General features: G+C 42.5%; 2 protein-coding genes and 1 long non-coding RNA gene across 4 annotated transcripts; 1 reads left to right on the top strand and 2 right to left on the bottom strand.

Annotated features, from left to right (window-relative positions):
- The first annotated feature begins 51,205 nt into the window (after positions 1-51,205).
- SERPINE2 (serpin family E member 2) lies at positions 51,206-115,246 on the top strand. Its single transcript, XM_003309479.6, has 9 exons — positions 51,206-51,319; positions 88,465-88,745; positions 92,039-92,266; positions 98,375-98,572; positions 105,429-105,627; positions 107,612-107,712; positions 109,995-110,081; positions 112,769-112,852; positions 114,496-115,246. Exons 2-9 carry the CDS (start codon positions 88,487-88,489, stop codon positions 114,531-114,533), a joined length of 1,194 nt encoding a protein of 397 aa, XP_003309527.1. The 5' UTR covers positions 51,206-51,319; positions 88,465-88,486; the 3' UTR covers positions 114,534-115,246.
- Positions 115,247-118,452: 3,206 nt separating this feature from the next.
- Positions 118,453-121,133, bottom strand: LOC134808016 (uncharacterized). Its single transcript, XR_010149903.1, has 3 exons — positions 121,080-121,133; positions 119,648-119,727; positions 118,453-118,902 (listed from the first exon to the last, which is right to left on the bottom strand). It is a non-coding gene; the product is annotated as an uncharacterized LOC134808016 (long non-coding RNA).
- Positions 121,134-122,668: 1,535 nt separating this feature from the next.
- On the bottom strand, positions 122,669-140,091 carry MRPL44 (mitochondrial ribosomal protein L44). Of its 2 annotated transcripts, XM_063790271.1 has the most exons (7): positions 139,666-140,091; positions 138,101-138,155; positions 136,207-136,325; positions 132,678-133,156; positions 130,327-130,795; positions 126,369-126,547; positions 122,669-123,527 (listed from the first exon to the last, which is right to left on the bottom strand). In XM_063790271.1, the coding sequence occupies exons 4-7, from the start codon at positions 132,854-132,856 to the stop codon at positions 123,356-123,358; spliced, it is 999 nt and encodes a 332-aa protein (XP_063646341.1). In that variant the 5' UTR covers positions 132,857-133,156; positions 136,207-136,325; positions 138,101-138,155; positions 139,666-140,091; the 3' UTR covers positions 122,669-123,355.
- Positions 140,092-144,179: the final 4,088 nt, after the last annotated feature.

The following is a 144,179-nucleotide window of genomic DNA, read 5'->3' as shown; positions in this document are numbered from 1 at the left end:
CATACACTTATTTGTTATTTGTGCATTGTTAGTCTCTCCACCATCCCCCAGACTACATGCTCCATGAGGAGAGACACTGTCTGTTATAATCACCACCATCTCGTTAATACCTAAAAGAGGCTGCTCAAAGAGGCTGTTCATAAATATTTGGTGAAAGATTTGAATGAATGAGAAAATAGGGATTTTTTTAGCATGAATAAACGGAGGAGGAGCATTGTTTCTTTACCAGCTGAAAGCAGAATATTTCTCCTCTTTCCTAGCAAAGACAGCAGGTGTTTTCAAAAGGTAGCACAGATGAAATGCTGCAGAGATAACCCCTATTTAAACCCTACAAGAACACAGTGGAATAGGAAACAAAAGGGTGTCAGGATGGTAGATGATTCTGGACAGTATACAGCCCAGAATCTCTAATACAGTGAGATTGCTTGATTTTCATACCTGTTTTCTCACCCTCAGGAACCTGTTAGTGCAGCATAGGCTAGATAGACCTATCCACTGGGAAAAGGGGCTTCAATTCTCATTATAGCTCCATGATGTGTATTTTGAATCTGTGGCAACATTAAAGGTATATCTCAGAGCATCTTTTAAGAGCTCTGAGAGTTTGTTTCCATAGCAGGCTTGCTGATGGTGCCCACTGAGACATTGCATCATAAGTCTGTGCCAGAATATTTTGATGCCAGAGCATTAACCCTTTATGGGGACTATCACTAACTCTTTAACACCAAAGGATAAGTCTGCAACAACCTTTGAGAGAGGTGAATTGGGAAGCAGCTGTCATGTGTTCCTTAGGCTGATCATATCTCACTTTTTTTTTTTTTTAATGAAGATGATTCTTTCTATCTGGCCAATGGCTGAATAAAGAAGCTGATGTTGCAGTCCTGGTTTGCCAACCAGGAAACTGATGTTGAATAAATTCTTTAAAGTCAGGTCACAAAGGAACTAAAAGAAGAATCAAGATGAAGAGTTGAGAAATGCAAGCTAATGGTCTGACTTTTAGTGTCATTTTCAACAATACCATAGCAAGAACATAAAAACTACGAACTAAGAGCCCACATTAAGGGGCCATTTCTAGTTTCCAAACCAGAATGTCCAGCTCAGTTTCCTCTTATCAAACCATTTATCTGCAAATGCACCATGAACCCCTAGAAGAAACCAGAGAGCTACAGAAAGTGGATCCACAGAAACAAACCTGACAGACACTCTGCATTAGTTGCTTCGGGTTGCCATAACAAATTGCTATGACTTGGTGGCTTAAAACAACAGAAATGTATTCTTTCACAGTTCTGGAGGCCAGAAGTCCAAAATCAAGGCATCAACAAGGTTGGTTTCTCCTGGAACCTCTGAGGGATAATTCGTTCTATATTTTTCTCCCAGCTCCTAGTGGCTCTGGCAATCCTTGGTGTTCCTTGTCTTATGGATACATCACTCCAATATCTGCCTCTGTCTTCACGTGGCTTTCCTCTCTGTATCTGTTTGTCTTCTCCTTTTCTATCTCTTACAAGGACATTCATCATTTGGATTTAAGTGCCCATCCAAATCCAGGATGATCTCATCTAAGCCCCATACCTTCATTACATCTGCAAAGACCCTAATTCCAAATAAGGTTACATCTTGAGGTTCTAGGGGTTAGGACTTGGGCATATCTTTTTGGGGGACATACTTCAGCCCACTATACATTCTTAACTCAAACTGTCAACAGGCTCCCAGTCTCACAGCCACAAATATTAGTCATTACTTGATCTAAAGCACAGATAGAATGGATAGCATTGAGCCCTCTCTAATCTGTAACACTCCGACCCCTCTCTAAAGTCCTATTTCATTTTTCTTCAAAGCTCTTCTTGACTTATATCTTCCCAAACACAATCCAGTAATTCCTATAAATATCAGTCATCCCCTCCTAAAAACCCACTTATTCTTCAGATATCTCCATTTCCATACATCTGTATGTAGTTACAGAGTATGTTGAAAAGCATACGGGCTTTAGATCCTGGCTCTATCACTTGCAGCACTGTCCCCATCACCATGGGAATGGGGTACCCACCCTCTCTCAGGCTCGGTCTCCTTATCTATGAAATGGGAGTTGCCACAAGAAGTAATGGAATTGCATGTAAAGCACTCAGCTCTGTGCCTTGCTCATAGATAGTAAGGGCTCAATCAATGCTGGCTAGTATTTTGTTCTTCCAGGGAAAACACATTTCATCTGTGTGTTATTGAGTGCTTACTCTAGGTATGGCACAGTAACAAGCATTATGGGAGTTTTTCTGAGGCCAAAAAAGAAACATAATTGCTCTTAGAGAACTCACAAATGGATTTTTTCCATTTTCTGAAATTCTTAGAGGAAGGTTTAGTAATGTCCTCAAATCAGAATGCATGCACCGTGATTCTTTCTGCCTCTACAAAGGCCTTAATGTTTTACCATTACCAATAATGGGCATTTATCCTAATTTAACATCTCTAAGAAACAAATTACCTTTCAAAAACAACCATTTCTCTCCTTAAAATCTGTTTTCTGTCACAGCTTCCTGGCTACTCTTGTGAACTAAATAAGCTCATCTCCTAGTTTTCTTTGTGATTACAGATTTTCAACCATTCAGTACTTTTTAGCAATCTTCTGTTGTTTTAAGTTGTGGCAATTTGATTTGGCCAGCAAATTCCACGGGTCTAACCTGACCATGGCAAACTCATTATTAGCACTTGTACTGTTCAACAAGAAATGTCCCACTTTGAGTCTCTCTGGTACAATGTGACTGTTGGTCAAAATAATGTCAGGCCTCTGAGCCCAAGCTAAGCCATCGTATCCCCTGTGACCTGCACGTATACATCCAGATGACCTGAAGTAACTGAAGAATCACAAAAGAAGTGAAAATGGCTGGTCCCTGCCTTAACTGATGACATTACCTTGTGAAATTCCTTCTCCTGGCTCATCCTGGCTCATCCTGGCTCAAAAGCTCCCCCACTGAGCACCTTGTGACCCCCACCGCTGCCTGCCAGAGAACAACCCCCTTTGACTATAATTTTCCACTGCCCACCCAAATCTTATAAAATGGCCCCACCCCTATCTCCCTTCACTGACTCTCTTTTTGGACTCAGCCCACCTGCACCCAGGTGATTAAAAAGCTTTATTGCTCACACAAATCCTGTTTGGTGGTCTCTTCACATGGACGCGAGTGAAAAATAATGCCCCAGAAGTAGGGCTCCTCTAGATTTCTCTGAACTAACAAACAAATCAATAATGATCAGGCTGGTTTGGATGATAAATATATTTCCTTCTCTGCTAATTTCATAGAAATGGCAAATCCACATATTGTTTGTAAGATAAAGCTCATGGATTATAATCTTGAATCCTAAATCCTGACGCTGATATGCTGTTTCCTCTGTTCCCTGATCCTATGAGGTAGCAGAATGGCACAATTTCCTAGGATCACTCTAGCTGCTATTGCTGAAATCATGCCTACACTTTTAAGGCTAACACAGAGCACATAGTCAGCCCATGTAATAATTCAGCCCACAAATGAATCTTACTTGGATGATATAGTGTAATTTCTTTCTTTTGTTTTTAGGGGGCAGGTGGTCCCCAAATCGAAATGGTCCTTTCTACTCCTTATTGTGTTTTTCTCAATGGAGGCAATTGCCTGGTCCCTGAAGCCACATGAATTGCACATCTCCTAGTGAAATATAGCAATTTCACTAGAAGACGTGTGATAGTATTGGCTAATAGGCCCACTTAGTGTTACTAATAATTCTTTGTCTACTAGGCACACCCATGTAGAGCTGGCTTGGTCATCCTGACTCATGGGCTCATATTTCAAGCTTACTCAGACAGTTAATTGTCAGAGTGTTTGATTCCAAAAACCACATGCTAAATTTCACTGAGTTATGGCACTTTGGTATTTCCTAAGTTATGGCATTTTGGTATTTTGCTGTTAAAATGCTAGAAACAATATGCCTGAAATTTTCCCCTAGTAGAATATTTAATTTTTTAATTTAGCATTTTTATATTTTAAGCTGGCCCAATAAACCCCAGAACAGAGTTTAAAATGTACCCAGAAGCTTGAGTTTACGAGGCAGAACAAATACCAATCAGACTTACAAGTCTTTCTCGCATGGAAAACTTGACCTACTCATGTTGAGTGAGTGTTCCACAGAAGAAGCTTTCCTTAGCCAAACATTCTGGGAAAACTCTCTGATAAGTATAGGTAAATAACCTTTTTTGTTGGTCTTTAGTATGCTCCAAGAAGAGCTACAGTACATGCTACTTCCCAAATACATTTGTCTAGTAAAGTCTTTTTGTACAAAATATAGTCTTGTACAAAATATAAAGTCTTTTGTACAAAATATCTGCTCACTAGTATTCGAAGGCACGTGCTTTGAGAAAGGCTGATGGAAGCTGGTGAGCAGAATGTGTGACAAACACTTAATAAACACTTAATCCTGGTGCCTGAGCTACCCCTAAACAACAATCAGACCTTTTGAGCAAATCTCACAACTGCTATGAGTTACTCTTCATTCATTTAGAAAGTTAACAGGTTATATTCTCTTCCAGCTCAAATAGTTTCTGACTTGCCTCAGAGCTTCATAATATTATATTTGGTCACTTTCACTAAATGATTAATGGAGACAAAGAAAAAGAATACTACCGTATTAAACAGAATTCTAGGACTTTCCAGGGCAACCTGACTTTGCAGAACTACAGTTAGTATTCCAAGGCAACATGGTAATAATTTCCCGAGACTCGTGGCATTTTCTCTAAGTGGTGTTTCAAGTCGTGAAGTGTTAAGATCACTAAAAAAGTCTGCTGTTGGCTGCTTTATTAATCCAAGATTTTTCAATGGAATCATCACCAGAACCCTTAGACAATCCCACTTGTAGTACAGAAACTGAGAGGGGCTAAAGAATTTCCTTATTCAGTTTCTTAACCTTGGTAGAAGTAGGTCTAAAATTAGGACTCCCAGGGCTTCCAATTTATCCATATGGTTGGGTTTTCCTTCTTTACTGCAGTGAATGAGGATGGAAAAGGAGGTCACAGGTCCATCTCCTCTCCTTCTGAGTCTTCACTTCCTAGGGTTTATATCTAATGACTCATCTTCAGTATTAGCTTAAGTGGCCTGGCAACAACCAGAACACTGTTTTCAACAGCAATTTGTCTTTCAATGGCTCAGGAAGTGGGATCATTTTGTACAAGTCACAAATACAGCCCACCGAGCTCCCCAGTTTATGACTTTTCTTTTTAAACTTAAGATATAGGAAAAAAAAATTCACTTGTTTATCAACCTAAGGAAAAATAGGTTTTCTTGTTATGAATAAGAACAAAGAGTTGGCTGAAAATACCACTTCTAATTAGGTAATGAAGTTGTAATAAAGTACATTCAAAATGAAAATTAATTTCCATTAAGCAACTCACTCTCGGCACTGTTTGTTCTTATCACAGATACAAACATATGCTTTGACTTTTCTTCTGGATAATAATCTGTACTTGAAGAATGGAAAGTTTTCTGTTATATATTTGAGTCCAGAAAAGCTACCTAACTGTCCTACATGAGAAATGGCCAATGTTTGGTGGTGGATGGAAAGTATACATGAATTTATATCTAATTTTTCCAACAAGGTTTGGTGGAAATGAATATGTGAGTGTGTGTATGTGTGTGTGTGTGTGTGTGTGTGTCTACACAAAAGATGGAAACAACTCAAACTAGCACTTAAGCAAAAAAAAAAAAAGTAATGTATTGGCTGGGAAATCTGAAATGTGTATCCGGTTTCAGTATGATAAGATCTGGGCCCCAGTTTGTGATTCCTGTACTCTCTTCTCCCTCTCTCTCCATATACCTCTGCTGGGTTTCAATCTTAGGCTCTCTCTCCGTCTATCACCAGCAAGATGTCTGCTCATAACCCCAAGACCACCTTGCCCTTATAACTCCTGGCCCTCAAAGAAGAGAGAGACTCTTTTTCTGCTTTCACAGATTGCATCGCAAGGCAGGGTTTTGGTGGGCCTGTTTGAGTCATGTGCTCATGGCTGAGCCAATTACCACAGTCAGAGTAATGGGCTACTCTGATTGGCCAGTCTTGGGTCATGTGTCCACCCTAGTGTCAGGGGAAAACAGGGCTCTTATCCTACCAACATGGAGGGAAGGACAGCTTTCCAAAGGAAGATAGGCTGGTAGCCACACACAAGAGACAGCTAGTCCAAAATACACAAACTTCCTGGCAATCACAGCACCAGAATGCTGAATATAACCTCCAAGTTCAGTTATTCTTCTCTTTCCTACACAAGGTCCTACTGAGGCACACAGCACATTTACAAACCTCTTCCCCCAACCGACTATTCCCCTTCTCTGAGGTATTTGCTAATTGGAGATGGAAACCCAGACACTCACAAATGTAATAGAAACAGAAAGAGTAGTGAGACAAAGTTTCTAGAATTCAAAGAAAAGCAAAAAGCTTCTTTCTTTATTGGGAAATTGTGTTTTGCTTAGATTTCAGGAATTTTCTTTCTTTTTTTTTTTCTTTTTTCTTTTCTTGGCCTCTGGTTTGCAATAGTACAAAATAAGGATAAAGAAGAAAAATTAAACATAGCATTCTACTATCCTACTCAAATGTTCCCCAGCCTACTAGTCAACTGGTTGGAGAACTATAAAACATAGTTTATAGTCCATAGTTCATAGGTGGAGAACTATAAAACAAAGAGAAGAATAACTGAGCTTGGAGGTTACATGTTTGTTTATTTGCTACACACACACACACACACACACACACACACCCTCACACATTCATTTCCACCAAACCTTGCTGGAAAACTTAGATGAGTGAGCACTGACTTCTGGAAAACATTTGCTGAAGACTCAGGTAGAATCTACGATTCACGATTTTTTTCTTTTTCTTTTTTTCCTTTCTTTTTTTTTTTTTTTTTTTTGAGACAGAGTGTTGCTCTGTTGCCCAGGCTGGAGTGCAGTGGCACTGATCTCAGCTCACTGCAACCTCTGCCTCCTGGATTCAAGCAGTTCTGTCACCTCCGCCCCCGAGTAGCTGGGATTACAGGCACTGGCCACCACGCTCAGTTAATTTTTGTATTTTTAGTAAAGACAGGGTTTTGCCATGTTGGCCAGGCTGGTCTCAAACTCCTGACCTCAAGTGATCCACCCGCCTCGGCCTCCCAAGGTAGTGGGATTGCAAATGTGAGCCACTGCACCCGGACTTTTTATTCATTTTTCTTTAAATACTGGCTTGCCCTCTGAGTCATGGTTTTCGACACTAGCTGGTGCCCCTGTCTGGAACACCTGTCTTCCTGCCCACTTGTGGCCTCTTCAGTCCTCCATCTTCATCTCCACAGAGAAGCTCTTCTCCCCGGTCTGTAATAATGACTCACTCATCAGTTTTACCAATCACAGAACCCCATTTGTTTCCCTCATGGAGAGAATCACAGTTGATTACATGTTTGTTTATTGCCTATTTATTATTAGTCCTAGATTATAAGCCCCATGAAGGCAGAGTTCTGCTTAATTTGCCAATGTCCACCAGCAACTAGCATAATGCCTGGCACTCTATAGAGGGCAAAAGCTGAAAATAAAGTATACCAGAAGAAAGAGGTAACTTAGGACTTCTTGGTCCTTGGGCAGGCTGAAAAAAAAAAGCAAGGGGAGGCTTAAACTACTAGGCACAGATAGTTTCTTTCTGGCAGAAATTGGGAATGTAATGAGACAGAGTCGGTGTTGGGGGGACCAGAGCCTCTGCTTCAGGCACCATCTGTGATTCTTCCCATCTTCTGTACCCATTTCAGTGTATGCTCCCCATTCTCTGTCCTGGCAAAACTTGCTCTCAGGAAAGAGCAGATAAAACTCCTTCACTGTGTCGTATGTGACTAAAAACAGCTTAATATGATAACCTGTGCCAGGGCTTTTTGAATTTTAATACAGACCAAAGCCTCAAAATCTTACCAATTTCTGCCATGGGGCTGGGGAGGATAGGAGATATACAGGGTGTCCTCAGAGTCTGGGAAAGAAGGCAAATATGTATAAGGTGGTCTATGATATCCTCAGTGTGTAAAGTAATAAAGTATTATCTATGTTTCTATACTTGATGGACTTAATCCTGTATTTCCCATTATATACATATTTTCTAACATATATACAATATATAATGCATGTAAGAGGAGAGAATGTTTAAAACTCACACATTTAGAAGGTTCTAGGGCTAAAATGAGAGAAAATGGATTATTCTTGACCAGACATAAAGAAGGGGCAAGACAAATAGCCTAGCACTCTGGAAAAATTGTCATAAAATGCTGTGGGGTAAGACACCAGCAGAGAAATGGGAAGACACAAGGGGAGAAGGAGAAGGACAAAAGCTCTCTTAATCTCAGACTTCTAAGAGTGAGGTTGGAAATAAACATGTTTGCCTGGGGTAGATGGACTGGGATCTAGAGTGTGTTTACTTACATGTAGAAACATATTTTGTTGTTGTTTTTATCAGGGATTGAAGCTGAAGTCTGAATAAATCCATCCTTAACCACTGTACTTTGGCTAAAAGAACTGTCTAACCAACATTCATGGAATTCAGGTTTCTAAAGAAAGATGCTTCTTCTGGGACACACCCTGTTGGATTACAGGTTTCTAATCTCTCTTGAAACAAAGAAGTGCATTTAATCTCTCTCTAGATGTGGAGCCAAACTGGTGGTGAAGGCCCCATCATAGTGTCCTGTTAATAAAGGCACTAGGTCACCATGGTCATGTAGACAAAGTCTTTGCATAGTGGCCTGACCATTTTGTGTAACAATTCATACTTCCAGACTGGCCATTCTCAGCTAACCAGGTTTTTTGAGTCCTTGCAGATGAGCTCACTTCCAACCTGTTACCTATCCCTGCACCTCAGCTGTTCAGTACTATGAGTAGTATTTACACTAATATGTCAACAAACTACTTGATTCCAACTTAGGAAAGTATAAATAATGCTACTAACAATTATAGGTGGTGGGCTTTAAATAATGTAACTTGCTTTTGATTTTTTCTTTCTGGAAGTCACCACTAGAGACTTAAGGAGGATGAAATGAATAGTTGGGTACCAGCAAACATCTTAATGCCAGAAAAAACTTGTTGACATCACAGACACTCAGAAAATCAGACCAGACATGACATGTAGTACATACGAAAATGGCACCGACCTGTACAAAGGGACGGAGCCCAGTGTTCAACTGGTATTTCATGCCTGGGTCATAAGTTTCCTTGAGCCATGATGACCATTTTTTCTGTGGTTTTCTGCTAGGCCTTGGATTAAAGAACAAATATAATGGTAATTTTATGCCCTTGTCCCTGCCAGTGAGCCTGTCAAGAGGATTTCTCAACTTTCAATACTTCTTTTCTTAGCATGAAAGAACAAGTTGATACCTCAGTCAATACTGTCATTTCTTCAAGCATTTGAAATATTTTGAATGGACCACAAAAGCTTTGGATTTCTTGTATCGCTTGTAACCATTTCAAATGGACCCTAATGCTTAATTTAATTTGTATTGGAGATTGCTACACTGACTGATCATATTCTCTCTGTAAAGTGGTTTTGGAAATTGTGAATACTGGAATTTAATTATACAGACATATTTTTCCAATAAGGGCTTGTTCCGTTTTGGCCATAGATGTGCCTCGGGTCAAAACAAGCTGCTCTGTGAAAAATGAGGTACATAAACCAGTTAGAAAGAGAAACTCCTGGTGTGAGGCTACAACATAGACTAATGCATTCACACAACTCCAGAATGTACACAGACAGTTCCAGCTGCATAACCGTGGAATTAGAATGAACTCTTCTCAATTCCCATTTTACAGGCAAGACTGAGAGAGATTGAAAATCTTGTCCCATCACAGGGCTGGTTAATGGCAGAGTAAGACTGAGCTCTGCACCATGACTTTAAAATGAAGCATTGCCTTCACCTGATGATCCTTTTTAAGTAAAATCTGTTAATTTTCTCAATCAACAGAAACATAATGACTGACTGATTACTAGGTTCCAGGCACTAGGATTTGATTGTGAAATAGTGTAGACCCTGTCCCTGCCCTCCCGGAGCTCACATCCACACGGGTGAGACAGACAAATACATAAAGTAATAACACACTGGGATATGTACCATAAAGGAAACACTCAGGGGGCTGAGAGAGAATAATAGTGAGTATCCACTTTACGTACCTAACGGTAGCTCCCCACTTTCGACAGAAGGGGCATTTAAGCTCAGAGATCTGAAGGATGAAAAAGAGATAGCCATGGGAAAAGTTTGGATGGCACGAGAAGAAGATTCCAGGCATTCAGAGGTGCCTTCAATGATGTTGAACATGAGGCCAGTCTAAACTGTCTTCTGTAAAGGGCATGCCTATTGTGTCCAAGGATGGACCAACTGCCCGATCTCCAGATATATTTAATACCTGGCCAATTCCTCCTTCAGTCCAAGACAATGCTTCTTATATCCATAAGAAGGGAGCTCCTCTTGTTATTTAGAAGGAGATGCACATACTGTTCCATCTTCTCCCCACCTCTGCCATCTATCTGTAAAGTAAATGCACCTGACACTGGTAACTTAAGCATAGCCTTTGAATGACACCGTATGGCTGATGCACCTTGTATTAGTCTGTTCTCACACTGCTATAAAGAAATACCTGAAACTGGGTGATTTATAAAGGAAAGAGGTTTAATTGGTTCATGGTTCTGCAGGCTGTACAGGAAGCATGACTGAGGAGGCCTCAGGAAGCTTACAGTCATGGCGGAAGGTGAAGAGGAAGGAGTCACATCTTACATGGTCAGAGTAGGCGGAAGTCAGTGAAGGTGGAGGTGCTACACACTTTTAAACAACCAGATCTTGTGAGAGCTCACTCACTATCATGAGAAAAGCAAGGGGGGAAATCCATCCTCATGATCTGATCACCTCAAACATTGGGGATTACAATTCAACATGAGATTTGGGCAGGAACGCAAACCCAAACCATATCACACCTGAATGTATGTTTTGAGTTAGGGAATTGGATGTTGGCAATCCAGAGATTTCTTCCTTGTCTGTGAAGAATATCTGAGCCCTGGGCCCATCCCATGGAACACGGGCCATCCAGGGGATTGAGGCCCTGAGTTTGGGTTGGATGGAGGTTGCCAGGTGGAGGTGGTAAGGGGAGGGTGTTAAGTGAACTGCGACATAAACTGCATGCTGTTTGCAAGTGGTTGCAGTTCTACTGCCCAGCCCATTATCACACCACTGGGCTATGCAGTAATCTGGTTCAGCCCGCTGCCATTGAACTGTAGGTAATGTGGATACCTTGTTCAGCTTTCTGCTACTGGATTATCTTGCCTGTATGTAAGCCTCTAATAAAACCTCTTGTTTGCTGGCTCTGGGTCTCCTCTTCTGCCTCTTGAAACTGGGGCCTTCCCTATTGAGGTTAACAGGGGTTTGGCACAACAAGTAATTGACAAGGCAGGCAGGAGTTTGGAGAAAATCCTGTGAGCACCAAGACAGTGGGATCGGGGAAGGGGAAATCAGTGGGGGAAATCCCAGGTTGGCCATCCACATCAATGTGGGGCCCAATAGCTGCTATCTTTGATGGATGGGGCCTACCACATGAGTACAGGATGCCCTGAAAATGCCGAAGGATCTGGAAGAATTTTTGCAGGGGGTGGATCTGACTGAGCATGGGTCAGATGCCTGAGCAGTGGCAGCCACAGTTGGCTGGCCACTTCTGACCACTCAGAGGCTGAGCTCCTGGCACAGGCAAGGAAGGGTTCATCTATTACAGAGTGAACTGTGATTACCACAAAGTGCCAGATACCGCCGAGACCTTGGCTTGTTGGTTGGCCCGTTTGAAGGGCCACCACCTTCCCCACACCCCCAGGGAGCAGACCCGCAAGATTTGTCCCTATCTGGAAGACAACAGCACAGTGCAGGACTGCACCACTGTGGAACTGGTGGAGCTGAGGTTCCACAGAGGGGAGAGTCAGTCATGGGGTGGCTTCTCCATCTATGTGACATGGGGCGGAGGGTTTTATACTCTCTGAACTAGAGATGAATAAAATGGCACAGTCCACTCCGCCCTCAGGCAGTGCTGCTGTGGCACTGATAATGGGAATCAAGCCATCCCCCTCAGCTGGGGGATGCTGACGGCAAAGCAGCCTGGATAAATAAGGGAGATGCCCCCACCTCCTTCACAAAAGCAGACTATGCAGGAATGGTGGGAAATCCTCCAGGAATAAAGGATGAAGTATGCTCTCTATGCTGAGCATTTCCCAGGTCGTCATGATGAATGTCTCCCTGCTGGCATGAAAGATGCTATCTTGCAGTCTGTACTTGGATAGAGCACCCTTGACATAACTAACTGTATTTTAGAAAAAGGCTTCATTTTATATTTCAGAGAGTACTTTGCCAATAAGCATAAGACATTTTACTTAATAAACAAATAAAAACATAAAGACTGCATCCAACCAATAAGAACACAAACAAGCACACTCTTCCACCAGTTCTCACCAGAGGACTCCATGACTGTAAGAGAGCAGGCCTTCAGCTCAAAACTGCCATCTTAATTGACATCATCTTGCAGCCACTCATAAGAATTAAGCATCTGCTGCCTAGGGCTCTGCCACATCAAAGACTCTTCTTTGCGAAACAGCCTAGACCAGAACTCTTTTTGTCTTCTTTGCTCCCCTGGACTGGTTAATTAACTCTTTCTCCTTTATCTTTTTCCTCTTGATGTTAAAAGTTACTTTGTTATGGAATACTTAATCTATAACATTTATATTTTACACATACTATTATGTATGGTTTGCAATATTGACTGACTGGTGAAGTGCCCATGGCTCTGACCACTGAGTGAATGGGAAGTACTAAGAATTGCCTCCTTTGAAACTCCATGCAGCTCGTGACTTTTGTGATTGAAATAGCATCAATAAAGCCTGACATTGTGGAAAGACACAAATATGCACAGACCTGGTTATCTCTAACCTTGCAACACTCATGTCAGTACTCAACCGATGGTTTGGTGCACTAGTGTCTATCCTGAGCCTCCTGGTAGGAAAAACATGGTCTCAGGTGGCCTTGGTGGCCACCAAATTAGGAAAAATGAAGAAACTTGTGTGGACAAGGGATGCGTGCTGGGATGAAAGACAAGGGATCCAAAGGGAAGGAGACAGCCAAGGGGCCTGTCAGGGTGACCCACAGACAAATGTGATGTAACCTGGTAGTAGCAGGGACACCTTTTCATTAAACGGCTTAAACAGCCTAATGCTGTTCTGGTGGGATGATGGCCAAAGCGCAAGCCAGAAAACAGTGCTTCACTAAGGAGCTTCAGGTTCAGCCAGCTGCCCCCTATGCAGAGGGAATGGCAGGTGCCAACCCCTTTAGACTAGGACGAAGGCCAAGGCTCCAGAATTCTGATAAGAGAAATGGTGTCCAGGTGTCTGGGGACCAGAGGCCACAGGTAGAACTAACTACATATTGGTCCCCTAAGAATAAATAGACTGTGCTTGTCCTGGTGGATACTGGAACCGAATGTACTCTCACATATGTTAACGTTTATCAGTTCCAAGGGTCTATAACAGCAATAGATTGGTGGGGGCCATGAAAGTCAGACAAGTTGACTAGTGTGACAAGTTGAGAGACTGTCACCAAAACTGTATTTAGTATACACAGCTCCCATCCCAGAATACCTTTTGGGAATGGCTATATTATCATGCCTGACCCTCCAAACAACTGCTGGGGGATTCCGACTGAGAATTGGGTGTGAAGCATGTGATTGGGAGAATGAGAAATGGGCACCAGGACAGTTGCCAGTCCCAGGGTGAGTAGTAGCTCTGAAGCAGTACCGTCTGCCGCAGGGCATGATGAGATCACAGGGCTGTTAAGGAGCTAGCCTGGGTAGGCATTAGAAGGCCAGCACTCAGCCCATACGGCAGCCCTATGTGGCCTGTGTAGAAGCGTGATGGGACGTGGAGAATGAAAGTAGATGACCAGGAATTAAATAAGATGGTCCCCTCAATGTATGCAGCTGTTCCCAATATCACCTCCTGTATTAGGCCATTCTTGCATTGCCATAAAGAAATACCTGAAAAGGGGTAATTTATAAAGAAAAGAGGTTTAATGGACTCATAGTTCTACAGGCTTTGCAGGAAATGTGCTGGCATCTGCTCAGCTTCTGGGGAGGACTGAGGAAGCTTACAATATGGTGGAAGGTGAAGCGGGAGGCACATCACATGGCCAGAGCAGGAGCAAGAGGAGTAGGAAGGGAAGTGCCACACACTTTTAAACAATCAGATCTCATGAGAACTCACTGTCAGAGGACAGTTTCAAGGGGATGGTACTAAACCCTTCATGAGAAATCCACCCCCATAATCCAATCACCTCCCACCAGGCCCCACCTCCAACAATGGGGATTACATTTCAACATGAATTCTGATGTGAACACAGATCCAAACCATATCACCTCCCTCCTGATGAGGACAGGAGAGGCCCTGGGCACATACCATTTTGTTATCGATTTAGCCAATGCCTTCTTCAGCATCCCCATTTCCGCAGAGAGTCAAGGCCAACGTGCATTCACCTGGGAAGGAGAATAGACCTTTACCCTCTTATCCTAGGAAACTGTCCCAGAGGGGGTATGTGGTTTCCATTACGTTGATGATACCATGCTAACTTCAGAGTCTTTTCCAGTTTACAAACTATGCCCCAACCCTGCTGCCTCAATCGGCCAACAGAGGGTGAGCAATTGGCACAAAGTCCAGGGTCCACGCTTGTCAGTGAAATACTTGGATGTCATCTGGTCAGGTGAGACTAAAGTCATTCTGTGTGTGGTTATGGATATGGTGCAGGCTTATCCACATCCCACTGCACCAAAGCAGAGTAAATCTTCCTAGGCCTTCTAGGGTAAGGGCTTCCTTCTATTCCTCATCTGGCCCAATTCCTTAGGCCCCCATACCACTTAGTCAAGAAAGGCGCCTGCTAGGAGGGGCCCACGAGAGAGGATGCAGCTTTTGAATGAGCTAAAGCTGCAGTGAAACAAACACAAGCCTTGTGGGTTCTAGTGCAGGGACAATCCCTGAATTAGATGTGGCCGGTTATCCTGAGGGGTCTGAGTGGGGCATGTGGCAAAGGCAAGGATGTAAAACTTGTGCCTTTAGGATTCTGGTCCCGGGGGCTGAGGGTGGATTACAATGTCATGGGGCAACAACTCTGCTGCATGTCATGTCTTGCAACTAGTGGAGGATGGTGTGGAGGGTGTCCTCGTGCTGATGCACACTCAGAACCCCATGGCAGGTTGGCTGGAGGATGCTTTTCAGAGACTGAGGTCTGGGAATACCCAGACACAGACTGTGGCCAGATGCCACACATGCCTGCAACAGAGGAGCACATTGACTGGTAGCCCCTTGAGCACCAAGTTCCATTTGGTGCTTGGCCCTGTCACTTTATGTCACAACTGAAGGACAGTCTTTGACAGAGACCACTGGACTCTACAGGTTCCCCCCTTCATACAGGAGGACAGGGCCCAATTCCTGACACACCTTTGCCCCAGCCTGGGGCTCAAGGCAACCTGCTGTTGCCCTTACCACATGACCTGCCCACCAGGGACCACATCATTAAGTAGCCCCAGAAATAGCAAACCAGCCCCTACCAGTTCAGTTTTCTCACCCCATGGGGGAAGGGCCTAAAACAGGTGATATAGGTCACACGTATTTTGTACCCTACTTGCACCCTGGGATGGTGAGTCCCCTTGTGCAGGGGGCCGATCATCCTCTCATTGTGGAACATTGCAGTGTCCTGGTATCTTGCTCTGGCCTTCTGCCATGTGTCACAGAAGGGGAAAAATCCATTTGGACAATAAACCAGGCATCAGACCAGGGGTGATGTTCTCTCAGAAAGACATAATGATATGGTTTGGCTGTGTCCCCACCCAAATCTCACCTTAAATTGTAATAATCCTCACACATCAAGGGTGGGGCCAGTTGGAGATAATTGAATCATGGGGGTTGTTTTCCTGATACTGTTCTCATGGTAGTAAGTCTCACAAGACCTGATGGTTTTATAAATGGGAGTTCCCGTGCACAAGCTCACTCTTGTCTGCTGCCATGTAAGACGTGCCTTTACTCCTCCTTGCCTTCTGCCATAATTGTGAGGCCTCCCCAGCCATGTGGAACTGTGAGTCAGTTAAACCTTTTTTCTTTATAAATTACCCAGTCTTGGGTATGTCTTTATTATCAGCATGAGAACAAACTAATACATAAACTTCCTGTGTCTTGCTAAATGGCCATGTTTCTTGCACCCACTAAACATCTCACCTTCCACCCATTGATGGTGTGCAGGAAACTTCTTTGCCAACTGGCCACAGAAGATGGCCTTTCTTGAGAACAGAACAGAATTTCGGGCCTGCAGAGAGCTGCCCCCTCCTCCTCCACAGGCCTGCCATGGCGCATCCAAGATCGACTCCCTAGTGCTTGGAGGAGCTTCGTCATTATTGTGTTTGTTGTTCTTTTTGTAGTTGTAGATTGTATTGCTGCTGCTGGCACCTGGCTGCAATGCTCCTCAGCATACCTGGCCCAAGGAAAATTGCAGAAAAATGGCATGATAAGAATGTGAGAGCCATGCAAAGTTATGCTGGGTTGGAATGTATGGTAAACTCACCTGATGGCAATGACTTGAGCATGGCCTTAGAATGATGCTGTATGGCTGATTCACCTGAATGTGTGTTCCGAGCCAGGGAATCCAGGAGTGGCCAATCCAAAGATTCCTTCCTTGTCTATGAGAAACATCTGAGCCCCCGGTCTGTCCTGAGGGACATGGGCTGTCCAGGGGATGGAGGCCCTGAGTTTTGGGTTGGATGAAGCTTGCTTAGGTTTTCACTACTTGCCCTGCTCAAGGAGTCTTGACTCCTTCCTGATTTGAGGACCCATCTTCCTGGAAGAAAAAAAATATATATGCAACAAAACATAGGATTTGGGAAATTATTCAAATAGTTTCTGAGTTGAAGAGAATTCCACTTGCCCTCATCAGTTATATTTACAGCAAAATGAGCTCAGTTCTCCTTATTTTACAGACAAACTGACGTGTAACTGAAAAATGATGTTCAGAAAGTACTGTTGCATTGGGCCTGCTGATTTGATGACATGGAAAGTCCTGATCACATCCAAATCCATTGCCCTTCTTCAGATCTGTCCCATTAAAATGTCCCAGGGCCCACGATGCTCATCTCTATTTAAATATTTTGTTGTTCCTTTGGGACATAAATAGGAAAGGTTTCTCAAAGTTTCAGCTGACTACACTCAGATCCCCTCATGCCAGACCTCACGTACTATGATGTAGCATTTTGTAGATAACATGGACAGACACCCGCCCTGTCTGCCTGATGTAGTAAATAACTTTACCCGTCCGCTGATCTTGGATTTGACTGCTGATGCTTGCCTGAAGCCTGGGTACTCTCCAGCCTGTCAGTTCAGCTGGGATGATACTAATGAAGCTGTAGCTACAAACTCAGTTCCCCTGGGGACTCATTAGCTTCAGCAGAAAAAAAAAATGTTCTAAATTTTCCTCATAGCCCCAGCCATCTATTTTGGAAGCACACCCACTGGGGAACAAGGGGCATTCTACATCATTCTCCCTGTATGTAATCCCTCTTCTTCCCAACAAAGCTTCTTGCATGAGAGGTTTAGACTCGCCAAGCCACCTTATCTCTCAGTTATTTCTTAACTGTCTGGATTTCTTCCTCTTTCCAACATCACTGAAACAATTCCTGCTAAAACCATCAGCAATCGGCTAACTGCCCTGAAATAAGGACTTTTCAGGGCCAATCCATTTCTCCAGAGAGGAAAGAAGAAAAGACAAACATAGTTCCTTCAAAGAAGATAAATGAGCCCTAGTGGATGCTATGCAGCCAGAGTCCTCCCAGCTGCTGGGACATCTGGGGGCTGAAAGCTATCAGCTGAGTTGCTCTTTGGCATCTGTGTGTCAGCTAAGGAACTTGTTGCTGTCTTGCCCAGTTTTTTGCCTTTCTTGGGACAGCCAGCATCCAATAACTGGTTGTTGGGACATGGGTATAATAGTCCAGCCCTCTTGCCTTAAATCATGACAACTCTGAAGGGCCATTCTTGTTCCCAAGCTCCTTGTAGGATCAACTGAAAACTTTGTTGTTACTGCCCTGATATGACATCATCCCTTGAGGAGACTGGTCATATAGTGACAATGTGAGTATATTGGTCGCTATAGGACATGAGTCCTATGTAACATCACATTGGACCAAAGAACATTATTACGGTATCTCTGGGTCCCATTACTTACCACACTTTTCAGAAGCTAGAGGCCTGATAGAGCAATAGCATGGACTTTTGAAGGTGCAATTAAGGTGCTGACTTGGAGATTATACCTTGCAAAGGTGCCCCCTCCCCCAAGATTCAACATATATTCTAAATCAGTTACGATTCTACAATGTTGGGTCTCCAGTATGCAGAATACACATATCCAGAACCAAGGGGTGGAAGGAGAAGTGGCTCTGGCCACCCTCGTGCCCAGCTATGTACATAAGTCTAGTTTCTGTGGATTAAAAGGTCCTAGTTCCCACGGTGGAAATACCTGCACCAAAAGGCAAAGCAAGAGTCCCATTAAACTTTAAGCTACTAGGCTGTACCAAGGCACTTCAGGTTTCTCATGACAAGAGACAAGAAGGCAAAGCAGGTTTTCCCCATCTTGGGAGGAGTGCTTGATTCTTGATCCTCAAGAGGCAGTAAGGCTGCACAGTGGGAAGAAGGAAGAATATGTTGGGCACCCAGGTGACCCACTAGCGTGTCTCTTCACGCTTCCTTGCTCGATTTTGACAGTGAACGGATACATGCAGCAGCCACAGCCTGAGAAGGGCATATTGAGCAGTGTTCAGACCCCTCAGGGTTGAGAGTCTGGGTCATTTACTGAGTGAACCACCTAAACCAGCAGAAGAGACAGCTGAGGGTGAGATACACCTAGCATGGCAGATCAAGTGTGACTTCAAGACCACCTATAGTGATGAAGCCTGTCACTCATCCCATTCACCTTTTTCTTGTAGGTTTTCTCAGGGAAAGAGATCAACCAGAATTCTGAGGGAGTTGTTTCCATGACTTGTTATATGAAAAAAATCGGATCCCAGCAGCTCAGGGGGTGGACTGGAAAGCATGTTTTAATGCAGCACCCAGATCCTCCCTCTCAGGGTGGTCACCCATTCACCTAATTGCTTGGAGTGGTGGTAGCTGAAGACTTTCAGTTCGGTTGCCCTCCAGAAATTGTCCTATGTTAAGTAGAGCAACCCCACACCAGAGAATGCTGTCTTTTCACTTGCAGTGCATGTCCAGTGACTGCTTCATCCTAGGAAGGTATAAAGAACCAGCTCCTCTCAGCTGGGCGAGGTGGCTCATGCCTGTAATCCCAGCACTTTAGGAGGCCAAGGCAGGCAGATCACTAAGGCCAGGAGTTTGAGACCAGTCTGGCCAACATGGTGAAACCCCGTATCTACTAAAAATGTAAAAATTAGCATGATGGCGCATGCCTGTAATCCCAGCCACTCTGGAGGCTGAGGCATGAGAATCACTTGAACCCAGGAGGTGGAGGTTGCAGTAACCCAAGATTGCCCCACTGCACTCCAGCCTGGGCAGTATCAAAAACAAAAAAACAAAACAAAACAAACAGCCCCTTTGCCTCAAGACATGACAACTCTGAAAGGCCATCCCAGTTTCTGAGCTCCCCATGGAATGGGACAAAGTCTTTGTGACTGTATCACAGTCCAACTCCTCCCTCTGATCAACCCTGCTTTTGCCACTCCCCTGTGGGTACTGATATTGGCCACACTCCCCAAAGAACTTTCTACATACCAGTCTCTTAGAGTCTGTTTCCTAGGGAACCTAAGACTGGAGTTTTAATATTGGAAGATGCTATAATATAGTGTTCAGGGGCATGGATTTTGAAGTCTCATAGAGCTAGTTCACATCCCAGCTTTCTGTTGTTTTAAGCTACCAAGTTTGTGGTAGTTTTTATGACACTGTTCCATAAACTACGAATCTGTGAACGCTTAAGCAAGATGCTTCTATTTTCTAAGCTTCTGTTTCTGCATCTATAAAATGACAATAATGTGGGACTCAAAGGGCTATTGTTAATGAGGAAATTAGATACCATGAATTTCTTAGCACAATGCTTGGCCATAATACTCCAGAAATGGAAGCATATATATTTAAGTGCATCTCGTGTTGCGTTCCCTCTGGAGCAGACCCTGTGCCAAATATTTGAGTGCTGGTAGTTTATTGAAGAGGTGATCTCAGGAAGCATCCATAGTGGAGAAGGGAAGTGAGATGCAGAAAGGAAGGAAGCCAATAACTGAGTACATTAACGTGAAAGTTACTGCTGTGGGCAATTAAAGCTTGGTCCCACTAGGGACCTCTGAAAGACTGAATAGAACTTGCTTTTCTCAAGTGGAACCACCAGAGTAAGAATCTAAGGTATTGGCCCCCAACTTCTATTCAACATCTTCTCCCCAGGGCATTAACGCTTTGATATTTTTAGTTGGCCTCATCTGCCCCTGGGCCAAACACAATGCAGCAAGCAGAGAAAGCCCTTAGGCAGAGAGTGAGAGGTACATACAGGTAGAAGCCATTGGTGTGTATGAGAGTGGTGAGTGCTGAGGGAATGTGGATAGGGTGATGACAGCATTTGCTGTGACATGTGTCTGCACATATTATACAGTACCAGCAACCTCGTAGCTTTCACCGTATTTATTAACTTTCCTCTTCTCTTGGTTCCTTCACTGTCTTATATTTTGGGGGTGTAGTGAGTTGGATGATGTCTCTCCCAAAAGATATGTTCATGTCCTAACCCCTGGAACCTGTGAATGTGAACTTATTTGGAGAAAGGGCCTTTGCAGATGTCATTAACTTAAGGATCTTGAGATAAAATCATCCAGGTGGACCCTAAATCCAATGACAAATGTCCTTATTACAAGAGAGAGGCAGTGGGAGTTTTGAGACAGAAGAGGAGACGCAATGTGACCACAGAGGCAGAGTTTGGAGTGATGTGGCCGAAAGCCAAGGAACTCTTGGAGCCACCGGAAGCTGCAGGGAGGAATATTCTGCTGGAGCCTTCAGAGAGGACCTGCCAAGTCAGACGTCTCACTTCCAGAACTGGGAGAGAATGGATTTCTGTTGTTTTAAGCTACCCAATTTGTGGTAATTTTTATGACAGCCCTGGAAAACTAATACAGGGAGTTTCCGGGAACTTGTTTCTGACCCGTCTTCAGAGAGTGCCAGCAGCCTTTGTAGCAATTGAGTTTTCAGGGAGTGGCTTGCACACAGACTGTCTCTCCAGTCATAACCAGGTTTTTCGCTTGGGGGACCTGCACCAACTGTATTTCCCAGAAGTGCTTTAGGAATTGAGATCCAGGAGATTCTAGACCCTGGGCCCCTGGCTCCAGACTATAGGTGTAGCCCTTCTGTAAAGTTCACTGGACATTTCAGAAAAGCCAGAGGACACAAGATCTCTTCTATACTGAGAAAGCTTGAAAAAAAAAATGAGTTAAATTAAAGCTAATCAATGAAGCTGATTATTCAAAAACACTTCAAAATTTTTCTGTAAAATGTTGCACAAATTAGATACTTATTCCACAAACACTTATCAGCTTCTGCAGTATGCCAAGAATTTTGCTGGGTGCTAATATCTCACAGGCAGGAATCCTCAAGGAAAAGTAATGGTGAATTTATTAAATACACAGGTACTGAGGCTCATATTTCTACTCCTGGAAAAGGCTGTGCCTGTGGTATGTCAGGGTGGAGAAGATCTACTTTGGCTCTCTTCAGAGAGTTCTGGCTATCCGGCCCTTTACTTGGAATTCCTGCTGTTCCTGAAACCCATTTGGTTCTGGATGGGCCATCTGAGATGTACTGGGAAAGCACTGTCCCCAGGTGACATTGGATGCAGAGGCTACAATGCCCGCGGAGCCCCACTCACATTTTAGAGGATGGCATCTCCATACTTGAAATAGGAGAAAAATATGACCCTTCTCACCTGTCCTTCCTGGACCAGCTAGTACAACCTCTTCCAAAATGCTTCCCAGACTTTTCTGACCCAGTTAATCCATCCACCTATGGTACTCTGAGCTGAACTACCAATGCTGAACATTTAGATTGTTGCTTAACTGCTTTGTTAACTGTTATCCCCCCAAGACAGTTGATGAGCACCTGGAAAGCAAGAACATTGTCCTAGCTCACTTGAATACTAATAGGTATCCAATAATTTGTTTGAATGAATATTGAATGAAATTCATTCAACAGTTGAAAAAAAATGAATGAATCTTGACACTTCTCTGCTCTAAGCCTCCCACTGTTTCCCTTCACACCCACAAGAGAAGCCAAGGTCAAGGTCATTACAGCTGTCCACAGGGCCTGCTGTGACCCAGCCACCTGCTCCCGTCAGGACCTCACCTCCTATCAGTCTTCCCCTTGCTCACTCTGTGGCCTTCTTGCTGTTCCTTGAACACACCAAGCACACCCTTTCCTCAAGACCTGGTGAGGGTTGCTAGATTCAGCAAACCAAAATACAGCACTCCTGGTTCAAGTAGAATTTTAGATAAACTGACTTAATATATCTTATGCAATATTTAGGATATACTTACACTAAAAAAAACTTGCTTTTTATTTGATTTCAACTCAAACCAGCATCTTGCATTTTATCTGGCAGCCCTACGTTCTGGTTCCTCTGCAGGGAACAGTCTTTTGCTAGATGACCATGTGGCTCAGTCCCTAACTTCCTTCTGATACCACCTTAGTGCAGAGGCCCACCCTTTGCAGCATGTCTAAAAGAGCACACCACCATCACCAGCTCTATCCCTCTTCATCCCTGTTTCCAGACTTAGTCTTCTTAGCACTATGAAAACTGGACAGTATATTTCTACAGGCTCTTTTCTGTTTTACTTCACTCTCATCTCAACCCCACATGAGCAGGGACTTGTGTCATTTACTGATGTATTCAGTAAACACCTGGGACAGTCTGGCACAGCGAGCCCTTAGTGACTACCTATTGAATGGCTTTAAATTTGAATGGCTTTTAATTTTCTTTAAAAGGTTAATTCCTTGGTTATTAAAAAGTCAGATGGTGGCGAGGTTGCAGAGAAAAGAAAACTTATTTTATTTTACTTTAAGTTCCAAGATACATGTGCAGAATGTGCAGGTTTGTTACATAGGTAAACATGTGCCATGGTGGTTTGCTGCACCTATCAACCCATCACCTAGGTATTAAGCCCTGCATGCATTAGCTATTTGTCCTGATGCTCTCCCTCCCCGCGCCCAACAGGCCCCAGTGTGTGTCATTCCCCTCCCTGTGTCCATGTGTTCTCATTGTTTAGCTCCCACTTATGAGTGAGAACATGTGGTGTTTGGTTTTCTGTTCCTGCATTAGTTTGGTGAGGATGATGGCTTCCAGCTTCATCCATGTTCCTGCAAAGGACATGATCTCATTTTTTGAGAAAAGGAAATATTTATGCACTGCCGGTGGGAGTGTATATTATTTTAGTCATTGTGGAAAACAGTGTGGTGATTCTTCAAAGAACTTAAAACAGAATTACCATTCAACCCAGTAATCCTATTGTTGGGTATACAACCAAAGGAATAGAAATCATTCTACCACAAGGACACATGCATGCGATTGTTCATTGAAGCACTGCTCACAATAGCAAAGACATGGAATCAACCTAAATGTCCATCGACAGTTGACTGGATAAAGAAAATGTGGCACATTTACACCATGGAATTCTATGCAGCCATAAAAATGAATGAGATCAGGTCCTTTGAAGCAACATGGATGGAGCTGGAGGCCATTATCCTTAGCAAACTAACACAGGAACTGAAAACCAAATACTGCATGTTCTCATTTATAAGTGGGAGCTAAAAAACAAGAACACATAGACATTAAGAGGGGAACAACACACATGGGGTCCTACTTGAGGGTGGAGCAGGGAGGAGAGAGAGGATCAGAGAAAATACCTATTGGATACTATGCTTATTACCTGAATCATGAAATAACCTGTACAAGAAACCCCTGCGACACGCAATTTACCTATATAACAAACCTACACTTGTACCCCCAAACCTAAAATAAAAGTTAAAAACTAAAAAATAAACCAAAAACATGTTAATTCTTATAGAGACTTTTGGGAGGTAAATTTCCAAGTTTAAAATGTTAGTATGATTCCCCCTTTAAGAGAATGACTCCCTCTCACTCTCCCCTCATCCATCCTGACAGACCTTCTCAATAAGAAAACATCTCAAGTGAAAATGGAATTGGCCTTGACTCTTGGGCTTCTTCAGTGCAGTCTTTTCCCTCCTTTGTTCTATGCTGAATGCCAGCTTGGAAACATAGATATTACTTATTTAGAAGTCACAGGAAAACATTTAAGTTCTCATCCTTTGGTTGGCAGAAAAGTCCACTGATACTTGAATCAGAAGACATGTTTGACCTTGAGTTTTCCCTGCAATGTTGTGTGAGCCGATTTATCTGTAACTGACAATCTGAAGAAGGCAACAATGAACATTAGTGATTGAGGGGATGACCCATGCTATTCCATCCCATGTTCCACTTTTCTACTTGGTCCTTGCCCAGAGATATGAAGAGAAACTGTTCTCTGTTTTATTGTAGAATTCAGCTATAAAGGAAATTTTAGCTGTTATAACAAGCTGCCAGATGAGGCACACTATTCTCGTTTCTGTTTCTTAAACATTTGAAGGATGAGGCATTGCTTGTAAGCATCTAATAGGCAATACTCTGGCTTCAGAGAAGTTGACAATAAGGAGAGGCAATCTCAGCTCACCCAGCCAGTATCCAACAGAGCACCTTTTGCCTTCTGAATCTTTGCCCAGAGCAGATGCATGGGCCAGAATTGTGTTGGGTCAATCTGGACAAAATGGGCTTAGAACCTACAGCTCTCTGATACTCTAATAGTAGAGTCTTTGAGATTTTCTTCTGCCACCACCACCACCCAACCACCACCACCACCACCATATTAGGCCAGGTTTCATCACCATATGCTTGACATCCTGCCAATCAACACATGATTCCAGGCTCTGAAACTAATCATGATTTCTCTCACTTGTTCAGCAATTGTTAGTTTGTGGTACTCTAGGTTTCTGCCACATCAGGAGTCTTCTGCCTGGCTTTCAAACCCTCCATCATCTACCTTCTACTTACCTGATCAGCCCCTGCCCCCATCTCCCTAATTTTTAGCTTCTTTTCTAGTCTATATCCACCTCCAGGTAACTTTCAGAGTGTTTCTTTTGCCACCTTTATACGCTGAAAACCTGTCCAGCCTTCAGGATATACTTCAGCCTTTACTTATCTCTCCTTGCCCTAAAACTCCACATTTATCATTTGAGTAGATACTTGCTGCATTTTAATGTTTTCTGTTCCTTTTCTCTGCAACTAAATTGTAAGTGTCTTAAGATCTGGAATAAAGATATGAAAAATGAAAACTATATCTGATTATTGATTAATTTCCAAATGGCCTCAATGGCAAAGTTAGCACCACACCTAAGTTGATAGCTAGGCATTTGGTTCTCTCCTACAAACAATAAGTAAAGGAAACGTCATTGTGGGTTCAATGGCTTCCTGACACGGGACTTTAAACAAGCTTATGTGACCATTTGGAGAATCTGAAGCAACTTGACCCCAGCACAATAAAAGCTGGTCTATAGCCTCTTTTGAGGAATCTAAATATTTATGTGGTAGACACTGATGATATGTTATCCTAAATTCTTGTAATAATCTCGAATTGTTAACAAAAGGATTGTTATCTCACTCTAAGGTTAAAAACAAGCTTAGACAGGTCAGAAAGTGTGTCCAAGTTCACATAGTTGGTCAACGGTGAAGTCAGGATGAAGACACGGTGGGTTAACTTTCAGACCCTTAAGCTGTGGCTTCCAAGGCACCTTCCATTCATACCACAGGTATTCTAGATTTCAAGCACTGACACCATCAGGGTAGAAATGGATGAACAAAAGTGTGGACTCAGAGGAGCTATCTGCCAAATGCTGAAATACACTGGCAGCATTGTACACCTAAGAGCTAGTCAATAACATTATTTCTTTACATTTCTATGGATGTTTGAAAAAACTAAATTCACAAAGCCTTCAGAGAACCCTGGATTCGCTCAAAATTTTGACATGCTGAACTTGATAGTGCTCAGGAAATATTAAACATCTAAATATGACTGATTATTCTCCTGAGGAAGGAAAAAAATCAATGATTTACTTTTCCTCCAGTTTGCTAGAGTTTTCTTTTTTCAAGGCCTTCCTTTGAATGTCTAAATGCTTAATACAAATAAGTCCTAGAAACCTACATAACTGTCTTACAGTTGTGTTAAAAAAAATACGTGGTTCAGGCCGGGCGTGGTGGCTCATGCCTGTAATCCTAGCACTTTGGGAGGCCAAGACAGGCGGATCACTTGAGGTCAGGAGTTTGAAACCAGCCTGGCCAATGGGGTGAAACCCCATCTCTACTAAAAATACAAAAAAGTTAGCTGGGTGAGGTGGTGTGTGCCTGTAGTCCCAGCTACTCGGGAGGCTGAGGCAGGAGAACCTGTAGGCAGAGGTTGCAGTGAGCCGAGATCGCACCACTGCACTCTAGCCTGGGCAACAGAGGGAGAATCTGTCTGAAATATACGTATATATGTGATTCAGTAGCCAAAAAGTAGCTTAATGGAAATTCTACTCTTTGCTTGCATGTCTCAGGGAATATCAGAAGGGATCAGATTGCTAAACCATGGCCTCTCATCCTCATTTCTTTTCTATACAGAAGTTACACCAAAGCCTCTCATTTGTCACATCCCCAAAATTCTTTCTGACATTCAACCCACAGCAATTCTCTGTGTTCCAGTTCTCTCCTCTCTAGTTCAGTATTCCTCTCCACCCATTCTAGTTTGGTATCACAAAACAGCAACAACCAAAACCAGACTAGCAGAGGTGTGATATTCCCACCTATGGGAAATTAATAATGGCATCGATTTTGCATGTGTCTCTCTATCCACACCGTTTGCAATGTGACTTTGTAGCGCCTCCTGACAAGGGGTGGAAATGACTACGTGCTTGCTCTGAGCTCAGACCTCAAGAGGCCTTGCATACTCTTCCTTTCTCTCTCTCTCTTCTGCTCTTCCTCTTTCTCTCCCCTTCTCTTTCTCCGTCTCCCTAATAACCCTGACGTAGTTATTGAAGATGAGTAGAGGACAGCCTACTTGTCCCAGCTGAAAACATCCCAGACCAACATACAACCAACCAACCCAAACACATGAGAGTACGCCAGCTGTCAGCTGGTCCACCAACTCATCACAGATGTATGAGCAGGTCCAGCCAAGAGCAGAAGCAGCACCAGGCCAAACCACAGTTTCGTGAGCTAATTAATGTTTAAGCTAATTAATGTTTAAGCTGGTTTAAGCCATTCCTTTATGGAGTGGTTTGTTACACCACACTAGATAACTGATATATTTGTAAAAGAGGAGACAAATCAGAGCTAGGAGCAGAGGGGAAACAGGGAATACTTGCCTGTGAATAAACTGTGTTTGCGTTGAGTGGAAGCTGATATTCATCTGTGAGAGTTCCTAACAGCAACACTAGGGTTCAGTGTTACGTTTTCTTCTTTTAGTCTCACCTACCAAACTAACTCGGGTAGAACTATTGTAAATGTAAAAACTATCCATAGATTTCCTATTGCAAATGTGGACATTTTTCTAGCCCTTACTTGACCATAATAATTTAATCTGCAATCTTCTCTACAATCCAAAGCAAAGGTCTTTTTCCACCATTCATGTGGCTTCTGGTCAGAGTCCATTGCTTAGGGATTTTGCTGAAAGCAGTGCCTACTGTGTCAAAGAAGCATTTATCACAATCTGTGAAAGGTTTATGTGTAAGCAAAAGCAATGTGTATGTCACTGGGTCCGACAGAGCTGTAATAAAATCTACATATTGGCTGTATCCACTTAGGATGTATTTCCCTTCTGAGAATATTTGTTTGCTTTCAGATATTTTGGACATAAATTGTTTTGAAGTTAGGGTATACACTTCTGAGGCATTGCCAAACAAGCTGCTTTCATTACATCCAAATTCTACCCCCATAAGACAGTCTATAGCTAAGTTTTTAAAAAGTAGAGCTACAACATAATGATGATGATAAAACATTTTCTCAAGATTTAACAAACACACAAACTTCAAGATAAATTGGATTAGGAAATTCTGTGTAATGTCACCATCTGGTTGCTCCTGCAAAATGTTACAACTGTCTCGATGCCAATAATCAACATTTTATTAATGCCTTAAAGCAAGAAAAGATCATTTTTTAAAGGACCTAAGAGAATTGTTTTGCAGTCTTTAATAGTCTCATGAAGGACAGCATATCAAAGTATCTTTGGGGATGCTTTGCTTCCAACACAGAAATCAACTGTAACTAAATTAAGAAAAAGAAAAACTTATTGAAAGGATACAGGCTCTCATAATCATAAAAGGAAAAGCTTGAAACACACACACACACACACACACACACACACACGCAGATTTCGGAAAGGGCTAAGAACAGAGTAGCTTCAGGTACAAAGGTGTCAGAAACTATTTAATGAGTCACCTCAAATTGCCATTGTCATGAAGAACAATCTCCAGCTGTTTTCCGTCTTTTTGTGCCATATTGCTTAAGATTCCAATTGCAGGAGGAGAGTATCTACTTGGCCTAACTTGCGTCAGCTACTCAATCTTGCCCAAGGGAGGGCTGGGCCACCTTGATTGGCAGTCCCCCCAGGACTGCTTCTAATGGAATCAAGTGTGTGGGAGAGAAGGAGGTAATTCCCAAAGCAACATCAAGGTTCTGTAACTTGAAGAATGAAAAATGAGCACAGGAAAATGAAGCAATAGAAACCTCCCACAGAAGCCCATGCTCAAAAGACTGGCAAACCAAATAAAACCTGAAGTCAAGACCCCATCTCCCATTCCTCTACCATCTTCCACTCTATGTGGAGACTTGTAAATAGCCTTAAAAAACACTCCATGGACAGTGCCTGGGGTGGAGGTGGTGGATAAAATATTTTAATGACAATTTAAAAGGAGAGAGCGTATTAATTTTCAACTTAATTGGACACTAACTCTCATCATCCAGAAGCAGGGTGAAAAAGAGAATAGAGGTTATGGTGAAGTGAAAGTGAACACAATGCAAGGCAAAGAAGAAAGAAATAAAGTCATTGTCAGAAAAAAAACCATGATAATTATTACTTCCCTATGAAACTACACAGACTAGATGGACTCAGAATGGGTGTTTGCCTGTGTTAATGTCACTGCATTCTATGCCTTAAATGTACCTTCAAGGATCCCTAGGACAATCCCAATTTTTGTACCTTCTGGGCTGGGTCTATTTGGCCTATTTCTGTACTCTCTTCTTTGTATCTAACCTGGCTCTTTCCTCTTATAACTTATTTAATTTATTCTTGTGCTATTATTGGCAATGGTGGAGAATAACATGTCACAACCCTTCCTATAAATATCTTCTCATATGCTTGCAGTTCGTAAACCTATTCTCAATCCTGCTATGAACCAAGCAGCATGATTCAACAACCTTCTCCCACCAGTCCTATGTACTGAGCCTTTAACAAGGTTTTCTGAAAAGAGAGGTGTCAATTTCACTGTGTTCCCAGAAGTGACAGGGGTCTATTTTTTCTCCATTCAGAGTGGAAATAATAAAAAGAGGAAGAATCACAGTGAATTGATTTGGGGGTTGATCACCAACCCTTCCTTAAAAATGTGTACATGTGAATGTCCTTTCACACAAATGCAATCACAGAATTTCCCTGGAGCACATTAGACCTGGTGATATGTTAGACTCTCAGCATACCAGATTGGTGGGGAAAAGGCTAAAGTCATAACAAAAAGGAACCAGGGCAAGGCCAGGGACAGCTCCTACCCCAGTTAACCAGTTATGAAGCATAACAATATCCGGAAATAGTTATATGTGCTGGACCTTATGCCAAGTGTTATATATGAATGATCTCATCTAATTCTCTTACCCACTTTTGCTTTAGAGTTATTTTTCTTACCTACAGATGAAGAAACTAGGGCTCATAAGGTGAAGAAATGCATTCAGGATTACACTTGTAGGAAGTATCAGAGCCAGAATTGACACCAGGTCATCTGGTTCCAAGGCTTAGGCTGGAAAGCACCATATTCTCAAGGGCCATGATACCCGATGCTGGAGCTGGAGAGGGAGTGCCCAGTCTGGTAGGCAGCTGCCTAGGGGATCTGGAGGAAGGTGGAAGGCCAGGATCCCAGGAGGGTATGGGGGGTTCCAGTTAAGCCTGCCAGGGCTTGGGCCGGCCTCACATCTCAGCAGGAAACTATATGCCAAGCAGTGTCAGAGCCTGACTGCCTTAGGCATGCCCATTGTTAAAGACTGGAGACCTGTTACCTGCTGGGCCAATTTTGTCAGCCAATAAGAGGCAAGCCTGGCAACACATCCACAGCTCCCAAACCCTAGGGCCCTGCTCAGTAACTGGCCCAGAGCCTAGATTAAAAAAAAAAAAAATTACCAAAGAGTTCCTGAGCCTGCTGTGTACTTCCTACATGAGCTACAGCACCACTCACAACCAACACTACGTCCCAGTCACTATGTCTAGCCAGGTTCCTGATGGGTCCTCCATTTCCTGCTGGACCAAAACCCTAAAAATATCCCCAGTGTCTTCCTACCCCTTTCTCTCTCCAGTGAGCTGAATCCTGGCCCTCAACCCGCAGTCATTTGTCAGTAATACTGGTTCATTCCAAATGCACCTTCCCTGGATTCAAAATAGTACTTTCCATTGATGCTGGCTGCCATGACCACTCAGAGATCTTACCACCCTTAGCCATCAAACTGGACCACTTGGCTACTGTTACCAGCCCAGATTAAACCCCATCTCACTCGGTGATTAAGGTGGCTGGCTACCTCCCCTGGGCAGGCCCTGAAAAGGTCACTCCCAATTCTATCAGTCCCAGTGACCCAGTCCAATATGACTCAGTTTACTCCCCCTCTCTACCAGTCTGTGGGTTTGGGAGTTTCCAAATGCCTGAAGGCCAAGCTCGAACATGTCATCATAACACAGGAAACAAAGCAGTGTGCAGTTTTATTGGCTGGCTCTACATAGTATGGGGCAGCCTATCATGAGCAGCCACACAGGTTCACAGTAGTCACCTGCATGACTGGTCATCAGCAGACAGGCTAGCATGAGCTGCAGCAGAAGCCCATCTGACTCACACTATCAGAGCTAAGGATCACAGGAACTAATATGCCTCACTCCCTGTTGCATACCCTCCCACTTCTCAGCATCTATACTGGATGTTTGCTTATTGAGGACCTGCCTCCCCTCGCCTCTGCCCCAGGTGATATGGTTTGGCTGTGTCCCCACCCAAATCTCACCTTGAATTGTAGCTCCCACTATTCCCATGTGTTGTGGGAGGGACCCAGTGGGAGGTAATTAAATCATGGGGACGGGTCTTTCCCATGCAATTCTTGTGATAGTGAGTAAGTTTCACGAGATCTGATGGTTTTATAAAGGGGAGTTTCCCTGCACAAGTTCTCTTCTCTTGCGTGCCGGCATGTGAGACTTGCCTTTCACCTTCCACCATGATTGTGAGACCTCCCCAGCCACGTGGAACTGTGAGTTCATTAAACCTCTTTCTTTTGTAAATTGTCCAGTCTCAGATGTGTCTTTTTCAGCAGCATGAAAATATACCAGGTTTCCCCTGAATATCCACTAGCTTTTCCCACTTTGAAGCTGCGTCTCTTCTCTGCTCTTGTTTTTGGAAAATACAGTTATAAAAGCCTTTTTTGTGGCTGTCCCCATGGACCATCTCTGTGTGGGTGGCACTGCTCCATTCAGGCACCAGGCTGTTAAAGCTGATGGCTTCACTCATTCTGGGCAACACTGGACCACTCCAGGCAACCCTCACAATCTCAACCTGGCTGCTGCCCAGTAGCTCTCAGAAACTTGAATGAGAGAAACTGTTATTCCAGAGGTCTATGATGATTTCTCTGGAGCCAGGGCTATCAATGGGCTGAAAATGGGCTTCAGGAGTCTATAAACAAGAGTCGCCTGTACTAGTAAAATAATTTTTAGATGTGCATTTTTCTGAAAAGAGACTGCATAGCTGTCAGGATATTCTCTCTCTCACCTGCTCTTCCTAAGTCCTAGCAGTATTGTCCCCTGGGATATTTTGCCGCTGGCATTCCTCCACCATCATTCTGATCCAAATTCTGAGAACTGCTACCACAGCTTCCCAGTGGCCTTCTGGCCTATGTTCTTGCCTGCCCCCTACAATCAGACTCAGACACTACAGGAAGCAGGCAAATTAAAACGCAAATTTGATTGGGAAGGTCTATTAACTTGAGTGTGTTCTTGTCTTCCACATCCATCCATCCACTAAAATATTTTGCTTTTGCTGCCTAATTTCCTCCCTTTTGCTCTGCCCTCTAATGCAGTTCTGCTTTTCCGGCCCAGTTCCCATGATTGTTGTGATACTGAATCAAGATGAATGTACGGAGAGGTGGTACAAAGAGATGTGAGGAAAAGGGGAGGCAATGGTAGAACCGTGGCCATTCAGCCTGAAAGCTGGGGAGATACTAAAGGTAAAAGAGCGACAGGGGAATGAAGTGAGAGTTGTACAGCTGCCATGGGATTTGAGAGGAGAAAAATGGTGTTTTTAAAGAAGCACTGCTAAGTGTTATAAATCTGGGGTACCCAACCCTTGGGCTTCAGGCTGGTACTGGTCTGTGGCCTGTTAGGAACCGAGATGCACAGCAGGAAGTGAGTGGTGAGTGAACCAGCATGACCACCTGAGCTCTGCCTCCTGTTAGATCAGCAGCGGCATTCAATTCTCACAGAAGCAAGAACACGATTGTGAAATGCGCATGCAAGGGATCTAGGCTGTGAGCTCTTTATGAGAATCTAAGCTCTAAGATCATCATGCCTGATGACCTGAGGTGGAAGTTTCATCCCAAGACCATTCCCCTCCTCTCCACTCCTTGGAAAAATTTATTCCACAAAACAGGTCCCTGATGCCAAAAAGGTTGGGGACTGCTGTTATATCTTGTATTCATCATTGTAGCAGGTAGAATAGTGCCCCCTCTGGAATGCATGTCCACCTAGAACTTCAGAATGTGGTCTTATTTGGAAATAGAGTCTTTGCAGATGTAATCACTTAAGTGAAGATAAAGTCATACTGGATTAGGGTGGGCCCTTAATCCAATTGCTATGGTTTGGATATTTGTCCCCTCCAAATCTCATGTTGAAATTTGATCCCCAGTGTTGGAGATGGGGCCTAATGGGAGGTGTTTGGGTCATGGGGGTGGATTCCTCATGAATAGATTAGTGTCCTCCCTAGGGGATGAATGAGTTCTCACTCTACAAGTTCCTGAGAGGACTGGTTATTAACAAAGAACTTGGCACCTCACTCCTCTCTCTTGCTTCCTCTTTCACCAGATGATCTCTGCACATGTTGGGTTCCTTTCTGCCTTTGGCCACGAATGGAAGCAGCCTGAGGCCCTCACCAGATGTAGATGCCCAATCTTGAACTTTCGGGCCATCAGAATCATGAACCAAATAAACCTTTTTTCTTTATAAAGTACCCAGCCTCAGGTATTCCTTTATAGCAACACAAAGTGGACTAAGACACCAATACTAGTGTCCTTATAAGGCCATCTGAGCACAAAGACATACACAGAGAAAGCCTTGTAAAGATGGAGGCAAAGATTGAAGTAAAGAAGCTACAAGTTAAGGAATATCAAGGATTGCCAATAACTGCTAGAAGCTTGGAAGAAGGAGGGAAGGATTCTTCCTTCCACCCTTCAGAGGGATCATGGCCCCAGTGATGCCTTGATTTCAGACTCCTAGCCTCCAGAACTGTGAGAGAACATAGTCATGGACTGTATAATGACTTTTAGGTCAACAACAGACCACATATATGACAGAAATCCTATAAGATTAAAATGGAACTGAAAAACTCCTATCACCTAGTGATGTCATAGCCATCATACATCATAGCCCAATCATTTTATTTTAAAATAAATTTTGTGTAGCCTAAGTGTATAGCACGTCCTCAAATAACATCGTTTTGTTCAAAGTCATTTTGTTATAACATTGATGAGAAAAAAATAAAATCTATTCCCAGCTCAGGCCACTGTCTGTGAGGAGTTCTCACATTCGCCCCAGGTCTGCATGGGTTTTCTCTGGGTACCCCAGTTTCTTCTCACATCCCAAAGATGTGAATGTTAGGTGAAGTGGTGTGTCTAAATGGTACCAATAAAATCTACAGTCGTGTACAGTTGTGTCCTAAAGGCCATCATATTCATTTGCCACTTAGTGACTCACCCAGAGCAACTTCCAGTCCTGCAAGCTCCATTTGTGGTAAGTGCCCCATACAGGTGTGTCGTTTTTAAATCTTTTATACCATATGTTAGTGTACTTTTTCTGTGTTTAGATATAGTTAGATACACAAATACTTACCATTGTGTTACAATTGTCTATAGTATTCAGTGTAGTGATATGCTGTACAGGTTCATATCCTAGGAGTAACAGGCTATGCCACATAGCCTAGGTGCCTAATAAGCTATACCATCCAAGTTTGTGTAAGCACACTCTGTGATGTCTGCACAATGAAATCACCTAATAATGCATTTTTCAGAATGTATTCTCATTGTTAAGTGATACATGACTGTAAATTTCTGTGGCCACCCAGTTTGTGGTAATTTGTTACAGCAGCCTTGGGAAGCTAGTATAGTCATGTTATGCTGCAGTGACAAACACAGTGAAAACTCGGGGCCTTAAAAGGGGGGTTTTATTTCTGATTCATTGAAGTCTGTTGCAGATGAGCAGCCATCTTACACCTTGAAGCTATGCCACTTGGAAAGGTGGCCTCCAACATCACTGTGGCTGATGAAGCAAGGGCCACAGCGTTATACAGAATGTTTTTAAGAAAGAGACCTGGAAATAGCTTACATCATTGCCATCAGAACCCAGTCCCATGATCTCAACCAAACTGCAAGGAAAGCTGGACAATGTAGAGGAACACATAGATATTGGGTGAGCTTTGATATGGTTTGGCTGTGTCCCTACCCAAATCTCATCTTGAATTGTAGCTCCCATAATTCCCAAGTGTTGTGGGAGGGACTAGGTGGAACATAATTGAATCATGGGGATGGCTTCCCCCATACTGTTCTCATGGTAGTGAATAAGCCTCAGAAAATCTGATGATTTCGTAAGGGGTTTCCCCTTTCACTTGGCTCTCATTCTCTCATCTGCCACCATGATTGTGAGGCCTCTTCAGCCACATGGAATTGTGTGTCCATTAAATCTCTTTTTCTGTATAAATTACCCAGTCTCGTGTATGTCTTTATCAGCAGTGTGAAAACGGACTAATGCAAGTTCTAATACTCTCTGCCTACAATACCCTTTAAAAGGCACAAATAATAAGAACTATCTTTGATTGCATTTCTCAATCAAATGATAGTGTTTTGCATTTGAATGCAATATTATGGCAAGACTGAGTCTTAAGGTACCCAGAGGGAACTGATTAGATCCTATAATCCTATCTTTCCCAGATTAGAGCACTTCACTGTATTTCTTTTTTCTTCTAGGACAGAGAGAAGAATCCTTACTATGGTCTCCAGGGTCTATCCTAGGTCATCTGAACCTCTTCAGTGTTAGATGTGCTACTCCTCTCTCTGTCTTTCTCCTCCTGTCCCATAGATCTTCTTCAGGTTCCTCCAGGGCACCACGCTGCTTCCCACATGGAAGCTTTGCACATGCTGCTGCCCCACACTATTGCAAGGACACTTTCCTCCTCCGCCCTTCACTTTCTGATGTCAGTTCATTCATTGCTTATGAAGTGAAGTCTTACCTTAACAGGGCCTCTTCTCAAGCTAAATTCTATCCTTCAGTTGTTCTCATAAAGTTTCTTATATTTTTTGTTCTTCTTACTGATCATACTTTGTCATTATATGTACGTGTGATTATTTGATCAATGTCTCTGTCTTACTCCCATATTTGAGTAAATATTTGTTAAAAATCAATGAATGAATGAATCCTGGAAAGAGCCTAGGATCTAAAAATATTTAATGACTGCCTTAAAATAGTTTAAAGTAGTATGTGTTCATTAAGATGCTTTTGGCTGCAAGTAAAGGAAATAATAACTCAAAATTTCCAAGACAAAAAGGAATATTTATCTTATCCGACAAGGGGGACTGGGGTAGGAGGCCTCCTGGGTTGGTGAATTCAGCAGCTCAGTGACATCATCAAAGATGCAGAATCTTTCTATCTTTTGTCTCTTCCACCCTTAGTATGTTGCCTGAGTTCCTCTCATGGTCACAAGTTGGCTGTTGTGGTCCTGGGCATCAGATTGAAGTATGGATCTCCTTTTTGCCTGAATTTTTTTTTAATACTCAACACAACCTTTCTCAGAAGCTCTCCCATCAATTAACCATCGTATACATAATTGGCTAAAATTAGGTCACATTTCCACCCCTAAGCCAAACATTTGGCAAAGAGAATGAAATTATCATGATTGGTCAAGATTAACCAGGATTTTCTTTTAAGGCAATTAGCAGAAGGATAGATGGATAAATGCCTTAACAAAATCCAGATTCTGCAAGCAGAAAATGTGATGGTATTTACAGATTAACAACCCTATCTCCTATACACTGCTATAATCAGTATTATAGAATAAAATAAGCCTTCCATGATTGTATTGCCAGATTTTTATCTGAGTATATAATTTATTATGTGGATACCCATCTTGATGTGTTAAAAGGTATCAGCTAGAATGCTATATTGAGCTAATTGTCTTGATGTGGTCTGGCACTTTTTCATGACTAAGAGGCAGGAAGCATAAAATATTACCAAGCTATATGTACTGACACACATAAAAACCTTTTTGCATGAGTAAATCAGAGTAAGCATTCAGAACTATGGAGACATAGGGATAAAGAGGGACCAAGTGGATTATTTCATACCTATGCTCATGACGTGTGCACCAAAACTTTAACATTCAAAAGTGTGCCATGCCTCAGTGGCAGCAAACACACATAGGACCCAGATCTTGGTTTCTTTTTTTTCTTTTTTCTTTTTTTTTTTTGAGACAGAGTCTCGCTCTTTTGCCCAGGCTGGAGTACAGTGGCGTGATCACAGCTCACTGCAAGCTCCGCCTCCTGGGTTCACACCATTCTCCTGCCTCAGCCTCCCAAGTAGCTGGGACTACAGCCACCCCCAACCATGCCCGGCTAATTTTTTGTATTTTTAATAGAGACGGGGTTTCACCGTGTTAGCCAGGATGGTCTCGATCTCCTGACCTGGTGATCCGCCCGCCTCGGCCTCCCAAAGTGCTGGGATTACAGGCTTGAGCCACCGCACCTGGCCGATCTTGGTTTCTAAATTATTTTTCTTCAATAAAAGTAGCCCGGGCTCCTTGGAGAAATGTCTAATTCTAGGGCTAAAGTGGAGAAAATACAAGCTAAGCCTGGAACATCTTGTAGTTCCAGAAAGCAAAAAGTGGTCAAAACACAAAAGAATATTCTGTAAAAGTTAATGGATTCACAACATTTAACTTAAAAAAAAAAAGACAAAGAATGAGGGCATATCAAAGGGACAGAAGAAGAGCTCCCAGTGGCCAATGCTGGAAAAATTTGAGCAACAAAATGAATAGTGTGGTATTCTATTATAACCCATAATATAAAATAAACATAAATGAGCCCACATTTATATAAATATATAATTGAATTAAATAAATGAATAGGGGAGAGGATACAAATCTTTCCTACAGAAGAATTCCATTTAATATAAGTAGACAGTAGATATTCCCACCTCCAGAAGGCAGAACTAAACTTCCCTGTGTGTGAGCTGGACTTAGTGACGTGCAACCAAAGAATAGAATATGGAAAAGGGCAAAACAGTAACTTTACAGTAGAGAAACATGGCAAACACTACCTCAACCAAATTGATCAAGGTTAACTCCACCGCTGATGAGTCGTATTGATATCATGTGCCCTTGATATGACGTGATGAGGACACTTCACCTGTCTGGTAGCCTTCCCCAGGATCCATAACCCCAATCGAATCATGAGAAAACATCAAACAAACATACATTAAGGGATATTATGCAAAACACTTGACCAGTACACCTCAGAACTGTCAAGGTCATGAAAAACTAGAATGAGAAACTGTCACAGACCAGAGGAGACTAAGGAGACATAACGACTAAATGGGTATTCTTCATGGAACTCTGGAACAGAAGAGGACATTAGAGGGAAAAAACTGTTGAAATCCAAATAAAAGCTGGAGTTTAGCTAGTGATAAGGTGCCAGTGTTAATTTCCAAGCTGTGACAAGTATAAGAGAGATTCCCCATATTATCTTTACAACATTTCTGTTCATGTAAAATTACCTCAAAGTAAAAAGGTTTATTTTCTCAAAAGTTTAGTTAAAAAAAAAAAAATAGGTTCAGAACCACTACTCTAAAAAATCTATTCTTGGATTAGGCAACCATATCAGTGGGGTTGGTTGCCTAGGTGTGTGAAATAAATAATACTGCTACTCTGCCTCCACTCTCTCCATTACAGCATTTTCTGATTGTGCTTTAGTATAACGCCATCATTAGAGACAAATCTGCAACCCACCTCCAGGAGTTTTAGGACTTCAGACACATACCTGTGTACCATCCTCATTCCTAGCTTCATGTCACTATCTTCCCTTTATTTTCCCTTTGCTCAGATTTCCATATGTATCCCTGTAGTCAAAGGAGGAATAAAAGATAAATCCATATATAGGAATTGGGTCATTCATCTCTGGGCCCTAAGCTCACAGTAGCAACCACTCACACATCACTTATTCTGCACCAGGCACTCTTCAAACACTTAGCAAATATGCATGCCTTTCCACTTCACAACAACCCGATAAAGTAGCTACTGTTCTTGACCCCATTTTACAGTTAAGGAAACTAAGGCCCAGGGAGGTTAAGCAACTTATCTACATTACAGAGAGAGTCAATGACAGAGTGTGGATTTGAACCCAGAAAGTCTGACTCCAAAGTCTGTGTTCTTAAGCTTATAATGTCAAATGGTTTGCAAAATGAGAGAGAGGGAGAGAAAAAGGAAAAGAAGGTAGGGAGAGGAATAGATAGAGTGTGGGTCTCTAAAAACCATTTTGATGGAAGACGGTGCTGGCTGCTGCTCACAGTCACAGGATTTGAGGAGTGCTAAAAGATTCCCATTGTCATTCCACTCAAACACATCTGTACCACTGAATGATACATTACTCACTCTTTGGGGGTCTGAGATAAGAAAAGCTGTCATTGAAACGTACATATTTTAACCAAGGAGGTGAAAGATCTCTACAATGAAAACAAACAAATGAAAAAACACTGATGAAGGAAATTGAATAAAGCAGAAAAAAAATGGAAAGACATCGCATGATCATGGATTAGAAGAATTAATATTTTGAAATGACCATACTGCCCACAGCGATCTACAGATTCAATGCAATTCCTTTCTTAATACTAATGACATTCTTTACAGAGATAGAGAAAACAATCCTAAAACTTGCATGGAACCACAAAAAAACTCAAATAGTCAAAGCAATCCTGAGCAAAAAGAACAAAACTGAAGACATCGCACTACCCGACTTCAAATTACACTAGAAAGTTTGTTATACTATTAACCAAAACAGCATCGTATTGGTATTAAAAACAGACACATAGACCAATAGAACAGAATAGAGAACCCAGAAATAAATCCGTGTATTTACAACTAACTGATTTTTTTACAAAGTCTCCAAGAGCATACATTGGGGAAGGATAGTCTCTTCAATAAATGATGCTGGGAAAACTGGATATCCATATGCAGAAGAATGAAATTAGTCCCCTATCACTCACCATATATGTATAAAGATCAACTCAAAATGGATTAAGGACTGAAATGTAAGACCCAAAACTTTTAAGCTACTAAAAGAAAATATAGAGAAAATGCTTCAGGGCATTGGTCTAGACAAAGATTTTATGGCTAAGACTTCAAAGCCACAGGCAACAAAAATAAAAATAGACAAATAGGACTAAATCAAACTAAAAAGGTTCCACATAGCAAAGGAAACAATCAACAAAGTGAAGAGACAACTTGTAGAATGGTAGAAAACATTTGCAAACTATACATCTGACAAGGAACTAATATCCAGAATAGACAAAGAACTCAAATAACTCAACAGCAAAATACCTAATCCAATTAGAAAATGGGCAAAGGATCTGATGGATATTTCTAAAAAAAAAAAAACAAATGGCCAACAAATGTATTAAAAATGCTCAACATCACTAACCATCGGGGAAATGTGAATCAAGATCACAGTGAGATATCTTCTCACCCTAGTTAGAATGGCTATGGTCAAAATGACACAAAAAATAAACGCTGGTGACAAGGTGCAGAAAAGAGAACCCTTATACACTGTTGGTGGCAATGCAAATTAATACAACCATTATGGAAAATAGTATGGAGATTTCTCAAAAAACTAAAAATAGAACTACCATATAATCCAGCAATCCCACTACTGGGTATTTATTTAAAGAGAAGAAAATCAGTATATGGAAGAGATATCTGGATGTTTAAATTTATTGCGGTACTATTCACAATAGCTGAGATAGACTCATCCTAAATGTCCATTAACAGATGAATGGATAAAGAAAATGTGGTACATATACACAATGGAATACAACTCAGCCATAAAAAAGAATGAAAGCCTGTCATTAGTGGCAACAAGGATGAGACTGGAGGAAAATTATGTTATGTGAAATATGTTAGGCACAGAAAGATGTATACACGCATGTTCTCATTTGTATATGGGAGCTGAAACATGCTGAGCTCACAGAAGGAGAGAGTAGAATAGTGGTTACTAGAGGCAGGGAGGGGAAGGAGAGGGTGACTAGGGAGAGGTTGGTTAATGAATACAAAATTACAGCCAGACAGGAGAAATGAGTTCTGGTTCTCTATAGTGCTGGAGGATGAACACAGTTAATGGTAATTTATCGCATATTTTCAGTAAGCTGCAAGAGAGGATTCTGAATGTTCCAAACACAAAGAAATAATCAAGAAATAATCAATCTTTGAGATGATGGATGTGCTAATTACCCTGATTTGATTATTACACATTAATACATGTATCAAAATATCACACTGCACCCCATAAATAAATACAATTATTATGAGTCACCTAAGAATAAAAGGAAAAAAATACTCCATCACAGAAAAATGCAAATATTATTCGAAAGGAAGTAAAGCCAGTGTTAAAATTGATTAGCTGGCCAGTCCTGTAAAATGAGGCAAGGGGCAGGTGACTTTTTTTTTTTTTTTTGAGACAGGGTCTCACTCTGTTGCACGGGCTCCATGGCACAAACACAGCTCACTGTAGCCTTCACCTCCTCGGTGCAAGTGATCCTCCTGCTTCAGCCTCCACCTGTGTTGCTGGGACCACAGGCTCGTGCCAGCACAACCGACTAATTTTTTTGATTTTTTGAAAAGATAGGAGTCTCACTATATTGCCAAGGCTGGTCTCAAACTCCTGGGCTCAAACTATCCTCCTGTCTTGGCCTCCCAAAGTGCTGAGATTACGAGTGTGAGGCACCATGCCTGGCACAGGTGACTCTTATATGTGGAAGAAAGGTCCAGAATTTGCGGGGTTTCCCAGGAGACAGGAAGAGGTAGAGCCCCACTTTGGGAGGCTGTGAGAAGCCTGCATGAGAACACTGCAGGGGGTAAAGGAAGGGAAGCACTCAGAGGTGAGAGGAAAGAAGGTGGGGAGAAGCCCCAGAAAGCTGTGGGGCGAAGTGTGGGCAAAAGCCTCACCCACCTGGACATTCCTCCAGTGGTTGGTTGGTTCTGCAGGTCATCATGGACAAGCCAAGCCAGAAAGAGTCAGGCAAGCAAATATCTGCAATCTCACAGCTGCACAGCTTTCTGTTCACTTTCCTCTGGAAGCCCTCTTCCTTTTCCTCATTCTTACAAACCATAAAATCTAAATTAGATATAATATTAGTCTCAGAAAGACCAAATGTATCTAAACGCACTATTCCCATTTCTTCTATGCAACATGGGATGCTTATGAGGCAGCACAGAATGTGGACATCTAAGTTAGAATAATGATTCTAACGACTGATTATTGAGAGCTTTCTAGGTGCTTTCTACCTACTTTTCATTTTAACTTCTCAATGAGCCTCTGAAGTAGCATTGCTACTCCTTTAACAGAAAGTAATTTGAGCTTTAGAGGTATTCAGGGAATTACCAAGATTTTAGGCTGGCGAAGAGGAGAGCCTGGATTCCTGCAGTGGCCTATATATAATTCTAAGCACAGGCTCTTACCCAGTGTTTCACGGGCTGCTCATTTACCTATGCAACCTTGGGCAAGTCATTCGGGTTCTTGGACCCCAGCTGCCTTAGACATTAGATAAGCAAGTTAAATCAGTTTTTTAAACTTTCACGTTTATATGACTTCACTGGGGATCTTATTAAAAGATGTCAGGCTGGGCATGGTGGCTCACATCTGTAATCCCAATACTTTGAGAGGCTGAGGCAGGAAGATCGCTTGATCCCAGGAGTTCGAGACCAACCTGGGCAACATACAATGAGCCAGACACTATAGGAAGTGTCTCAGTTTGCTTGGGCTGCTATAACAAAATACCTTAGACTGAGTGGCTTATAAATAACACGAATTTATTTCTCACAGTTCTGGAAGCTGGGAAGTTCAAGATCCAGGCACCAGCAGATCCAGTGCCTGGTGAGGGCCTGTTTCCTGCTTCCAAGAGAACAGTCTTCTTGCTGTGTCCTCACATGGCAGGAGGAGTAAGGATCTCTCTTGGGTCTCTTTTATAAGGGCCCTAATTCCAATCATGAAGACCCTGTCCTCATGACTTAATCACCCCCAGTGCCACCCATTGGTGACTAAGTTTCAACACAGGAATGTGGAGGGTACACAAACATTTAGACGACAGCAGTTTGCATAAGGCAGAGCCAGCAAGGAACTGAGATCAAATGTGTGCTTCAGAATTAATAATAGTAATAATCTGTGAAGGTTTTTAGACTTTACAAAGTACTTCACCTATCTTATATTCTCTCAATAGCCCTATAGTAGATATTCAATTACTCTTCCTTTATTATTTTTTTTTAGACATGAGGAAACTGAGCCCCAAAGAATTCAAATGACTTGCCCAAGATCACAATTAAGAGGTGGTAGAAACTGGACAAAAACCCGGGTTTTCTGGCTCCCAGTGTTCCGTTTTCTGAGATGTTCCCATCATGCAATGCTCTAAGAGTTGGAAGAGGTAGGGAACGTGGGACATATAAGGAGGAACAGAAGCTTGCAAACTGCCCAGGCAACAATTAGAATAGTAAAATTAATTGCATTTTTTGTTCATTCCACAAATATTTATTATGGACTTCTCTGTGCAAGGCACTGTGTGAAAACATAAAAATATACAAGACATGGCCCATTGCCCTGAGGTTGGAACCTAAACCAAATGCTTACATCCAAGGCCGGATGTGGTTGTGTGGAATATGCAGCCCATACTCAGAGCCACAAGAGCAGGGAGTAAGGGGAAATCGACACTGGCTAGGCTGAGAAGGGAAAACTGTGAAGGATGAAAATGATTTCAGTGGCAAAGAGTGGTGGCAGATTATGTCCAAAAATGGCCAAAGTAATCCCTCTCCTCCCGCATGCCTTTTTGAAATGGATTTCATCGCTCCTCTTATTATGGACTAAATTGTGTCCCCACCAAATTCATATGTTGACACCCCAACACCCTAATGTGACTGTATTTGAAGATAGGGTCTTTAAGGAAGTAATTAAGGTTAAATGAGAACATAAGGGCAGGGCCCTAATCCAATATGACTGGTGTCCTTGTAAGAAGGGAAAGAGACAGCAGAGGCTGAGCTCCATGGTTCACACCTGTAATCCCAGCACTTTGGGAGACCGAGGTGGGTGGATCACCTGAGGTCAGGAGTTTGAGACCAGCCTGGCCAACATGGTGAAATCCCATCTCTACTAAAAATACAAAAGTTAGCCAGGCCTAGTGGCACAAGCCTGTAGTCCCAGCTACTCAGGAGGCTGAGACAGGAGAATCGCTTGATCCTGGGAGGTGGAAGTTGCAGTGAGCTGAGATTGCACCGCTGCACTCCAGCCTGGGTGACAGAGTGAGACTCCATCTCAAAAAAAAAAAAAAAGAAAGAAAGAAAGAAAGAAAAGAAAAGAAAAGACAGTAGCAGATCTCTCTCTATATATATATACATATATTAAAAAAAATAAAAAAGTGAGGCCACAGTGAGAAGGTAGCCATCTGCAAGCCAGGAAGAGAGGCCTCACCGGGAACCAACTCTGCTGGCACCTTGATCTCCAGCCTACAAAACTGTGAGAAAATAAACATCTATTGTTTAAGTTACCCCGTCTGTAGTATCTAGTTATGACAGCCCATGCTGTCTAATATACCTCTCATCAAGAGGTAGAGTCCACTTCTTGAATCTGAGATAGCCCTGTGACCTGCTCTGAATTGTGACAGCAGAAGTGGTATTGTGCCAGATCCAAGGCTAATCCTTCATAGAACTTGAGGCTTCTGTTTTCCCCACCTTGAAGTCCTCAGCCATCCTATAAAGCCTGACTACTGCTGGAAAAACCATGTAGGAAAGCCTTAGAGCTTGAAATACAACAAGGTGAAAAAGGCCCGTGAAGATGAAAAACTAGAGAGAGAAGACTGAGGGTTCCAGTCCTTCTCTCTGAGAGTCCACATGCATGAGTGAGGCCACCTTGAGTCCTACGGCTGCAAGAGTGAGGTCAGACAACAGGAGGTGGAGCAGAGTGAACCATCCCAGCCAAACCATGCCCATCCAACCCATACCATCACAAACAAATAAAATGGTTGTTATTTTAAGCCATTAAAATTTGGGATAGTAGGGCCGGGCGTGGTGGCTCGTGCCTATAATCCCAGCACTTTGGGAGGCTGAGGCAGGCAGATCACCTGAGGTCAGGAGTTTGAGACCAGCCTGGCCAACATGGCAAAACCATGTCTCTACTAAAAATATGAAAATTAGCTGGGGTGGTGTTAGGCGCCTGTAATCCCAGCTACGCAGGAGACTGAGGCAGGAGAATCGCTTGAACCTGGGATGTGGAGGTTGCAGTGAGCTGAGATCACACCATTGCACTCCAGCCTGGGTAACAAGAGAGAAACTCTGTCTCAAAAAAAAAAAAAAAAAGATAGTTTGTAATGCAACACTAGATAACTGATACAGGTGGAGTAAGAAAAGGGTATTCAGGTCAGAGAGAATGGTTTAAACAATGGCATGATGATATAAAAAATACAATTTTGATATAGGTGAGTAATTCTGATTGGGAAAGCCTTTAAGAACACAGAGAAAATGAAAAGATAATGCAAGAAAGGTGGGTTGGGGTTAAATTGTAGAGAGCTTTCATTGTAGTAAATTTTTATTAAGCATTTACTATGTGTCAAATACTCAGTTCTTTTCATGAATTAACTACACAATCCTCACATAGCCCTATGAGTGGGTTATTCTATTATTATCCCCCATTTTACAAAATGGACACTGAGGCTCACAGGTTAAATTACTTGAAAAAAATTGCATAGTGATGAGACTGGGATTTGAACACAGGCAATCTAACTTCAGAGCCTGTGTTCATAACCTCTACAGAAGACTGACTAAACCAAGGAATCGGAACCTTCGTGATGAACAGTGGAATTATTTTAAGCTGGGGAGTGGCATGACCGAAAAAGCACTTTAGAAAGACTAAGCTGGCAGTTACAGATAGAATCTGGAAGCTGAGAGAATAGTTAGGGTGCTATTGGAGTGGTAAGAGTTTGAACTGACTTGAAAAAATGGAAGAGGGGTGACTCAGAGGGACTTGGGGGAAAAAATTTAAAAACTACTAACAGCAGCTAAGGAATTGCTGGAAATGGGATGAATAAAAAAAAGAAAAGGGGCTGGGTGCGGTGGCTCACACCTGTAATCCCAGCACTTTGGGAGGCTGAGGCGGGTGGATTGCCTGAGGTCAGGAGTTCGAGACCAGTCTGGCCAACATGGTGAAACCCCCTCTCTACTAAAAATACAAAAAAGTAGCCAGGCATGGTGGTGCACGCCTGTAATCCCAGCTACTTGGGAGGCTGAGGAAGGAGAATCACTTGAATCCGGGAGGCAGAGGTTGCAGTGAGCTGAGATCATGCCACTGCACTCCAGCCTGGGTGACAAGAGTGACACTCTGTCTCAAAAAGAAAGGAAGGAAGGAAGGAAGGAAGGAAGGAAGGAAGGAAGGAAGGAAAGAAGAAAGAAAGAAAGTCAGAATTCATTCCCATCTTTGTGCTTTGGTGACTGAGATGGAAGTCATGTCTGTAAAACACACGGAACACAGGAGGAAGAACTGGTTGGGGGATGAAGATAATAAGTGGGTTTGACTTGTTAGGTGGGAGGTGATGGTGGGATATTAAGTGGAGGTGTCTGCCAGGCACTTGGAGATAGATGAGTGGTACCTTCGGATGGTGGCCAAGGCCATCTGTAGATATGGGCTTAGAATTCATCCAGAACTAAGCAAAGTTACAGACATTTAAGGTATGTCAGTTAGGCATCCTAGGTTGCTGGCAACAGAAACTGAATCTGGCTAACAAGTAGAAAAGTCTCACAGAAACAGAGTTCACTGTGGACCTCTGCTCAGACGGGACAGGGTCTATGGCAGCTCTGAGGTCCGGGTAGGAAGAACTCACAAACTCATCATTCATCAAGCTGAGATAAGTCAGCTGCAATTACTTTTTCATTCTTTTCAAGATTCAAAGAACTGGGAGGGAATCCAGTGAGCTTGGTCATATGCCCATCCCTTGGCTAGTGAAAGTAAGGATACCTTGATTTCCTTCCCAACAAAATGCTGCATAAAATAGAAGAGGTGTTTCCACTATCAAAAGGTGAGGAGGGGAACAGGTGTTGGTGGCCACAGATAAATCAATGTTCGTTCCACTGGGAGAGAGTGTGGAGAAAAGAGGAGGGAGCTGAGGACAGTCAACTGCATGGTGCCCACCTGTTGGAAGATTTGATGGAAAAAGGATAAAGGCAAGTTAAGGCATAGGAAGAGAGAAAATAGGCAAAGGAGTTTCCAAAAAATGGGCACACATATGAGAGTGAAATCCTGCCAAGGACTCAAAGGTGATAAAGAATGTTGAAAAACTACTGGGGTTGCCATTGGAAGCTATTGGTAACATTTGGGAGAGAAGGAGGGCCCGAGGAAGTGAGGAAGAAAAGGAGGGGAGCCCGATGATGGGGTAAGAAGATTGACCGAAGAGACCCATGGAAAAAGGGAGGCAGCATCTATTGTTTGGTGGTAAAAAGAAGGAGAGCAGCTGGGCTGTTGTTTGAAGGGGTCAGTATCACAACGACTCTCAGAACCTGGCTGTTACATCCTATTAGGTCACATATAAGTAGAAAATAATACCCAGCCCAGCACTTAGTAATGTCTTTTCTCTGAAGCTCTTGGTGAAAACTAGTGACGACAATAGCAAAGTGCAAACTGATGCTCTGGTTTAATCTGTTTCAGAAGTTACAGAAAGAGGAAATTGAATTTATTTGAAAGCCAACTTTAAAGGGAAATAAAAAGATAAATGTCTTTTCTAAGCTAAAAAAAAAAAAACCCCAAAGCAATGCAACAGTTTCAGAAACTAATTGTATAAGTGTACTGTTATTACCAGTCTCTTTTCCCCTGGTTGAAACAATCTTCCATAACAACATTTGCAACTATAATATTGTGTAACAAGCACTGTTACGGTGTAATGTCTTTTAAATAGGGGTTAGATAGGAGAGAAGTGAGTATCCATTATCTTATTATCATAACATCCGTCAGTCTTCCAGACAAAACACCATCATCCCACTGGGAGCTAAGGACGGTTTTTACTTAAACACAAGGTCATACTGTTTGGGTGCATGGGAGAGCAGTGGAGGTGGGGTGGGGGATTTTCATTTATTCCAAGGCACTCAACACTGGACTTCTTCCAAGAGAGGAAACAAGACTAAATAGATCATTTGTTTTATTCTGTTTGGGCAGTTCTTGCGTTTCTCCCAACTGTGGCTTATGGACACAAAGCCAAACTCAGAGCCTAGCTGGAGCTGGCTAAACTCCAGGTCAAAGGAATAAACAATTTGAAGCTCTATTTGCGGATTAAGGCAAGCCACACAATTGCAGGACAAAATGAAATTTCACTGTGAATGTGAAGTCGCAAAGAAACAGCCAGGTAGAAGTGTTAAATGATTTGGATTTCTCAAACAAAACCGAGGTAGAGGTAGGAAGGAAATGTGGATTGGAAGTACACATCTATGAGAAATGCATCTCAAAAAGGGTCAAATATTGGAGAATACTGGAGGAGGAACCTGCTGCTTGTGGGGACCAACTGAGGTAGGAACACAACATCTTTGGAACAGCCCCTCATGGTGGGTGTCAAAGAGCCTGGCCATTTGAGTGTCATGGAAAGTGTAGCTTGGGTCATTACTTCTGTCTCCTCTTGCTGGCATCAGGAAGGCCGGCCAACACCAGCCATGCACACTCAGTAACAAGTATAGTTGGTATTCCCAGCATATCCCACTGGCAGAATGGGTCTTTGTCTTGAATCACTTTCCTTTGGGAGACCTCATCGTTGGCCTCATCGCATGTCTAGCGAGAGAGAAGGGAACATTAGTGTCTAGGCTTACTTTAGCATATTAGTTAGCACTGCATCCACTCTGATTTCAGAATTGACAAGTCACGTACAGTATTGCTCAAAATGTTCCTTCGACACTACAGGAAAGAATGGGGAAGTGAATGTCAGTCATTAAAGTGTAGCCCAAAGAGGTAAGTCCTAAGGACTTCTAACATCTTTCATAGATGAAGAATTTGGACCCTATTTACACTCTAATTGGGAAAGCAAAAAAGGGTTGTTGTTTTTTTTTTCTTGAAAAACATTGGCTCCTTCAAGACAAGAGACTGAAACTCTTCAAAATAGTTATTTTGTGCATTTCTCTCACTGGTTTGAGTAACTTTAGTAAAAATTTAAAGTTACACATAATTAACCAAAGTGTGTGAGATAGGAATCAACGTATCAATGTTAATATCCTGATTGTGATATTATACAATGGTTTTGCAAAATGTTACCATGAGGAAGACTTGGCAAAGTGTAAAAGAAGACCTCTCTGAATCATTTCTTAACAACTGCATGCCAGCCTACAATTACCTCTATTACAAATTTTAATTTAGAAATGTGATTGAGACAGAAATGGATGCAGGGATTCTGGCACATTTTCATAATAATCTGGCTTCACCCACATTTCCCAGTTATTTCTCCAGTAGTTTCTTGAATGACTCCCTTCCATCTGGAAGAGGATACTCCCAGCTTTTCAAACACACTGAGCGAGCTCATTCACACCTGTGGGCTTTCCCCCCTCCTTTGAATTGTTCCCAGCTCCAGCCCACCCCGCCCTGACTGGACCAAGCACAATACTGTCACTGGAACAGTTCTTAGCATGTCTAAAAGTCACTTGGCTAGTAGTTCATCCACTCGTCAACAAAATTTATTGAGTAACTGCTATATGTGTGGTATGGCTCTAGGCACTAGGGATAGAGTGAGTTGGAAACAATATTGAAATTAGTTTCTCTTCCCTGGTCTCTGGGAGTATATTCCAATGAGAGAGAGTAGAAGAAAACTAGCAAGAAACAAGGTAAAAAAAAAAAAATCAATTCATGATGAGGGTTATGAAGGAAGTCATAGGTTAGAGGGGATAAAGTGACTTTATCTCAAGTGGTCAGGGGAGGCTTCCTAGGGGAGAGGACATTTGAGTTGTGACCTCAAGTGTAAGGATGCAGACAACATAGAAGATCCTGGGACAAAAAGCATTTCAGGCACAGAGAATAAGAAAGTTACCCTGTAACTGAATATAAATATTTGGTATGACTGTAAAATAATTAAACAGATGCTCATTTTTGCAGACTGTTTGCTCCTTATTTTAGGACCAAGCCTCCCATAGCCTGTTTCCCTCTATGAGAGACTGAGAACACCCTTAGGCTGGTCCAGATTTTACACTTTTCAGAGCAACCCCTTCCCCAACACACACCGTGCACACTCTGGCACGGCCACCTGCACGCCAAGGGGTGACTGCAGGCTGATCTTCCAAGTGGCTCTCATCAGTAGCTGTACCCTTAATCCAGGGCTGTGTATAGGGAGATTTACATTTCTTCCTCGCTGTTGGGGCCGTCTGCCTGCTAGCGACGATTCTACACTAACGGCTACATAAATTACTGTCATTAAAGTTGGGTCCTTGGGTCCCCAGAAACCTAACTAGAGGCAAAGGAGGAACCAACTAAGAGAGATCCAGGTAACAGAGCCCGGAGCGGGACGGTCATTTGTTGCAGGCCCCTGGGGTATGTGCCTGTCTATCGCGCACCGGGTCCCAGCAGCAGTGGTTACCGGCTGAGAAGGGCTGGGTTCCCAGGACGCTGCGGGTACCTCATGCTATCACCATAGCCAGGAATCCAGTTTTCTGGATCCCCTCGTCTGTATTTGCCTAAGGCGACTTGCCGCCGTTCCTCTGTCCCCTAGGCAGGGAGAAGTCAGCTCTAGGACACCCTGCAAAACGCCTCGAGGGGTTATCTGCCCCTTCCCGGCCGCGTCCTGGCACCGTTTCCCCATCACCCGGAGGAGTGAGCGCTGTCTCAGGGCGCCCTCTGTCTCTTCCAGGGGGCAGCCAAGACGACATGCCCTGCGTCTCAGGGACGCGGTACGAGCCCTGGTATTCCCCCCGCCACCTCACACACCCCCATCCGGGAGACCCACGTGCAGCTGGGCCCGGGCTGGCGCCGCACCTCGGGGTCTGCGCGTCTCCCCGGCGCGTTCCGGGCGCAGCCCCACGACACGGACCCCTGGCGGGGCGGCATCCGAGAAGTCGCAGGCGGAGAGGGGGCGTCCTGGAGGCCGGGCGCGGGCACGCTGCGGCCCGCGGCCACACAAAGGAGGCGGCGGGAAGGCGGGGCAAGGCGGGCCGGGGGCGGGGGCGGCAGGAAGGGGCGGGGGCCCGCGCGGCGCCGCCGATAAAGCCCCCGCCGCCGCGGCAGCCAGCTTGCGCTGTGGGGCTGCCCGGGCTGCGCGGCGTCTGCAGGCGCCACCGCTGCCTCTTTCCGGCTGTGACCCTCCTCGCCGCCGCCGCTTCGCTCCGTCCTCCGACTCCCCGCGCCGCCGAGACCAGGCTCCCGCTCCGGTTGCGGCCGCACCGCCCTCCGCGGCCGCCCCCTGGGGATCCAGCGAGCGCGGTGAGTACAGGCTGCGCGGTGAGTCCCGGGCGCGGCCGGCGCTGCCCTCGGCGGGGGACGCTCCCCGGGGCTCCGCGTGCCACCGGCCCTGCTCCCTGACCTTGCGCCCGGCCGGGAAGCTGCGGGGCCAGCGGGACCCTGGGGCGCCGACGTCGGGGAGCAGAGAACTTTCTCAGCCTCCCGCGGGCCGCCTTGGCCGGGGCTGGGTGCGCGCCGGGCATCCCGGTCCCGCCCGCCGGGAGCCCCGAGCGGGACCCGGGCAGGGCAAGGCGGGGCCGCCCCGGGGTGGCGTCCAGTGATACCCGCAGCTGGGAGCCCTGGGGCCGGCGTGGCTCCTGCCCGGCCATCCGAGCCGGCCCTGACCCTGAACCTGAGGTTTCCAGCTGCTCGCCGGCAACCCCTACCCCGGACTTAGGCTGCGCGCCGCCGGATGGGGAGAGACTGGCGCACTCTTACTTGTTACCTCTGCCTGTGCAGGGGGAGGTGACGCGCGGTGTGGGGAAAGCCTTTAACTTGGCCTCTGGCAGCCGATTTAACCCGAGCGAGCAGGTCTTTGCTATTTTCATCATCTGTAGAAACGGGAGTTGCGAGGCGGATGAGTGACTGCAGGTAAAATGAAAGTACGGTACTCAGAAATTCTGGAAGGAATTAGGCATTTAATGTGTCCACAAACTGAGCGGGGAAGGAAGGCTTCTATTACATAAGACAGCACTCCACCTTCAGGTATTATGGAAGATGCTGTTGAAGGTTTTAGTGTTTTAATGAACGAAACACATTCTTTGTGTGTGTGTCTCTGGAGAAATCTCGAATGCTGCTGTCTTGGCTTTGGCTGCTTTGCAGGGGACGTTCTTATATTTAGCATCAGCATAAAAAGGTGTTCGAAGGTGTGACTTCCTCTTTCAAGCCAAGAAGCCGTTTACTTGTCTGAATTGTTGTGGAACAATATATGTGATAATTGTGTACTTTGAAGATTGTATATCAAAACTTGAGCACAGATAACTGGAAGAAATGTCAACATTGCTAATTTGTATATCCTAAACCACACTTCGAAAATTGAAGACAGTTTCAACACTATCTGAAGGTCTAAATCAGTACTTATTTGCTATTTGCAGTATTTCAATAGAAAAATTTTTGGCTATGCAAATAAAGGTACTAACCTGAGTAATCTAAGGTTTCTTTTAACCCCCAAATTTTGATTCTTTGTTAAAATAATGTTTGAAAATATCGTACCATGCAGGGCAATTACTGAAGGTCATGAAAATGTCATCGTGTTTTATTCTAAAAACAAAAATGAATCTATGCAGAAAATTTCCGTGTCCCATGAACTTCATATTAGTTTAATTTTAAAAGTACTGTCTCCAAAAAAAACTAATTTTCACTTCCACACAAGGGTGATTAAATACCAGTCAGAGATTGTTTGAGGTGGTAGAGTTGGAAATGAGGTGGTGACCTGGCCACGTCCCTGGGTGCATCTCAGCCTTGCTGTCCTCTTCCAGCCAGTTCTTTTCCCATCGCATGGGGACTTTGGCTCTTGGGCTATTTCTCCTCCTCTAGACCTAAAGTCCATGTGGGGGACGCTCTAGATGCGCACTTCCTTGACCGTCTCAAATCCAGTGTCTTCCATGTACTCCAGCTACCAAGTCCTCTAAGTACCTCCAAGTCTTGCCCTCTCTTGAGATGCTCAACTTCTGAAAACTCTTAGTGCCTCCAACCCGCAAGCTCCTTCCTTCCGGGTTGCAAACCGGACTCCCACTGTAATCTTCAATGCAAGCGATCTCCAATGCTTTTCCTCCTGCGGGTTTGGCAGGTGACTTTGTAGCCCATTCTACCAGGAGAATAGAGGTCATAAGTATCTCCTCACGTCCTCCCCCATCTCCCCTGTACAGACTTTTCTGTGTTTACCCAGTCATCCAATAAATCTTCTTAAGCATCTACTGTGTCTGGGTACTTTGCTGGATACCCATAGGTGGTAAATAGAGCAGATCCTTGCTCGCTTGAAACTGTCATTCTTGTGGGAGAAAACCAACTAAAAGCAAACATAATATGTTGTAAAATGTATGATAAATGAATAAGGTAGAATTATAAAGAAAAATCAAGTTAGACTGAGAACTTAGAGAAATATAGAGAGATGGCCTCCTTGGGGCAGTGACTAATGTCTCCAGCTGTGTCCTGAATCCCAACTCCCAGTGCCTCTCTCTCCTTGTGAGTGTTACTCCCTTTTCTTACTTTTATCTTCAGTCTCTCCCTGTGAGCTTTTTTCTTTTTTAGTAGTATTTTAAGAATGCCTTGACCTCCCTTGTCCCTGCATCCTCAGCTCACCTGTAGTGACAACCACGTCTCTCCAGGCTTCTTAAACTGGTCTCCCCTTCCTGTTCAGCTCTTTGCAAGCTGGCCAGAGTCTCCTCAAAGTTCAAGGCCCGTGACTTCCTGAACAAGCAATCTTTTTTTTTTTAATTTTTATTAATATGCTTTAAGCTCTGGGGTACATGTGCAGAACGTGCAGGTTTGTTACATAGGTATACACGTGCCATGGTGGTTTGCTGCACCCATCAACCCATCACATTAGGTATTTCTCCTAATGCTATCCCTCCCCTACCTCACTCCCCGCCCCCCACCACAGGCCCCAGTGTGTGATGTTTCCCTCCCTGTGTCCCTGTGTTCTCATCTGAACAAGCAATCTTATGGATACCCACTAGGTTTCTCCGTGGCATTTGATGAGGTTCTTCTATTCCTTTCTGATGGTTTTTTTTTTTCACCCCTGGTTGCCACCTTCTGGTTTTCCTTATTCCTCCCTGGCATCTCTGCTACCTCTTGGGGTTACCCAGGGTTCGCTGTCATCCCTTTTGTGCTCTGTGTATTTGGGTGAACCATGTTCCCACAGCTTCGACTCTCACCAATATGAAGTGAGTCCCAGATTGGCATGTAAGCTAGCTTGAGCATGCTCCTGTGTTCCAATCAGTTACCTGCAGTCTGGTGCGCTTACCCATGCCCTTTAGGCCAAAAAAACACCCCAAAATAAATCCAAAATTGATTTTAGTTTTCACCACCCACCCCATATCCGCTTCATTGTTAGCACAGATTTGTCCGTTTTTTTTGGCAGTGGTTCCACCATTCATGGAGATGTTGGAGCAGGGGTCTCACGGTGATGCCGGGCTCCCGCACTGCCCACATGCAGGCTGTCACCAGATCCTGTTGCTTCTTCGTGCTGTGAAATTCCACAAAGGTCTGCTCTAGTCACGCTGGCCTTGCCTTGCTTTAGAGCCCAAAAGTGGCAAAATGGTGGCCGGCGTGCCACTTCTAGCAGTAGGCAGCAGTGTTGTTGGCCTGAACAAAGTATATACAACTTGAGTTAATATTTAGAAATCTGGAGATGCCACTTGGATGTATAGCTTCTCCTAAAGGCCAGAAGACCTGGATGAGGCAGTGCGCGGTGGCTCATACCTGTAATCCCAGCACTGTGGGAGGCTGAAGCAGGCGGATCACTTGAGGACAGGAGTTCGAGACCAGCCTGATCAACATGGTAAAACCGCGTCTCTACTAAAAATACAAAAATTAGCTGCGCCTATAATCCCAGCTACTCGGGAGGCTGAGGCAGGAGAATCGCTTGAACCTGGGAGGCAGAGGTTGCAGTGAGCTGAGATGGCACCACTGTACTTGAGCCTGGGTGACAGAGTGAGACTCTGTCTCAAAACAAAAACAAAAACAAAAAACAAAAACAAAACCAAAAAAACCTGGAATAGGAGGCTTACATTCCCATGTGGCAAACCTCAGCTGCTGCTGGGTTTCCAGTGCCTGAATACACTGGAGGTAGGTTGCTTTCTGGTTCCCCCAGACCTGTGACCCTTGCTTATAGTGGCGTTCTGGCTCCCATGGGCTTCAGAGCTAGAGACCCTAGGCTGAGACGATCATCGACAGCCTGGGAATGCCTAGTGCTTACTGCACAGTGTCGTGCACCTCATGTTGCATCCCTTCTAACTCTCTTCCATGTTATTGCTGGTGTGACTTTCCTCCTGCTGCCCCAAATCCAAGTCTTCTTGGGTCCCTCCTAATAAAATTCAATGGCTCCCTCTTGATCTGGGCTTAAACAACCCTGACTCTAAAGGAGTGGCCATGTCATATCACAAGTTTGGTATCTCAAGATTGAAAGATGAGCTCTCCGCTATCTTTATACAGTGTTGTACCCGAGTTTCTGAAGATGCTTTTGAGCTTCTGTAGGGTAGTTAATACAGAGTTCTAGTGTTGATGACAGTCCTGCTGTTTACAAAGCATTTCTACAAGCCTGACTACTGCCCCACTTCCTCGCAGCCCCCCTGGGTGGAGATAGGGCAGGGTCGATTCTATATCCCAAACAGCAGTGGGGAGTCTGTAAATATGGAGGCATAGGCCATCCCAGGGAGTCCCCCACCCTTGGAACATGGGGAACCTTGTTTTACATGTGGTACCCAGAGTCATACAGTGTGTTCCCGAGGTCATTTAGACGCCTTAGGGCAGAGTCTTGACCCAGAACTCAGTTCCTGTCAGCATGCAGCCAGGGAACTTTCCACAGTGCTCCATGGGCTCACCAGGCTGCTGGCCATTTGTAATGACCCAACAGAGTCAAAGTTTTCTTCACTCCCTTCCCATCTCCCTGCCTTGTCCCCTGCCTGAAACATTCTTTTCTTGCAAAACTGAACCTCCCGTAAACTGCACTGGTACCGCCCAGTGCTTTTCTGCCTTTGCTCCTTCTGTACCTCTGCCTGGAATTCCCTTTCTCCTCCTGTGTTCATTGTCTGGCTGATTTCTCCTTTTTCAAGACTGAGGCTCAAAAAGGCCTTGCTGGCAGTCACCACCCCAGCCCTCTGTGGCACATGTGCAGTGTACACACATGTCACCCCTCCCCGTGCCTACCTCAATGATGGCAGTTTTTTGTGTTGTAGCAACATGCCCTATCCAGTAGACTCTAAGCTCCAGAAAGACGTGCCTGTGTTTTAGTTTTATTTGCACCAGCGGTGGTGTGTGGCCCAAAGGCAATTAACAGATGTCTGAACTAAACCATATTCATATTTTTTGTAAGTTTACTGCATGCTTTATGGAAGAGTGTTTGTATTCCAGACTCAAAGGGGAGCTCTCTCTGCCAGACCTCCAGCCCTCATTTTGGTACTAGCAAATTTAATATATATTCTCAGACATTTTAAATTTTTGATTAACCTTGTCTTTTGAGATAAAACATTACTTAGAGAAAAGCGGAAGTCTAATATAGAAGCACTTGTGTGCCTGTGTTCACTTCAGTTATCCTCATCTGAACCTCCCTTTGGCATGGTTCTGCCCTCCTTGAGGTCTGTTGGCTGGGCTGCACTCTGCATTTCGTGGTTTTACAGGGTAGGAGAATGCATTTTGGTTTATTTCTATTAACCTTGGTGATGGTGATATATGACCTCTTGGTGACTTTTTTTTTTTTTTTTGCCATGGAACTTTTTTGGCTGGTATCGTCAATCACATTTGGTGGAAAGAGCAGGCTGGGAGAGGGTATGGGCTGCACCACCAATAGAGCGTGTAGGTTACCATCTAGAACTCAGTTTCCTTGTCTATATAATGGGTATATTGAAATAAATGATCTAAAAGGTGTCTTATTTTTAAAACCTATAAATTCTTGGCTCAGTTTCCTTTTGATGTGGCTTTCTCATAAATGTTAAGTCTAGATAAAATTTTTTCGTAAATGCATTATCCTGTGCTCGTACACCTTAAAGTTCTTGTCTCTCACTTTTTTAAGCCTATAAAATCATTCAGCATTATATTCAGAAACAGCATCATGGGCCAACATGAAGATTTAGTTTGTATTCCCACTTAGAGCATTTATAAAAATTTTAAATAAATTAGGTCCCATATACTTGAATCTTGTCAACCTGTTCTCCACACATAAATGTGCCCATCTTCTCTTTGCAAACCATCTTTCCTCATGAGTAGATTGCACGCCTAATCTGAAAACCAATGTTGGGTTTTTAAAAAATACCCTTAGATACAGAATGGAGTCAAATGCAATAAACTACATCTTTAGGTTATCTCTTGTCTGCAAGTTCCCAATTTAAGAATACTGAAAGATTAGTATGATTTTATTTCTCTTTTGAGAAATACCACCTCCCATCCAACAGGCCAAGTCTATTTCTACAGTCAGTGAGTCTTGCCTTTATTCTGCTGTTAGATTTCTAGGTCTGGATGTAAGCCCAGTCCAGGGAAGTCGGCATCCCTTCTGGGATTCTTTCTGTGCATGAGGATGGCCACTGAGCCCAAGCAATCCTCTATTTGTAATTCCACTCGTATGTTTTGGCAAACATGTCCTAGGATTCCTCCAAAGGTTGGGGTGGACACCCTAGTTCAAGATTAGATCAGGAACACCCAGGCTTTTGCCACAGTTTGACCTAAGACATTATCCTTTGCTTCAGAAGATCATTTGAGAATTGGAATTTACATCCATTGTGCCTTTCCATTTTTCTTATTTAATTCTTTGAAGAATAATAGGAGGAGACTTTAATATAAAAGAAAAAATCCCATCAAGAGTCAGAAAGGATTTCCTGTTACGGCTGCAAATCTTGGTAAACGCACTTTGTTTTTGTAAACCATGCCCCACCCCCAACCCCTAGTGAGAACTCGTAACCTGGGGAATTTCTCTTGAGAGCATACCAAAAATAGCATCAGTGCCTTCTCTTACCCCTACCCCAACTTTCGCCCTCCATGTAGTGCCAGCAAATATAGCTATAGAAAAAATAACCACTTGTTTTTATCCTAAGTTTTTATGGGCCAAATCTTGAAGGTGGATGTGGGTATGTGAAAGAGTTTAATGCCAAATACAAAGCCCACTCGGAAATGAATAAGGTGACTACAAATGAAAATGGATGTTTCTTTCTTCCTTTGGGGAAAGTGCTATGTAAATAAAGGCAATGTTTGCTTCCTCTACTAAAATTTATTTCTTCAGTTTTTAAATAAGAAATCCACTCAAGAAGTTATTCTTACTGAGGATTTGGTCACTGTTAAGATTATAGGAACTATTAACTACTGCATTATCTTTTGCTTACAAGAGAACAAACCCAAATCAAAATAACTCGGAAACAAGGCGGAGAGCTGTTGGCTGACACTGCCCACTCAAGCATGGGAGAGGTGACTCTGGCCCTGAAGATGACTGGAACCAAAGACTGAGGACTTGGAGGCTTTCTTCTCTCTCTCCTTGCCTCTCATCTCTGCTTCTGTCTGCTGATTGTGGTTGTCCTCTCCGGGACCATGACTGTAGGTAGCTCCAGGCTTACCTCCCTACAGCCTCCTCAGTGAGGAGGAAAGGGGCTTTTCAGTTAGTTCCAGCCGGTGGGGGTGGGAATCCTAGGGAGGAATTCTGATTGGCTCAGTTTCAGTCACATGATGTTCCCTGTACCAATGGCTGTGGGCAGAGGAGTGAGGTCCTATGATTGGCTGATGCTAAGTCACATGGTCACATGCTCTTCCCTATACCAATGGCTGTGGGCAGAGGAGTGAGGTCCTATGATTGGCCGATGCTAGGTCACATGGTCACATGCCCTTCTGTGTACCAATGGCTGTGGGCAGAGGAGGGAGGTTCTATGATTGGCTGAATCCCGAATCACATGGTCAATCCTTGGTTAGGAGGAAAGGGAGTGGAGAGGACCGTGCTGCCTGGCGTTCCCCAGCTGCCTTTCTTTCTGTTTTCCCCACAACGGAATCTCTATGTGGTCTCCTAGAGCCTCGTGCCTGCCTCTCAGCTAGATGCTGATATCATTCCCACTCATGTAGTTGGGAAGGAAGGGTGTGGCAGAGATAAAGGGTCCACGGTCACGCAGTATGTGGGGGTCACACAGCCTGTATGCCAAAGTGGCACACCCTGTGAATATGTAGGGTCGCACAGCCTTTATGTGTCAGTGCCAGAGCCTGGACCCGGGTCTGTAGATGTGTGAACCGTGAGCTGATACCATGGATATTCAAAGATTTACATCCCATCAATGTTTATACCTTCTTGAGAAGAAATTTGTGTCAAAGCACACTCCTCCTTTCAAGACTACCTCTTCGCCGTGCTGCGTGATAGCCCTAGTATCACAACCAAAACACATGATACAGAAAGAGGCCAGTATCTGTGTGGTACGTTTGAATCATGGTTTTATGCCTTTGGCCCCCTAGTTCCTTCCTTAGACACTTGTTTTTTTCTGGGACTGAAATCTAAAATTAGTACTGACCTTTGGATTGAGAAGGTAGAGAGATTTACACAGAGTCCAAGCGAATAACTTAAGCTGAGCTGGATAAAACTCAGCAGAATCACAGAACAAGTGTGCCATGACTTTTCAAAGATGCCTAATTGAACTCTGTTTGCGATTTAACTTCTTTTTCTAAGGTTTATAGTTACCTTTATTTCAAAATTTGTCATTTTAAAATATGTGTTTCCTCCTTTTCCTCCACTGTATAGTAATTAAGAGTGTGGAGGATTTGGAGGCCAGCGGGCTTTGGTTTGAATCTAGAGGCTACATATTGGAGGCTATGAGCCAAAGCCAAATTTCTAAACATCTCCAAGCCCATCCGTGAGTTGGGCCTAAAGGTGTTTAGGCTTAAGCGCCCCTGCAGTGTTGTGAGGATGAAGCGAAGAGTATATCTTAGGCGCTAAGCACAGTGGCAGGAATGGAGCTGACTTTCGGGACACGAGGTGGCTGTGGTTGTGGCATTGGGTAATATTTGTCACAGAAGTACAGGTGAGCACTTCTCCGAGACTCATGTCTTTCTTGTGTCTTTGGCCTGATGAATGAGTGACTTGCTCTGTGTCTTTGCATGCTTTGTTTCCAGACACCTTTCCTGCTGCACTCTCAGTGGGCAGTACTCCCCAATGATCACCTGGTCATCTGTCCTGCCCGCAGGCTTCAGGGTCTTGTGCGTTGGCCATGAAGCAAAGGAAGGCTGTTGCATGAAATAAACTCCTTCTGACTCCACCCTTGCATTTGTGAGATGTAAACAGCAGTGTTACCAAGAGGTCTTCCAGGGAACACGTTGCAGGTAGCCCTGTCATGCTGGCTGCTTTTTTCCATTAGGTTAGTTGTGAATAACGAATAAATGTCTATGCAGGGCCAGACATGTCTATGCTGGCTCACGCCTGTAATCCCAGCAGTTTGGGAGGCTGAGGTGGGCAGATCACTTGAGGCTCGGAATTCAAAAACAGCCTGAACATAGTGAAACCCTGTCTCTACTAAAAATGCAAAAAATTAGCTGGGCATGGTGACGCACGCCCGTAATCCCAGCTACTTGGGAGGCTGAGGCATGAGAATCACTTGAACCCCGGAGGCGGAAGTTGCAGTAAGCAGAATTGTGCCACTGCACTCCAGCCTGGGTAACAGAGGGAGGCTCTGTCTCAAAATAAAACAAAACAAAAAATGTCTATACAGTAGGAAAAATAATCTATTTGGTTTAATATTTAGGTCTCTGCAAGGGTAGCATCCAGAGGCTTCTCTTTTCATTCTTGTTTTTCTGACTGTGAAAAAATCATTCTACTGTGTCCAGTGATGTCCAGATACCAAGAAATAACTATTTTAAACATATGGTGAATATTGTTAAAGCACATGGTGATGGTCATTTAATTATGATTTGATTCCGTCAATATGCAAAAGAGTTCTAAGAATGTTGGGTTAACCTTAGCAAGCATTCCCAGATAGGAAATGTGTTTTCTGCTACCATTGATAGGATTTTTTAAGGATTTTACTGGCAGTTATCCACTTTGGACTTCATACAGCAGTCTGAGTATATGCCCACACCTGAGTTGTTGCTCTAACAGTGAGATTAGGGGATGCCAGGGAGAATCTGTGTGATGACTTAATTGTAAGGGAGAGCTTTCTTTCTAAAGGTGTGGATTGTTCTCTTTGAAATTTGTATACTAAAAGAATCCTATTATCTTATGCCAAACCTGTGCTAATTTCTTAATGACATGTTAGTTAAAATAACAATTTGGAGGATTGGCTAAGGATGCCACAGTATTCATAATAAACCTGTTCTTGTGCAGCAAGGTGGTAAATCATGAATATCATAGTTCTGATCATACTAATTTGAATTAATTTAGCATAGTGGAAAGTATGAAGACATAGTTTTTCCAATGCATATGTCACTTCTTAGCCTAAAATTTCTATGAGTGGGGCAAGTACATTTTTTACATGTACAGTGGCAAAATTATGCTTGTGTACTGCTCTCTACCTTGTGTTCTGGTTCTGCGTGTGTTTTCTCTGCCCTGTTAGGAACCTGCAAGTGGAGTATCTTATTCTTTTGGGCTCCTCCCACCATAGCTGGCACAGAGGAGCCCAAAAAGTACTTCCAAGGGGAGAGGGAAGTGGAAAATTATGCATCATCAGTGTGTCAAGTACTATTAGGCATCTTTTATACACGATCCTGTTGAATCCTAACAACCCTTGTAAGGTAGAAATCATTCCTGGTTTATAGGTGAGAAAAATGAGATTCAGGTGTGTAGAACACCCGGCTCCGATTCCCACTGATGGGATATAGACTCCGGGTCTGTGTCTCTCTGTGGTGGACACTTTGGATCCTGAAACACTATCTTCAGGAATGATTGAGGCTAAGCCATGTGGCTGAGCAGTGATGCACGGCCTCACAGATTGAAGGTCAGAGCATTGCTGGGCAGAGGATGAGTTTAGAGGTCAAACAAACTTGGTTTCAAACCCCAGGTCCACACTTAGTAGTGTGTGGCTTTAGGCAAAATACTTCCCTCTCTGTGCTTTATTTCCATAGCTAGAGAATAGAGAATGATGAGGATATTACCCTCCTTGCAGAGAAAGATCACAGTGTCCCCAATTAACATGCAGGGAAATGGGAAATAGGAAATACAGTGACTCGAGTCGCTTGGCAAAGGCAGGGCTGTGGCAGGTTGAGAATTCACGTCTTTGACTCCTGTCACCTGTTACCTCTCCAGATGCCAAGTCTGGGTACAGTTTGATGACAGAACTGCCATCAGCTGCCACTCACCCTTGGTTAGCCCTTAGCGGCCCACATAACTTGGTGGCTCTTACAACCCGATCCTAGAGTCCCATGGCTGATTCATGCTCTTTTTCTCTATTGTGTCGTCTCTGTATTCACTCCTGTGTTCTCGAGGAAGATTCATTCTAGAGGGTAAAAGAGAGTCCACAAGACTTGTTCTTAATGTATACACCCCACACAGGACAAGAAGGAAGTTGAAGGTGGCAGCCTATTGTATTTGGGTGACGTGCAGCTGAAGAGCTAGTTTTTGAGCACTTACTCTGTAATAGGTGCTTAGAGGGGCACAGAAGTATCTGCAAAACAGGCCAATCTTTGAGGGGTTTATCTATTTAGGTAGAAAGGGCACATCCATGATATTTAATAACAATTTGAGATAGTCTAGAACAGTGGCATATGGTGTGGGGGAGGGGGAGGCAATCAGGGAGCATTGTCTGTAGAGGATCTGAAAGCAAAAATGAAATTACCTCAGTTTTTTTTATTATCATGGTGATAAAATATCCCTCCACCAGACCCAACCACTTCTACCACTCCCACCTTGTCCCTAAGTCCTGTACTGGATCAATAATCAGCTGCCAAAATGAGTTGATACCAGTGACATGTTTGGGAGGTCAAGCTGGCAGTGGTCAGTGTGGACTGAACTGTTGGGGAAGGCTGCGTGGAAGTCCCCTCCCCTCCCTCTCAGTTAGGACAGGACACCAGGAGAGCAGTCTGTGACCCTGAAGACTGCAGCAGTCCCTGATGCCCATGCGAGCCGTGGGCCAGGAAAGTGCTTTCTGTGCATTGCCTCACCACGTGAGAGGCTGGTAGCCCAAGATGGTTCTGTAGCTGAGGAATCTGGGTGAGCGACAGGTGTCCTCCTATGCGAGATTAGGGGAGTAACGCCCAGCTTTTCAGACAGCCAGCCAGCAGGGGGGCTCAGTAGTGCTAATGCCAAGCCCTTCATGCAGAGAAGTGACTTAAGTGTCAGTCACTACTTTGTGCCAGAGGTAAATCTCTCTGCAGAGGGAAATGTTGGCACATAGCTGATAAACACCAGTGTCTAGGTAGCCCTCCTGGGCACAACCGTCCTCATTTTTTCTTTTACTTGACTCTCCACTAAATCCTTTTTGCCCGAAACTTTGTAGAATTGGTATTTATTGATTTGTATCAGCTAAGAGTTGGCTATTTAGTCTCTGACGTGCTCTTTATGGCTGAAGAAAAACAGGTAACTCCTTCACAGAGGAGAGATTAATTCCCTTGAAAGGAAGACAAAAGTTTTCATGGACAACTTTGGAAAGGTGTGAAACATTAAATATCTATGACAGCAAGACACGGGAATACACAAGCCTGTGTTAAGGCCTGATCCCTTTTGGGCCAGGCACATAAGCTGAAAATGGTACCTGAGCAATTTCTGAGTATGTCATGAAAAGGCACTGAAATACAGAATTTTCTCTATGGAAAAGAGTGTCCTGGCTTGGAAACTGTGTGTCTGAAGCAAAAAATTTCCTCAAAATTGTTCTGCAAAAAGGGAGTTGCCGTCTAGTAGGGTCCTTACAAAATCATTAGAGTTCGCAAAAAAAAAGCTAGATAGATGAGATCCATGAGTGACTGGCTGAGAACAGATGGGGAAGGCAAATTCACCTGAAATTCTCTCAGTCAATGCATATTATGAATGCTTATCGAGGTTGCTTCATGAAAAGGGGTTAAATTTTAAAAAAGAGAGGCAAAGAAATTGAATACAGATTTAGTACTTGTTCCTGAGGTTATAACTTCAGAGTTGCCAGATATTCAACATTGAATTAGTTAAGGTAGTGCTAGTTGTTGTAACAAATAAACCCAAATATGTACCGTGACTCAAACATGATGGAAGATTATTTTCCACTTGTATAAAGCCCAAAGTGGGCGTGTTTATGTGAAACCTGGTGATTTGACGACCCAGCCTCTTCCTGTCTGTGGTTCCACTTTATTTAACAGGCAGTTGCTAAGGTCATGTACTTGTCAGCATTGAACTGGTGGAAGCAGAAAGATCATGGAGGACTGCATATGGGAGATTTTGATAGGCTAGGCCTGGGAGTGGAATGTGTCACTTCTCCTATTTCATTAAGTACAGTTCAGCCTTATGGTCACGCCCACCTACCTTGAAGGCTAGGAAATGTAGCCCAGCTCTGCGGTTGGCAAGAAGAAGGAAATGGGTTTCCTGAGGAGCTAGCTGCCCTCTGTCATTTGAAATTTTATTAAGACCATTGAAGGTCACTTTAAAAGTAACACGATCACTAATATGCTGTGTGGATCGTGAATATATTTTTGCCTCTGAGGGCAACTTTCTTGGTCACTCTGAAGGGCTTCTGATGGCCTAGGGTAGGTGTTTCAGTGGCAGTGTTGCACGTCGTTTTGAAAAGTGCTGTGTCATAGGCAACTTGGAAGGTAAGGAGGTGCTGTGCTTAGAAGAATGGTTAGACAATCACAAATTGAGGACAGGCATGTGGACACTACCTGGGAAGACTGTGAGCTAAATTGCTTCATGGAAGGTGAACATGGAATGAAAAGTACTATTTCTAACTCATAGTGTATGTGATTTCATGTGAGTCATAAAGTTTATTTGGGCAGATTGACCAAAATTTGTAGGGGGTAGGGATTTTCTCACTGGGAAAAGAAGAGGGCTGTCTTATCTGGGGGATGCCCTATATCCAAGCATGCATGGGAATTAGAAGTTAATCAAAGAAATAAAGAATTAACGCTGGAGGAGGGGAGCCTCACTCTTGCAATGTGGGAGAAGTTGGTCAGATGTGCTGGAAACACACTTATACATCTGGGAGGAAAAAGAGAGGTGAAAGCTGGGGAATGGGGTTAGTGCCAATCCTGCACTCTGACTGAGGGAATGAAAAGAGACCCAGGGGATTGGGCAAGGGGCGGGCAGGTGACCTGTCCCTGGGAGAAGCCCTTGGCAGTGCCAGTCTTGTGGTGGGTACCCCTGTGTGCTCTCTTTTTTTTCTGTGTGATGTGGGCAGGTTCCCCAACCTCTCTGCATCTCTGTGTGTAAGAGTCTGTGAGATGATGTGTTCACAGAGCTGTGCACATAGTAGGGGCTTTATGAAAGTTTCTTCCCCCATCTTCTGTGCAGCTACTCACCAGCCCCATTGTTGGGGATCATTGTCTCCATAATTGGCTGTGAGTAACTGGAGAGATGTTCTCCCCTATAAAATGCAACTTCATGACAAAAAGAAGCTCAGCCCCCTTCATCCCTAAAGATTCGTTGGTGCAGTTTCTTATACCAGAGGTTAGATAAAGCTGAGAAGGAGAACTTCCATTGTCATTGACTTTTAATTCTAGAAGTCCCTGTTCTCCTATCTTAGCTTTGGATGTTGGCAGCAGGGCAGCAGGCGGGTCTTGTGAAGAAAAGTTCTGTGGAACCTAAGAGTTATTGACTTGTTCTTCAGCATCTTCATGTAATCCTCATAGCAGCTCTCTGAAGTTCATTGGTGGGGAAGGAGGCTTATCACTGATCTTATAGATGAGGAAACTGAGTCACAGATCAGGTATGTGACTTACCCATTGCAGGCAGGCCCAGGACTAGACAACAGGCCTGTTCCACAGTACTGTTAAATGGGCATAGGTTTCTTCTGGGAAATAGCAAACGTCCCCTGGCCCTTAAATCCCTTCACAAGGCATTAGCATCGCCTGTAGCAAAGGAAATGGAGTCAGGTTACAGGACGAAGCTCAGTAGCTGGGTGACTAAATCCAGGTTCGGAACCATGTTTCCCATCACTTAACATGGTTTCTGAGCTTTGAAGAACTTTTTTCGTTTGATAGGTGCTTGCTTGGCAGGAAGAGGTGGGCAGTGATCGCCTTTTTACAAAATTTTTTTGAGATTTTCTTTGCAAACTCTTTGTACTGAAGGAAGAAAGCAAAAGGCGCAAAGAGTTGGAGATAAAAGCACAGGAACCTTTCTTAAAGTGGAAGTCGTCTTCTCATATCTTCCCCATCCCTCATTCCCTTTTCCTACTTTAGAAGTATTTCTATACCCTGTGCCTACAGATACATATATTTTTATTTACTTACTATATTTTGGAAAATGGCTTATATGATTTTTCCCCAGAAGTCAAAATGTGGGAACCAGGGACCACCCACCTCTTGTACCCAGTTCAAACTCTTTCTGGGTCACTGTTTTATGTGTAATTCATGCCAAAAAGTTACACTGAAGGATATGGATGGACCAAAGCTGCATGGGTTTCTTACAACAGGCCTGGGTAGAGAGGCTTGGTGCAAGAAACCCACCTTGATTACAAGAGCCAGAATGGAGAACTGAAAAAGAAAAGAGTGTCTACCCAGTGTCACAGGATTACTTTTGTGGGTGCCAAAACATATCTCAAAGTAGCCCTTTAGTCACCTAATAAAAGATAGGAAATGTTTAGTCCATGTGTACTACTGGAATCCATGTATTTTAATATGACACCTTTGATATATTTGGAGGGAGGGTAGGAAAGATGTTCTCTGTTTTATTTCTTCTGAACCTTTTTTAAAGTTTCTGAACTGCTTAAATGAACCTACCTGTAGACTTAAATGTGTTAGGAAGCTGATTTAGCTGCACTGAGCTCTTCCTTTCCCTTACTTCCTTCTCAGGTTGTAGAATACAAGCTCAGCACTTTCCTGCCTTCCCTCTATTGTTCTGGGAAAGATAGTAAGTAAATAGTGTCTGTTGCCAAAGGGAGAAGAATAAACATAGGCTGGATCACCAAATGGTGCTGCATTTTTTTTGTATGGTGTCAGAGACACTGGCTGCTTAGATGGCATCACTGAGGGAGATCCCCAGCATGAAGCAGAGAAGACAAACTTGGGAGTTTGTCAGGATACCCAGGGTCATTGCAGGTCAGAGAGACTGACTAACAATTACCAGACTCACAAGAGATGGATAAATAACAAGAGGGTCCTCTGACCAATAAGGACTTTCCCCACCTTAACAAAATCTTCATGGGAAGCCCACTTGTTATAGGAGGCTTGATTGGTGTATTAGTCTGTTCTCACCTTGCTATAAGGAAATATCCCAGACTGGGTAATTTATTAAGGAAAGAGGTTTAATTGACTCACAGTTCCTCAGGGCTGGGGAGGCCTCAGGAAACTTACAATCATGGTGGAAGGCAAAGGAAAAGCAGGCACCTTCTTCACAGGGTGACAGGACAGAGTGAGTGCAAGCAAGGGAGATGCCAGACACTTATAAAACCATCAAATCTCATGAGATTCACTCATTATCATGAGAATAGCATGGGGGAAACTGCCCCCATGATCCAATCACCTCCCACCTGGTCCTGCCCTTGGCACAGGGGGATTATGGAGATTATAATTCAAGAAGAGATTTTGGGTGGGGACACAGCCAAGCCATATCAATTGGTAAGTACCATGTGAAAGCAAGTTAATGGCCCATGTCATAGAACTAAAACCATTTGTTTTAGTTCTGTGTTGCTTGTAGGGAATTTCCTAGTCAGTTAGCACAAGAGGTTTAGTGGTTCAGCAAAGTTTCACATACTAGGTCGCTTCATTTCCAGAGATTGGGAGTGTCTAAAGGACTAATTTTGTAATGTCAGATAATGTAAGAGAATAGCCCCTCGTGACAGGTGATTGAAATAGATAATTTCTGAGTCCTTTCATTATTTCCTGTTTCTTAATTCGCGAAATAAAAGTTAAGGGTTATCTAAGGAAGAACACTAAGTTATGACTAGTACTTTCATTTGTTCAATAAATACATATCTGGTGTTCATTATGTCATTTAACTTTAAATTTTTTTTTTTTTTTTCTTGAGACAGGGTCTCACTCTATCACCCAGGCTAGAGCGCAGTGGTGTGATCTGGGCTCACTGCAACCTCTGCCTCCCGGGTTCAAGTGATTCTCCCACCTCAGCCTCATGAGTAGCTGGTACTACAGACGTGAGCCGCCACGCCTGGCTATTTTTTTTTTTTTTTTTTTTGAGAAGGAGTCTCACTCTGTTGCCCAGGCTGGAGTGCAGTGGTGCGATCTCAGCTCACTGCAAGCTCCGCCTCCTGGGTTCATGCCATTCTCCTGCCTCAGCCTCCCAAGTAGCTGGGACTACAGGCACCCGCCACCACGCTCGGCTAATTTTTTGTATTTTTAGTAGAGACAGGGTTTCACCGTGTTAGCCAGGATGGTCTCGATCTCCTGACCTCATGATCTGCCCGCCTCGGCCTCCCAAAGTGCTGGGATTACAGGCGTGAACCACCACTCCCAGTCTAATTTTTGTATTTTTAATAGAGACTAGGTTTCGCCATGTTGGCCAGGCTGGTCTCAAACTCCTGACCTCATGTGATCCACCCACCTTGGCCTCTTAAAGTTGGGATTACAGGTGTGAGCCACTGCACCCGCCTTAACTTTAAATTCAGATACTTTTAATTCTTTGGTTATGGTTTGTTGGTTGCTACCACTGTGGGTCACTGTCTTATCCTTCCCAGTAGGGAGAGGTGTGGCTGCTCTTCTGATTTTCACCTCCTCTTACTAATTTACCCTGTGGTGGGAAACACATCAACTGATAGTGTTATTTCATGTTAAGTAAAGGCAAATAGCCACCTTCCTCATTTGACTGAAACTCAATGTGTCACATTCTACCTCTTTTCTTAGTCCTTAAGGACTTCTGTCATCTGTTAGTCTGCAGGCTCTTAAGGTCAGGCTCTGTCTTCCCTTCATCTTTGAAGCTTCTACTCTTGTGCTTCCCTCTTGATGTAGGCCCTGAATCACTGTTTTGTTGACTAGGAGAGCACATGAACTGTTTGTGCAACCTCTCAAGCTCCGTTAGAAATGGAAGATGATCATACATCTTGTGGCACCCCTTTTTCCCAGATCCCAAGCTTCTGGGCACCCTTTCTTTCTTCACCTCCACAGATGCTGCCTTCACCCACCCTTTGATGAACCATCTTGATCAACTGCCAAGAATGTCAAGGGCATTTCTAACGCCAGGGCAACAGCTATGAGCACTTATGAGACCACATCAGGTTTGACTCCTGAACGAAGGATGTCCTTATCCATGGTCTCTTTTTCCTGGCAGGCATCTTGCTGCTATTTTGGAAATTTTCTCTGGGCCGTAGAGGTTTGAACCAGTCATGTCTAGGAGCGTTTGTTTTCTCAGGAAAAGCAACCCTGTTAAAGCCATTGTTTTAAAAAGTCACTTGGAGCATTAAAAACCTTCGACCATCCATTCATAGTGCTAAAATTTAGGAGTGGGGCTTCAGGCAAGCAATATTGAATTAAATGTGTGGAGCACTTTAAGACAGCATTTGATTGTACATTTAAAATAGGGAATGCAAATTGAAATTCCTCCTGGGTGCTTTAAATCATGCATTATATGTGCAGTATTTTCAATTAGCTGCAGAAAAAATATGTTCGGTGTGGCTGTATTTTTACAGCTGGGAATTGCTCAGAGAACACAATTGACTATTTCATCCATGTGAGATTTATTTAAATGACTCGTGGGGCATTTGCAGTTTAGCCAATAATTGAAAATATTGTTGCAATGTGGCAGGTAAAACTAGGAAATCATTTCGCATTCCTGAAGAGGTGTTCCAAGCTCAGCAGCATAATATATTAGTTGAAGAGGGGCAAACGGAGTGAGATCAGTGTTGAGTCCTAGTCTTTCACATTTCATTCCTGGGTTTTGCCCCACCATGGAAATATATGGGATGGTGCTTTCCAGAAGGACCTGAAACGCTAAGGTGTTATCTTGTTTCTATTCTGTTTTTATATGCCAAACACAAATGAATGGTCAGACCAGATATGGAAAGACCCATCTATCCCCCAACTCTCTTCTGACTCCTATACCTTTCCCTCCATTCTTCGTACCATTTCACTTCAGACGTCACCTGGAATACTGATGCAGGAGGCTAAGCTGAGTCTCTCAGGATAGACAATTCAACCTTTCCATGGTTGTTCATAAATATTACTAGGGATTTGGAATGCATGTTCCCACTAAAATGATGTAAATGGTGGTTAGGTGATACCATATTAAAATGCATCATTACTTGTGCGATTCAGACAAAGTATGGGTTAACTAGGCATTTTCAAGGCAGAATTAAAATACTAACCACCACCACTTTCTCTGTAATAGTGGTTGCCAACCAGGGATGATCCTTCCTCTCTCCTTCAGGGACATTTGTCAGTGTCTCCAGACATTTGGTTGGTCCATCTGGGTGGGGTGCTATTAGCATCTCTTGAGTAAAGGCCAGGAATACTGCTAAACATTCTGCAATACACAGGATAGCCCCCTACAATGAATAATTATCCAGACCCACATGGCAAGAGTGACAAGGTTGTGAAACTTTGCTCTAGAAATGTGTACATTCTTTTTTTTTTTTTTTTTTTTTTTTAAAAAAGACTTCCTCAAATACTTTAGACCATACCTGCTTATAAGATGGTGGCCACTGTAATTGACCTTAATACATGATGGTAATCAACAGATCATTGAAAGCTTTGCTTTTTCATCAATGCCTCCATTATATATTGAGCACTTCAGTGTCCATGTGCCATGCTGGAGGCTGGGGTGCCATGGTGAACAGGATGGACAAGGTCCCCAGTGGGCTCACAGGCACAAAGACAAGGGAAGATGACAGTGATCCAGTTAGAGGGAACATAGGCATGAAGGCCTGAGGCTAGGAAGAACCAACCACGTTCTGTAAACTGCAAGGAGGACAGGGCGCTGTAGTCTCCACCTTATTGGTGGCCTAAGTTACCTGCAGTCTGAAAATTGGTACATGCAGTACAGTAAGATGTTTTGAGAGAGACGTCACATTCCAATAACTTTTATTACAGTATATTATCCATATGTATAATATATAAAAAACAACATATTTTTATTATTGTACTATTATTATTGTTCATCTCTTACTATGCCTAATTTATAAATTCAACTTTATCATAGGTACTTATGAACAGGAAAAAACATAGTGTATATAGGGTTCCAAATTTTCCATGGTTTCAGGCATCCACTGAGGGTCTTAGAACGTATTTCCTGCAGTTGAGGGGGGCCTGCTGTCTGTGGAAAAGGAAGCCAAATCCAGACCAGACAGGCCGACTCAGAGGCTATGGAGCGAGGGCGCTGAATTTTCTTGCAAGAGCATGGAGAAGTCATCATAGGGATTGACTCAGATTTTAGAGTCACTGGGGCAGTGCAGGCAGAGAGATGGGTCTAGGAGACCAGTGTCGTCCTCTGGAGATGTTGGTGGCTTGGGCTGGGGATAGAGGAGCTTGAGAGGGGTGGATCATTCAAACAATAGAGAGCTTTTCCTTGTTGATGGTTCTGTGGGATAAAGGAAATGATGAAGGACAGTTTCCAGACTTCGGCTTAGGTTCTTGGATGAACAGTTGGTGGTGTCACTTAGAAAGACATGGAGCCTGGGAGAACGGCAGGGTTGGGGTGAGGAGTACTTTTTCTTCTCATCCTAGTTTTCTATGATAAAGGGACTTCTATATATCTTTCTACCCCTTTTATTATTTTATTATTTTTTTTTGAGAAGTACTGTGTTTTAGAGTCTGCTTGCAAAAATGGAGGGTTTTTCTCCTGGATTACCTCATCTTCCAGTTACCATTGTTACAGGCTTTCCAGTGGAGCTCAGATTTATTTCTAAACGATCTCTTTGAGCAATGATCAAGCATTTTCTATATGAGGTATTTCATCCATCTAAACAAAACTGTGATGAGAGTTGGCCTAAACTCTAGACTTCTATCATGGAATGTGTTGACCACTGAGGCAGGGCTGGTCTGGCTTTAACACACTAAAACTTCTTAAAGAATTATGTTAGTATAATCCCACCCTATTTCAGTTTCAGGCTGGTAGGAAAACACTTCCTTATTCATGAGGTTGACAGCCTTGGAAAGAACACAAGGAAAATCGCCAGAGCCTGACGCCCATTTTCTCAGTCGCCAGTGACCATCAATCATTTCCTAAGCCCATCATCAGGGCTGTCAATGGAGTCAAAGGGCTGAGCTACTTCCCCTGGGGAGGGCAAGGCCTCTCAAGTCACCTTCCCTGAGGACCTGTGACCAGATGTGAAAGTCTGATAAAGTCACATACTAGAGACCCTTGACTCCCTCTAACAGCAAAGAAATAAAGGAAATTGAAAAAAGACCACAAGTCTTAAAGGCAGCTTTAAACATTTGTTTTGATTTTTAGAAATTATAATATTTGAACATTTTGCCCTTGAGGAAATGTTAAGCTGGACTGTAGTATAGGCCTTCAAAGCCTGAAGAGAGGACCCCAGGCCTTCGTGATGATGGTGGTAAATGGGGTAACGGCAGAGGCCAGCTTTGAGTGGGGCCTCAAGAACTGTCCTAAGAACCTGAGACATAGTACTTTTTAAAATCCTTATAACAACTCTTAAAGTAAGAACTACTATTACACCAATTTTCAGATGGAGGAGCTGAGGCACACTGAAGGCTAGCACTTGTCAAAAGTCATACAGTTAATTGGCAGTGGAGGTGACATTTGAACTTGGGTGGTTTGTCTTAGGAGCCTGCAGGGGCCATGTATAGTGTCCTAAATCCTTTTGTTAATTTCTTACAGAATAAGAATTAATACTGTTATAAGTCAAATAATTATGAAAATGTACAATTATGCAAGCACCCTAAAACTGTAGCTATTCTTTTTAAAAGGACCAAAAATATTACATTTTTGTGTGATTGTACATTTGCCATACAGGGAAAAAGTAAGAAATAAAAAGATCTGTCTTAAGGTACATTGGCATTTGTTTGCTGACTAAAATTTTACAGTAGGGTTTTTTTGTTGTTATTTTGAGAAGTTATATAGATTCACATGCAGTCGTTAAAAAAAAAAAATAGTAATTCAGAGAGCTCTCGTGTACCCTTTACCTGGTTTCCTGCAAAGGCATTATCTTGCATAACTGTAGTACAGTACCACAACCAGGAAACTGACATCACACAGTCCACCCACCCTATTCAGATTTCACCAGGTTTACAGGTACTCACTGGGGTGTGTGCATTTACTTCTATGCAGTTTTATCACATGTATGGACTTGTGTGGGCACCAACACAGGCAAGATACAGGACATTTCCACCACAGGGACCCCTCATGCCTCCCTTTTATCGTCACACACATCCCTTTCCCTCTCTTGTTCTCTAACTTCTGGTGACTACTGATCTATTCTCCATCTCTGCACTTTTGTCACTTCAACAATGTTATATACATGGAATTACACACTATGCATCCTTTTGAAATAGGCTTTTCCATTCAGCATAGTTCTTTGAAATCCAACCAAGTTGTTTTGTGTATCAGTAGTTTATTTCTCTTTATTACTGAGTAGTAGTCTGTGGTGTGGATGTATCACAGTTTAGCCATGCACCTACTGAAGAACATCTGGGATGTTTCCACTTTGGGACTATTAGAAAATAAAAGTTGCTGTGAACATTGGTGTACAGGTTTTTATGTGAAATGATTTTCATTTCTCTCTAATAAATGTCCAGCATTGCTGGATTATAGTTAAGTGCATGTTTAGTTTTGTAAGAAACGGCCAAACTTACATTAAAAAAATAATAATAATAAACAGAAACTACCAAACTATTTTTTTTTTTTTTGAGACGGAGTTTCGCTCTTGTCACCCAGGCTGGAGTGCAATAGCACAACCTCGGCTCACTGCAACCTCCATCTCCCAGGTTCAAGCGATTCTCCTGCTTCAGCCTCCCGAGTAGCTGGGATTATAGGCACCTGCCGCGACGACTGACTAATTTTTATATTTTTAGTAGAGACAGGGTTTCACCGTGTTAGTGAGGCTGGTCTTGAACTCCTGACCTCGGGCTCAGGTGATCTGCCTGTCTCGGCCTCCCAAAGTGCTGGGATTACAGGTGTGAGCCACCGCACCTGACCTACCAAACTGTTTTCTAGAGCAGCTGTGCCATTTTATATTCCCACCAGCAATGTGTGAGTGATCCAGTTTCTCTGCATCCTCACCAGCAATTGGTGTTGTCACTAGTATTAGCCATTCATCTGGACATGTAGTGACATCTCATTGTGGTTTTAAAAATTTGGATTTCCCCAGTGGCTAATGATGTTGAACATCTTTTCATGGACGTATTTACCATTTATACATCCTCTTTAATGGAATATCTGTCCATGTCTTTTATTTCCTAATCCGATTTTTTTTACAGTTGGGGTAAAGAGTTTTCTGTGTAGTCTAGATACTAGTCCCTTGACAGATACGTGATTGGGGAATATTTTCTCCTAGTCTCTTCATCATCTTTGCAGGATCTTTTGCAGAGTAAAACTTTTCATTTTGATGAGATCAAATTGATCAGTTTTTTAGTTTATCAGTTTTTCCTTTTATGAAACTCAGGCTTTTAATGTCAACTTAGGGTTTTGATTCCTGCCTGTTGTCATGCGCAGTGCCGGGTGGTGAGAAAGAGAGCCGTGGAACAAGATAGACACTGGAGTGTGAATGGTTCTTCCAGCTTCTGTCCGGTTGGGTTCTGCAGTATGTCTTGATGAGCTGCCTATTTGTTGGGGTCATGGACACAGAGTTGCCCTTGTCTTGCAAAGGCTGTAAGGTGATGATGGTATGAAAGGAAAAATATTTCCAGAATAATCCATGGTACCTCCCAACACAAGGTTTGTTTGCACTTGAGAGCTTCTGTCTGGAATACTCTTCCTTGCTTCCACCTCTCCGCCCCTTTGTCCAGTCACTTCCAGCCCATCCTCCAATGTCTGCCCATGTGGCCCTTCCCAGGAGCACTTCCCTGGCCACTGCCTCTCACCCCGGCTCAGGTGTGCCTCTGCTTCCATTCTTACACACTCTCTTCGATGTCAGAGCATTTGTAAAGTAAATATGTGAAAATGAAAGTAAATATCAATTAAGTAATAAGACGATTTGATTAAGGTCTGTTTCCTCTCTAGACCAGGCTTCCCCAACCTGGCACTACTGACATTTCGCTGGATAATTCTTTGTTGCAGGCGGCTGCCCTGTGCATTGTGGGTGCTGCTCAGCAGCACCCCTGGCCTCCCCCCACCTAGCAGATGCCATGGCACCACCCTCCCTGGCCCCCACCTAGCAGATGCCATGGCACTACCCTCCCTGGCCCCCACCTACCAGATGCCATGGCACCACCCTCCCTGGCCCCCACCCAGTGGTGAAAACCAAAAAAAAGTCTTCAGATAGTGCCAAATGCTCCCTGAGCGACAGAGTCACCCAGGTGGAGAACCATGCCTTGAGACTCTGAGAGTTGGGAGGGCAGGTACCAAGCCCCTTTTCATGCCTATTCTCTCTCTAGCATCCCAGCGCCGGGCCTGGCACTGTGGTGCTTCATTAATATTTGTAGAATAAATGAAGGGATAAACCAACTTAATAGGGGACACTTGTTTACACGGCAACCTTGGAAATACTACCCTGACTTCAAAGGAACAAAGTGGGTTTTGTTGGGCACTTGAGCCCCAGGAGAATCTAGAGTCTTCTGTATGCAGGTGGATATGGGTTTCCTTCTGCAGTACCCAAGACAGCCCCCACACTGAAGAGTTATGTCAGTAGTGCCGAGATAAAGAAAGCCTGCTCTAGGGCACAAGAGAACACACATTCCCACTCTCGCCCCAGGCGCCACACAATGATCCCTCTGACTTTCCCTAGTTTAGAATCAGAGTCTCCGTCTGAAGTCCTAGACTGTTTCTCATCAATGCAATGACTGCATTGATACCAATTTACGTAGTGGTTCTCCCTGGAATTTTTCTTTTTTTCTTTTCTTTTTTTTTTTTTTTGAGACAGTGTCTTGATTGTTGCTCAGGCTGGAGTGCAGTGGCGTGATCTTGGCTCACTTCAACCTCTGCCTCCTCGGTTCTAGTGATTCCCCTGCCTCAGCCTCTTGAGCAGCTGGGATAACAGGTGTGTGCCACCATGCCTGGCTAATTTTTGTATTTTTAGTAGAGATGGGGTTTCACTGTGTTAGCCAGGATGGTCTCGATCTCCTGACCTCAAGTGACCCACCCACCTTGGCTTCCCAAAGGGCTAGGCTTGCAGGCATGAGCCACCTCGCGTGGCCACTCCCTGGAATTTTCAAGCCAAGGCTTCTCTATTTGGGAGAGGAAGGAATGAGGCCAGTTACTTTTGTGTATCCTAGAAGGGAAAGGATGTGGTACTGGTAATTGAAGCTTTGGCCTGCCAGCCCACCTTATCCAATTTGTCAGCCCAGGTTCATCTACATCCTCTTGAGAAGTTTGGCAGCTGGAGGTGGACATGCACACACTACACTGAACCTCCTGCAACAAGCACTGCGGAAGGTGTGAACCCCAGGCTGAGTGACTGGGCAGCTGTTCCTCTGCAGGAATAGAGGAGCCCCAGCCTCCTGACACGGTGCACCTCCTGAAACCCACAAAGCAGCAGTAGGGAACCGTGGATGACATTACCAGTCCTCCCCACCTACCGCCTGGTCACTCCTTACAGGCTGCCTTTTTCTTCCTAAGCCAAAGCCAGCTCTATCATTCAGGTTCAGGAAACAGAACAGCCAGCCACTGAGAGAAAAACCTAAAACATTCATATATAATCTAAATTATTCTTACAACCACTGTTCTTACTCCCTGGGAGCTTTCTAAACCAATTTTATCCAGTTACCTGCTTAGCTAAGCAAAACGGAGCCCAAACCCCTGCTTCCCTCCTCTTCCTCGTGAAAAGGGAGCAGGACCCAGCTAGAGGGAAAGTGCAAGTGAACGCTGCATTAGGTCTCCAAACCGCCCTGTGCAAGTCACCCCAGAAAGGCCACCTGAAGGAGGGCCCGTCCTGTCTGCTGGGAGGCCCTCTTTTTCTCACAAGGAGAGTCCATGCCTTATGGATAAACAGAGATGCCTTTTCTAGGCTGTGAGAGCAACACTTTGGCAGTATTCATGGAGGATATGGGGTTTTATCAGGCAGGAACTCAGCAGCTCCCACGTTCCTATTAAAGTGAGCCGGGGAGAAAGGCAAGGAAACCCAACATATATTGAGTTACTACTATATACCAGGTACTATGCTAAACACAGAGAATAAAAAAATTAAGTCATAATCCCCGCCATTAAATATCTAATATGTAGATTTGGCCACATACATAGGTCAAATCATGTTCACCAAAATAGCACCACCATTTACTGAAAAAACTCAACATGAAATGGTCTGTGGGTTGTAATGGGGTGTAACATTCATCTTAGTGTATATAAAAAGATTCCACTTTATTATTTCTCAACTCTTTCTCCTTTTCCAGTAAATACCATTTTTATTAAAGTTTTATGATCCTTTGGTTTAGCCACTGTTGTGCTCCATAACCTTCTCTGCTCCCCTTTAGAACACATTTCAGCTATTCCAGAGTCTAAGTTCCTGATAAAAGGAAAAGGGATGCTTGTTATAAGTGGTGATTTCATTACAGAAATTTTGAAGGCTACGTAACGGTATACAGAATAATAAATATTCATATTCCCACCATCAGAAATAACTATATAGATATTTTAATATCTGTCCCGTTACTCTTTTTTTGTGCCTGTGTATAATTTTTTATTTTTTTGGGACGGAGTCTCGCTCTGTCGCCCAGACTGGAGTGCAGTGGTGGGATCTCGGCTCACTGCAAGCTCCGCCTCCTGGGTTCACGCCATTCTCCTGCCTCAGCCTCCCAAGTAGCTGGCACTACAAGCACCCGCCACCACACCTGGCTAATTTGTGCCTGTGTATAATTTTTACATAGTTAATTATACCATCCTTTTTTCCAGTTAAGATATATCCAGAATATGTTACCATGTCTTTAAGTTTTCTTCAGAGATAGGTTCCTAACAGCCAAAGGATATTGTGTTGGATGGATGTCACTAACTGTTCCTTATTGTTGGACATTTTAGGTTATGTTCTCCCAGAAGCAATCCCTGAGCCAAGGATAAAGTGCAAGCGATTCATTAGGAAGTGCTCCCAGTTGAAATAGTAAGGGAAGGGGAGAAGTGGGAATTAGAAAGGGAAGAAACCAAGCAAGAAATACCAGGTGAAGTCCCACACTCAGAGCTCATGGGGAGCCCTGGAGAGTCAGTTAACAAGCAGACCAGTAGTCAATGGCTGTTAGTCCTCAGGGAGGGAGTGGTGTTTGTGAACTCTCAACCACTTAGGGCCAACCAAGAAAGTGGCCTTCAACTCCCACTAGTAATTGACCGAGGTAACAGGTATAAACCATTAGCAACAAAGCAGATAAAAACTAGGAGATAAGTGCACAAAGCTGGTAAAAGGTCACCCACAGTGTCCCCTCCATTGGAGATTTAATTTGCAATTATAATTGCTATTGCAATTATTTATTGCAGAGAATATTGCAATACTTTTGCTACTGAAAATAATAGTAAACATTTTTGGACCTGAATCTTTTTTATTATTACATTAGGATTGATTGATAGAAGGGGTATTACTGTTCCAATAGATAGATACATTATTAAGATTATTTATGCGTACTAGGGATTGCCTTTAAAAAAGATTTTTTAAAAATCAATTTACATTTCTAACACTTGACACTCATTTTTTAATTGGCAAGAATCCAGAGAGTGTTAGTTTCTCGTCTCTGAATTGGAGGCCCATAGGCATATCAGGGTTATTCTAAAGGATCAGAGAAATCATGTTCATGGCCCAGTTTTGATTATAGATTGATAAATAATATCTCAAAATATGATTTCTTAAAATGTATCTAGATACTGATAAAAAGAATTTGCATTTTATTGACATGTTTAAGAATTCATGGTTGTATTTTACGTATTTTTACCAATACTAAAAACATGGTCATGAACTATGTGTAATATTTTTTATGTCTAAAAAAGGTACTTCCATGTCTCTTGCTGAAGAGAGAAATTAAAAAGGTACTTCCTTGTTTTTAAAGATTGAGAACCATTGGTCAATGTCACTATAATGTCTTGGGTCACCTCTTGGTTGCTGGATTAGGAAATCAGCCATTTGGACCATTACGTCTTAAAGACATATCAAAAAGAAAAGTCTATAGGACTTGATACGTAGGTAAACCAGATTTAATGATCTGAGTCAGCAGACTGAAAAACATATCTCAGCACTATTAAAGGTTTTCTGGGACATACTCACCCCCCCTCCATTCCCACAGTAATGGACCCCTCAGTTCTCTTACAGAGACGGCAAAACGCACCAGCATTGTCTTAATTTATTTCTGAGTCTTAAATAGTCTAAGGAAGTTATAAAGATACAGACAAGGCTTTATCAAGGTAGCAGTGTTTGACTGTTTTCTTAGCTTGATCCTTGAGACTTTCTAAATGGTTGCTGAAATACAAATCAGAGTATTTCAGGTCTTGAGCATTGAAGAGGACCAGAAGAAGAGAGCCAGCATTTACTGAACACTTGCTCTGAGCCAGGTATTAGGCTGGTTACTGTGTCTTTCAGTTTGCACCTATTGAATTTCCATGGCCACCCTTGAGATATGATTTCTAATATGGCAGAGGACAAAGCTAAGACGGATGAAGATTGTGACTTGCCTTGGATCTCTTGGTTAATGGGTAGTAGGATTGGAATTTGAACTTTAGGTGAATTTTCCCGGAAACTTAGAGGAAAATAGAATAAATATCCTGTAATCTTGAATTTTAAAAGACAGACTGCTAACAAAGCTCTAATCCCCTCCTTCCCCCTAGCCTTTTCCCATCAACCCAAAGAGATTTCAGAATGGATAATATATGGATAAAAGGCACTTGATGTCAGAGTGTACTTAATAATAAAATATGTGTCTTTTCATTGAAGGGACCATTTGGATGTTGCTGCCATACTTTTCAGCGGCTGAAAAGGTATTTCCTAAACATTTTTAGGTTCCTTTTTGGCCAAATTAATTAGTGTCATAGAATGAGCATACACTTTGAAGGCAGACAAAAATTTAAGAAAAAATTCAGATGTCTCTAAGTCTTTCTCCAGTAACCTGAAAAACACATTTTAAAACTACCAAGCTGCTGTCCCCTTGATAAGTTGGCATTTCCTGTTTGTTCTCTAAATTTTAAAGATGCTGAGTCATTTTGCTAGTACTTAGTACACTTCCCAAGGATAACCAAGATGTACTTTAGTTTGCTTGTTCACCTGATTTGGTATCATAAGAAAATGTGGTAGATGTTTGGAAAATGAATACAGGTCTTGGTGGACATTATTTCAGTAATGCTTATACAGATTTGAGAGACAGAGACCATATGTGAGGCTTAACCCCGATTACTTGTACATTAACAATTACTGTCACCTTACAGAAACAGCCTTAATCTCCATGGCTCACCTCCTGAAGAGTTTCTAGAATGCCTCTTGCCAAACACCGTTGAGTGTTGGCAAAGTACTGATGAGAAATGTTTGGTCTGAATGCTGGACAGCACGATTTTACTTAAGGCCATTCAGAAGTCTCAGTTTGGCAGCCACAAACCTTGCCTGTACATTTGTTTTGTTGTTGTCTTTTTTTGAGACAGAGTCTCACTCTGTCACCTGGGCTGGAGTGCAGTAGCACAATCTCGGCTCACTGCAGCCCCCACCTCCTGGGTTCAAGCGATTCTCACACCTCAGCCTCTGTAATAGCTGGGATTATAGGCATGTGCTACCACACCCAGCTGATTTTTGTATTTCTAATAGAGACAGGGTTAAGCCATGTTGGCCAGGCTGGTTTCGAACTCCTGGCCTCAAGCACTCTGCCCACCTCGGCCTTCCAAAGTGCTGGGGTTACAGGCTTGAGCCACCGTGCCCGGCCTGTACATTTATTTCTTTGGGAAGCCCTGGCAGGAAAAGCTGTTGAGAGATGTCATGATTCGGACAAAACATACCTGCTGTTTTTCTCTACCTGCTGTAGCCCCTGTAGATTAATAAGGGGCCTTAGGTTCCAAGAACCAGGATCCTAGCAACACAGAGACTAGAAGGATGGCGAGACTTTCCCAGTGCCTGAGAAGGTGTCAGCTTTCACTGAGGGGCGGGGAGGGGAGAGGCTGAGATAAATCCGGGGACTCACCTTGCCGTGCTGTGTGTCGGTTGTTTGTCGCTGGCATCTGCACTGTTAGGATTCCATTTTTACGCTGGGCTTGATTCAGGAGGCTCGCTGCTGTCACACGAGGGCAATCTACTTTGATTCTCCCAGCCCAGCTTTTAATGCCCAGCAGACTCCTTTATCTTGTCATCATCCAGCGAGCCTCCCTCAGTCTAGATGGCCATGGGAGGCAAACCGGTTCAGTGTCAGCAGCTGGTCTTTCATAATTTGATTTTCCAGTGATGTTTGAGCCATCGGTGTGAAACAGTCACCAGTCTGGCTCTCATAATTTGAATTTCAGTATTTGGATATATTCCAGAGAGTGGTGTAAATGGACTTTGGATTTTCCTTATCACTGTTGCTCAGCATTTCCACAGTTTAAAACATTTAGAGTGTATTAGATAAGGGTGCTCAGTGCTACTGTTTCTCACTAAAAGGAACCAGAGCTCCCTGGAGAAGTGGCTGATTCCATCTGGAACAGAAGATGTATAAAATGAGCCTAAACATCTAGTCAAACCGGAAAGCAAGGAGGCTAACAAGACTGTAGGGTTGTATCAGAAGGTTTAAGAACCAGTGTGAAGAGGCTCATTTTGAGCACCAATAAGAATAAATTTGCAGTGGATCGAGACCCTTAAAGTATGTTGAAAAACACGAGTTTATAGTGATACAGAAAATAGAACCCTCTGGTCAATCAACCTATTTTGAATTATTTTGAAAACTGTTGGATATGGGAAATGAATGAAGAATTTGTCCTGCCCTTGTAACACAAAATAAACCTCAGGGCAACCAAGTAGTTGATTATGGAAAACTTCTTTTTATATAAATATTCTAATTAATAAGTGAGGGAGGAAAGTTAGAATTATAACAGCACCCACATTGGGTAACTCTTAATAAAACAGTGCACTTAGGCGGTCATCATAAGTAGCTGCTAACACCACAGAAAGAGACAGTCAGCTACTATCTACTGATTTCACCACGCTCTACGGCACCTCTACAAAATATTCTTACAAAAAGAGAAAATTGACTTGAATCTGATCAGTCCCTACAGCTGGGGTCAGCAGGCTTTTCACGTAGAGGGCCACATAATAACTGTTTTTGGCTTTGCAGGCTATACCGTCTCTGTTGCAGCCGGGCACCTCTGCTCAGCTCCCTATCATAGCACAAATGCAGCCATAAACAAAACAAAAAGTGTGGTCAGATCTGGCCCATGGGCCGTAGCTTGCAGACACCTGCTCTAGCTCTAACAGTTTACAGGAAGGACAGAAGACAGAGAAACTTGTTGAACAGCATGACATTAATGCAGTTAGCAAAATCTACCCTGGGGAAACTCTACAGGGCAAATAACCTGGTTTTTTCAACAGAAAAAATTCCAAGGTTAAAAATGAAGCAACTAGTGGAAGATGAAACAAACAACCAACCAAAAAAACAAAGGCAAGAGGTGTAACCAGTTGCAATGTATGGAGCTTACTTAGATCCTAATTCAAATATACTATAAAAAATGCGAACATGGACTAGATATTTGACATGTTAAGGAGTTATTTTGTGGTGTGATAATGATGTTATGGATATATATTTTAAATCCTTAGGCTGAGTCTATATGTTGAAATTATTTTGAATGATATTATATGATGTCTGCAGTTAACTCCAAAATCATCTTTGATTTGAGTAGAAATAAACCAAGCCGTGAGTTAATAATTGTTTTTTCTGGATGTTGAGTATGGGGGGGAGTATTAAATATTTGCATATATTTGATATTTCCCATGATATAATGTTTTTAAAAATATATGTATGTTTTATAAAACATGATCACTTTAAACCTTTTATAGAAAATGAGAGAGCATGGAGAACTTTTCCTTCATTAGACGCTTCTGTGTCCTCCCAAAATAGGTGTGCACCATCCAGCTATGAATGGACCCAGAAGAGTCTTTCCAGTGGTTTTTCCCACCAAGCTGTCTGCCTACAACTTACTTATTATGCTACATAGAGCAGACTAGTATCATATTATTTATCATTTGTTCATGCACTATATGTAAACTTTTATTTCATAAAAAGAATTTATTAGGTAGAAAATGAGCTTCATGTTTTGTGTCTGGCTATCCTAGTTGCCACCGTTCAGTTGTTCAGCACTGGTTCCAGGCTAAGGGGTCTTGTCGCAGGTGCTCACACAGCCTGGAGAGGTGATGGCAGTGGTGGCCATGGCAGGGTGTGAGGCAGCAGGGAGCAGCGGGAGCGAGGCACGCTGGAAAGTGGGTGCCCAGCCCATAAGGGGTGGCGTCTGTGCAGAACATTTGCCGTGGGGGTGAGGGTCCAGTAGTACTAGAACGTCCACTCTTTTTCATTTTTCCTGAGAATAACCCTAATCTAGACTTGTGACGTTTTTTGACTTTTAGTTGCTAAAAATATTTTTAGAATACTCTGTATTGCACATCAAACACTTGCTGGATTAGTCCCACGGGTCAACCTCTGATTTTGTGTCTACCAATGAATGGTAAGGCCCTAAACTGACCCTGTGGGCACCAGGAGTCTACAGTCCCTGCTTTCCGTGAGCTTCCAGTCTACTTGGGAGGAAAGAAAACATACTTGGAAAACAACTAAAATGAGACAGGCAAATAGGAAATGCTATAGGAATTCAAAGAAGAGAATAAAGAACCTCATCTTTAACAATCAGGAAAAACATCACACACACCGTGGAAGGAGTTGGGTAGAAGTGTCACTGTTGCTAGGTGGAGGCTAAGGGAGAGAAGCAGAGGCTCGGGCTTGGGTAAGCAAGCTCTTTCAACAGAAACTATGATTCTTGAAAAAGAGAAGAGTTGGTAGATTTTTGGAGACTAGTGCCCCTCCCCACCAGTGGATAATTTTTCTAAACGATCAAGTGAAAACAGGTAGCAAACTGTTGAAAGTATAGCACTGCAATTCAGCAGAGAGTTTGAGGATTTGAGCTGCATATTTGAGCATCACCTGTGTAGAAGAAATGGTTGACGCCATTGGGTCTACAGAGAGTGGGTTCCTCTAATGTCTGCTATTGGCAAGCAGTCTATTTATAAATGTTAGGGTTATATTTTGAGTCTGGCATTTGCAAAACTACCATCCCATTATTTACTACGTTAAATCATGGTTAAAACTCAAAGCAGTACCCAACTATTTCATAAACATTCCCCATATTGGAAAGGAGAAAGGTTTGAAGTAAGAGAAACTAGAAGAACATAGGGAAGGAGATACCTGGCATTTGGAAGGATATGCCTGTGGCGATGGCTCTACTGATGGGCTTATGATCTTCCCTCCAATGATGGCCTAGAGACCTATTTTTACTGTTGTGAAACAATATTCAAGCAAACGATAATCTTCCATCTTGTTGCTATGCAGTACATTTGGGCAGCACTCTTATTTCTCTCTGATTTGAAAGTTTAAAGTGTAATTTCTCTTAAAAAGGAAAATAAACAGGAGGTTTCTATGTACTTCCCATTATGGCATCTGCTTGTTCCAGAGATCAAGCATTTCAAAGCTTGAGAACTCCAAGTTACTTCATGTAAACGATTGTCTATTTGGACATGAGTGTGTTTCATTGTTAGGAATTATGCAGGCCTAAAGTAATTTATAGATCAACACCCACTCTCCTGTCTACTGAACTTTGGAGAAAAATGAAAGCTTATTCTTAGACACGTATATAAGCCAGGTGAGTTTAGACGAGTGAGCATTTGGCCTAGGAAACCAAGGCCAAGGAGAAGTTCTGCCCAACACATCAATCAAAAATAGCTCTGATTCCAAGTTCTGCACAGCTCTAACACTGTCCCAGTGCACTTTTATGAAACTGTACATAGACAGCTCTCAAAAACTTCCCAAGTCCAAGAAACCCAGAAAAACACCCATAACAGCTTTCTTCCGTGTCGTAGGAAAACTGTTCTTTTAGCGAAAATTTATAACGAAGCAGAATTCTGCTAAATAAGATGGCTGTTTATTTGGGAGACTGTCCTTGTGACTTTAAGACATTGGAGCTGTTAGATTTCTCACTGTCACTGATCCTTTCACCCTGTTTTTACAATGTTCTATATATATATATATATATATAAAAAATATATTTTTATATTATATAATATAATATATAATACTACATATATATAATATATATGTAGTATTTGAGTCTATCAACTTTAAGCTACCAGAGGCAAAACCAGTTTAATGTTCATGTCTTATGAATCCAAATTCTAATATTTATTCAAATATTCACTAATCTAGGAGCATTTCTTTGGGGAGGCTTCAGGAGTACAGATTATAGTGGGCTGAATGTAGACACCAGAATAGACTATAATGCAAGAGACAACAATTGAGATGGATGAAGTTGGTCACTGCATTTGGCCATTTGTAAGAAAGATTGTACACAATGTTTTATACTTATGATGACTTTGTGCTATATTAAATTTTAAAGAGGATATTTATTGCTCAAAAGAAAGAAAAGGCAAGAGGGAGGAAGGAAGGGGAGAACACAGTTTCTAGTTTTTAGATGGAATGAATAAAGCTTCCACGGTCATGATTTGGACGCTCTCCAAAGTCCAGTAGGCTCCAGGAAACTCCAGGGATTGTCGTGGCATTAGAGCCAGTCCTAGGTGCCAAAGTCAAAATAGGCCACGCTGGCCCGTTGAGCCCAAGCGGGAGCAGCGTATGTAGGTCACTTACATGTTTTGAATTTAGACGGGCTGAGTTGATACAATTGTTTTACAATGAAGCTCTGGAGAAACATGGAACATTCTAAATCTTTAGAAAAGCGCTTGTTTCACAACATATAAGAAACTTGCGACATCAGCTGGAAGGATGGCCTCAGTGGTTCACGGTGGGGCCCTCTGTGTCGGGGGGCCAGGCAGGGAGTTCTGCGTGTGCCCACAGTCCTTGCTCGATGTGATGGTGGCTCTTCCCTCAGAGAGTGTCTTGAGCTGACCGTGAGGATCAGGATTAAACACAAGCGTTTTCTTAGCCACACTCCATAAACGCTGTTGTGATGCAGGGAAAGATTAATTAATAAAAATAGGAAGTATTTATGAGCCATCGGATTAATCTCACAAGTGTTTATTGAACATCTCCTATGCCCTAGGGTGGGAAGCACAGAAAGTGCGTAGAAAGGAAGGCAAGGAGACACCAAATACGGGGCCAGTTTTGCCTAACACTGTGGTTGTGCCCATGCTTTCCCCCAGAGCACACAGAGACACGATTTCCCCCTCCCTCCAGGTCACCTGTCTCTTAAAAGGCCCCCTTCTGTTTTATTCTCTGCAATCACCCCTAACCTCCCACACGTAACAACAGAGTGGGACACATTGGCTCCATGGGAGACTGTGCTTAGCAGGAGCTTGGGCCTCTTGGGGAAGAACTGAATTAGCAACATCACGAATGCTGCTTTTGTTTTACCAGCTGCCACTGTTAAGTTCTTACTTAATGAAAGTATTTGCTTTTCCATAAATACATGTAAATTTCCTACCTCTTATTTGTCATAGCCAGAGAAAGCTCTGTGGGTGGTAATTAAGGAAGGAAGCTTCTTTAAAACAAATCACTGTAGTTGAGAACATCCGTGTAAGCAACACCATCCTCAAAATTGATGAATTTACCGATTGTCCTACCGTATTGTAACTTTAAAGCAGTCACTTAAGTTTATTTTAATTAATAATTCTTTAATTTTAAAAGCAGTGTGCTTATGGTAAAAGGATCAAGCGCATGTGGTTATAAGATAATCAGAGCAACCCGAGGGATTCACTCCCTTGTTTGAAATCCTCCAGGGGTTTCTTGTGACCCTTGGAGTGAAATCCCAGTGCCTTTCCAGGCTCTACAGGACCTTACCAGATCTGAACTCTCCTTCGGCTTCACCCACCTGTCTCCCTTCTTTACGACCTTGATTTCACATCCACACTGGCCTCTAATACACCAAGTTTATTCCTACGTCAGGGCCTCGGCCCTGCTCTCCCTCTGCCCAGCGTACTGTTTACCCATCGGAGTGTGGCTGGCTCCTTCCCCCATTCAGGTCTCATCACGATGTTCCTGCCATAGAGATGGCTCCCTGATCACCCTATCTAATGACCACCCCCCGCACCCTGCCGGCCCCTCATCTGCTCGCATCCCTGTATTTTATCATTGTGCTCTTTATCCTTTTCTGAAAATGCTTTATTGCTTGCTGGCTTATTTTCTGTCTCCCTTCTAGATTGTAAGCTCAGTGCGGGTGAGAGTCTTGTCCATTCAGTTATGTCATATGCCTAGCACTTAGAAAAGGGCCCGACACCCAGTGAACACTCAGTAAATATTGGCTTAATTGGATGAAGGGCACTTATGAGAATTAAATAATGATTAGGCTGAGCATGGTGGCTCACACCTGTAATCCCAGCATTTTGGGAGGCCGGATCACTTGAGGCCAGACATTCGAGACCAGCCTGGCAAACACGGTGAAACCTCATCTCTACTAAAAAAAAAAAAAAAAAATTTGCCAGACGAGTTGGCGCACACTTGTAATCCCAGATATTCAGGAAGCTGAGACGTGAGAATCACTTGAACCCGGGAGGCGGAGGTTGCAGTGAGCCGAGATTGCGCCACTGAACTCCAGCCTGGGCAGCAGAGTGAGACTGTTTCAAAATAAATAAATAAATAAAAATAAAATAACCGAGAATTAAATAATGATTAGTATAGGACCTGGCACATTGTAAGGACCCAAGAGATGGAAGTTTGCTTCCTTTCCCTCCCCACCTCCCCAGGGTGTGTTTTGAAAATTGATTTAATTACACTGTTCTGTCTTAAATATATTCACATGGCATTCAATTATGCTGAGTACAGTCAAGCATACCTAGGTGAGTACAAAATGGCCTCGCAGGCCAGGTACAGTGGCTCACACCTGTAATCCCAGCACTTTGGGAGGCTGAGTCAGGCAGATCACTTGAGGTCAGGAGTTTGAGACCAGCCTGGCCAACATGGTGAAATCCCATCTCTACTAAAAATACAAAAATTAGCCATGTATGGTGGTGCACGCCTGTAATTCCAGCTACTCAGGGGGCTGAGGCAGGAGAATTGCTTGAACCCAGGAGGCGGAGGTTGCAGTGAGCCGAGATGGCACCACTTCACTCCAGCCTGGGCGAAAGAACGAGTCTCTATCTGGGGAAAAAAAAAAAAAAAAAAAACAGTAGTAAAGTACCCATTTAAGTATAATTTAAATATTTTTTAACTTACTTTTCCAGGTTGTCCTTGGCGGAAGGAACCATGAACTGGCATCTACCCCTCTTCCTCTTGGCCTCTGTGACGCTGCCTTCCATCTGCTCCCACTTCAATCCTCTGTCTCTCGAGGAACTAGGCTCCAACACGGGGATCCAGGTTTTCAATCAGATTGTGAAGTCGAGGCCTCATGACAACATCGTGATCTCTCCCCATGGGATTGCGTCGGTCCTGGGGATGCTTCAGCTGGGGGCGGACGGCAGGACCAAGAAGCAGCTCGCCATGGTGATGAGATACGGCGTTAATGGTGCGTGTGCACGATTGCTCACTGGCGGAGCCTTTGCCTGAGAGTCTTGTGACAGGAGGGTTTATGGCTTGGTTTTTGCTGACAACCCCAAGAAGCAGAGCAGCCAGAAGGGGATTTGCTGGTGCCACTTGGGGCTTGGGGTCAGTCTCTTCTAAAGAACAAACACTGTGGTGCTGGCAGTTAGGAGAACTAGACTCTGGTCCCTTTTTTGTACTTTTGGAGCTTGGGGTCTGCCACTAGGTCTCCTTTCCCAGGGCTCCAGCCCTCGTTCCAGCGAGGGGGACACTTCCTGGCTTACCGCCTCCATGGCGCCCAGGGTTGAGTTGCGCTGTGATCGTAGATGTGCTTGTGAAGCCTGTGAGAGGAGCTGGGAAGGGGTGGCTGTGGGGGGCCCAGGGGCCTTGTAGTGATGGAGCCATCCTGGGTCTTGATTGTGGTGGTGGCCACACAAATCTGCACAAATGATAAAGTTGCACAGACCCCCCTCCCCAAGCCCACAACAGGAATGTATGGAAAATGAGTGAAATCTGAATGCACCCTGTGGACTGACCTGATGGAAATTTCCTGATGCAACGACGGTACCACTGGGAAGACTGGGTGAAAGGCACTTGGGACTTCCTTGCATATTGTTTTGCCACTTCCTATAAATCTATAATTATTTCAAAATATAAAGCTAAGCAAAGACTTGGAACCAACCCGAATGTCCATCAGTGATAGACTGGATAAAGAAAATATGGCACATATACACCATGGAATACTATGCAGCCATAAAAAAGAGCGAGTTCATGTCCTTGCAGGGACATGGATGAAGCTGGAAACCATCATTCTCAGCAAACGCAGGAACAGAAAACCCAACACGGCATGTTCTCACTCATAAGTGGGAGTTGAACAATGAGAACACGTGGACACAGGGAGGGGAACATCACACACTGGGGCCTGTCGAGGGGTGGGGGGCAAGGGGAGGGAAAGCATTAGGACAGATACCTAATGCATGTGGGGCTTAAAACCTAGATGACAGGTTGATGGGTGCAGCAAACCACCACGGGACATGTGTACCTATGTAATAAACCTACATGTTCTGCACGTGTATCCCAGAGCTTAAAGAAAAGATATAGATAGATAGATACATAGAGAGAGAGAACGAGCTAAAAAAATTGTTTTAAAGTAAGGCCCAATGAAAAAGGTTTAGTTCGATTTAAAGAAAAACCTTTCTTAAATGACCCATTTAACTGCATGAGCTTCATCCTCTGGCACTGTTTTACTTCAGCTGAGGGGTCTTGCCCAGAGCCGTGTCCCACCTGCTGTCTCCATAAGTGCAGTGCTCAGGGGAGCAGGACTGGCTCCCCCACTCTTCCTGGCCACCAGCACCCTCTGTGACCTTGCAAAAGTCACATTCACATCTAGGTCTGCTCCCTTCGTTGGAAACAAGGGAGTCTTCCTGCCCCTGTTCTTCCACCCAGGCTGGCCCGAAAGTTCTGAGAATCTTGACTGCACTGGCGTCGTCAGCTGGAGAGTAAGATCAGTGAGGTGGCAATTTGTGTCCTTCAGTGCCTCACTCTGCACCTGCCTCCGACTCTGCTCAGCGTGGCCTCCAGGGCCGCCAGCACCAAATGCCTAATTTCACTGCTCTGTTGATGCAGCATTACACTTCTGTACGAGTTTGCAGTTTGTTCACCTGTTGGAAGCGTGGAAGGACTAAATACTTGGAACACACCCTTCTGCCCCTTGCTTGGAAGTTCAGAAAACTCCTGGTGATTTATAACTTCATGGTGGATCACTGCTAAAATTTATGACCTTTCCTAGTGTGATCCAGGCCGTGTCGGCCGAGACAGTTCCAAAATAGCAACTGGACTTTTGTTGTTTGTTTTACTGCTGAGCCACACTGATTTTAAGCCATTATTTCTGAAGTTCTAAGAATATTGGCCCGTTGGCCATCCACCACTGCCTCACCCCTACCCCAAAAGGGCCAGGAGCTGGCAGTTGGCCTTGGAATTGTCTTTCAGCCTCCAAAGCCGGCCGTTTTCTTACTTGTAGAATGGGCCTGCACCATAGAACAATTGTAAGGTGTGGTCACGGGCGTCTAAGAGAGGGCCATGCACGTTGTAAAGCCCTACACACGCCCCTCTTTGTGGGCCCTGAGAAGACTGCCCCCCTCCCCCGTGTAAAAGGTCTGAAGAGGACGCACATTCAGAGTGACAAATCGGCTCTCTAGAGGACCAGCAAGGTGACTCTGGCAGGGTGTTTTAGGACAGTGTCATTTTGAAGAGACCCCAAGCAATGAAGAAGGATCTGTAATTTGAGCTCCCTGTAGAAACACATTTCATCCTTATAACTTATTTGCCTCTTTTTCACCCTCTCAAACTAAATGGAGCATGTATGAATGGCTCATGTAAAATAAAGCTTACGTTGCCATAAAATTAATCTCCTTACTCTTTGAGCTTGATACCAAGTAAAAACCACGTTGTTCTGGATGGTGGCCCATGGTAATTTTTTATAGTCTTTCTAATGCTTATTTTATTCATTTTTTTCCAAAATAGAAAAAAGAAATTACGTTGTTAAATCTTTGGCAAGAAAGGAAGTAGCACTTAATAATGTTAGACAAGAAAGAGAGAAAGCATTAGGAAGTTCCCTTTGATTTATTCCCCCTTGGCTATAGAACTGAGGACTGTGCCAGCATTCATATTGACCTGGTGCCCAGAAAGGCTACCATGAGAATGAGGTCTGCATTGGGAAGGTGGCGAGAACACCTTGAATATCCCTGTTTTGATGCAGAAGCACAGTTGATTTTTGAGAGCTTCAGTGGTTAGACTTTAACCCCACTCCCTCCTTTTCTTAAGAAATAGGCCCCTGAGAGAACAGAAGACTTAGTTTCTTGCTACTCATAACTATCCTGTTTATACTGTTCTTTTATTTTTATTTTTGAGACAGGGTCTTGCTTAGTCACCCAGGCTGTATGCAGGGGCGCGATCATGGCTTACTGCAGCCTCGACTTCCCAGGCTCCAGCGATCCTCCCACCTCAGCCTCCTCAAGTAGTTGGTATCACAGGCGTGCCACCACACCCAGTTAATTTTGTATTTTTGGTAGAGACAGGGTTTTGTCATATTACCCAGGTTGTTCTTAAACTCCTGAGCTCAAGCAATCCACCCACCTCAGCCTCTCAAATTGCTGGGATTACAGGTGTGAGCCACTGCACCTGGCCTATACTGTTCTTACTTGCTGCAACATAAAAGATTTTAAAAACTTTTCTAGATTCTTATGGAAATATTGCTGTATTTTCTGATTTCTCTTTTAGGAGTTGGTAAAATATTAAAGAAGATCAACAAGGCCATCGTCTCCAAGAAGAATAAAGACATTGTGACAGTGGCTAACGCCGTGTTTGTTAAGAATGCCTCTGAAATTGAAGTGCCTTTTGTTACAAGGAACAAAGATGTGTTCCAGTGTGAGGTCCGGAATGTGAACTTTGAGGATCCAGCCTCTGCCTGTGATTCCATCAATGCATGGGTTAAAAACGAAACCAGGGGTGAGTGGCCACAGTATGTCATTTGATTGCATAGTTTGTGAATGAAAGCATGAGTTAGACTCCAGGGTTCAAAGTGGTGTCTGCAAGTCCAATTCAATGGCCTGTGGGTTGAGAAACTCCTGGACCAAGGAAGCTCTATTCAGTCTCCCTCCTTCCCCTTCAATCTGCCATCGCTCACTGTGCTCCTGGGAGGTGTTTCTCCTGTAGTCTGGGCAACAGAACAGAATCCAGCCCCTCCACTGTCTCCTCTCCTTGCCATATCTGGTCTCCAGCATCCTTGCCCACAGGCTCTTGTTGATTTTGAAGGTTTTCTTGCTCATTCCTTCCTGCTTTTGCATCTGCCTCTCCCTTTGCCTGGAATGTCCTCCTCATCCTTCCAGGTTGATTGATCTCTTTGCCTTCCATGCCTCTTGCTTCTGCCATTGCCAAAGACATAGGTACCCTGTTGTCCGTTATGATTGGCACACGATTACAACTTTTACACCCCCCCGATTACAGCCCTTTCCACATCTCAAAATGATTACTCATTTGTAAGTGTCTCTTCTCCCATTAAATAAAGGAGAGTCTAACGTTGGTGTTTTAAAACTTAATTTGTAGGCCAGGTGCAGTGGCTCACACCTGTAATCCCAGCACTTTGGGAGGCCAAGGTGGGTGGATCACCTGAGGTCAGGAGTTCAAGACCAGCCTGGCCAACATGGTTTATCCCATCTCTACTAAAAATACAAAAATTAGCCAGACATGCTGGCGGGCACCTGTAATCCCAGCTACTTGGGAGGCTGAGGCAGGAGAATCGCTTGAACCTGGGAGGCGGAGATTGCATTGAGCCGAGATCGCACCCCTGCACTCCAGCCTGGGCAACAGAATGAGAGTGTGTCTAAAACAACAACAACAAAAAGAAACAAACAAAAAAACAAAAAAACCTTAATTTGTAACCTGGAGGTCCAGTTGGAAACATGCAGGAGGAGCTGTAGGTCTGGAACAACAGGAGAATGTGAAGGCTGGGAGTACAGATTTGGGACCTTTTTTTTATTTTTAATTTTTTGGAGACAGGGTCTCACTCTGTCTCTTAGGCTAGAGCGCAGTGGTGCAATCATAGCTCACTGCAGCCTCAACCTCCTGGGCTCAAGTAATCCTCCCACCTCAGCCTTTCCAGTAGCTGGAACTACAGGTGTGCGCCACCGTGCCTGGCTAATTTTTTTATTTTTTGAAGAGGTGGGGTCTCACTGTGTTGCCCATGCTGGTCTTGAACTCTTGGGTTCAAGCAGTCCTCTCGCCTCAGCCTCCCAGAGTGCTGGGATTACAGGCACGAGCCCCTGTGCCTGGCTATAGAACCTTTTTTCGTAGAAGGGAGAGAGTCAATAGGAAGAAGAAGCCCAAAGACAAAACCTAGGGAAACTGTGGCCTTTCAGGGTATGTTTCTTAAAAGTGTGGTTACTGGTGTCCCTGCATCAGAATTATCTGGGCTATGTGTTGAGAAGGCAGATCCCTGGAGCCCAGCCCGCTGCATTGGAATCGCCGAGGGAGTGGCTGGCAACTCCCAGTCTGCCTCTGCCTCCCATCACCATTCTTACACACCCAAATGTTGGAGACCCATTAGCAGAACTAGTGAAGAGGTGGACAAAGAAGGCTCCAGGGAGGGTGGAGGAGACCCCAGGTGACTTGGGTAAATTCGTGGCGTCCCTTCTCAGTGGGGCCTGGACCATGCAGTCTGGGCGCCCTTCCTAAAACCATAAACCATCGGGAGGTCAGCACACATGAGGGTGTTCAGTGGAGTCTCCAGGTGTCTGGCATCTGTAGGCTTGCGAAGAGTGGTCAGAAGCGGACGCCCTCAGGACTGGTTCTTGGTCCTGACTCTGTGGCTGGAGGCTGTGTGACTGTGACATGTCATTTTGTCCTCTTAGCCGCTGCCTTGATCTGTAGAATGGCAATATTAAACCACGTTAGTTAGACCATGTGACAGTCTTCAGAGCACCTGGAGAAAACCCCCACGTGTGCTGGGAAGAAGCATGGAGACTCCTGCAGCACTTTGCAGCCCTGTCAGCCCCAGCTCCTCCGTTTGTAACAAATATTTTTAATACTCTCTTTACTATTCTGAAATGAAATTCATACATCATATTACTCTATGCACACACACAAATTTTTAAAAATTTGAGACAGTGCCAAACTGTAATACAAAGGAAAACAAAAGAAATGTATATATGTAGTTCAATAGGTAAACCCTTGGGTACAACTACACTCAAATACGTAATAAAGTAGTCAGAGTCTCAGAATAATTGTGAATTGACAGCTACAAAAGCAGACACAGACAGGCATGTTGTACTGGTGACTCATAAACATGAGCTGTGTTAACTATTGCTGATGCAATTTTTTCTGAAACGGTGCAAGACTTTTGATAAATTTCTGAACAAAACAAAGCACAGGCTCTGCTTGATTTGCATGGGACTCACATTCCTGGCAAATTCAGCATACATGAAAAGGATGCAAAAACAAAAACAAAAACAAAAAACCCAAAACACCCTGTGTTTACACACGAAAAAGAACGAGGTTCTGGGCTCAGATAATTATAAGTAGGTGTCCTACCAATGCAGAGATCCGGTGGGGTATTGAAAAGCCATGGGAGAAGCAGCACAATTCTTCATTGGGTGGGACTGTTTTGAACATTGCAGGACAGATAGCATTTCTGGCCACTGCCCACTCAATTAAAAACATCCCTGCCAAATTCCAAACTGCCTTTACCTGGGGGTGAACTGCCCCCACTGAAAGGTACATGACCACATGGTAGAGCTCAGAAGTGACTTGGAGTCAACTGTCTGTGTCTGGAAGGTTGCTGGGTCTGTCTCACGGAAATGATAGTTCCTTCCCTACAGAGAGTGGGAGAGCCCAACGCGCAGGCCTTTTGCAGGAGGAGACCCATCAGGGATGGGTCTGGCCTGTTGACCTCTGCAGACTCACTCATCCTTGTACTCTGTGTTCCAGCCACACAGGCCTCTTCCTAGTCCCCTTACTCACCATCCTGTCTCCTGTTGGAGAACCGCACACATACACTCCTGCTGCCTTCTCTCCCTCTTCCCTGGTTAAGGCCAACTCATTTCTGTACCATACCATGAGTGGCAGGCATGAACATTAAAAGCACACATTCTGAGTTTGAATCTCGGTTCTGCCACATACTACCTGTGTAACCTTGGGCAAGTTATTTAAGCTTCCTTTGCATCAGCATTCTCGTCTGTAAAATGGAGAGATGTAATAGTGATACCTATTCAAATAATTCTAACAACAATTAAGGCTGGTGTGAGGATATGAATAATACATATAAAGCATTTAGCAAAGGACTCTGCACTTAGTAAATGTTCAACCAGTGTGAGCTATTTTTATAGCCATTTCTGAGGTACCATCCATCTCAGACCTCACCAACTAGGTCAGGTCACCTTCTTAGCCCTCCATAGCCTTGAGTAATTCCACTTCCAGATATTTATTTAAATTGCAGCTGTATACTTTTCCAAGTTATTTTATGTCAGCCTGCACCTCTCTCTAATTCGTAGTTTTTGAGACCAGATTTCCTTCTTGGTTTCTTATTTAAGAGAGTACCAGGCACATGGTAGGCAGGTAGGTATCCAAGGATGGATGGATGGATGGATGGATGGACGGACGGATGATAGATGCATGTCTGTGGCAGTTACTGATGGCAGGTTTCCATGTGCCTCTTTGCCTCTAAACTATGCATTTTCTTTTTATTTCTTCATGTCCCCTTATTATATCTTAGTCCTCCCAGGGGCAGTTGGAGGCATTATTTGTCTCTGTAAAAAGGGGCTAAGGACATTTCTATAGACAGTTATTGAGCACTGCCTGTATGCTCAATGTAGTGCTAGGAGTAAGCAAAAAGTGAATGGCAGAGTCTCATGCAGGTCTCAGTGTAGCTGAGGGAGACAGACACATTAAAATTGGCTAGAATAAAATACTGCAGGTGTCATGGTGGGGCCAGGCATTGGGCTTTACAGAAATCGAGAGCAGAGGCATCTCTTAGGAGGTGGCGAGGATGATCAGAGAAGATTTAGAAGTCCAGGGCACCATTGAGCTATGTCTTAAAGGCAAGTAGGAATTGAACTGGGTAATGTTCCCAGCAGAGGCAAGAAACAACATTCACTATTAGGAAGTCAATTATGAGCTTGCTAGTGGGATGGCATAAAGTTCTAACTTCACTCCCACAGGACAGTCTGTTTGCGGCCAGCTTTGTATTGAGTTGAATGATGTCTGTTTATGGCTTAGATATTTTCCTTCTTTGTCCTAACTTAAGGTGGCGTTAGTGCCCCCTTGTGGAAGTAGTGAGTGGTGATGGAACTGTCTTAGCAGCACGCTGTGGGAAACTTCAGTGTTTATTTATCATGATTTATGTAAACACTTGTTTATTGTACATCAGAATCCTCTTGAGTTTCATTTAAAAGGACTTAATGCTCTCACCCCTGAATTAGATATTCTTGCTTCTTCAAAAGCTGTTGGTTTTACTCTCACCATTTAAAGTAGTATAACTTGTATTTATATTATGTATTTATACACATACACACATACGCACACACACACACATATATTTGAGCTAATAATGCAGTGAACTAAGTTTTAATAGCTTTGGGCATTAGTGATCCCTATTTAAAAACACACATACATACAGACACACACACAACTGAACCTTCAAAGACCTCAGAATAATTGTGAAGCTAACTGTATAATAACTGTATAATAAAAGGAAGCTAACTGGAAGACCAAACCTTCAGCCACAGGTAGCATTTTGGAAGGCTCTTTCAGCCACGGGTAGCATTTTGGAAGCATCCTGAAATGAGAAGAATTGTGTTCACTCCTTCACTGCTGATACAAGTAAGATGGACCATTCCCAACATCTTGTAAAGAGCATTTTCCTTCAAAATTAGGAGTTCTAGGACAGACCTTAATTTTTTCTGTCTTTTTAAAGATTTATTTTATTTTATCTTATTTTTTTTAGAGACAGGGTCTCATTCTGTCACCCAGGCTGGAGTGCAGTGGTGCAGTCATAGCTCAACACAGCCTCGAACTCCTGGGCTCGGGCGACCCTCCCACCTCAGCCTCCCAAGTAGCTGGGATTACAGGTGCATGCCACCATACCCAGCTGGCTAATATGTTTTTAATTTTTATTTTTTGTAGAGATGGGGTCTAGCTATGTTTCCCAGGCTGGTCTCAAACTCCTAGCCTCAAGTGATCCTCCTCGGCCTCCCAAAGTGCTGGGATTACAGACATAAGCCACTGTGCCTGGGCTTTATTTTATTTTTCATTGATCTATAATAATTGTACATATATGGGGTACAGTGGTAATGCTTTGATACATGTATACAATGTGTAATGATCAAATTAGAGTAATTAACATTTCAGTTACCTCAAACGTTTCTCATTTCTTTATGGTGGGAACATTCAAAATCCTCTCTTCTGTTGTCTCTAATATTAGCACCTTGCTTGATGCCTGACCCATAAACAAAGACACTGATTTTTTGTTTCCTTTCTTCTTTAAGCAGTTAGGAGGCCTTGTGATACCCAGAGATTCCAAAATAATGTTTGATGTTTCTAAAATCTTAAGAGAAATGAAGCATTCACCCTTAATAACATACAGGCTGAAGTGTTTAGTTTTGACTGGGATTAAATTAAACCAAGTGGAGCAAAACAAAACAAAATTGCTTATCTTGTACTGACCAGAAACCCTTACTATCAGTCATTTATTGGCAAAAAAAGAAAAGAAGAAGAAGAAATAATTCATTATCAAATATAGCTTATTTGGATGAGTAAGATTTTTTTAAAGCCTGGACTTGCAGGGAATTGATAATAAAAGAATTTCTTGATGAAAAGTTTTGTAACCCCTAGCTAGGGGTTTCTAAAGTCTTTTCTGTTTCTCTTTTAACTTCTTTTTAACTTTAATATTTAGTGGGGGAGGGGAACCTAGAAAGTACAAAAGGGTAGTTTAAGAAGATTCTCTTTAACCCTCCTTAAAAATCCTTTGATTTTTCAGTCTACCTGATGACAGCTGCCATTTGCCCTCAAGCCGGCCACCAGTCCTGAGGTTATTTTTCCCTTGTTTGTTCTTTGGCTTCACAGATATGATTGACAATCTGCTGTCCCCAGATCTTATTGATGGTGTGCTCACCAGACTGGTCCTCGTCAACGCAGTGTATTTCAAGGGTCTGTGGAAATCACGGTTCCAACCCGAGAACACAAAGAAACGCACTTTCGTGGCAGCCGACGGGAAATCCTATCAAGTGCCAATGCTGGCCCAGCTCTCCGTGTTCCGGTGTGGTGAGTTCATGCTCAGCGAGGCCTGTTCTAGGATGTGCTGGCGGCAGAAAGGCCCTTGAGTGCTTTAACTTAATTCCAGAGCAAATCTAACTTTTCGTCTTTTAAAAAACTGGGGAACAGAGCAGGGTGCTGAGAGGCAGGATTTTTATAAAGCTCATGTAAATCTGTGTTATGTACAAAAGTTACCATGCATAGCATAATATGCATAATATATGCATAAGTTATGTACAAAAAGTATTAATGCATGGCGTGTGTAGTAGGCTTTTTGGTTGAAAACTTAAAGATGAAAGGACAATTCATGAAATGAGTATAAGTGAGCATTAAACATATGAAGGAATCAGCAACTCATTAGCAGTCTTACATTACCAAATTAAAAATTGGATTTCTTTTTTTACTTAGCAGATTGGCAAAAATTAGAAAGATTGATAAAATCCTTCGGTGGCTTTGGTGGGGAGGAAGCAGGACCCTTGGGCACTGTTCGTGGCAGGGATCTGTGGTCCGAGGACTTCCTCGGGGTCCTGGCTCCAGCAGTCTCGCTCCAGGGAATTTATACTGTGAACATAAGCACACAATGACAAATAAATAGAAGCCAAATACAAATATACAGTGGAACGTATGTGATCATGAGACTTAGATTTATATAAATGGAAAGATTATGCAATATATGATTGATTTCAGAAAACGAGATATAAAACAGCAGATATCAATCTCGCTTATGTAAAATTCTTTTCTTTATATTCACATGTCAATAGAGATAGGTCTCAGAGGATCTTCAGTAAAAAATATTAATGGTAGGATTTCAGAAAAATTGTTTCTGAATTTAAAAAAACTTTTTCGAGATAGAGTCTCACTGTGTTACCCAGGCTAGACTACAGTGGCACAAACATGGCTCACCGCAGCCTCGACCTCTTGGACTCAAGCTATCCTCCCACCTCAGCCTCTCATGTAGCTGGGATCACAGGCATGCACCACCATGGCCAGCTAATTTTTTTACTTTTTGTACAAATGGGGTTTTGCCATGTTGCCCAGGCTAGTCTTGAACTCCTGGGCCTAAGTGATCCACCTGCCTTGGCCTCTCAAACTGCTGGGATTACAGGCATGAGCCACCGCACCAGGCTCAAATGAACTTCTAAAATCACTTTGCCTGGGATATGAGCAGGTGGCCGTGTTAGTGTTTCAATGAAGTGATTTTATTTTAGGTCAATCTTTTGTACACACTTTATAGTCCATAAAAAAATAAAATAAAAAGTGAGGGGGCCCTCATTTACTGTATGTTTCTCTTGCTGAAAAAAAAACAAGTTAATAGTTCAAGATTAAAATGCAAGGATTCCATTAACATTCCTATGGAAGATTTTAAAATGTTTGTTTTTACAGAAATATAACATGAATTTCTTGAGTGAACAGGCTATTCCCAGAGAGTTACATGTCAGGGTAGCTTTTCATTTGGAAACTGATTTGCCTAGGAATATACATGTGTGTTTTATAGAAAATAATGCACAAATACATTCTTATTGTCAAAGATTTAAACCCTACAGAACCCCCACAGTGTGTTGGTATCTTCCCTCCACTTTCCCCGATTCCTGCCTCTCTTCTTTACGCGCTTCCACCCTGCTCTGGGCCCCCTTGCCCTGTCTCTTCTTGCTGGGTTTGCTGCTGGGAGTCTGCAGGCGATAGGAAGGACAGAGGAGAAAGGGGTCAGGGTACTAACTTCCCAAGCCTCCCCTTACAGAGTCATGGGCCAGCTGCATTCCTCTACCAAAGGTTTCAGCTTCTGCCAGGGGGTGTGCCCAAGAGCTCTTTCTCTCTGGGTCACCACCCCTCTCTTCCTCCCTCCCAGCCCAAGGCTAGCCATGGTGCCCACCGTTTCTTGTCCAGGGTACTGTCCATCATGTTTCTGTGTATCCTGTCTATGCTTTACAACTGGTCCTTCATCAAATTCTGCTTAAATGGCCCAATTTGATGTCTTATCTGTTTACTCTCCACCCTGACTGATCTGTACCTAATTCGGACCAGAAAAAGAAAGTCCGCTGCTCACTCCTGTTCTCATTCCCTCACAAGTAAACACGGCGAACAGCTTAGCTCACCCTTCTAGCTCACCCTTCTCACCCTCCTTTCCATGCCTGTCATCAGGTTTCACTGAGGAACCTGGAACTGGATGTGACTCTGTTCTGGGCCATGCAGCAGGGCATGAGAGTGTCATAAGTTCCCTGTTTTCTTGCCTTGGTCAAAACCCAGCTTATCATGATAAGATAGGGAAGGATTGTCTTGATAGGGCTGTGAAGAAAGTACCGCCATTTGTGGTGTCCCCAAGTGGCTGTTTGTTTCCATTTCCACAGACTGTCCGTCATTTTCTGCCTGTTTCCTCACTCTGACCTGCAGGAGTGGCCCAGCTCGAGCTGCTGTGTCCAAACTCACAGGGCCCAGGGTGCCACCTGTTGGATGCTTCCTGGGCCTCAGCCACGCCTCACTATTCTGGGTCACTTTTCCAAAACATTGTCATTCAGTTTATCTGCCTTCTTGACTGTTTTCCCCAAGATATCATTAAGAGCTCTGAGAATATTTGCTTGATAACAAAAGGAGAGTGAAAACTAGAAGAGAAGAAAACCCTTCTGATTTATGCCCCATAAAGTAGAAGTACTTCAGGGGTAGAAACTTTTCTATTAAGAAAAAGAGAAGCCTTAAAATCGTTTTTAGTAGATTCATATTTCATGCTCATTGCAAAATCCTCAGTATATCTCCATGTACAATATATATGGCAGAAAGCAAAAGTTCCCCTAAAATCCTATTTCCTAGGATAAAAATCCCTATTAAGTATCAAGTTTGTCATTTGAGAACCTTTCTAGGTATATGTAAAATATGTCTATGAAACTTTTTACATACATAGGATTGTACTGTAGTTTCTGTTCTATAATCTGCTTTCATTAGAGAGTGGACAACTTTTTGTGCCAATTCATAAGGATTTACTTGATTCTTTTATCAGCCACATAATATTCCATAATACAAATGTATCATGCTATCCTATGGAAAGCCATCTGCTTTTTTCCTATAATAACACTGCAGTGAGTATTCTTGTACATAGATTTTTCAATATTTGCATCAGTAAATTTCTAAAGGTAATTTCCTGGGATAGGAATAGGAATGGAATAGGAATCTCCAAGTCATAGTTGTTACAAATGTTTTATGGTTATGAATTTTGACATTTGAGACTTTATTTTGGAAAAAAAAACACGAAGAATAACAAATTTATATTTCCATCTTCTTTTCTCCTGAGTTTCTAACTCATACCTGTCTGTTCACATTACGTCTTAACTTGGTTGCCTACTAAATTTCTAGTTGCATAGATGAAACTCATTTATGCCAAGGCACCATGGCACACACCTGTAATTCCAGCACTTTGGGAAGCTGAGGCAGGAGGATGGCTTGAGCCTGGGAGTTCAAGATGATCCTCGGCAACATAGCGAGACCCTGTCTCTACAAAAAAATGTTTAAAAATTAGCCAGGCATGGTGGTGCTCACCTGTGGTCCCAGCTGTTCGGGAGTCTCAGGTCAGGGGTTCACTTGAGCCCAGGATGTTGAGATGCAGTGAGCCCTGATCACATCACTGCTTTCCAGCCTGGGGAACAGAGCAAGACCCTGTCTCAGTAAATAAATACATGTATTGCCCTTGCCCATTTAGTTCTCAGCCCATCGTTCCTTAGCAGCAAATGGCACCAATACTCACCCAGTTACTTACACCACCCCTCCTTCCCCAGCTACTGTCCCCGAACTCCCTTTAGACTCCAGCCTAGAATGTAGAGTATTGCACACGATGGAGCATTTTGCTGTTGTTTTTCCAAAATATCCATTTCAATTTCTACTAAAGTACAGTCTAAAAAGTTTCTTAAGTTCTCAGGAAATCCATATTTACTTGTAGTAGAAGGTAATTAGAGGGACTTTCATCTATAAAGGTTTCCTGATATTAAATATTTAAGATACCCTGTTTGATTTTACAGCGTGAGCTCTTAACATTTCAGTGAGCCTAGTTACGTCTTCCCTAGTAGCACTTAAAGTGGAAATCAGATTACTTCAGGGGCTTTCTGGAAAAACTGGGTCACCCAAAACACCACTTAGAGAAAGTTCTAAATCTCCTTCACATTTTTAATGCTTGATTCTTCACTTATTGTCTCCCATTAGAAGTTTTGTTGACCACCATTCATCTAAGAGAAAATCCTTATTTTCTCTTTTTCACCTCCGCTCCTTTTCAGAATGAATCAACCTATTATACTTACGTTTTTATACACTGCAGAAATGACCCTTGTTAAAGAATACTCAGTCTGCCTTCCAGAGGTTAAAGAATAGAGAGCATCGGGTAGGGGATTTTAAAGGGAAAAGCTCTGGGACGATGAGAGGCTCCATGCTCTGACACAAGGCTCCCAAGTCCCCTTCCTTACTTGATTCATTCTGCTTGGGAGTTGTGCTTTTATCAGCTACGTAATATTCCATGTAGTTTACCTGGGTGGGCCGATTTTATGTTTAGACTGTGAGCAGGGACCTCACATTGCAAGAAGTGAGGTATTTTACAAAGCTTCTTACATCAAAAAACGGCAGTTTTTGCTATGGGCCAGCTTATGCTGAGCACTTTGTATGTGTTGTGTCAATGAATTTTCATAGCTCTGTAAAGTAGGTGCTATTATTGTAGGCTTTTACAGACAAAGAAACTAAGACTTGGAGTCAAGGAACTTTGCCAAAGTCTCAGAGCTAGTGTGCTACAGGTGCAGGATTTGAATACAGGTCTTATAACCCCAGATCTCGTGGCCTTGGCACGTGTCCTCTATAAAAGGATGCAGTACTTGAGTGACCAGGTAGAAAGACAGAAAAGGTGTTATTTTATCTCCCAGCTCCTCAAGGCACCAAATAAAGGTAAGCATGCGTATGTCTGATGCACCTTGGCTACCACTGGTCATCAGCTTCTGTGGTCAGAAGCAGAAGGAGTGGGGGGAAATCAGTCATCAAGCAGAGGTGACTGGATGCAGAATGGTTCATGGTTATTAATATTACTGATCAGTTAATAATGGGTCCAGCCAAGGATGGATTAACTGGTGAAGCTAGATGATCTCTCTCCTCCCTTGAACACGTTCCAGCTCATAACTTTTCATTATTCATTACTTCAATCCTTCTTAACAGAATCATAAACATTTCTAGAAGCAGTTAACACCTCCAGGTCCTTATTTCATGCCCTGGAGCAATCACTTATTAATCACTTCCCAAATTTCACAGTTTCTGAAAATTAGCTCCGCCAGAATAGAGATTTAATGTTTTCTTCAAGGATTAAAGAGCTCATTAGGAAGTGATTTTTTTCTCACTTTCCCATTGATTTTTCCGTTTCTGCTGAGACCATTTTGTTATGCAGGCTAAGAGTAAAGACGAAGAATCCTCTCTTTCATTCTTAGCTTGCCGCAAGACAGAAGCCAGGCTCGGGTGAGAGTTCAACGCACATGGGAGCTGAGGCAGGCTGCACCTGGGTTACTGAACAGCCCTGCAGGAAATGCAGTGTGCTAGGACCAGGAGAGCCCCAGTTCCTCCGCCAGTTCTCTATGTTGTTTCTTCCTTAGGGAAAAACTGTAGTGTCATCCTGCAGTGCCATATATTCTAATAACCTCAGTATTTTTATGATATTTCAGTGTTCATCAAGTACACTCTCTTTCCCTCTCTTGGTATCTTTCTCTTCATCTCTCCCTCTGTCCATCCCTCCCAACCCTGTTCTATGGAGAACTGGCATATTGAAGTTCCCTGTCTCAAAGGCAGTGATTGGCACATGTCATCTCCAAAGAAAAGATCAGTGAAAATCGTGCAAGAAACTTGCTTTCTCTCTTCTTGTTTGCTGAACTCCCTAAGATGTGGAATCTGTTTTGTCTGTTTTGTCTCAAATAACATTTGAGAAATGCTGGCTTAAATTATTCTTGGGTTTTCATTAGTAAGTAGAAGTACCATAAAGTATCTAAAACTCCAGTGGTGATTACTGGAATGGGTGAAGAGTGAATAGGGCAGGGTGGTGAACTAGGAGGAAGACAATCCTTGGCATTAGACTCTCCTGGCTCCTCACTTCTTAGCCATGCATCCTTTGGAGGTTACTTCATTTCTCTAAAGGTGGCTTTCTCAACTGCAAAATAGCGCTTCTTATGCCTACCCCGCGAGGTGCTATAGATCCTCAGCCTGTTGAAGGGTTGATATGGGCCTGGCACAGAGTGAGCCCTGTGGATGCTCTGTATCCCTCTCTCTCTTCACATGCACATGTAGGCTTATCCAAAATGAGGACTAGAGGTAATAAAATTGCACCATGTTGGGATTCCTGCTCAATGAGTAAATTTTAGCTGCTCTTGTCCCAAAAACAGCAAAATGGGTAATTATGTGAGATAATGGATATGTTAATTTGCTTTTTCATAGTAACTATTTTACTATCTATATGTATCCCATAACGTCATATTGTGTACCTTAATATACACAATACAGTTTATTTAAAAAAAAAAGGAATGATTCTAAGGCAGCTTGAATGTATTCTTTTATTCGTGTGAGGGTCAACTTCTTGCAAAGCACTGAATTTTAAGCACTTTGTGATTTAGTTAAATTCTCCTTAACAGAATTAAAGTGATTTCAGTGATTCCCAAAGGCATTCTGTCTAGACTGAAGAAAGGAGAATTCTTCACTGGGGAAGGAAGAAATAATTGTCCTTATCTTTGTCCTTCTAAGGAAGCTATTTGTGGAAAAGGGAAGTTCTCCAACTGAGTTGCTCTCTGAAGCTATCCCGGTGACCAGCAAGCACTCATCCCGCTTCTAGAAGTCAACAAGGATACACTGAACCTGCTTCTGATTTCTTTAGGGTCGACAAGTGCCCCCAATGATTTATGGTACAACTTCATTGAACTGCCCTACCACGGGGAAAGCATCAGCATGCTGATTGCACTGCCGACTGAGAGCTCCACTCCGCTGTCTGCCATCATCCCACACATCAGCACCAAGACCATAGACAGCTGGATGAGCATCATGGTGCCCAAGAGGGTGCAGGTGATCCTGCCCAAGTAAGTGGCCCCTTCCCCTCAAAGAAAACAGTGGCATTATTCAATCAGCAGGTGTTATGTCGGACACCAGACAACATGAGGCGAAAATATGGCACATCATGAAGCCTGTTCTGTTCTGCAGAAATTTCATGGTGGGATTACGAGGCCGTGCTTTTCTAAACGCTTTTATTCAATGCCTGTGCTTCCTGTATGGTAAGATATGGATCATAAGAAAGGAGAGAGGGCAACCTTGGTCTCTAAACCTCCACATGAGCATAAGCTGTTCATGGTGCTGCAGGGGCTTTTTGACATATCTCATTGTATTTAAAAGACTGAAAACACACGTGTGTCATCATAGTATGGATGAAAGTACAGTGAGGTTTAATAGAACTCCATGTGCTTTCATAAGGAGCTTCATTTTAGTTATTTATTTATTTAACTAGAAGTTCATGAAGATCAAGGCAGCCAGTTTTTCTATTATACCCTAAGAGTAAGACAAAGATGGAATTTGAGCTGTTATGACTTGAAGCCATGGGAAAAGTAACCCCAAATCCTGTATGAATCTTCATGTTCTAACAGGTCAGAGAATGCTTTGTCCAGAACTGTGAAGAAGCAATGAATGTTGTTCCCTTTCTATGAACTTTTCAACATTGCTGCCTTCCCACCATCCAGAGCTTTTAACAACCCAGGTCTTGGTGGTAGTGGAGAGTTCTAATAGCTTTTGATTCTTTGGTCACCGAGTTAAGTAATCAGAGTAAGACATTCACAATAAGTATTACTAATTCTCTCAAGATTTTTTTTTTTGGGTAAAATAAGCCTTCAAGTAGGCAATGCTTGATATAAATAAATAAATAAGATGGTGGCATCGTAGGCCTCAATGGGTGAAGAACAGGTTCTTTACCATTATAGCCCATCTGTGGTGAGAGTCTGCCCACGTCTCCTTAGTGCTCTTCCACAGGATGAGATCAAATCTGATAAAGCATCCTCTGATGACAGTAACTGACATTTACACACACACACACACACACACACATATATATACACACACACACATATATATATACACACACATATATACGTGTGTGTGTGTGTATATATATCTCCATATATCCCCAAGGCCAGGTAGGTCCCAAATATTCAAGAAACCTATATTATACCCGAATATAACACCATGTCACCTATGCCTAATCTTTGCTCCTGTTTTAATAGTAAAATACTTTCAGAATCTCAAAAGGGGCTGGGCATGGTGGCTCATACCTGTAATCCCAACACTTTGGGAGGCCGAGGCGGGCGGATCACGAGGTCAGGAGTTCCAGACTAGCCTGGCCAACATGGAAAAACCCCGTCTCTACTAAAAATATAAAAAATTAGCCAGGCATGGTCGTGGGTGCTTGTAATCCCAGCTACTTGGGAGGCTGAGGTGGGAGAATTGCTTGAACCCAGGAGGCAGAGGTTGCAGTGAGCCAAGATTGCACCGTTGTCCTCTGGCCTGGGCCACAGAGCAAGACTCTATCTCAAAAAAGAGAATCCCAAAATGAACTATCAGGAATGTTTCTCCTCTCTTTTGACCATCTCCAATCCCAGTAAGGATGGCAGGTCTTAGAGCAGCCAAGATGGATATGGAGAACTTTAGTTGGATATGGGGAAGAATAATAGATATTCCAGAGTACTAGGAACTTGTTAACACTCAACCTCCACGTCAGTATGAAAGAAAGTATGTTTGTAGATCTTCCTAAGTATTGGAACAGGGGGCCCATTACACCTGAGGGTGGGAGCGCCTATTCTTGCCGTTAGTACGTATGACTCATTTTGCCAGCTAAGTGTTTGAGAGATGAGTTGTCCTTTACTTATCTGGTATTTAAATTTGGAATTCAAATTTAAGATGCAATTCAGATCGGTATTCAGTATTAACTTTAAAAGAATCAGTTTGTAAACATGCACCGACTCTATCATGTAGCATTTATAGCCTCGTGATTTTTTTTCTCCATTTCTGCTTTCATGCTAGGTTCACAGCTGTAGCACAAACAGATTTGAAGGAGCCGCTGAAAGTTCTTGGCATTACTGACATGTTTGATTCATCAAAGGCAAATTTTGCAAAAATAACAAGTATGTTCAATTTAAAATGTATTTGTATACTTGAAGAAAGTGTTACAAACTGAGACTGATTTGTGCAGAGAAAAAGGATCAGAATTAGGAATGTGTTGCCCTAAAACTGTACAAGGTTTCATTTGATACATTGCCAAATTATGCTATTGGCCTTCGTTTATTTATTGACCTTCATTTATTTATTTTTTTCTTTTATCTTTTTATTTCAATAGTTTTTGGGATACAAGTGGTTTTTGGTTACATGGATCAGTTTATATAGCGATAAAGTCTGAGATTTTAGTACACCCCTCCCCCGAGTAGTATACATTGTACCCAATATGTATTAATAGATTTTTAGCTCCTCACCAACCCACCCTCCTCCTTCTGAGTCTGCATAATCCATTATATCACTCTGTATGCCTTTGCATACCCGTAGCTTATCTCCCACTTATAAGCAAGAACATACAGTATTTGGTTTTCCATTCTTGAGTTACTTCATTTAGAATAATGGCCTCCAGCTCCATTCAAGTTGCTGCAAAAGATATTATTTCATTCTTTTTATGACTGAGTAGTATTCCATGATGTGTACGTACCTCATTTTCTTTATCTAGTCATTGCTCTTGACCTTCATTTAAATCAGCATCCCCACATTTTGCACGTACATTTCATGGGAAGCCCCAGTGACTACCTAAAGGAGTATTTCATGTATTGCTTTTATGAATATTGGCTCTGACTTAGGTGTTGTCGCTCTGTTTTCAAATGCCAACTTTTTCCTTTTGCTTGAAAAAAAATCAAGACTGCAGTCATTCACTGTACCCAGATATGTATTTTGGCATTTCATGCTCCTTAATGTGAAACGATATAAATTCAAATGAATCCGATTAAAACTTTCCTTTGCCAAAGCAATTAAGGCATGCTTTTCATTTGCCAGCAGTATATGTACCTTTTTCTAGAGTTATGTTTGAATGGTCAGTCCTTTGTTCTTTAAATTTAGAACATAGCAATCTTTCCAAGGAAAAGCCATGGCTTGAACATTATTTGCACTCCAGTTTGCAAATAACTTTGAGTGGTAAGAAATTAGCTCATTACCAGCTTCAATTGCATGCTAGTAAACACCTAGTACCTGTTCTGGGGACAAACATGACTCCCCTGGTGAACCTGCAGCTCCATGGATATTCTGATAGCCGTTCATCCCTCATGACTCAAACTCAGGCCTCCAGCCCAGCAGCATTAGCATCACCCAGGAGCTTGTTTGAAATGCACAATCTTGGGTGTAACCCAGACCCACTGAACCAGAATCCATTTTAACACAGCCCCTCAGCCCAGCAAAGACTGAGAAGCACCATTTTCATCTGCACTTTTCCCTTCAAGGTTGTTCATGGTAGCTGAAATACTAAATGGGGGGTGTTCACAGGAAGAATCAGGTGCCCCAGATTCTCCTGGAAAGTCCTCTTTAACACTGCATGTGACTTGGGCCCTATAAATGTGCATCTCAGTCACAATTTGGTCATATTAGAGCTGGGCATTGGTGCAGATAGTTCAAAAGCAGATGACACAAAAAGCACATTTTCCCTTTGCATCCAGACCTATGTCCCATCCAGACTAATATCAACTTAAGTTTTTCATTCTCTGTGAAAGCTACACCCAGTGGGTGTTGCTGGAATGGTCAGAATTTGCTGAGAAGTAAAGTGAGTTCACCAGAATGTCCCTGAGGCACAACTGCATTTACACATCGGCCTTTCCAGGAAAATCTAAACCTTCTCTTGTTCGACACTCTTCTCTTACTAGCATGCCCATGAGATGAGTGGCTGTGGTGAAGAGCCAGGACTTACTCTGCCACTAACTAGCCGTATGATTGCAGGGAACATTACTTAACGTTCTAGGCCTCAGTTTCCCCATCTGTAAATGCTGTCTGAAATCCCTTCTGCATCTGCATTCTGTAACTGAAAAATAATCTTGTTGCCTTGCTGCTTCCAGAAAACCGGGCTTCCTTTTCAAAGCTCTGCTCTTTTCATTTTAAAAAAACAATTCTAGTGATCAGAATTGAATTGATAGAGGCACTAAATCATTTGAGGGCCTGGGCCCTTCTCCAGAAGTGAGTATCACAGTTCACTTAGCAGGGACTGAAATCCACAAGTAACAGCTGTCTGCAGCCTTCAACACCAGGACTGTCAGAGGTCATGTCTTCTGACACTTTAAAAATTGGAATTTGCCATGGCTTTGAGCTTTGAGGTTACTTCCCCAACCAACCAATGGCCTGCCTATCAAACAAATGCTGATACTGTTTTATTTTCTGGAAACAGGGTCAGAAAACCTCCATGTTTCTCATATCTTGCAAAAAGCAAAAATTGAAGTCAGTGAAGATGGAACCAAAGCTTCAGCAGCAACAAGTAAGCACTGGGTCACGTGGCAGGGCTTCCTCTAGCAGGGGAGCAAACACATTCCTGTATACTCATTGGTTGAGCAAATATGTAATGCACCCTCTTTCCAGCCAGGCACTGTGTGTGGGTTAACCCTCAGGAGACAGCAGTGAGTACAGACAGACTGAAGACCTGTAACCACAAAGCTCAGAATCTGTTTCATTAAAGAAAAGCATTTCAATGAGAGAAATTCCTCTAGGACAGGAGTCAGCAAACTTCTATAAAGAGCCAGGTAGTATGTATTTCAGATTTGTGTGTCATACCATCTCCATTACAGCTTCTTAGCTCTTTCACTGTAGCATGAAAACAGCAATCAACAATACAAGTAAACAGATGTGGCTGTGTTCCAATAAAACTTTATTTATAAAAACAAGATTTGTCCTGGTAGACTTGCCTTGAGGAAAATAGTTCGCTGACCCCTGCTCTCAAGAAGATAAAACATGTTCTGGCTTCTTACTGGCAAAAAAGACCAATCTTCAGATTTAAACATAAAGTAAACAACAAGTACTTAAAGGAAAATAGGCAATCAGGTCTATCCAGGATAAACCGAAGAATTCGCCAGCATCTGTTGAATTGCGGCAGGATTGCTGTACAGCCTTCCTGGATAATTAGAACATCCACATCTGCTTCCTCCTCAGTGGTTTACATAATGAAGGAGAAAACAGAACAATCGTTAAGTCAGTTTTTTCACCCCTCATTATCCGTAGGAAAATAGATGAATAGATTTGGCCAACTCTGTGAGCCCATAAAGTGAAAATCTTAGCTACACTTGCAGCTGGGTCACATATCTCTGGTCATTGAAACATACCAGTTATACTCACAATAGATGTGTTATTGCCTTTCTCGAATAAACATTTTTAAAATTCCTTTAAAGAAGCATTTAAAACAAAGACCCTGAAATAAGAGGGTTGGAAATTTTAGGATGCTTTTTGTCTTTTCTGGGTAGTTTTAAGTAACATCTAAAAGTTATTGACCAGTTTTGCTGAGTGTAACTGTCAGGACCAGCTACATCGTTTGTGGGGTCGTGTGCAAAATGAAAATACGGAGCCCCTTGTTCAAAATGTGTAAGAATTTCAAGATAGCAACAGCAGAGTATTAAACCCAGCGCAGGGCCCCGTGTAACTGCCCAGGTCCTCCTGTCTTAGTCCGCCTGGGCTGCCATGACAAAATACCGTTGACTGAGTGGTTTAAACAACAGAACTCACACTTCTGGAGGCTGCGAGTTCAAGATCAAGGTGTTGGTGTTGGCAGGTTTGTTTCTCCTGAGATCTCTGGATCTCTGGAGGTCGCCCCCTCCCTGTGTCCTCACATGGTCTTTTCTCCATGTGACACATCCCTGGTGTCTCTCCCACTTCAAATAAGGGCAACGGTCCTGTTAGAATAGAACCCTACTTAACCTTCATTACCTCCTCAAAGGCATTATCTCCAAATACAGTCACGTTAGGGGTTTGGGGCTTCAGCATATGAATTTGGGGGGAGACACAGTTCAGTCCATAACACCTACTGTTTAATATTTGTTTTTAATAACCCTGGGTAAAAGGGCTTGCCCCAGCATAACTGCAGGTGTTTCCTTTATAACATCAAGCCCAAGTGTTCAATACTTCATGGGGTTTGAGCAAGAGGACTGAGCTATTGCAACAGGCATGTGGTAGTAATGCCACACACCTACCCTCCCTTGAGGCCCTGGTTCAGGCTTATTAAATGGAAACAAGCCTGGCAGACGAGGAATGGCCAAGACCCATGAGGCTAAAGAAGTTTGCTTTCCAAGTCAGATGCCTACACCTGGTGAGTGGAACAGCAGTATAAGGTAGTAGGTCCCGGATGAGTGGTCTACATTCCAGTGCAAAGGAAACCTAAATAATGTGCCAAAGGAGAAGGCACAGACACAAAAGCTAAGAATTGGGCTGGGCCTTTATATACAGAAAAGATTTAGAGAAGCTAAACAGGACCAGGGGTCGGGCGCGGTGGCTCACGCCTGTAATCCCCACACTTTGGGAGGCTGAGGCAGGTGGATCACTTGAGGTCAGGAGTTCAAAACCAGCGTGACCAACATAGTGAAACCCTGTCTCTACTAAAAATGCAAAAATTAGCCAGGCGTGGTGGTGCATGCCTGTAATCCCAGCTACTCAGGAGGCTGAGGCAGGAGAATCGCTTGAACCCGGGAGGCAAAGGTTGCAGTGAGCCAAGATCGCGCCACTGCACTCCAGCCTGGGTGACAGAGTGAGACTCCATCCCAAAAAAAAAGGACTGGGGGCTTTATCAGCAAAGCAGATGGTGTGAATAAAAAATAGCTAATAACAATAAATATACATTAGATGTGTTTAGTGGCAAACACTGTTCTAAGAGCTATAATATATCTTATGTCATTTAATTATGTCATTTAATTCTCATCAAAACTCTATGAGGAGTAAGTATGTTTATCAGAGATGGTGCTTGTGTAGAAGACATGAGAGAGTAATGTAAAGGGCCTGGCCCAAGGTAGGCTTAGTAAATGGTGACCATTGAGCCTGTTGTAACATGGCCAGCCTATGGAACAAGCATGAAGTGTGTCTTCAGACACCAGCCTCTGAGGGTCCATGAAGCTAGCTAACTTGCTGGCCTTATGCTTACATGGCCTCATGTAATGTGCACAACATATTTTCCTTTTCTTCCCATAGCTGCAATTCTCATTGCAAGATCATCGCCTCCCTGGTTTATAGTAGACAGACCTTTTCTGTTTTTCATCCGACATAATCCTACAGGTAAGTGACTCTCCTCTTCCATCATGCCCTCTCTGTTAGAATTTCAAAAGGTATATTGCACTCTTCATTATGTCCCACAGTGGTGCCCATAATCCATTTCCCTAATGTCAATAGTTGCAGACACTTTGAATAATATAACCACCCATGTTAAAGAGATAGGAAAATAAAGGCTGTGTTTACAGATGTGATGGAATCTTTTACACACTGACAGGATTTTAGGTTTTGCGGATTGTTGTTTTTAACAGAGAGGCTCAGCATCCCTTTGGAACACTTTTGACATCTATTGACTTTTCCATATTTATATAAATGTGGTGGTTCAATTTTGCTAGAAGCTATATAACTTCAACTTTTGTGTATTAGTCTGTTCTCACCCTGCTATGAAGAAATACCCTAGAGTGGGTAATTTACAAGGAAAAAGAGGTTTAATTGACTCACAGTTTCACATGGCTAGGGAAGCCTCAGGAAACTCACAATTATGGTGGAAGGCATCACTTCACAGGGCAGCAGGGGAGAGAATGAGAGCCGAGTGAAGTGGGAAACCCCTTATAAAACCATCAGATCTCATGAGAACTCACTCACTATCACAAGAACAGTATGGGGGAAACTGCTCCTATGATTCAGTTTTCTCCAACTGGTCCTGCCCTTGATATATGGGGATTATTAACAATTCGAGGCAAGATTTGAGTGGAGACACAGAGCCAAACCATACCACTTTGTAAGCCCACTCTATTGTTATACCTTGGGAATTGTTAATACAGTAGATTTTTGCTCTGTGAGTCATGGTTCAAACTTGGCTCTGGCCTTAAGCCTCATCTTTAAAATGAGGACAACAGTAGTGCTGACTGCTTATTACAATTATGAAGTGTAAGTTCATCTTTGTAGAGAGGTTGGCTTCTTGTTGGTACAAGAGTAGGCACTAATATATTTTAGCTTTTACTATTTTATTTAATCAGTAATATAAGATAGTTCCTTATTCTCTTATCTCATTGCATCTGTGATGTTCTAATTGGCATGCTCCAGAACTGAGCCAGCCAATGAGGGAGCTTCTGGCCACATGTGGCTATTTAACATTAACTTTAAAAATTCAATTTCTGGTCGGGTGCGGTGGCTTATGCCTGTAATCCCAGCACTTTGGGAGGCCAAGGCGGGTGGATCACCTGAGGTCAGGAGTTCGAGACCAGCCTGGCCAACATGGCAAAACCCCATCTCTGTTAGAAATACAAAAAATTGGCTGGCAGTGACGGTGGGCGCCTGTAATCCCAGCTACTTGGGAGGCTGAGGCAGGAGAATTGCTTGAACCCAGGAGGCGGAAATTGCAGTGAGCCGACATGGCGCCATTGTACTCCAGCCTGGGTGACAGTGCAAGGCTCTGTCTCAAGAAATAAAAAATAAAATTAAAATTCAACTTCTAAGTCACACTAGCCACATTTTAAGCACTCTCTGGCCACATGTGACTAGTGGCTACCATGCTGGACAACAAAGATATAGACCATCTCTACCACTGCAGAAAGTTATACTGGACAACACTACTGAGCAAGAGGTCAAACATGATTGTTTCCCTTCCCTTAAATAGAATACCTTCCGTCTTATTTTAAGGATTATTAATTTACAGAGTCATACATTGTTTTCTTTTAATTCTGTAGGTGCTGTATTATTCATGGGACAGATAAACAAACCCTGAAGAGTATACAAAAGAAACCATGCAAAGCAACGACTACTTTGCTACGAAGAAAGACTCCTTTCCTGCATCTTTCATAGTTCTGTTAAATATTTTTGTACATCGCTTCTTTTTCAAAACTAGTTCTTAGGAACAGACTCGATGCAAGTGTTTCTGTTCTGGGAGGTATTGGAGGGAAAAAACAAGCAGGATGGCTGGAACACTGTACTGAGGAATGAATAGAAAGGCTTCCAAATGTCTAAAAGATTCTTTAAACTACTGAACTGTTACCTAGGTTAACAACCCTGTTGAGTATTTACTGTTTGTCCAGTTCAGGAATTTTTGTTTTGTTTTGTCTATATGTGCGGCTTTTCAGAAGAAAGAAATTTAATCAGTGTGACAGAAAAAAAAATGTTTTATGGTAGCTTTTACTTTTTATGAAAAAAATTATTTGCCTTTTAAATTCTTTTCCCCCATCCCCCTCCAAAGTCTTGATAGCAAGCGTTATTTTGGGGGTAGAAACGGTGAAATCTCTAGCCTCTTTGTGTTTTTGTTGTTGTTGTTGTTGTTTTATATAATGCATGTATTCACTAAAATAAAATTTAAAAAACTCCTGTCTTGCTAGACAAGGTTGCTGTTGTGCAGTGTGCCTGTCACTACTGGTCTGTACTCCTTGGATTTGCATTTTTGTATTTTGTACAAAGTAAAAATAAACTGTTATGAGTAGTAAAAATAAAGCTATTTCTCTGCTATTTGAAAATACAATAGAAGAAACTGAGCCTTTTAGACATTCGTCAGCCTCTTCTAATAAACCTTTGTACTATGTAAACATCAGGAAATTCAAAGCTCGGAGACTTTTCCTATCCTTTTCCTCTAGACCTGACAATCAAACACTTCCCCGCTTCAACAACGTCTCATTTTATAGATCACTTCAACAGAGTAACTATTACAGTAATCCTAGTTCTACTCTTAGCTACATTCACTCCAGCAATGGCTAAGAATTCTCAGCAAAGAAACGGATTTTGTAGCAAGTGCAGAATGAAGTTGCTGGGTACCATGTATTTTGGAACTCCTGGGAGAACAGGAACTGTTTCGTTTTTGGTGATAGGCAGGAGTGTTTTTGAAATGACAGGGTTTTTTTGTTTGTTTTTTGTTTTTTTCAAGGTAACTTTCCAAGTTGAACTCAAACATCATAATTCTTTTTTTTCCTTTTTCTTTTTACAGAGACATGCCTCGCCATCTTGCCCAGGCTAGTCTTGAACTCCTGACCTCAAGTGATCCACCTGCCTCAGCCCCACAAAGTGCTGGGATTACAGGCATGAGCCATTGGCATTCAGCTTACAAATATTATAATTCTGATGTTACCATTTGCCTGCTTTTTAAAAAACTAATTTCTTAAAGATTTATGCAGTCTAAGCTAAATCAGAATTTAAGTTTAAAACATTTATCAAAACTTAAAAACATTTTTTAATTTTTAGCCCTTGAGTTCTACTTGCCTTAAACTATACATTAAAACCTCACATTCGGCACTCCATCAGTTTGCCATTTGGAATTATTATTTGTGAAGTGAGCTGAGCCTTGCTGTTCCCAACTATGTATGTGTACTTTTTTTTTTTCGTTTTTGAGACAGAGTCTTGCTCTGTCACCCAGGCTGGAGTGCAGTGGTGTGATCTCGACTCACTGCAACCTCTGCTTCCTGGGTTCAAGCAATTCTCCGGCCTCAGCCTCCCCAGTAGCTGGGAGTACAGGCACGCACCACTGCGCCTGGCTAATTTTTGTATTTTTAATAGAGACAGGGTTTCACCATGTTGGCCAGATTGGTCTCAAACTCCTGACCTCAGGTGATCCCCCTGCCTCGGCCTCCCAAAGTGCTGGGATGACAGGCTTGACTACATTTTGATATCTTTAAGTCAATGATCTGTAGGCCTTGTCTTACTTCAAAATGATCAAATTTATGGAACCTCCTTTCCCTGAGGGAAATTGAAATAAATTTAGACTTAGAGACTGCCACAAAAATTACAGGCCTGTGATAGATCATTTTTGCTGTGTAGACATGTTTTTTTTTTTCCCTAAAACTTTTTTTGAGAAATTTAAACTTCCATTTCCATTTTGACACCTAATAATTTATTTATTTTTTTTAGAGATAGGGTCTCAGTATGTTGCCTATGTTGCCCAGGCTGGTCTCAAACCCTTGGACCTCCCAAAATATAGGGATTATAGGAGTGAGCCACTGCACCAGGCCTCTAATAATAATGTTATCTGCAAACATTAACAATGTATTTGGTGTGATGCAGAATGGTGATTTCTCATTTTGCAAATTTCTCATTTAAATCATACCATCACTCCAAGGTCTCTCAGTTGCCCAGGCTGTAATGCAGTGGTATGATCATGGCTCACTGCAGCCTTGAACTCCTGGGCTGAAGCAGCCCTTCTGCCTCAGCCTCCCAAATAGCTAGGACTTACAGGCACGTACCACCACACCTGGCTAATTTTTTTAAAAAAATTTTTTTGTAGAGATGGGGGTCTTTGCTGTGTTACCCAGGCTACTCTCAAATTCCTGGCCTCAGGCAGTCCTCCAGCCTCAGTATATGGACATGTTTGAGCAAATAATGTATCTTATAGATTAGATGTCACACTGAGTTTGAACAAGAGAGAGGCTGCAGTTTTCCTAAAGTAACAAAATGATAGACCTTTGTTAAAACTGAGACAAACCATCAGTGTAGTCACTCTTTTGACAGGTCATGAGATGGGTACTTCCGATTCTGCCTTGGACACTGTGGAGGAAGAGAGTAGGTACCGACCCAAATACACTGAAAGCTCTGACTTAACTGGCCTTTCACTCTGTCCTAAAAAGGAGAGGTGACAGGAAATTTTGAAGCAAAAGAAAATCCCAATCATAACAGAAGTTTACAAAGGCCCAAGGGAGTGGCCTTTGTACCGGGAGTGCTGTTTTCTGAAAATGAAAAACTGAATAATACATGAGATTCACATGCAGGGCGGGTACGAAAGAGCAGGGATGCAGGCGTTTCCCCTGGGCCAGCAGAGTAGCAATTGCCCACTTCCTAAGAGTGATCAGTGGTGACAGCTGGGAGAGAGGTGAGAGCTCGGTAAGCTGGGAGGTGACGTCTATGTCCTTGACCTCCTGTGAATGTTGAAAGACACTGTGTCATTTGCCTACTGAGAGTCGGCTTTGGGAGGCCAAAGAGTGGAAGACACTACTGGCTTTAAAGCTCCATTTCTCTGGGGATTCCCAAACTGTGCCTTCGACCACCTCTTAAATCTTGAAGAAAAAGAGATAGAGATGTTGTGATTTAAATGAGAAATTTGCAAAATGCGAAATAGCTGTTCTTCATCACACCAAATGCATTGTTAGTGTTTTCAGATAAAATTATTATTAGGTAGCAAAATGGAAGTGAAATTTTTGATTTCTTGGTGCCATACCTCCTTCATCTAAGTTTATGATCCCACCTTGACCCTCTCTTGAATCCTGAAGATAAAAAGAGATGGTGTGATTTAAATGAGAAATTTGCAAGATAAGAAATCACCGTTCTTCATCACACCAAGTACATTGTTAATGTTTGCAGATAACATTATTATTAGGGGCCTGGCGCAGTGGCTCACTCCTATAATCCCAATACTTTAGGAGGCCCAAGGGTTTCAGACCAGCCTGGGCAACCTACTGAGACCCTATGTCTTAAAAAAAAAATTATTAGGTGGCAAAATGAAAATGAAATTTTAAATTTCTTAGTGCTATACCCCCTTCATCTGAAGTTTATAATCTCTTGCCAAAGGTAAAGTGAAGAATGGCAGGCCTCCATGCCTATCCTTCCTAGACAAAAAACAATAAAAAATCCCAGGACCAAGAATTGAGTCCTGGTGGCGGACTGCCAGGAGCCTCATGAACATCACTGTCAAGTCAGTTCATCTGATGACGCTCAGCTGATTTTTTTTTTTTTTTTACTAGATTTGTCTTATTAACTGTGTAAGTGTATTGCTAAACGTCTCCTGGCCCTTACTGATATGTCTTCATGTGAAGATGCTGACATCAATAGTTTATGTACAGGAAACATTGTCAGAAAGTCAAACTTCCCCTCTCGGAAATATCCTTCTCTGTCAATGACCTCTTTACTCATGTCTTCTGCAAAAAAGAGGATCAGAATAGAACAAACTGAGTTCATTTGAAATTTGAAAAATAAAATAGGGACAGGGTCTTGCTATGCATCACAGCTGGTCTCACTCCTGAGCTCAAGCAATCCTCTTACCTTGGCCTCCCAAAGTGCTGAGATTACAAGCATAAGTCTCCGTGCCAGGCCTTCATTTGCAATTTTAATACACAACAGCTCAGGTGAAAACATACTCCTTGAACTCCTCTGAATAATCAAATAATGTCGTTCTTCCTCAATTGAAGAAGGAATAAGTTAATGTTTTTAATTTTCCCAATTGTTTTTCTCCCAGAAAGTTTTCTTAAACCATTAGTCTTCTGTAGTTAGTAAACACTAATAGGCAGGCAGATAAATGAACAACAAATAGTCATGGAAAGCACAAAGACCACCAATGCCAAAACAGCTTTCTTTTTTCAGGAGCATGTGTGATTGTGATTTTTGATTGCATAAGTTCCAGGAAAAATTGTTATTAGTTTGCATGATGGGATTAGATCTAGCAATCATTCTTGGTATTATACAGAGAGAACCATGGCTTTCAAGTAAGTGCTCTGATACTCAACCAAAGTTAAGAGACTCTAGGTCCCAGAGGACAATAGTTGAGGGACTTTGCAAACTAAGGCTGGGGGAAATGGAACAGGGATGAACTGAGGGGAAGAAAAACAAAGTGGGCTTAGGATGAAGAACGTGGGCAGCATGCTGGCAGCTGAGCATCCTCAGTGCATACCCCTCTGCTGAGGGCTGCTGTGAGCTGGCCACCCTGATGGGAAGACTGTCTACGTCTGGCTTCAGGAACTGTCCCGATGGACACAGGATTCCCTTGCCTCCGCAGTGCATCTTCTCCTATCAACAAAAGGAAGTAGGAAGAAAGAAACACCAAGAAGAGGCCTGCAAAAAGGTCTTCTAAAAGTTTTATCTATGGCAGCCCTGCACTCTTCCTTCTTTACGGTGAATAGAAAAGAGCTCAAAAATCCATACCTTCACATCTCAGGTGAATTGTTCATACATCAAATTCTTGTAACATCCAAAGGCGAGGGAAGAACAAGGTGAGCTGGCTCCTGAAGAAGTATTCATGGAATATTAGAGCCGAAAGGGGCCTTGAAAAGTCATATTTCATGGTAATCCTGTGCCATATAGACATAATCTTTCCTGTATCGGTAGAAAATAGGTTCCCCATAATGGCCAATTCACATACTAAATTGTGCAATAGGATTACAGCACCATCTTGTGGCCAAAATCAGTACAGCTCTGAACACAAAAAGCTCCAATTTGTTCCATTCTTACTTGGAGTTTAGTGTTAGTTTCCAGTTTACTTTCTTGTGACCACATACAACACTTTGAGAAAAATATTCCTCATTATACATATGCATATAATAAAGAGTATGAATTTAAAAGAATAGGGGTTATGTAATTAAGTCTGTAGACGTTAATATTACATTTTTGGCTAGAGGATTTTTTTGGTACAATTATACTTTGGGCACAGGGAACTGGAGAGTGGGAAAAGGTGGAAAAAGTCAGAATTTCAAAGTAAATGACTAATGTCTTTCTCTGGTGTGAACCTAAATTCAAATGTCAGTGCTTCCAGTCTTATGACTGTCTTCTCAACATGGATGAGGCATTAATCAAAGAGCTAGTCCTTCACATGGTCACTGAATGCTCTTGGTCACATGCACCATTTGATGACATTCTTGTACCCACATGTTCCTTCTACCCACATATCATACTTATGCAGTTAGGCTCATAGGACAAATAGCTACTCAGAGACTGGTTCCAAATTTCAAGCTATATTTGATATGCTATTGAAAACGTATGTCAATTTTTCTAAATTTTCTACATTTCTACCCTATTTTAGAGGGTGCTTTTAAAAAGTACAACAATTTAAGTTCAAAGAAGGCTTTACTTAGAAATATGTTGAAATTACATTCTACATAAGGCATATGGATCTCTACTTGCAAAGTAGTTTTATGAACTAGAGCCAGACTTGTCCCACATGTAAATTTGGAAGCATTCAAGGTTTAAAAGTTTGAAAATCTAAAAGGATAGTTCCCCTCTAAGCTTGTAGGGTAAGGTCCTGCAAACTCCCCTGAGCAGGAGAAATTTGGGAATGCACAATCAGCACTATTTAGCGGGGGGGGGGGGGGGGGGGGCGGGGGGGGCGGGGAGGGGGAAGAAAAGGATTACTGGGTTTGCAAATGAATTCCCTAGACTTTCTTAATGTTTACCCTAAAAAAAATTAGAATCATACCACAGCTAGATTCTGCCATCTCACAGATGCTGGATAAGTGGTCAGAAGACGTGTCTTTTGCTTTCCAGAAAAGTTTGTCATATAATCTCTTTTCTCCTACAGTGCCAATGAGATGCTTATCAAATCATGTTTACTTGTGAGTAACACATATAAATGGCATCTTACCACTGGTTTTGGTCCTCTATCCTTGTGTTCCATTACTAGGAGTTGAAGTTAACTCTGAAAAAGAGGTAAAATATAGTTGACCCTTGAACAATGCAGGGATTAGGGATGTTGACCCCTCATGTAGCAGTAAATCTGTATATAACTTTAAACTTCCCAAAAACTTAACTCCTAATAACCTATGGCTGACTGGAAGCCTTACTGATAATATATTAATAAACAATCAATTAACACATATTTTATTATATAGATTATAAACCTTATTCTTTACAACAAAGCTAAAAATATTAAAGAAATCAAAGAAAATACATTTACTATTCATTAAGTGGACATGGATGATCAAAAAGGTCTTCATCCTTGTCTTCACGCTGAGTAGGCTAAAGAGGAGGAGGAGGAAAAGGGGGATGGTCTTGCTGTCTCACGTTGGCAGAAGCAGAAGAAAATCTGCATATATATACTGATCTGCACAATTCGAACCCACGTTGTTCGAGGGTCAACTTTAACTCACTTTTAACCTGCCAATTCAGTCAACTAGTTATTTTTCAAATTTTCCCCTCCAAAAAGTCTCTGCTTTACCTTTGGGAGCTATAAACCCTGTAAGATAACTCAAGTTCCACTTTCCTAGCCAGGCTCAGGAAAGGCATTTCAAAGTTCCTTCATCTTTCTTTATAAAAAAAAATGTCAGGCCGGGCACAGTGGCTCACGCCTGTAATCCCAGCACTTTGGGAGGCCGAGGTGGATGGATCACGAGGTCAGGAGATTGAGTCCGCCCTGGCCAACATGGTGAAACCCCGTCTCTACTAAAATACAAAAAAAATTAGCTGGGTGTGGTAGCACGCACCTATAGTCCCAGCTACTCGGAAGGCTGAGGCAGGGGAATCGCTTGAACTCAGGAGGCAAAAGTTGCAGTGAGCTGAGATCGCACCACTGCACTCCAGCTTGGGCAACAGAGCGAGACTCTGTCTAATAAATAATAAATAAATTCATGGCAAAAGTACTGTTGGTTTTAACATTTTACCTCTTTTCTATTCTCAACTCGTAGGTCCTGCTATTCTTGTTAAACCCTGGGAGTGACTACTGGAAGACTCAAACTAAAAATTACTGTTGCCAAAGTTTTTAAAAAATGATAAATCAAAAGGAATTTGCAGTTAGGGGATTATTGAACTGACGACAAAGGATTAGAAAACCAAAACCTCTCTACTGAATTAAATGTGTTCCAATACTTACAACACTGCTTGGTACATACTATTATTATGACTAGAATACTAAATTCAACTAATACCGGCTTTATTTTCCCTTCACCATTAACATTTTAAGCAGCTTTTGAGTTTCAACTTCTTAGAAAAGGCAATTTCTGAAAAGCATAAATTTGCCTTTTCCTGCTATTTATAATAGAAATTGAATAAGAAACATACTAGAAGTATACATAATTTTAAACTTAGAATTTAGGGATCATGTAAATAGCTACTTATAATCTGTACTATGCATTTCCCAAAGAGTTTTAACATTACTGTTTTAGTTAAAATTGTATTACAGAAGCAAAGTTCTTCAACCTCCTGCCATTACTGGGTATATCAAATTAAAATGCAATGTTAACATGTGGAGAAAAAAAACTTTATTGGTATTACAGCAAAAAATTCACATAAGATACATAAATTATGATACCTCAAAGCTAGAGGCAAATAAAATACACCTAATTATACAAATTCTATACAATTAAATCAAGAACATTAGGAAAATTTTTTTGCAAAAATGTCAAAAAAAAGATTTGATCTGGTCGGGTACAGTGGCTCACACCTGTAATCCCAGCACTTTGGGAGGCCAAGACGGGTGGATCACCTGAGGTCAGGAGTTCAAGACCAGCCTAGCCAACTTGGTGAAACCCCATCTCTACCAAAAATACAAAAATTAGCCGGGTATGGTGGCGTGTGCCTGTAATCCCAGCTACTAGGGAGGCTGAGCCACGAGAATCGCTTGAACCTGTGAGGTGGAGGTTGCAGTGAGCCGAGATCACACCACTGCAGTCCAGCCTGGGTGGCAGAGTAAGACTCCATCTCAAGAGAAAAAAAAAAGATTTGATCAAACCAAGATTTCAGAAAAACAAAACCAAAAACACTGTGACTTGGTTAACATTTATTTAATTTTGGGAACACAGTAAAAAACAGAAACAAACAAAACAACATCTATTTCTTCACAATTGTGAAAATGTCTGGCTTGAAACACCTTTGACATTTATCTCACTTTCGCTCTCAAGTTTCAGGCTGCTGCAACCACAGCGGCTAGCTGGCAGTGATGCTCTTTTCTGCTCTCAAGGTTTCTTTGGGCTTGGAATAGTTCCACGGCCGTCTATTTTCTGTGAATCCGTAAAGTTTTCTAAGGGCCACTCGAGCAGCCTCTTCTTCTGCAACCAATACTGTTTCCCCAGGTCCTTCTGCAATCAACTTTTTATCACTAGAAAGAGAACAAATAGTAGTCTTAAATTACATGGAATATTGTAAGACAGTACACAAAGCAGTTATAAAGCAATTATGCCTTCTACATCTATTTCAATATCACCCATTAGAAGTAACACAATAGCTCTGATAGATCATCTTTTGGATTTTAACTAGATTTGTTGCAAGTTCATTACATATGGTAATTAGACAAAGATACACTTACGTTTCCTTAGAAATATATACAACTCTGTCAAGTCAAAAAAGCAAGTCGTATCTACGTTTTCAATTGTTGATGAGAGAATTGGAAGAATATGTAAATAAATATCTCCTTACAAAAACCTGAAACTAGTAAAAATATTATCAGGAATTATAACTATTTTTATTTTTAATGTGTGATATAACTTGGGAAAAGATTCTGTTGAAAAATTATGCCTTTTGAGTCTGTCATTTAAACTTTAACACAAATAAGAAACCAGAAACCAGCTCTATATTTCAAATTAAGAACTTAAGGCTGGGCATGATGGCTCACACTTTTTTTTTTTTTTTTTTTTGAGACCGAGTCTCACTCTGTCGCCCAGGCTGGAGTGCAGTGGCGCGATCTTGGCTCATGGCAGGCTCCGCCTCCTGGGTTCACGCCATTCTCCTGCCTCAGCCTCCTGAGTAGCTGGGACTACAGGTGCCCGCCAACGCGCCCGCCAACACGCCCAGCTAGTTTTTTGTATTTTTAGTAGAGATGGGGGTTTCACCATAGCCAGGATGGTCTCGATCTCCTGACCTCATGATCTGCCCGCCTTGGCCTCCCAGTGGCTCACAGCTTTAACACCAACACTTTGGGAGACCAAAGCAGGAGGACTGCTTGAGCCCAGGAGTTAGGGATCAGACTAGGCAACATAGTGAGACCTCTGAAAAAAAAAAGAAAAAAGAAAAAAAATAAATAGTAATTAAATAAAAAGGCAAAAAAAAAAGAGCTTCAAAACAGGCTCAGATTTTTAAATCATTTTACATATTTCCAATCCACTCTAATTTATTCCCAAGTGAGGTAACACTCAATGTTGGCTTTGAGTATTCTATCGATAAATCTAATGTAGGTATTCCTCTGCTTTACTGGTATTTCTATATCATAACCATTTATCTTCTTTAAAAATGTAAAATGTTCCTTCAAGGGAGCAAAGAATGTAGAATGTGCACATCAAATAACTATAATCCTATTTGTTTTGCTACTTCTGAAATATATTTAACTACTTCCTGGAAATTTTCTGACCTAAAATTTCATCTGTGCAATTAAAAGAAGCATCTCCTGAAAGTTTCATGCATAGCAACTGCATTTACTAAATCAGATTCAATCGGCAACTGCATTTACTAAGTCAGATTCAATATAAGCTGATTTGAAAGTGAAGACCGAAACCAAATTAAAGAAAAACTAGTGAAGCTACACAAATAAAACAACAACAATATGCAATAAATTTGCTAAAAAACATCTGTTATGACAATTGGAAATGAAACAAAGGTTCTATAAGTTAAACTTTATAATAATAAACACATACAAATTTGCACAAAGTTTGAGAATCAGAAAAAGTCATCTTAAAGTGAATAACAAGCACAGAATTTTGTTTTTAGTCTAATGTTGCTGGTTTTATCACTGATCACGTTTTAAAAAGTCATTATGTAAAATCTACAAAAACACTACTACCCAATAGTAATCACTGTAGTGATATGGCAAATTACTTCTTACATTTTTTTTTTTAGATAAAAGATCATTCTCCAAAATGTCCCAATCTCATTAAAAATTCTTTTAAAATGTCGCCTGTAATAGCTGTACTATATTCCATCATGTACACGTATCATTTCCCTCTTGTGGAATATCAAATTTATTTCTAATTGTTTTTTAGTTCAACAACTATTTACTGACCACCATGTCCCAGCAACTGTTCAAAGTATGGAGCATAAAGAGGTAAACAACAAACGTCTTTGTTCACAAAATTTGCCTGCAAATCTAAGGCAAACAACCCAAAGTTGAAATACCAAAATCAAAGAACATAAAAAATTTTAAGATGCTTGGCATTTTGTCAAAATTATTCACAGAAATATGGTACATTTTTTTCCTACCAGCAGTGTATAAACTGATGATAAAAGATATGTTTAAAAGGTTTGCCAATCAGGTAAGTAACAAAGAGTATCTGACTGTTTTTGCATTTCAATAAATAAAACTTTTTACAACACTATCCATTTTCCCCATGTGGTAACTTCTATTTCTTTTATACTTATAAAGTCTTTCGTGATACAAGGATGAGAAAAATATTTACCTAAATTTTAATCTAGCTATCTTAAATATTCAATATTTACATTTAACACTTTAATCTTAACCTCTGAGATTAATTTGGGGCAGGTCAACTTTTTACTAACAAAACTAAAAAGCTCTCAACATGGGTTGATTTACACATTTTGATGGATAACTAAGGCCCTTCCTTTTCCAGTTCTAGGGTCAGTTGAAGCTACTGACAAGAATGGATTAAGGTTGAATCTGTAACACAAACAAGTCAACATTTGTACTTCTATACAGAAAAATTTAAGATAACACACTGAAAGTCTATAGCAAATAGTTGGCTGACAAAAGCTACTATTAGCAAAACTCAGATTCTTCCTAAGCATAACTAGTGGGAAGGGAAGTAGTAAATAATAACCATGGGGAAGAGATTTTTAAAAAATCTTTTCATGCAATTAGAAGTTACATTAAGGAATCTGAAGAGGTTATGTTAACATTCCTTATGGAATGTGAAGAGTGTTTTTAAGGCTTTGTGAGGAGTCTGTTTTTAGGATTTCCTCAAAGTTATAAAGTTAAGATTAAAATTTCACTAACCAGTATAAGCCAACAAAATACAAAGGCAAAGCTGTGGTGCCACCAGACTGCCTGGTAAGTCTTGATTCAGGAGGTGAAACATTCCTTTTCTTCAGTTCTTCTACCAATAGCCCCATGGGATTTATTATCTTCCACATCTCAAAGAGCTCTTTTCCAGTCATTTGAGTAATTAAGAAGTCCTGCATATAAAAATATAATTTATACATTTTAATTAGTAGAAAGAACATTAGGACCACAATTCAAAATACATTTTTAACACTTTTTAAATTAGAGAAGTCACAGAGTACATTTTTAACAGAAATTTAAAACTTAATGGGAAACGAAAGACAAAAATGTACTATTCTTTTTCATTCCCATAGTTTTTACACAAATTTTATTACAAAAATCATAGTTGGATTAAAAAAATTTGCAAGCCCGAGAAACCTATTTCAAGCAGTATGATCTACCAAAATTCCACAGAAGGTAGAATCCTATAATTTTTTTTTTTCTTTTTTGAGACAGGGCTTCACTCTATTGCCTAGGCTAGAGGTGCAGAGGCATGATCACAAGTAGACTGAAACCTCGACCTCCTGGGCTCAAGCAATCCTCCCAGCTCAGCCTCTTCAGCAGCTGAGACTACAGGTGCACACCACCATACTCGGCTAGCTTTTAAATTTTTTATAGAGATGAGGTCTCCATAAGTTGCCCAGCCTAGTCTCGACTGGCCTCAAAGGATCCTCCTGCCTTGGCTTCTCAAAGTATTGGAATTACAGGCATTAGTCACCGTACCCTGCCCTATCTTATAATTTAGAATTATATTCCTACTAGTAAGAAACAAAATATTTAAAGAATTAACGAATAAAAAGTAGTAACTTCTCATAGAAACTCATGTAAAATGGCACTCAGGGCCTCTAAATAACAATACTTCCTCCATTAATAATGTTTTTAAAAACTCAGCCAGGTGAGGTGGCTCACACCTGTAATCCCGGCACTTTGGGAGGCCAAGGCAGGCAGATCACTTGAGGCCAGGAGTTCGAGACTAGCCCGGCCAACATGGTGAAACCCTGTCACTACTAAAAATACAAAAATTAGCCAGGCATGATGCTGCACGCCTGTAAATCCAGCTACAAGGGAGACTAAAGCACAAGAATTGCTTGAACCTGGGAGGTGGAGATTGCAGTGAGCCAAGATCATGCTACCACTACACTCCAGCCTGGGCAACACGGCAAGACTCTGTCTCAAAAAATAATAAAAAATAATTTTAAAAAATCGTTTAATAATTTCACATAAACTTTTAAAACTGTAACATACTAGTAATTATTTATATGACAAAGATAACTGAGAAATTATGAACATTCAAAGCAGAATTGATTTTGCCAGTAAAAAGTATTATGTTGTATAGAAACTATGGAAGCAAACATTAATTTTCACAGCAATTTACATATTCCAATTAACTTGTATTAACAAACATTAGTAGTATGATAACAGGATGGATGGATGGATGGATGGATGGATGGATGGATGGATGGAGGCAGAGGGAAGAAATTTAAAAAGATCACTTAGTTCATGAAATGAAGTCAATTCATTACAACACTCCTCCAAGCACCAGAACACTTTCAGCTTCATTAATAAAAAATATTAGGCCGGGCGTGGTGGCTGATACCTATAATCCCAGCACTTTGGGAGGCTGAGGTAGGAGGATCACTTGAAATCAGGAGTTCAAGACCAGCTTGAACACCATAATGAGACCACGGCTCTACAAAAAAAATTTAGCTGGGCATAGTGACACATGCCTGTGGTCCCAGCTACTAGGGAGGCTGATATAGGAGCATGGCTTGAGCACAGGAAGTCGAGGCTGCAGTGAGCTGTGATTGTGCCACTGCACTCCAGCATGGACAACAGAGATGCTGCCTCGAAAAAAAAAACTTACAAATCCACTCTCAGTAGGGGATTTTGAAATGTTTTAATGTACAGAGATAGATATGCCTTATGGGATATGTATGTATATACACATATATAAAAATCACTGAACTGCTATCTGTCATATAGAATAACCAAGTGTAAGGCTAGGAAACACAACTCTTTCCCATCATCTAAGATATTAGTAGGAATATAGAAAGAAAGCTCAATTTTTCTTAAGTGATTACCTTCTATTGCCTCCTTCTATTTTTTGCTATTTGCTCCTGGTCTTAATAATTTATTAGAACTTTCTAGTAGGGTTTGAGTTGAATACTCCAATCTCATCTCCCCAGAATAGGGAAGCAGTATGAAGAAATGATGTTTCTAAAATGCACATTTGATCATTAAAAACCTCCCACTTAGAACAACTCCAGCTGTCGCTACACAAGACTATCAAAATACATACTCTGTAGCATGGCTAAGAGTGCCATTCTAATTTCCAGATGCAGAGATGTCACCTGGAGAGCTAGTTAAAATACAGATTCCTAGGCCCTACTCCCAGAGATTATGTACTCTGAGGGGGTGCCTGAGAATTTGCATTTCTATCAAGTTCTCCAGTGATGCTGATACTGATGCCCAAACCACTTTCTTAGTAATACTGTTAGCTCTTCTGTACACTTAAAGGTCCAGACTTATCTCTGATCACTTTGCCAAATGCAATATGATCCAGCCACAAAAAAATTAACTGTAGTTCCCAAGCACAAGATCATCCTTGACACTGTCTTTCCAAAACATCGTTTTAAGGGGCACAAATCACTTCTGTAAAACCTTTTCTAGCCTTACTAAAGTTGGCTGTTGCCTCCTCTAAGTTCACTCTGCACCTTAACACCTCTAGGAAAGCACTTCCACACTGCATTCCATCTGAATAATGAGCTGTGAGTAGGATCAAATCCTATTTAGATAGCGGCTTCAGAGCTCAGCAGAGTGCCTGGCCCACAGTAAGGCACTCAACATTAAGTGGATGAACAAATGAAACAGGACAATCCAAACCTGTCAATTCTACTATAAGAGACATCAAAGCTCAACTCAGACACAGATATTTGAATTATCTATGTTTCGTAAGATCTTTACTTGGAACTGTTAAGACGCATTACAATATGGTAAATATTTCTAACATAGTTTCATGACTACCTTGTAGAATTTCAAAATGGTGACCAAAAATTATTTAGAGTTTTAAAACTTACTCCACAGAGGTTATAGTTTGGACATCAAAAAGGACTTTGTCAGAATTTCTATAGAAAAAACTAACTGGGGGGAGAAAGATAGGTCTTACCTATGAACAAAGCCTGAAGTGTCAGTAAATACAGATATTCTCTAACAAAATTATCAAACTTGGTATCAAAACTAAATGAACAGATTCCAACAGCATGTGATGCTGGTTTAAAGACTGAATGTCAGTCAGATAGGTGCCTAAATCAAGACTGTTTTTATGACTTAAAGTGATTGTGTGGACTCTCTATTATCAAAAAGTGAACAAAACCTCATGTTTTCATCCAATGGCAAAGGATAAAACTTCTCCCAGTTAATAAATTATAAAAGGACAGTGGGAGTCAAGTTGTACCAATTACATAAGAATCTGAATTAGCTAAGCCACTAGCTAACAAAGAGTTATACATTAGAGGGACTTGAAATCCAAGATTTCATCACTTGGAAGAGCAGACAGCAGCTGGTACTGAAGCACAGGCCTCTGCATAGTGTCCTTTGACTTCACTCATTCACCAAACATCTACTGAGTATCTCTCATGCAGGCAGTATCCTTGGCCCTAAGGATGTAAACTTAAAGATGATATGGCTTGTGGTCCTTCAGAAATCACAACCCACAATTTAATATTCACTTCTGATGATATCCATAATAAGAGACAACTGGAATAATTACAGCCCTTCCATAAAAAACCTTTAGGTCTTTCTCAGTTTTCTTGGGAGAAAAATTCACTTCCAAGGTATATATCAAAGAAGTGAATTACAAAAGAATATTTTCCCTTCTGTCTATCTCAAGCATGTCCAATTAATAGTTACGTACCCTGATGAAAAGTGCAGTCCTCTCAGGTCCACTGCTCTGTAACAGGGCTCCAATAACTGCAAAGAAAGTCTGCTGTAACACAGTTGGGGGCACTGGGAATTCCTCACTCAGTGTTAACTGCTCCACAGCCAAGTTTCTAGCCACGTGACACACGACTTCCTCACCAGTGAGAAAGTCAACAAGATTTTTTATGCCTTCAGTGGGCATGTCTGGGTACTCGTCTTCAAGAAACTGTGTAAGGCAAGTCTGTGAAAAAGATGTCCCTTGTTCGGATAGTTCTTGATTACTTTTAAGATTCAGAAGAACAGCTTCTTTCTCTATCCCAAGTTGTTGGCGTTTGGCCTCCTCACTTTTAATATAGCAGCTATTAACAAATGCAGTTTTGAGAAGATCTAAGGAAAAGTTTTCCTGTAACCGATGTCCAAAAGCTTGTATTTCTGCATGGTAATCCCAGTTCGGCTTCTCTGAACTGAAAATGTAAAGACAGTAAGAGATGGTAAAGAGAACAACCTGTTACTGTGATATAAAAATTGTTCACTGTGTTGTAATGTTATTAATTATATAAAGGAAATGAAAGAAGGTTATATTTCTTTTTAATGCCAGGTTGATATTCTAAATGTTAAGACTGAAGTCAGACAAATACTGGCAGTCCTTTGCTATATTCTACATATATGACTGGATTAATTTTCCCTTTGATCCAATTGTCACATGAAATTGGTTCTTCAATATAAAAGACCAAGCCATTAGCCTAACTTTTAGGTTCCTTATTTCTGCTCTAACCATGATACTATGTTTTATACCTAAGTATGAAGCATAAATGTTAATTTCACAGATTCGAGCCATAAACACTAGTATGTTATATTTGCAGTCATCCCTCAATATCTGTAGGGGATTGGTTCCAAGGACTCTCCTGGATACTGAAATTCATGGATGCTCAAGTCTCTTATATAAATGGGGTAGTACAGGCACACTTTGTTTCACTGTACTTCGGTCTATTGTGCTTCACAGATTTATTGCATTTTATTTTTACAAACTGAAGGTTTGTAGCAATTCTGCATGTGCTCACTTTGTGTCTCTGTGTTACCATTTTTTAGCAATAAAGTATTTTAAATTAAGGTACATATATTGCTTTTTAGACAATACTACTGTACACTTAATAAACTACAGAATAGTATAAACATAACTTAGGTATACACTGGGAAACTAAAAAAGTCATGTGACTCGTTTTATTGTCGTGGTCTAGAACCAACCCTACAATATGTATGAGGTATACCTGTATTTGCATATAACCTATGCACATCCTCCTGTATACTTTAAGTCATCTCTGGATTACTTACACGTAACACAATATAAAACCCCTTTAAGAAACAAAGGGAAGCAAAGTATGAAAACCTGGGTTGAAAGTCGTAAGATATACATATAACATATACACCTATATAATCTGTCCAACCCATAAAGTTTCTTCCAACTTTGAGAGCCTAAAATACTTAATCTTATAATAAACAAGGGAATGGGAATTAAGAAGAGATTTTATTTTTTGCCATAATTTTCTCTGTTAGAAGACCGTTCCTACTGGTAGGAGTACAAAGTGGATCAACATTTTTTGGAGGGCAATGTTAAAGTACTAATAGCTTTCAAAATTTCATACTACACATGCGTCCCCTTTACGCGCTGTTACATAGGTTTTAATGGCAATAATATGGAGCTCATAGGCCCATATATACAGAGCCATAAAAAAGAGTGAGGTACATATCTTTGTAATGCCATGACAACATGTCAAAGACACATTATTAAAGAGAAAAAGCAAGATGAAGGAATTTAAATTATGTAAAGTATGATCTGGTTTGAAGCTATAAAAACCTGTGTCTCTCTCTGCCAAACCCGTTACCAGAACAGCATTAATTAGGGCAAAAATCTAAAGCTAACTTTTTTTCCTTTTACTCTAGACAGCAGAATTCAGGTTGTAGATTAATTTTTTTTCTCCTTAATTTACGATGCTGTGGACTGCTTTCTTCCCGCTTATCGGAATTCTCAGGCATTACAAACGGGGGCTACAACATCCAAGTCCACATAAGGAAGACCCTCCAGTTAGCCCCATTTCTCCCAATTTTCAGTAGACAAAATCCTAAATGGTAGTTTCAAAACGTCGGGAGCAGCCCGAAGCTCTACCGCCCGCGGCACAAATCCATTTTCTTTGCCTCAGGCCCCGCGCCCACAGCTCACGGGTGTCTCCATCGCAAACTTCCTAAGGCTTAATCCAGGGGCGCATCAGCCGCAGACACGACGCCGCGGGAAGAAGACCCAGTGTCTGCGACCGCCACCCTGAGACCTCTTCCCGAGGTGGCTCCTACCGGCGCACGGGCGGCGGCGGGCACCGCAGAAGGCGCTGCCGCTCTAACTCCTTCTGGAAGCGGAAGGCGGCGCGGAATCCCTTCTTCACTCCCCGAACCGGAGGGACCAGCTTGGGGGCGACTGGAGCCAGGAGGCAGCGAGGCCCCTGCTGCAGCAATCTTACCAGCCCGGACGCCATTGCACGAGAGAAAACGATGGAAGACGGAACGAAAGTAGTCGGGCCAGTGTCCCCGTAACACACTCCCCCCGGAACCCGGAACCCGGAACGCGAAGACAGGGCTGGGGCGGAGACAGCCCCGGGGCGGGGTGATTGCGGCCGCCTTGAGGCTACGCTTGCGCTCGTTCTCTCCTCTCTTCGAGTTACTTTCCAATGATCCGGACTTGAGGGCGTTTGCGCCCAAAAGTTTCTGGGAGAAGTTGCTTCACCCTGTCACTCTCTTGTTCCTTCCTCTCTCGTTACAGCAAAACAAACAAAAATCTGTTTCGCTTTCAGGTTAAGGAAACATTTAAATCCTCAAAAAAAGAAAACATTTTTAATTTATATTTAGTGTTCTAGACCATCAGTCCGGCCACTACTGAGCAAGTATTTACCGAGCTTCTATTTTTGACCCAGCACGCCTCCAAAAGCCTTAGTTTTGGAAACCCTAGACTCAGAAATGTTGGCTTATCCAAAATTAAAATTTTTCTTTAAAAGCAATCTAATAGTACATATTTTTAAACATCCGGAAAATGACTGGAAAAAAACATAAAACGGTAATAGGGGAATTACAGTTTCTTCCTTCTTTATGTTAACACTCTTTAACAATGTAATTCTATTGCTTTCCTACCAAACTGTTAATACAGTACAATTTTTAAAAGAACATAGTAAGTCACAAAGGGAGGCTTGTTTGAATTCCCAGTTTTGAGTGGCCTGCTGAACATCTAGACCCTCAAAGGGGCAATGCTTTCTGTGATCTCTTTGTTAAAGGCATCTGTGTCCCCAGCAGTCACCCAGATTGAACTCCTATGTCTTTGATTGTTTTTGTTTCGACAAACCCCCTCTTCGGCGCAGTTTCCACCAAGTGCTTTTTCCATTTATTTCCACTGCAGGTACCTGGTGGCTCTCCTCACCTCTTTCCGTGGTTACTGTAATTGGCCTGGTACCTTCCTCCCTTCCCCAGACACAGCTCACCTACATTCATCTCTCTGAAACACAGACCACAAAGCATGTTATGACTTAGCCCGAGAATCTTCAGTGCCAGGATCATAGAACTCAATTTGGGTTTCTCAGCTTGACCATTTCAAAAGGGAGAATCTAAATGGTTCATCTCAGCTTATAAAAGGGTTCCCTTTGGGGAGGGAGAGAGCAAAAGAGGGGCTGAGCACACACCAAAAAACAAACTGATGCATTTCTGGTTGAAGGAAATTCTCCAAGAAGGGGTGAAAGGAGGTTACAATGTATGTAAAGTATTGAAAATTCATGGAACATCAATCCAATAAATGGATTAGGAGAAAATGCAGGGAACTGTCATTTCTGTAGAATTTCATTTATTAGGAAAAATAATCTAAGCCAGTTGTAGCACAATCATGTTAAGTTAAAATGAGGTGTCTCTGTGTTGAGAGTTTCTCAGTCATACAACAGTGAGAGCATCATTTGCAGATTTAAAAAATGTAGGGCCTCAAAAGATTTCTTCTACTAATGCCCTTCATGGAACTTAGGAATTAACCAGTTTTTTAAAATTTGCTCATACATTTGTTAATTTATTCAATAAACACATAATAGGAGGAGCACTTGGTTCCAGGATCCAGGCTCAGAAAACTTTAAGGAAGAAAAAGGCCAATGTGTTTTTCAGCCCTCAAAAACCTGATTTTTCCTTTAACCTGCTGTTAGCCCTAATTTGATCAAAGCTCACAGATGTCAACAACTTTCGAGTTTTCATTGGGTTAAGGTCAGGTGGAAGGGTGGGGAAAAGTCACACTTAGGAAGAGGAGGTGAGGCGATTGAGGGTTCACTTTAACCCTTGGGGAACACAACCTTTTGTGTTTTGATGCCAGGGATATTGCTTATATATTCCTTCAATGATGGTGAGGGCAGCTGGAATACAGGGCACAGAAAGATGGATAACAAAGTTAGTAAGCTCTGCTATAGGACCTTCCTGAACAATCAAGCAATTCTGAACCACCTGGGATTACTCACCACTACTTCATAGATTAGCTAAGGAATAACTACCAAATAGTGGCCTTTAATCCAACTCACAAGGAAAATTACAGACAGAAATAATTACCATAGAATGAAAATTACTATAGTTAAAACTGTTCAAAATACAAAATTGGAGTTACTGATAAATATAGATATAGAATCAGTCTTCACCAAAGTTACATCTGTTCAACCTAGCTTTGGAAAATTTGACTTGATGGAAAATTTGACTTGATAGATCTAAAAGCTGCAACAGAAAACTCATGATAGTAAAACTGATTAGCAAAAAGCCTTAGTAAACCTGAGCAACAAATAACATCTTAGGAAACAAATGTGGAAAAAAATTCATGAAAATACATTAAGCAATATAAACATGAAAATACAATTAGAAATAGGATACTTGTGCTGTATAGAAAATTGATCAAGAAATTTAATTGGTTTCATGGAGCTTATTCCAGAAAACATTTTCTCAAAAAAAAATGCATCAATGTTAGTATAATTCTGTTATAAACACTTTAATTCATAATTATGGAAGCAAAACTTTTTGGTGTGTTAGCGGCCAGCAAGATGGCTCTCAACAAACCCCATCTCCTGGTACTTACACCCTTGTACATTCCCCTCTCACATTGTGCCGGGATTAGTCTGTGTAACCAATAGACCATGGATGTTTTTATCAATTCTGGGGTTAGGTAGTAAAATACATCATAGCTTCCATTTTGGTCAGATACCTTGTATTTCTTGGATTAGTCTCCTATCAGGAAGTCAGCTGCTATGTTATGATGTTGCCTAAGAAACTATGTGGAAAGGCTTATGTGATGAGTAGCTGAGGCCTCCCGCTAACAGCCATGTGAATGAATGAGCTGTCTTAGAATTGGATCCTCCACTCCCAGTCAGACTTTCAGATGACTGCCTACTGGCCAGCGCTTTGACTGCATCCTCATGAGAGACCCTCAGCCAGAATCACCCAGCTAAACTGCTCCCAAACTCCTGGCCCTCAGGAAATGTATGAGATAATAAACGTTTGTTGCTTTATGCCACTAAGTTCTGGAGTAATTTGTTACATAGCAACAGATAATTAATACACATAGGGTCAAATCAATTGGATGAAAATGGCAAAATAAAAAATGCTCAATATTCATGAGACTTAGGGGATGGCCTCAGAGTGCTGGGTCTAGATGGAAGCGTGGATTTTGCTAGATGCGGAAGAGATGGAAAGGAGGATCAACATTCCATAACATGCACAAAGTCGTCAGGAATGATGATGACTTAGTAAATTCCGCTCCAAAAAGTGAAAGCTGTCTGACCCTTTAACCCCTGTAGGTATAGATCCCCTTTCCTGTCATTAAGGATACTTTTGAGAAACAAGTTCAGGAAATATCAGAGAAGATGTCAAGCACAGTGTTTCCACTTTACCCATGTTCCTTGATGTTTCTGCTAAACTGAGCAATGTTTGGATCTGAGAGAGGGATACCTATTACAGGAAAAGGAATATTTTAAAGGGTTATAAAAATAAGTAAAAACTTTTAATGAGAGGGAAAGTAGAGATATTAGACCACTGTGACTATAATATTGAAACTTCACACTTTTGTTTTGCTTTTTAAATAAAGCATTGTAAAAGTGGTTTGAGATTTTTGCAATGTGATTATTATGCTGGCCTGCAGTGTAAAACTGGGGTAAAATCCAGAGAATGGGTTAAAAGAACTCCTGGCAAAACTACTGAACAAAATTACCAAGTCTTCTTTCCTCTCTGGGATGAAACTGTGTCTCCAGATCTTTTGGCAAGGCCCAAGGAGACGAAGCATGTCCAAAAGCAATAAATCACTGTAGACTTCTTTTTCAGTCTGTTCCACAGATTTAACATGTACTGAACAGATAAACATTGATTAGGTATACATTATAACAACTGCTGAAAGACACTGAAAAGTTTTATAAGTATTTCCTCTTGATTAGAGTTAACCAGATTATAGCCACTAAAAGTTATAAATTTAAAAATCTGGGCTGGGCACGTTGGCTCATGCCTGTAATCCCAGCACTTTGGGAGGCCGAGGCAGGCGGATCATGAGGTCAGGAGTTCAAGACCAGCCTGGCCAACATGGTGAAACCTCATCTCTACTAAAAATACAAAAATTATCTGGACATGGTGGTGTGTGCCTGTAGTCCCAGCTACTCGAGAGGCTAAGACAGGAGAATTGCTTGAATCTGGGAGGCAGAGGTTGCAGTGAGCCAAGATAGCTCCACTGCACTCGAGCCTGCGTGACAGAGCCAGACTCTGTCTCGGGAAAAAAAAAAAAAAAGAATCTGGATAATCTGGATACTGCATACGAATAAGTTATTCTTTATGAGACTATCATTTCTATCATTATATGGTTTATATCTATTTTTGAAAATACTCAATTAGTGAAATATTGCCTTATAATTTACATATGTAATGTCATATTCTCAGTAAGTTATGTCCTACAATCCTCATGATGGCTTTAAAAGACAAACCTTAGACAAATTAAATTTAAGAGTTTAACTGATCAAAGAATGATGAATCAGGCAGCCCCCAGAACCAGAACACGTTCAGAAAGACTCCAGGACTGCCACATGGTCAGATAACATTTATGGACACTAAAAGGAAAAAGTATGTACAGAAAATGCAAATGAGGGACAGAAACAGCTGGTGTCTGCTTTATTTGAATAGGGCTGCCTGTGGTTGGATGAGACTCGGCTACTTTTACAAGAGCAGGTGACAGTCTTTTACACATCAAGTTAGGTTACAGTTCACTGTGTACTGAAAAACCTTTAGGCCAAAATTAAAATATGTACAGCGGAGGCTTTAGTCCAAACTTAATTTAACAGTACTACAAGTTAAGTATCAGTATCGCCATAATTGTATCAGTCAGGGTCTTACCAAGAGAACAAAGGCACACCAGATGGTTCCAAGAAGGAAACCGAATACAAAGAACTAGTTACAAAGGTGTTAGAAGAACTGAAAGGCCTAAGAGATTAGGGACAGCAAAACTGGAGAGACAAAGGGAACAGATGGTACCAGAACACAAGAGTTAGGTGAGCCGAATGGGACCAAGAACCCACAGAGACTGCCTGTTGAGGGCTGCGACAAAAGAGGGAAGCTATAGTCAGTGGGGACTGGAGCCACAGAGGAGGCATACTCCCTAAGCAGAAAGAGTGGAGGAGAAATACCCTGGTTTCTTCTTTCCTTCTGCCTTCCAATGTCCCACCACTGCCTCCACCACACAAACTTACCAGGAAGCAAGTCGGTTAGGGAGTCTCGGACATGTAGTTTGCAGAAGTCAACCCCCTGCAATATAGACCAAGCAAGGTACACATAAAGTGGATCTGATAGCAACAGGCAAATGGCTAGCCTGTGATTACACTTAGAGTATCTGAAATGTGAAGAGTAGAAAGTCAAGGCCACATTAGAATGCTGACCCATTAAGCTAACATACCTTATTTCATCCAAATGTTAAAGGCAGGAACTTCTTATTACAATAAATAATATTGGCATTTATGATTATCATCATTATCATTCTTACAGTACAACTATAAAATACTCCCTCAAGGAAGTCTAGCATGACACAGGTATTTAGAGTCAGAGGAGGTGATGGCGGGATAGACATTTAGAGATCAAGGTCCAAGGTAAGGGGCCAGACACAGTGGCTCAAGCCTGTAATCCCAGCACTTTGGGAAGCTGAGGTGGGTGGATCACTTGAGGTCAGGAGTTTGAGACCAGCCTGGCCAACATGGTGAAAACCCATCTCTACTAAAAATACAAAAATTAGACTGGCGTTGTGGCATGCACCTGTAATCCCAGCTTTTCTGGAGGCTGAGGCAGGAGAATCATTTGAACCAGGGAGGCGGACGTTTCAGTGAGCCGAGAACATGCCACTGCACTCCAGCCTGGCCACAGAGCGAGACTCTGTCTGAAAAAAAAAAAAAAAAAAACTCCAAGGTAAGAAGCATGAGTTAACAATAAATACTACACATTATCTCTGCTTCCTACATCACCATTAAAAGGTAACATTATTATTCTCACTTTAGAAATGCAAGATTGGTAAAGACAATAACTTGCCAAAGATTTTATTGCTAGTTAACAGTAAAGTTCCCTCACTATAAAAACCATGCTGTTTCTACTGTTACGGTAAAGTGACTTGTCCAAGATCACATAGCTGGCAGAGGATGGTAGAACTTTATTCATAGATTCCGCCTTCTAACTCAGCAGGGCAGCTCAGAAATCAATTATCTCTGTGTCTGGGAGCTACGCTATGAGGATGCAAAGGCATAAGAATACTACAATGGACTTTGGGGACTTGGGGGGAAATGTGGGAGGGAGTTGAGGGATAAAAGACTACACGCTGGGCTGGGCGTGGTGGCTCATGCTTGTAATCCCAGCACTTTGGGAGGCTGACACAGGCGGATCACAAGGTCAGGAGTTCGAGACCAGCCTGGCCAATATAGTGAAACCCCGTCTCTACTGAAAATACAGAAATTAGCCAGGCATGGTGGGGGGGTGCCTGTAGTCCCAGCTGCTCGGGAGGCTGGGGCAGGAGAATTGCTTGAACTCGGGAGGCGGAGGTTGCAATAAGCCAAGATCGTGCCACTGCACTCCAGCCTGGGCAACAGAGCAAGACTCTGTCTCAAAAAACAAAACAAAACAAAAAGACTACACACCGTGTACATTGTACACGGCTCAGGTGACGGGTGCACCAGAATCTCAGAAATCACCACAAAATTTCTTATCCATGTAGCCAAACACCACCTGTTCCTCAAAAGCCATTGATATTAAAAAAAAATAATTTCTCTTTGTGTACCTAGAATCTGGCAGTTCCAAGAGGCTGTGCTAAGGCTCTTCTATCACCACTTGAACTCACTTCAATCAGGTTTTACCCCCGGCATTCATGGAAACTTTCAGTCATTTCATTTGCTTGATCTGCAGCATTTGACACAGTCGATCACTTCCTCCTCCTTAGAACACCTTCTTCCTTTGTCTTCAGGACAACACACACAATATCCATTTTCCTCCTACCTCATAGAGTCAGGGGGAAGGGGAGCAGGGGGAGGTTGGCTCCTCTCCAGTCTTTTTTTCTGGTTCCTCCCTCTCTTCCAGACCTGTTGATGTTTCCAAGGCTTCTGTCCTTGTACCTCTTCGTTATTTACACACATACTTCCTCTTGGACTTCATGTACTCTTATGGCTGTAAATGCTATATGCATACTCCATAAAATCATTTTGTGTTTAAGCACTGATTATACAAAATGTATAAAGGTGAGTTAAATTTAGAGCTTAATTTGTTTATGTAAATTGCCTTCAAAATATGTTACAGCTGAGATGTTTTCTATGTGTTTTGGAAGAAATCACACAGAGTAGCTGCTTTTGCAATAAACTGGATCAATGTTACATCTTTGGGTCAGTTCACTGTCATTATGCAAGGTGAGAGTTATATGGGCCTTACCTTATTGTTCACATTGAACCATTCTGGGTGATGATTCATCTTATTTGTAAGACAACTCAATACGTAAGGCCTGTTACAAAGGTAAACCAGGCCAGGCGCAGTGGCTCTCACCTGTACCAGCACTTTGGGAGGCCGAGACAGTTGGATCACTTGAGCTCAGGAGTTCAGCACCAGCCTGGGCAATATGCTGAACCATGTCTCTACTAAAAATACAAAAATTAGCCAGGCATGGTGGTGCATGCCTACTCCCAGCTACTGCAGTGGCTGAGGCAGGAGAATTGCTTGAACCCAGGAGGCAGAGGCTGCAGTGAGCTGAGATTGTGCCACTGCCCCCCAACCTGGGTGACAGTGAGATCCTGACTGAAAAAAAAAAAGGAGGGCTGGGCACAGTGGCTCACGCCTGTAATCCTCACAGTTTGGGATGCTGAAGCTGATGGATCACTTAAGGCCAGGGGTTCGAGACCAGCCTGGCCAACATGGTAAAACCCCACATCTGCTAAAAATACAAAAATTACCAGGGCATGATCGGCACACACCTGTAGTTCTAGCTACTCAGGAGGCTGAGGCACAAGAGTTGCTTGAACCGGGGAGGCAGAGGTTGCAGTGAGCTGAGATCCCAGCAGTACACTGAAGTGTGGGTCACAGAATAGTAACACTCTGTCTCAAAAAAACAACAACAAAAAAGGTAAACCAAGGCACAATAATATTTTAAAGGGCTTATTTGTGTAAACAGCAATTCATGAATTGGACAGCTCTAAACCGGAAGTGTTTCCAGGGCTCTGTTGGAGAAGCATAAGGGTCAAACTTGGAAGAGTGAATGCAGAAATAATGCAATGAAAATAATTGATTACAGTTATAAAGTGGCTTTATTTGGTCTATCCTTTGGGAAAATCCCTAGTTATTTAATTATAAGTCTGTTGACTGCTTCTGAATGGTTGAACTTAAGTTTTGTTTTTCTTTAATACAGGCATTTACAAGAAATAGTTCAAGTTAAGTTTCACTTATGTTTGCAAATCAAGCAAGGTTAAGATCACTTAGGAGGACTGACTGGCTTTGTCTTTTCAGGGATTCTTCAGCCCTGGTTTCCATTTTAATTTAGTTTAACAGGCGAATCCCTGATTAAAATTTTTGAACAAGTATTTGTAGAGGGCCTTTCTCTCACTTAATGTTGACCATCCTGCTGCCTTAAGATCAAGCATAAACTTGGCTCCTGAACTCTACCACCACCCAGTGAGCATCTGCTGACCCTGCAGAGGGTGGCACAGCAGGTTCCATCACTGTGCATTTAACTCCCAGAGTAATGGCTGCAGTCCAGACCTCTCTACTATTCAGTAGCATATACAAAACTCCTATATTCAGGCTGGTCATGGTGGCTCACGCCTGTAATCCCAGCACCTTGGGAGGCTGAGGCAGGTGGATCACCTGAGGTCAGGAGTTCGAAACCAGCCTGGCCAACATGGCAAAACCCCGTCTCTACTAAAAATACAAAAATTAGTCGGGAATAGTGGCACACGCCTGTAATCCCGGCTGCTGGGGAGGCTGAGACAGGATAATTGCTTCAACCAAGGAGGTGGAGGTTGCAGTGAGCCAAGATCGCACCACTGCACTCCAGCCTGGGCAACAGAGCAAGACTCCATCTCAAAAAAAAAACAAAAAAAACAAAAACAAACAAACAAACAAAAACCTCCTGTATTCAACTGCCTACTCAGCCCCTTCACTTGGAGACCTAATACTCGTCTCAAGCTTCCTATGTCCAAAACCGAATTCTCCTTCTTCCCTTCCAAACCTGCTCCTCCTACATTTTCCGCAGATCAGTAACTGGCAGCTCCACTTTTCCAGTTGCTCAGCCCACAAATCTTGGTATCATTCTTAACTATCTCATATTCAATATTCAACAAATTTCACTGGTACTACCTTCTACATAAGTCTAGAATCTGATGTCCTCTCACCACCAGCACCCTTAGAAAGCCACATCATTTCTCAATTACCCTGTTAATTTCTCAATTAACTTCCTGACTGACACCTTGCTTCTATTCTTGCCTTTTAAAATTGAAGGCAGATTAGCCCAGGCGCAGTGGCTCATGCCTATAATAATCCCAGCACTTTGGGAGGCCAAAGTGGGTGGATCACCTGGGGTTGGGAGTTCGAAACCAGCTTGGCCAACATGGTGACACCCTCTCTACTAAAAGTACAAAAATTAGCTGGGTGTGGTGGCGCGTGCCTGTAGTCCCAGCTACTTGAGAAGCTGAGGCACGAGAATCACTTGAACCCAGGAGGTGGAGGTTGCAGTGAGCCAGGATCGCACCACTGCACTCCAGCCTGGACAACAGAGGGAGACTTCGTCTCGAAAAATAAATGAATACAAATTTAAAAACTTGAAGGCAGATTAAACCAGCCTTCTGTTCGAAACTCTCCAATGGCTTCCTATCTCATTTAAAGTAAAAACCAAAGCCCTTATCAATGGTCTCTGGGCTCAACATGGTCTGTCTGGTGACCTGTCTGTACTGTTTTTCTCTGAGCACTCCCTCACTCACTCTGCTCCAGCCTCACGGGGTGCCTGGCTGTCTCTACAAAACCCCTGGCATGTGCTCACCTCAATGCCTTAGCACGTGCTCTTTTCTTTTCCAGAAAAGTACGTGGCCCACATTTCCACATAGCTTACTCCCTCCTCTCCTTCTTGGCTCAAAATGTAACTTTACAATGAGGCTTTTACTGGCCACTTGTCTCAGGTTGCATTCTCCAGCAGCAGATACGGTGATAGAGGTTGGCTCAGAGGGTGTTTATTAGGAATCAATGCCTGTGAAGGGAGGGGGAGGTACCAGGATTAGGCAGGAGAAGTCAGCTGCAGTACACGCCTTACAAAGCCTTGTCCAATCTAGGAGAGAGTTCTAGAGCAAGTGTTGCTCATCGGTCTGTCTTGATGGTCAGGCCTTTATCCTCCTATCTTGTTCAGTTACTGAATGTGGGCTTCCCTGTGAAGGGAACAACTGAGACCCAGTGGTTCTCAGCAGCTGGGGCAGTCCCTGAAGGAGCTGAAGGCTAGAGGCTAGTGGTCTGCTGACCACTGTTCTTCCCTGAAAGCAGATCTGTGCAGTGTATTCCTGAATCTATCACACCATCTATTTAAAATCGCAACATCCCCTAGAGTCCCTATCACCCTTCCCTGCTTTATTTTCTCCATAGCATTTAATAGCATTGAACATCTTCTAATATATAATTTAGTTTACTATCTGTTTCCTTCACTGGGATGTAAGTTCTAACAGCAGAGGGATTTTTGTCTCTCTTGAGCACTGCTGCATTTAGAATGGCACCTGGCTCACAGCAGGCACTTGGGAGATGTTGGTTGATTAAACAAAGTTGTTCAGTAGCGTGTCTAGTCATTACACTGTACAGCCTCACAAGAACCATGTCTTATTAATCTCATCAGCATACAGCATACAGTAAGTGTGCGATATATGTCTGTTGAATATAGGAATAAATGAATTCATGAATGTTTGTTAATAACTTCATCATGAGAAAGTATTAGTACAATGGTGGCTCCTGCCCGTAATCCCAGCATTTTGGGAGGCTGAGGTGGGCAGATGATTTGAGGGCAGAAGTTTGAGACCAGCCTGGCCAACATGGTGAAACCCCGTCTCTAGTAAAAATACAAAATTAGCCAGGCATGGTGGTAGGTGCTTGTAATCCCAGCTACTCGGGAAGCTGAGACAGGTGAATCCCTTTAACCTGGGAGGCGGAGATTGCCGTAAACCGAGATCGCACCACTGCACTCCAGCCTGGGTGACGGAGTGAGTTTGTCTCAAAAAACAAAAACAAAACAAAACAAAACAAAAACAAAAAGAAAGTTCTAGTAAATCACTGTACATAGAAGTA

The sequence above is a fragment of the Pan troglodytes genome, chromosome 13 (assembly GCF_028858775.2).
Source record: "Pan troglodytes isolate AG18354 chromosome 13, NHGRI_mPanTro3-v2.0_pri, whole genome shotgun sequence".
Taxonomy (NCBI): Eukaryota; Metazoa; Chordata; class Mammalia; order Primates; family Hominidae; genus Pan; species Pan troglodytes.
Note: the sequence above shows the minus strand (reverse complement) of the source record. Positions and strands in the feature narration are given on the sequence as shown.

What these genes read in the sequence shown, in the direction of transcription:
- SERPINE2 (XM_003309479.6), top strand. Translation starts at nt 88,487, where the DNA reads ATGAACTGGCATCTACCCCTCTTCCTCTTGGCCTCTGTGACGCTGCCT. An exon ending in GGTTAAAAACGAAACCAGGG is followed by an intron (nt 92,267 to 98,374) that starts GTGAGTGGCCAC and finishes TTGGCTTCACAG; the next exon opens with ATATGATTGACAATCTGCTG. An exon ending in CAAAGCTTCAGCAGCAACAA is followed by an intron (nt 110,082 to 112,768) that starts GTAAGCACTGGG and finishes TTCTTCCCATAG; the next exon opens with CTGCAATTCTCATTGCAAGA.
- MRPL44 (XM_063790271.1), bottom strand. Translation starts at nt 132,856, where the DNA reads ATGGCGTCCGGGCTGGTAAGATTGCTGCAGCAGGGGCCTCGCTGCCTC. An exon ending in CCGCCGCCGCCCGTGCGCCG is followed by an intron (nt 130,796 to 132,677) that starts GTAGGAGCCACC and finishes TTACATTTTCAG; the next exon opens with TTCAGAGAAGCCGAACTGGG. An exon ending in TATTTTGTTGGCTTATACTG is followed by an intron (nt 123,528 to 126,368) that starts GTTAGTGAAATT and finishes TTCTCTTTCTAG; the next exon opens with TGATAAAAAGTTGATTGCAG.